Source organism: Diospyros lotus, chromosome 12 (assembly GCF_014633365.1).
Source record: "Diospyros lotus cultivar Yz01 chromosome 12, ASM1463336v1, whole genome shotgun sequence".
NCBI lineage: Eukaryota > Viridiplantae > Streptophyta > Magnoliopsida > Ericales > Ebenaceae > Diospyros > Diospyros lotus.
The window spans coordinates 35,302,860-35,418,592 of record NC_068349.1 but is presented as its reverse complement, the minus strand read 5'-3'; the positions used below and the strand labels follow the sequence as shown (position 1 = coordinate 35,418,592).

Below are 115,733 nucleotides of genomic sequence, written 5' to 3'. Positions count from 1 at the left end.
TTAAGGGTCTTAACTGATGATTCGAGCGATTTTTCTCTTAACAATGAATCTTATCTCCCATCATTTCACTTACTCACCTTAACCCTTGTTATTTTGATACTTTTTTATAACCAAGCAAATTGACAGAATGTCAAGAATTCAGATGTAAAATACAGTTTAATCAGTCATGACGTCCAAACTTGTCTTGGAGGATACTATATAGAATTAACGCTATGTTATCCATAAGGAAAGAAAAGAGATAAGGCTTTACTTGTGAAAAATGTTTTCTATTTTTAGTTTTATCTTTGTTTTTATATTTTTTATTTTTACAAAAAATAGAAAAAAAAATGAAAAACGCATTCATTTATGTCAAATATGAAACCAATTTTAAACTTCAGAAAACGAGAGAATGCATTCAAAATCATGTTATTTTTTATTTGAACAAAAATTGAAAATAAACTAACATTGATTTATCCTTATATTTTATTTTATTTCGATTTTTTAAGACCATTTATTATATAACATAATTAAAATAGTATAAAGCATGTCATTCAAAAAATAGTATTTCTTAACGAAATAATATAAGAACTACTTAGGTCCCACATTAATAATAATCGTAGCCATTCCATAATTGGTTGGTAATAACCTCTTTAACAATGCTCATTTGGTGTTGTTGTGACATACCTACCCAAAAATCTTTTTGCAATACTTTATGGCCCATCTCTTCAAATCTTCTATTCCATAAAATATAAATAAATTGCCAGCTATATTTTTGTGTCAGATAAAATTATAAAGTACACAACATGCTATAGGAACTAATTTTGGTCTCTTTAAAATTTGGTTTGATATTGATTTCAAAATGTAAAATCAAGTTTTCAACAAACCAAGCTCTTTCGATAAAATTACATAAATATGAATGTCGATGGTTAAATAATTCATTTTTTTTTAAGAATTTTTCCTTTGTCACAAAGAAAATTTAAATGGGATTTCTCACTACGATGTGGTGCTAAAAAGCATGGAAGATTTGGATTACCTGAATCAATGATATAATGATATCCTATAAAATAAATATATATTATAAGTGTCATATTTTGTAGGAAAAAAAAGAAAAAAACAAACAACAACTAATATTACATGATATTAACTCTTACCAGAGCCAGTCTTGGGTTTTCATAGACTCAGGATAAATTTTTTCAAGTGTGTCCCTTTACACTAATTATATAAAAAAAATAAAAATTATCAACTAATTAATTTTATTAAAATTATAAAAATAAAAATAAATCTCTCATTTTTGTATCAAGATTATCCCAAACTCGTGGATCATAAATGTTCAAATCAAATCTTGTTTTAGAACATTCATTTTCAAAGCAAGGTTTATCAATGTTTTCATTTTCCTTAAGAAAAAGTTCATCAATATTTTCATTTTCATCTAGATCATTAATTTATTCATTCACTTCATTCTCATTTTCTACTAATTCTTCCAATTGAGTTGATTGTTTACATTCATTTGATAAATCTTTATCTAAATTTTTAAGTGAAGCATTGATTTGTTTAACAAAATATTTATTTAAAGATCCTCTTAAACTTTGAGCAATTTCTTCTTCTTTTTTCTTTCTTTGTCTCTTGAGATTTCTGGAAAGTTATTCAAAGATCCTCTTAAGTTTTCTGTTGAATCAAATAATAAAGAAGAAAAAGTTAATAAAAATATGTATTATAATTTACAAATTTCATAATTTGGCATAATAGTGTAATTTGACCAGAATCTATTATATCTCGTTGGTTTAGCAATAAGTATTATTTTTTATGTAATTGACGTCTCCAACAATCCAATATAACAGTACATAACTAAAACTTGAAATATATATCATGGATCTGTATTGAAAATTAAAAATAATTGCTAAAAATTTTAAAAGACTTAGGTGGTGTTTTCTTTGTGTTTCAGTTTTGAGTTTTAAATTCATTTTCAGTTTTGTATTTTGAGGTTTTTGAAAATGCTTTCTTTCTATTATTTTGAAAAACTATTTCTCAAAATAGAAAACTAGAAAACGTGTTTATTTTGTAATTTTGAAAAATTATTTTTATAATATTTTATTTAATAAATTTGATTCAAAATAAATTATAAATATTTATTAATAAATTATAAATTTAATTCAAACACTTTAAACTATAATACAAGAAATAACTAATAACAAAAAAAAAATTAAATCTTTAAAAATATCAGACTTTAAACATTAAAATCTAATAACAAACTTTAAACATCTATTAATAAATGACTAAAATTACAAAATAACATAACATTAATTTATCATAGGTATAATCCAAAATCTTAAAAACATCTTTAAAAAAATTAATACAAAAAAATCATATTACATATTTAGTCTAATATTCAAATAAAATAAAACAAAAAAATAAAACAAAACAAAGAAAATCAAATCGCAGAAGGGTTTGCGATGGGGGCAGTAATGTCGGATGGCAGGGGGCGGTGAAGTCGGATAGCTTGCAAGGGCTTGCAATGGGGGGTAGTTGACAGCAATGGTTGCGGTGGTGGTGGCGGAAGCGGTCGACGACAGTGATGGTGGTGGCGAGCCAGAAGAGAAAAAAGGAGAAAGAAGACGGAGGGCGGTCGACGATGGACGCGATGCAAAGGTTTGCGGTAGTGATCACGAAAGTTGTCAACGGCGGTGATGGCGACGGTGGTGGCGGTGGCCGGCCAGAAAAGAAAAGAGAGTGGGGGTGGTCGACAACGGATACGATGCAAGGGTTTGCAATAGGGGCGATCGACGGCTGTGGTTGCAGTGGCAGTGGCGGAAGCGGTGGACGGCGGTGATGGCGATAGCAGTGGTGGTCGACGGTCAGAAGAGAAGAGATGAGAAATGGGAGAAGAGAGGAGAGAGAGGACAATTGTGACTCTTTGAAGTGGGTTTACGTAGTGGGTGGGTGAGGGGGGGACGCGTTTTTTCGCGTTTTGGTGTTTTGGGTGGGTTTTCATTGAAAACACCCAAAACAACAAATGTTATTTTGGGTTTCCTTTACAAATTTTTTCCTCGTTTTTTAAAATGCATTTTTGAAAATAGCAAAGTGAACGGGTTTTCAGTGTTTTGAAAAATTGAAAACTCAAAACGGGCCGAAAACAACAAAGAGAACAGGCCCTTACTTTCTTATAGATCGATACCACTTTTACGGTGAAAATACGATCAAATCAAATATCAAATGGTTAGATTTTACAAAATCAATGGTTTATTGATATATTGTTGAGAGAAAATGAAAAGAAGAGAAATAGAGAGAATGGCGTTAGGTTTCAAATTTTTGCCTGACGATGAAGAAGATGAGGGGTGGGGGAGGAAAGAGAATAGTGGGGGAATAAAGAGATTAATTTTGTGGAAGTGGAGAAAGTAATTGGAGACAAAATGTAAAATACAGGGAACAACTTTTCTAGATTGGCGTGGTGAGGGTGAGTGGAGGGGGAAGGAGAATAGGGGACAAAAATAAATATAATATATATTTTATTAGTTTTTTTCTGATCATGAGAGAGAAAAATAAATATAATATATATTTTATTAAATTTTTCTGATCATTGGGCCCCCCTCAGTTGTGGGCCTTAGGCTGTAACTCTGGGCCAAGGCTAGCTTTGACTCTTACCATCATTCGGAAATGGAAAGTTATTTCTTTCTCTTATTAGAGTAACTAAAAAGATATAAGAATTATTAGCAATTCCTTCTCATCTAGTATATACAAAAGTAAACATCATATCGTGAGAACAAACAACCATAACATTTTGTGTCACCAATGCTTATCTTCTTTCACGAAAAGTTTTATGTTTTGATGTTGAGCCCATGCTATCAAATGAGTACAATCTATAACACTTATACATTTCTAGAATATGTAATTTTGTGTTAGATAACAACATAGGTAAAAATATATAGTAATTCATACAATATGATCTAGAGTATAAAACTTCACACCTCGAAGTACAAAAACCACTTTGGATTATTTTGAATTTCTAGTTGAACAAACACTCCTATTAACATGCATAATCAAATCAGTTGCTAAAGATGTAAATGCTCTTATTACCGCTCTACACTATTTATGCATGATACCAAGTGAATGTTGAAACTTTTTAGCTACAACTCTTTGTGTAGTCCCATGACATAAAAGTGTTAATATTATAGCTACACCTTTCTCTAAGCTTTTACATCGGTAGAATCTTGCAACATATTTCTCATGTGAATCTATCACATAAATTTCTAAATATATAGGGTTTAATGCAAAATCTTTCATAGTATTTTGTACGATTTCCTAATAAGACTTCAAGTATGTATTCCTTATTCTAACAAAATACACATCACATAAAAAAAAAATAAAAATAGTTCATGCTTGTCCAAATAGTTCGTATAGATTACACAATTTAATAAACAAGTGCTCCGTATTCAGCGAAATCACATAAATTTAAAACAAACAAGTTTTCAATATAAGATAAAAGCGTTCATATATAAAGCTTAACAATTGATTGACTCCAAGCTCTTAAGTCAAGCTTTGCTTCTAGCAACTAACATTGATATAAAAATGTGCTTTCTTTATAATGATGTACACATTGCAATAGCTTTGTTATATGATGTATAAGAAACATCATCCATACTCTTCAACTTGTCCATGCACGCTATAATAGAATATAGGTAAAATACAATACTTATTGTTTCGTTACTATAAGATTTATACTTCTCAATCTTTATTTTATCTCTTTTAGCTCTAGTAATTAGTACAAATGCCCACATTTCTAGGCACGAGTCTATCTTGTTAAATTTTGATTTTTTCTTAATTTGCTTGTTGCTAAAAAGAAAATCATCATCAGCAAAACATTTTTCTTTAGAACTCCCAACACTAGATTTATCACCCTCATTTGCATGAACACTTCTATTAAGAATCTTCTTTTCATTACCTCACTCATTGTTTGAGTTTGGAGGTGGTTAAGTGGAAGCATGATGAAGATGTCTTGTAGCTATTGACTTCCCAAAAACTTAACCAAATAACTCAAAAAAACTTGCAACCAAACCTAGGAACCCAAAAGCATGATGACCTACTAGCTTAATTAAGAACCCAAATTTTGTAGATAATGTTGTTGAAAAAAATAAGATGAAAAAATAAAGATTCAATCACACTTAAACATAAGAATTTTTTATGTGAAAAAACCTAAAAGGGAAAAACCACGACCGTCAATATAATAAAGGAAAAATATCATTATGCAGTAAAGTTTATAACTACAAAACTCAATATTCTCTTTCTAAACCCAAGTTCCAATTACACCCAATTCCTATATCTCACTGGTCTCTCACAAGTGATTTGCACACTTTGAATAACAAGTTAAGTATCTTATTTACGGACTAGTTTTCTTGTTCACTAAGGTTAAGGTTTCTTTGTCTAACAACGATTAACAACTTACTAGTAAATAGGACTACACAATAAATAGGCAATCGATATTAGGAATAGGAAATAATCTTCAAGACTAATTAGGATTTTTCGCTAAAAATCCCAACAAATCGCCACCTCAGTCAGAATTCCTAAAAAATATTCATCTATTCTCCAACGACAACCATGACTATCTATTACCAATAATCACTATGATCTCAATCACTAAGATCACCGTACCCCACCATAAAAAGTACAACCACTTAAGCACTTACTATCCTAACATTTTCACAGTACAATGTCAAAAAATATCTTGCTAAAAAATTATGGTGCAATCCCCATGCTTGACTTCTTTAGGAGCTCTTCAACTATCGACATCTTTTCCACCACACACCTTACATCACCGCCAAGCCAATGCTCATGTGCAAACTTGTGGATCCGTTAGAATTATCATATCCTCTTTCATGACAACTTTAGTGGTTTTGTAACAACCCGTTAGTGGGCTTAAGAATTTATTAATATTTTATTTATAGAGATTGAAAAATTTTTCCCTATCAAATTAAATGTTAAGAAATATTTTTATGTGGCAAAATTTATGTAAATAAATTATGTATTAAATTGATGGATTGGGCTTTGGAAACTTGGGTTGAGCCTAAGGGGAGATTTTGTATATTTTAATTGTTGTAATGTTGTGAAGCCCATTAGGCTTAAGGATATGTTGAGTTCCTTTTGGTGGGCTAATGGAAATGGGCCATTATATTTACTTGGGCCAATGAGTTGGACTTGGGCCCATGAATTTGTATGAGTGGACTTTTTGAATTGGGCTTAGGCCCATGTGTATAATAATGAGTGATGGAATTAAATAAATAAAATTATATATTTATATATTTGTATTTTATGGATTAAAAGAAAAGAAAAAATAAAATTTAAAATGCAAAGTGATCAAATGGTTATTGTTTTATTGTGTAAGGTGAAGGGCATAATGGTCATTTGTGGGGGGTGGTAGTTGGGAGACCACATCCCCTTTGTCTTCTCATGTTCCTCCCAATCTCTCTCTCCTTCACTCTCTCGTGGCCTCCATTCTTCTTCTTCTTTTTCTCATTTTTCCTTCTTTATTCTTCTCCATTTTTGTTGCCATTGAAGCTTCAAGTGGATAGGCAAGTTGGGTGCTATTCTTTTCTTTGGGATTCCATCATCAAGGCAAGTTCCTCTTGCACTCTTGTTTTATGTGTGCAAGCATCCTTATTTGTTTCTTATATCCTTGTTGCAAGTTTTCATCTTTATGCTTAGCCAAGATTATATGTTCATGTCTTAAAGTGGTGTTTCGAAGTTTGAGTTGAGTTGGTTGTTTCCAAATTTTCCAAAAAAAAAGTGGGTTTCTTTTATTGGCTTCACTGAGTCTTGTTCTTGGTCTCTATAGGGCTTGTTTTCCCCATCTTTATTTCATGGAATGGCAACTTGGGGGTTAGGAGATTAGCCATGGTTTGTTTTGAGATTGTTTTGGAGTGTTTTGGGGTCATTTTATGTGTTTATGGGTGATGAGTCGACTATTTTTGGGGTTTAGTTGACTCATCGGAGCTATGTTTTTGCATATTTTCAGTGCCAGTCTCAGCCTAGTCGACTAATAGGCGTTTATAAGTCGACTAAGTATAAGTCGACTAAGCATTTTCTTAAGTCGACTAAAGCTTAGTCAACTAATGCCTTTCAAAAGTCGACTAATGAACTTTTTTTCAATACTGCGCATGTTGCGCTATTTTGACCATAATTTTTGATGTAGAACTCGGAATTGCGATTCGTTTGAAGTGTCATAAACTAGATTTCGAGAGATTTAATTTGATATATAATATAATATATTTTGGTGATAATTTGAGTGGGCCAAGACTTCAAATTGAGCATAATTGTTAATCTAAGTTGTCGTTAATTGCTTTCTCTAGCATCACTCAACCCTCTAAAATGTTAGGTTGTGATTGAAGATATGCATATGAGCATGCTTGGGTGTAACATCCTTGACCTTAGAAAAAAAAAATAAAATAATAAAAATAAATAATACGTGATTTGGTGGGTTGAAGGTGATTTATGAGTATATTTGTTTTTTTTTTAGGAAAATAATTTCAAATCTAATGTGTTTTGAATAAGGGAAGTAAATAAGAAATTATGGTATTTCTTGGGTTAAGTACAAAGTGGGAAAAATTGAGCACTTAATTAATATAAAATTAAGTTAGGTAGAATAAAGCAATAAGGGAGCTCATAGTTTAAAGGTTGGAAGTGCAAATGTGCATGGAATGTTGGAAGGTTCAAATCTTGAGACGTGCAAGATGCTAGAAACTTTAGAATATTATTAAGTAACAACCAAAGAACAAGTTAAATATTATAAATGCAAGCAAGGAATTGAAGGGCTTTCAGCCAAGTTGGTTGTGCACTCACAGGAGCTTCCCTTTAGCCATGGATTTGATCCAAGAATAGGAAAAAAAATTTGAAGGCAAATTTAGGGGAAGAAAGCTAGAATTTTCCAGCAAATTAATGGAGCAAAACGACGCTGTTTCAGTGTCAAATTGAAGCCTAAGAAGTTGTCAAGTTGCAACCACACGTCCAGCAGCAATTAACCTTGATTTTGGTTTCTGTCAACTACCAATTTCTCCTCCATTTCACAGCTTTCATACCCTTCTTGTGAAGCCAATTTACAGCCCCAGGAGCAGTGGCCAAGGTAATTACCAGCCTAGAAATTGAGGATTAAAAATCATGGATTATACCATGGATTTTGGGAGGAAACAGGGGATGGCCAAGCCTATAAATAGGCAACGCAGCCATGGAGTTAAGGCATTAAGTGAAGATAAAGCTCCGTGAGGTGAAGAGGAGGAGTTCGGCACTAAGGTAATTAAATTTACTTAGTTAATTAAAGTAATTAGTTTGTTTTAATTAATTAATTAGTTAGTTAAATTAAATTAGTAGATAATATTTAGAATTAATTAAATTAGTAAATTTAATTTGCGATTAGTCAATAAATTACTTAGCCTTACGTATAATTGTGATAAGGGTGTTGTGGGTACGTTACCAGCTTGTGCAACATATAGAGTTAATCACCAAACAAATTAAGGTAATGGTTTAATATGCTCTGTGTGTAAATTTCTTTTGTCATGACTTGCATATGATATTGAGGGAGTGCCTAGGCATGGGGCAGTGGGTTTTGGACCGTGAGGGTCCTAGGATGAGGTCATAGAGGAAACCACTAGGGGCCACCTAGAGCCTAAGATAGGTGCAATGGATGGGCTTGCATGCACGCTGCATTTCATTTTTATCTATAACGTCATGCTCATTAATTTACTTCATTGCATATTGCCTTTACTGAGTCCCCAGACTCACCCCCCTCACTCCCACTAACTCAACAGATGGCTCGGGGTCTAAAAAAGGGAAAGCGATAATGGTGGAAGAGTCGCCGGTCAACAGTGATTGCGGGCAATGAGAATGTAGGTCATGTACGTGTTGTTTATGTAAATTATATATGCTTTGTACTTAATTATGGAAAACGGCTATGATTTAAATAAAATTTGGTTTGGATCAAGTTAAGGTTCTCGCTATGAGTAATTCTGAGAATGTGATTTGCTTAATTATTAAAGTATTTTATTGAACATGTTGATAATCAATTTAATTTGTATTTTTTTAAAGGCCTAGTCGGGTAAATTTTCGCTGCCTATGTTTTTGAACCCAAATACTCGACAGTAAGAGGCGACGAAACCTGGACCCCACCCAGGGTGCCCATATTATTTTAATACTTTATGATGAGGGGGCATAGTCGTCCTTCGAGATGGGCTGGGGTTGTAACCACAGGTTACGGTGAAACCTAATAGTGGGGCCGGGGTGTCACATTGGGCTCATGAGTGAATATGTTATGGACATGTTTAAATGTACATAATGTTCATGATGTGTACATTTCTATAAAAGAACATGTATGTTATATTTATGTGAGCTTTCATGAGCATGGCATGTCATTACGACTTGCGCCCTATTGCTATTATTTTGGCACGGCGGCTATGTTCTGCAAATGGGGAAAGAAAATGATATCCTAAAAAGCGTCTGACGTGGGTGAGGTGACCATAAACCCGGTAGGCGATGCTCAAGCCAATGAGTGGCAAATTGATTATATATATATATATGTATGCATTCATGCATGTGAATAAATGGCTTTGATATTCAATGTGATCCGTGTATATGGAAGGCTGTGTGAGCCAATATGGTGTTTGGAGATTTATGTATTCATGAGAAATGAAACGATGCATAAAATGCATAATGGAAATGGCATGAGAATGATTTTATTGATGGGAAATAAATGGAAAATGCTACCCGTACTTGGGAAATCGGATCTATTCCACTTTGAATTTTTCCATGTCTTAACTCTATTTCTCCCTTTGTTGTAATATATGTTTGTTTATGAAATTGTATTATTAATGAGAATTGAAGGATGGGTTTAAATTGTATTGGGGAGTCGGGTGTACTCTATTTTGTTATCCATCAATTCCTTCTTGTTTTCATGTATATATATATATATATATACATATATATTTGTCGAGCTTTATGGCTCACTTTGCAATATGGGTTTGATGAACCATAAGCAAGTGTATTCATTGAGGATGTTGATGTCTAGTCTAGAAGGCATGAACCCAATGGGTGTAGATGTCGGGTAATGATTTTCTTTGACTCTAAGTTATTCATGTCTTAATGTATCATGCTATGGATACTTCATTTGCTATATACTTGTTGAACCTTGTAGCTCACGTTGTTTCTTTTGTCATTCCAGGTAATAGAAGATAATTATTTTGGGGCAAGTTCAGATTAAATGTGTACAGAGATGTCCCAGCTTCAAAGATGGGTGGGTGCATGTTGAGGGCAAGAAATAGAGGGTTTAGTATATTTTTAAAGCCTTGTTGCCCTTTTATTTTCAAAATGTATGGGTGGTAAGCCCAAGATGTTGATGTAATGAGTGTTATATAATTTATTTTGGCTCCTATTATTGGTGAGCAAATTTGGAAAAGAATTTTCTTGTAAATTTGAGTATCTGTATCCATTTTGAATGGACCTTCTCTCGGACTTCCTGTGCTAGTGTGAAAATTCAGGAGTGGGTTTTGACAGGTTTAGCGGCATGCCACGAGGATGTATCCATCTCTTTAGAGGACATCTTCATCTCCCACAAAATTGAAAGATGAGCTTTTAGCGTCACAATCTTTGGAGCCCATGGCTAGACTTGCTCTATCAGCGCGACAATCCCTTTTCACATGATCGAATTGCTTGCACTTCCAATAGATCACTTTATCAACTTTTTCAGAGCCTTTATGAGTTGGTTTCCCTTCAACACCTTGTGTAACCCACATTGAATCAAAATATCCTTGACTTGTATTTGCCACAAGCCAAAATTGATCTTCCCATCGAACTTTTCACAATCAAACTTCAACATGCTTGATATTATCTTTTGTGTACTAGGCGATCGATAACCAAAGATCTGATACCACCTGTTGAAGAATAAGATAAGAAAACAAAAGATCCAATCACACTTAAACACAAGAGATTTTTACGTGAAAAACCCTAAAAGATAAAAACCACGATCGTCAGGACAATAGAGACAAAATATCACTATGTAGCAAAGTTTACAACTACAAAGTTCAATATTCTGTCTTTAAACCTAAGTGCCAATTACACCCAATTCCTATCTCTCACTAATCTCTCACAAGTGATTTGCACACTTTGAATAACAAGCCAGGTATCCTATTTATAGACTAGTTTCCTTGTTCGCCAAGATTAAGGTTTCCTTGTTTAACAATGATTAACAATTAACTAGTAAATAAGATTACACACTAAACAGGAAACCAATATTAGGTATAGGAAATAATTTTCAAGATTAATTAGGATTTATCACTGAAAATCCCAATAGATGTAACTTGTAAATCCCTAATCCAAAATTTGTAATTTAGTAAAAACTTAATTTGAAATCTTATTAGTAATTTAACAAAACTTACCTAGTTGATTTAAAGAGGAGAGACCGGTATCAAGAAGAAAAGAGAAGGAATTGCACGACGATAACACCTTGAGAACCACAACCATTACCTTTTTAGAGAAGATAAGAAAGGAATTTCGAATGCAACAATGATGTTCCAATTATCAATTTCAAATGAGAGGACAAGTGAGAGAAAAGTCGGGGTGGTTGTGAATATATAAGCTTAACAATTGATTCACTCCAATTGATTAACAATTATCAGTTTTAAAACAAACAAGTTTTCAATATAAGATAAAAGCATTCATATATAAGCTTAACAATTGATTCACTCCAAACTCTTAAGCTAAGCTTTGCTTCTAGCAACTAACATTGATATAAAAATGTGCCTTCTTTATAATGATGTACACATTGCAATAGCTTTGTTATATGATGTATAAGAAACATCATCCATACTCTTCAACTTATCCATGCACACCATAATATAATATAGGTAAAATACAATATTTGTTGTTTTCTTACTATGAGATTTATACTTCTCGGTCTTTATTTTATCTCTTTTAGCTATAGTACTCGGTACAAATGCCCACATTTCTAAGCATGAGCCTATCTTGTCAAATTTTGATTTTTTTCTTAATTAGCTTGTTGTTAAAAAGAAAATCATCAGCAATACACTTTTCTTTAGAAGTCCCAACACCTAATTTATCACCCTCATTTGCATGGACATTTTTATTAAGAATCTTCTCTTCATTATCTCACTCATTGTTTGAGTTTGGAGGTGGTTAAGTGGAAGCGTGATGAAGATGTATTGTAGCTGTTGATTTCCCAAAAACTTGACCAAATAACTCAAAAAATCTTGCAACCAAACCTGGGAACCCAAAAGCATGATGACCCATTAGCTTAAGAACCCAAATTTTGTATATGATGTTGTTGAAAAAAATAAGATGAAAAAATAAAGATCTAATCACACTTAAACACAAGAAATTTTTACGTGGAAAACTATAAAACTACAATCGTCAGGACGATAGAGGAAAAATATCACTATATAGTAAAGTTTACAATTACAAAACTCAATATTCTCTCTCTAAACCCAAATCTCAATTACACCTAATTCCTATCTCTCACAAATGATTTGCAAACTTTGAATAACAAACTAAGTATCCTTGTTTGTTAAGGTTAAGGTTTTTTTTGTCTAATAACGATTAACAACTGACTAGTAAATATGATTACACACTAAACGTGAAACCAATATTAGGAATAGGAAATAATTTTCAAGATTAATTAGAATTTTTCACTGAAAATCAAAACAGATGTAATTTGCAAATCCCTAATCCAAAATTTATAATTTAGTAAAGATTTAATTTGAAATTCTTATTAATAATTTGACAAAACTTACGTAGTTGATTTAAAGATGAGAGGCTGACATCAAGAAGAAGAGAGAAGGAATTACACGACGATAACACCTTGAGAACCACAATCATTACCTTTTTAGAAAAGAGAATAAAGGAACTTTGAATACAACAATGATGTTCCAATAATTAGTTTCAAAGGAGAGGACAACTGAGAGTAAGGTCGAGGTTGTTGTCAATGTGCGAATGAGATGAATATCTAAAAGGAAAAAAGGTGACTATGAATTTGAGAATGAATACCCAAAAATGAAGCAAAAGGAAAAAATGTTATTGACACAATTCAAAATAAAAGATCAAATTAGAAAAATGCGTGTTTTACTTAGGAAATAAGTGGGAAACATTGAAAATTTTACAAAGGAAAAAAGTAAGATGTTCTCTAAAGTCTATTATAATTTTGGAAAATAGAAAATTTATTTTCTATTCTCCAATTTAGAAAAAAAAAATTAATTTGAATGCAAGATTTAATTTTCTATTTTTATTGAAATATTTTCTTAAAAAACTACTCTAATCTTCGACAAGTAAACAAGCCCTTAGGTACCCATTTTTGAAAGGTTCAAACATGAGTAACACTAAAAAGAAATTAAAAGAAGGATGAGAGTTTCTCAACAAATATTATTGGCTATGGAACACGAATCTCGATAGTCAGAAATAGATTTTGATTACAATATGAAACGTAGAGTGTATCTTTGTATTTGTTGGTAGAGTTAGAATGATAAGTTTGTCTTTTCAACAATAGTTATGACTTAAACTGGATATTCTTTAATAATCATGGTCATGTCCAAAAAGTTACTACATTGGTTACTCGATTACTTTTTTTATTAAAAAAATACACAAAGAAAGAAAAGAAATGAATTCCATAGCTTGCTAAGCAATAGAATTCTTTTATAAAAGATGTGGGTATATTGATCTAAATCATAATATAAATTAAATAATTAAGTTATAATTTTGTAGGTAATGTAAAATCTAGGGAAATTTTAAAATAATTATATAATTTCGTCAGTCTGATTTATTCAACTAAAAACTAAAATATTTATATCTAATTTATCCTAGAATCGATTTTTTTAAGTCAAAATCGAACCAAACTAATCAAATATAATAAATACCAAACCGAATTAATGTGTTGGATTTAAAAAATTCAAAATTAATCAAATTTGATGTACCCGTAAAAACATTGGCCCAATGGGCTGTAACTGGACCGAGTTCATTGGCCCAATGGGCCGTAACTGGGAAGCAGCCCTACAAAATCTCTACATTTTTGGCAAAGCCCAGGCCCACATTTAACTTCCTGCTGGCTCAGGCCCAAAATAGATTGACTCAGATCTATTGGTCCACTAATAACGCATTTAATGAATTATTTATTATTCATGAAACTCATTTAAAATATTCAAATGAAAATTACCCGAAATTAAATTACGAATCCCACCTGAAATTCAGCCAGTTGTTCTAGTTCACTTCTAGGCCCATCCACCGGCCTTAAGCTCAGGCCCACCATTAACAGCCCAATAACATAGAAGAATCAAATCCAACAAGCCCAATCTTAATCTAACATCTCATTTATTGTCAATAATAATAATATTATATTTGATTCACACAAATTTGAGATTTAGTAATTTGTCGTCATTATTTTAAATTTAAAAATAAAATAGTTAATAACATTCTCAAAAGAAATTAATAAAGGGTAACATCAGTCCATGAGTGGCTTTTGATTGTGATGGGGGATATCTCGGGTCTTGGGGAAAATTACAAAAATATCTCTTTTTTAAGTCATTTAAGGGCAACATGTATCCCAAGATACCTAGACTTAGGTACGGGTCCAACCCGACTTAACCCACATCATCAGATTTGCACCAATCTAAAATTAGATCTTTGCTTGTTTAGTCTACTTTGTAATCTAACTATTTACGTGAGACAATCGTGACTCTCGTTTGTCTCATGTTTCAAGTTCATCGTTTATTTGATATAATTTTTTATAAATTATCTGACTTTACCTAAGTATTTGATGAGAGAATATTTTACTAAGGGTAAAAATACTATATTACCCTTGGAGATCTCTAATGTGGTGCCGCCACGTGCCTGTCTCAAGAAGTGCCACGTGTTACCTATATCTTCATCATTCATCTCATATTTGATTTTGAACGAGGTTGACCCAGTCAACCGAGATTCTCTCCAACGTCCGGTTCAAAAGTTATCTTTATCTCTTCAGAGTGTGCTTTATCCCATCTTTAAATAGAGGTCGACTTCTACAGGTACGGATCATCTGACTCTTGATTCAATTTTTATTTTGGACATATTTCTTCTACTGACTTGAGCGTCGGAGTTCTCCCGGGAGATTACAGCCCCGCCCTTGCAGGTACTTGGTTCGAGGCAGACCTCGGTGATCGGGCATATTTTTTCTACTGACTTGAGCGTTGGAGTTCTCGCGGAGGATTACAGCCCCACCCTTACAGGTACTTGGTTCGAGGCAGATCTCGGTGATCGGTCCAATATCATCAGTATTAAAACTAACTTGACTTTGAGAAATTATGTTGTGAGATCTAATACGCTTTGGACATGCTTGAGATTGAAGACCGTTGTTGGACAAACTTGGCATAAAACAAATTTGATGGAAATCGACTCCAAATCACGATCAAATTGCAAAGAGAATAAATTAGCGTAAATTTGGCTGACTTTGAAAACCCAACCTTACAAAATGTTAAGCTTAAAACATGGAGAGATTCGATGCATGAATCTGTGTATGGAACAAATTCCACTTTTTGGGAGCTTAATCGGATTAGGTTTGGACTAATTAATCATGAGATGTTAAATGCGGCCGCCGACGGGCACACCGTCGAGATTAGACCGCTAATTAATTAGCTTTAAATTAATCTTTTCATTTTGCTCCCAAAACCCATGTGACTGTGACACAGCCAATAATATGGGGTAAATGCTATTCTCACAAATTGATATGATATATATATATATATATATATGTTTGGGATCAATTATGAAAATAATTTAATTATTTTGTGAATTAATAATTTTATCTAATCTTTTTAATTTTAATAATTAAGTTTAAATTGGTTCAATTAAGTGTAATTTTATCCAACTCGTAAAATTAATTTAAAGAAAGTGTGATTATGTTAATTTGACACGTTAAATGTCAGATAATAATAATATTTGTGGGATCTATATATACATATAAGTAAAAAAAAAAAATGTAATTTGTTGCACATAATTTTGTTTACTTTTATTCTTTTTATAGGTTATATTTTTTTCACTTTTTTTTTACTTATGTATATACGTAAATTTTATAAATATTATTATTATATAACACTTAAAATGCTAAGTCAATATAAACACATTCTCTCTAAATCGATTTTATATGTTAGATAAAATTATACCTATTTGAGTCAATTTGAACTAATTGTTAAAATTAAAATAATTAGATAAAATTAAAAATTCACAAAAGGATCGAATTATTTTCATGATTAGCCCATAAATTCACAACCTTGATAGTATTAGATTTTCTAACCTTATTCTGATTGCTTATTATAGTCAAATTGAATTTTATGTGAGAGACTCAATTTTCAATTAGATATGAACAGGATCTAATATGTTCAATTTTTTTTTTTATATACAAAAAGAAAAAAAATGTGTGCTACTTGAAAAGTAAGGAAAAAAAAAGTAAGTAGCATCTAAGTAACCCTAAACTAGAGGTGTTCGCGGTTCGGTCTATCCGGTCTACCCGATTTTGAGCCGGTTTAATATATTGAACTGTAAGCTCGATTTTCTACCAAATCAAATTAAAATTTGATTTGATGCGAAAAATCGAACCGAACTGCATTTTGCGGTTCGGTGCAGTTCAATTTTCGTGATTTTTAAAATATTATATATTATATATATTTTAAATTTATGCGGGCGATTCGATTTTGAACTGAACCAGTTTTCCAAACCAAATCGGACCGTCAATTCAAAAAAACGGTCAATTCGATTCAGTCGGAAATCGCGGTCTAACGATTTTTTTGAACACTCCTATCCTAAACCAAGTAAGTAGCATCGAAACTTAAAAGAAAGATCTAGACTATAGAGTAATTAATACATTAATGTACAAAACAAACTAGTATTTTTCATATAATACAACTCAAGAACGAAAATGCTATTGGGACACACAGTTTTGACACTCCATGTGAGGCTCAAATAACTCACTCAAGAGTTATTCATTGTAAAAGTGAATGAAAAATAACTTAATTCTAACGTGAGACAATACACAATAAATACCCTTTTTAAGAGTTTCTGAATATCAAAACTCCATGTTCAAGTAACATTTTTAACACTAGAAAAACTACAATTTGATACGGTCAAATTGAGTCGTTCTCTCAATCAAATTCCTTGCTAAGCCATAGTTGGAGATATTGCAATTAACTTGCAAGAGAGGCTTGTTAATTAAACTTGATTTTTGCAATCATAAGCAAGACCAACCAAATTGTTTTACAAATGTTTGTGTGGCTCTACTTATATATATATATATATATATATAAACAAGAGAGACAAATTAATGCATCATTAATTTAACTTAATTGAATGATTAATTAATGATGTATTAAGCAATTAATTGTAGGCAAGAAGGTGGCTTGATGGGAGAGAAAAGCACATGTGGTGGTCTCTTTAAGGAATAAAGTAAGAATATGAAAATGGAGATAGGAAATGTAAAATAAGAGACAAGCAAAGGGGGCATTGAGTTGGGGGCTCACTTTCCACTTCATTGAAGAAAGGAGGAGTTGTTGGCAATGGTAGGCATCACATGGCAAAGGGGCTTAAACTATAAGGTTGGCTTCTCCCTCAAATCTAAATCATAGTTTCCCCTATATTATTCTTCCACCCCTTGTCCCCTTTTCTTCCTGCATAAATACCCACAATTTTGATCTTGTCCCTCACAAACTAAACTATCCTTGATTCTGATCCAAGTTCCCATAATGCTTGATAAAAATTATAAATAATTTGGTGAAGAGGACGAGTTTTAACAGTGATAATAAAATTATTGTTTTATAATTAAAAGTTCGTAAGCTTATTTTAATTTCAAGATATCGAGTTAGTTATCTACTTTAGGCAAATTGCCTTTGGCTTCTCATCATTATGAATGGTTTGTTAGTCGATATCAGTTTTGCCTATGCAAGTCGTGGTATAGTGTTCTATTTCGCATTTATTTAGGAGAGCAATCTTGTCGTGGATAGTTTAGTTTGGATGAATCATTTATTTTCATCGAGTTCTCATGTGTTTGAATAATTTCAAGAGAGGTTTGCAGATCAATAGGTGGTGTTCGTTTTTTTTGTTTTTTCCTTGCATAGTTAATTAGTTTGTTGTTCTGTGGGTTAAAATTTTTTAATACAAACTTTTTATAAAGAAACAGTAAAACTATTTTAAAAAAAAAAAACACTTTCGATCTAACTCTTTGATACTTGAAAAATATAAATATGTCTTGAGAAGAGTGTAAGTTTTGTCTATAATAGGTAATAAAAAAAGTTGTGAGTTTAAATTAATTATAAAAATAATATATTTATTACCTAAAAGTAAGAAGCAGCAAACAACCAAACCACATTCGTTGAATCATACATCTATATTAAACTCTTAAAGATAAAATGAATGGCATGCATCTAAGAGTTAGATCTCTTAAACAATCAAACACAAGGGTGTATGTGTGTGTATATATATATATATATATGACTTGTTTACAGTGATGCCTGCCTGCTTTTCCTGGTGACATTCTATGATCGATCATATATCAACAACTTCAACTGTAAAGGACAAGAAGAAAACTCTTTGATCATGACCACAATATTGAATGGGTTTTCCAGCCAGGTGCAGTGAATGATGCTGGAAACTAAGTTTGTCAACCCATATATATGTAGCTAGCTAGCTAGCTAGAGATATATATAGCTTGCATTATTGACTTTGATTTTGATGATTCTTTAATGAGCGCAGTTGAAATAACAGATGGCTAGCTGTTTGTTTAATTCCTAATTAATTAATTATATGGGATGTTAATTATCAGACAGTTTCCTGTCTTGTTACTAGGAACTGCTCTAGCCTGTACTGTGATTTTGAGACACGCTGATGAGCTGGGTCTAAAATAATTCTGGATTAAGCTTCAAATTAACTCTTCTCTCTCTCTCTCTCTCTCTCTCTCTCTCCATATATATATATATATATATATGGGGTTAATTTTCTATGAAATATCATGTGTTCTTCAATGTCACTGCTTCTCTGTTCATCATCTCCATGCAGCAGCTTCAAACTTTCTTTTCTTTTCTTTTCTCATCTCTTTCATGTATGTGCACATGACAGTTAGCTTGCAACTGCACATATATATATATATGTATGTATATTAGTCCTTCTCTATTGACAAAGATTTGGTACCCAGAATTCAGAATCCTCCTCCATTTTCATTGCTTTTTGTAGGCAGCTAGGAGATGCTTCGGCAACATAAATGAATATTAATTAAGAGAGGAAATTAACTTTTAAGAGCTTTTCCAGGAAAGATTAAAGCACAGAGCAGCTTTAATCCAACACCTGTTGCCACCCACTTGAGCTTCAATTGATATTCATCTTGCAGAAGAAGATGAAGTATCAAAAATTTAAAAAAAAAATAAAAATAAAAAATATTGAAGGAACCCATATTGTGTGAAAACCCTAGCTAGCTAGACGCAGCTAAAAATGAACCCTAAATGAGTTTTTATTAAGATTTAAAAGAAATTTGAATTTGAGATTTGGGGTTCATTAATCTTAGAACACTAGCTAGTGGGTGTAACCACAAATATAAAGAGAGAGTGAGGGGGAGAGATTTAGAAGATTTCTTCACTTAATTTATTGATTAGATGAATCCTATAATTTAACCAAAATATAAAACAATGAAATTGTAATTTGCAAGTCTAATAAACTTGAGGGTTAGCTGAGTGAAAATTTCTTGACCTCTAACCTTTTGGTTTGTTTAATTTCTTTTTTGTCGTGATTTTAAAATTATATGGTAAAGATTCAACTCTATTTAATAGTTTGTGAAATATTTTTTTTAAGAAAATTCTTGAGGGTTTACACCAACCATAGTGTTGCATGTGCTTAATGTAGTACTTCGCTTATTGTACTATATGATAAGGTTTGTGTAAATATTGGTGCCAATTGCAATAATTATCGAGTTTAATTTACCACGTGATAAAAATTTGTCGAACTTATGTGAATATGACGGGCTGTATGGGTTGATGAGAAAATATTTAAGTCGTTAACATAACTTTTTATAAAAATAAAATAATAAAGGAAAGTTGGCTAACCCTAATTGAATTTCACATTGGAAAAAATAACTAATTTGAGAGAAATTAATGTTAATAGAGACAAAGAAGAATTTAGTCATTTAAATAATGATTTCATTAGAAGAACTCTAAACAAGGAAAGATGATGTATCACTTCAAAATATTATTTACCTAATTTGTTGATTATTATGTGTATTTAATATATTAGTTCAATTTACATTCTAGAAATAATATTATATAATTTCATCTTAATTTAAATTTGTTAATTAAATAATGATATTAAATCAAGAACAATTTTAAACGAATATATTCAATTTTACCCTCTGATATAGATAAGTATTACAGAGTTATAGAATTAGTTAAAATTGTCATTTATAAATTTATATTTATAATATATATTATAAATTTATTATAATAATATCTAAAAAAATATCACAAGGTTCTTATAACAAAATTTTCTTGGAGTAATGTAGACGGCTAGAGGGTGAAGTTATTATAAGGTTCTAAGATTAAATCTATTTCCATACGATTATTAATAATTCGTATTTATTTAAAGAATCAAATATTAAATTTTGATTTATAAATTATTTATTCAAGTCACTTAAATTAGAACGTAACAGGTCGTATATTTTAGAGAGAGTGGAATGGTCTTAACTGAACATGGTGTGTTAATCTATAATTTTTTGGATTTTTTTACCATAAAAAAGTTTTTATATTAAATATGTGATGAAAATAGAAAAATATTTTTTTTAAATTGGGTTTATTATTTTTTTCTTAAATCTTTTTCAAGTGACGAAAATGTTTTGTGGATCCAAATAAAACCCAAACCGGACGGTCCTCCTCCACTGAACCCAACCCATCTTTTCCGCTTCCAACTTTGAATCACAGCCACACATCTCAGTCCCTCACCCAAAATATCTCATCCGTCCAAATCCCTCTCCCACCGCATTTCCCAAAATGCCCTCTCTCTCTCTCTCTCTCTCTCTCTGTCGCTTCGCTTCGTCAGATTCAGCTTCGAAAACCAGGACGCCCAGGCCTTGTCATTGCGATTTTACCATAATACCCTTCCTCTCTCAACCCCACGGCCAAACATGAGGGTAAAATGGGAATACCGCAGGAAAATGACGCCATTTGAACCGATTTACCTTTCCTCTGCCCCTTGGCCTCTGTAAAGAAATAACACAAGGAAAAAGCCTGCAGCCATGTCCCCCACGCGCCCTTTAAGCGCGTCAACACACTCTCTTTAACTATGAATTAGCCGTCACACTTTAAATTAGTTGCGGCAAATAACTTAAAATTAGTTGTGGCAACAGTTAAGGGGGGTGGTGTGTGGGCCCCACTCCCATGGGGTCCACACCTCTTCTCTCGAATTGTCCCTATCGTATAATTGTTATGGGCAATTGTTCGAGTTAATTCAATTTATTGGGCTAAAAATGAAAATATTATAATTAAAATTTATTTAAAAAACAATAATTATTTTTTTTATAATATCAAAATTGATTAAAAATATAATTTAAAATTTAGATAAATTCTAGTATTAATCTCTTAACTTTGCATTTCATAACAAATTAATTACTGTACTTTAACTTTTTATTATCGCAATTATTAAAGTTAAACTTTTGTTATAATTTTATTTCTCTTTTAATTTGTATCAAATTCTGTAAATAAAAATTAGCATAATACATAACATAAACCACAAAATCACTTTATATAAAAATTAACACAAACCCTACAATTATGTGATTTTTTTTTATAATGTAACAAACTTAAAGAGTTTCATCAATCACAATTACCTTTCATCTATTTCATTCTTTTTAAAATTTACGATTCGTCTACTTTATAATTTTAGGTGAGAAGACAAATTAACCACGAGTCAAATCTCGAGAGATTGATCGTTGAATAGATATACTCGATTGTGCATTTCTACACGAAAGCAGAATCTAACTCAGGGTCATAATTATGTGATTTTGAGATTTATATAAATGAACATGGTATTAATTTTTGTTAATAAAATCTAATAAAAAAATTAAAAGAGAGATTGAATTTTAATATATATTAAAATTTAATATTTATACTAATAAAAATTAAAATACGATGGTCAATTTATTATAATGTACAAAATTTAGGGATTAATAGTATCAATCTTGTTACTTGCACGACACGAGCTTGCAAGGGGATAGATCTCAATCCTTTTAATTTGTTCGATGTGAATAATATAATGTTTTCTAAAATAGTATAATTTAGTGTTAATAATTATAATAATTGGCAGTGGGAGAGTTGATACACGCGCTTGGGGTGGGAGTGGGAGTGGAGGGATGGAGGGAAGGCCTACAAGGAAGATAACTACATAACAAGCCACAAAAATTAAAATAAACTATGAAAAGAGAAATAAATTAAAAAAAAAACAAAAGATAGAGAGAGAGAGAGAGAGAGAGAGAGAATGGAAGGCACTTTACTACTTTTTTATGTTGCACGCATCTATGGCAGAAAACAGAAGGAAGTCAGAGTGGTAGTACAAACAACAAGAGGTGAAGAGAAGAAGAAGAAGAAGAAAAAGAAAGAAGCAGGAGCAGCAGCAAAGCAAAGAAACCCAAAACCAAATCAAATCAAGGAGGAGGCCACCAGAGGCCTAGCCAAGAACCAGAGAAGAGAAGAGGGTTTCAGTTCAGCCATAAGCCAAAGGGTTATCTGAAGAACAGAGACAGGATGTGCTGAGAATGAGAGAAGAGGAAGATCGATTTTGGGTGTGGCGGGTTTGTTGATTCTGTGCATGCATTTTGGCGGGAGCTTGTTGGTCGGTCGGTCTGTGAGTCCGCGGTTTCTGCTCTGCAAGTCGGCGATTGGTTTTACGCCTCGCTTTGGGTGGTGGTGTTGGGTGAAATGCCCTTGCCCTTTGATTTTGAGGGGAAGGGGGTGTTAGATTTCGCCGTTGCAGAGCCTTCTTCTTCTTGTTCCTTGTCTTCTGTAAATCCGTTGCTGTTTCAGTGGAAGGAGAATTGGAACAAGGAGAGTTGCTTTCTTGGAAGAGAGCAGCCAGAGCCCACCTCTGTCCTGGAGACCATTGGAAGCCCAAGCCCACCGACTTCCTCATCAACCCTGTCTTCCTCCTTCGACGGCGGCGGCGGCGGCGGAGGGTCCACCGAGACGGCAGGGGTGGCGGCGGTTTCCGGCAACCCATCTCAGAAATGGCAAGAACCCACCACCAGCTCGGGTCCGGGACTTGACTCGGAGCTCCACCCGGTCCCGCCACTTCTCGGCGCCGCCTCGGCCGCCGCCGCGCCGGAGAAATGCGGGCTGGGGATCGACGACTGGGAGGGCGTGCTGTCGGAATCGGTCGCCGCCTCGCCGACCCAGGAGCAGTCCATTCTCCGGTGGATCATGGGCGACGTGGACGACCCCTCAATGGGCCTCAACAAGCTGCTCCAAACCGGCGCCCCGCCGGAGCTCGAGTTCCCCACCGCTGCTTTCGGCGTTGGCGATCACGGATTCGGGTCCGACCCGGTCGGCTCCTTCTTCCCTTCTCCCAATTTGATGCCGCCTACAATGAACCCTTCCATTCCAACTTCTGGGTTTCCTCAGAATCCCATTTTCTCTCCATTGTCAAGCAATCTGGTTCCACCTCTTGATGTAAAGCCACAGATTTTCAGTCCACAAGTTCTAATCAACCAGCACCAAGCTCTGAACCCTCAAAATTCGTCGTGTTTTTTGCCCTATGCCCAGCAAGAGAATCACCTCTTTTCCCCACCGCAGCCCAAAAGGCACAATCCTGGAGGCCTTGAGCTAAACCCTCCAATGCTTCCTCACCCGTTCCAGTTGTTGCCAAGCTACGGGAAGCCCAAGATTTTGGACCATGAATTGGGGCAAAATCAGAACCAGAACCATAATCAGAACCACCAGCAGGCCATAATCGACCAGATTTTCAAGGCAGCCGAGCTGGTCCAGACGGGGAATTCGGCTCTCGCGCAAGGGATATTGGCGCGGCTCAATCACCAGCTCTCGCCCATTGGCAAGCCATTCCACAGGGCTGCTTTCTTCTGCAAAGAGGCTCTGCAAAACAGCCTGAATCCCGTATCGGCCACTTCGCTGAACTCTTCTTCTTCTTCATCTTCTCCTTTCAATCTCATCCTCAAGATTGGGGCTTACAAGTCTTTCTCCGAGGTCTCGCCTTTGATACAGTTTGCCAATTTCACTTGCAACCAGGCAATGCTCGAGGTTTTGGAGGGCTTTAATCGCATTCATGTCGTGGATTTTGATATCGGCTATGGCGGGCAGTGGGCTTCTCTGATGCAGGAGCTGGCGTTGAGGAGCTGCGGCGCCCCGTCGCTCAAAATCACGGCTTTCGCCTCGCCCTCGACTCATGATCAGCTCGAACTCGGCCTAACCAGGGAGAATTTAATCCACTTTGCCGGTGAGATTAACATGGCATTTGAATTCGACATCCTAAGCCTTGATTCGTTGAGCACGGCGTCGTGGTCATTGCCTCTTCGTGTCAGTGAGAACGAGGCTGTTGCCGTTAATCTCCCGGTTGGATCGTTTTCCAATTACCAATTGTCGCTCCCTATGATCCTCGGCCTGGTGAAGCAGCTTGCCCCGAAAATCGTGGTCTCGGTGGACCGGGGCTGCGATAGAATGGACCTCCCATTTCCAGCCCATGTAATTCATGCCCTCCAGTCTTACTCGAACCTGCTCGAATCGATTGATGCTGTAAATGTGAACCCGGATGCGATGCAAAAGATTGAGAGGTTCTTGCTCCAACCCGGGATCGAGAAAATTGTGATGGCTCGCTGTCGATCCCCGGAGAAGTCCCCACATTGGCGGAGCCTTTTCTTGTCATCCGGGTTCTCCCCATTGGCCTTGAGTAATTTTGCAGAATCACAAGCCGAGTGTGTGGTGAAGAGGACTCCGGTTAGGGGTTTTCACGTCGAGAAGAGGCAGTCCTCCCTCGTTCTCTGCTGGCAACAGAAGGAACTCATCTCGGCCTCGGCTTGGAGGTGCTGAGGGACACCAAAATCATTGATTTCTGTGGAGAAGGTGCTGCATAAGCCATAACTCACTGTTTTAGCCTCTGATATTTTCTTGAATCTTATTGCCTGTGACTTTGTTTTGCTAATTGTCAATGTCTTTTAGGTAGATTGTTTCAAGTAAGAACCAAAAAAGAAAAAAAAAACCCAGATGTTTTAGTGCCTGGATAATCTAGCGTAATTCTATTTCTTTGACCGATCGTTTCCGATGTGGGTACTACTATTATGGTGTTCTCATGCTGTTGTGGCAAGGAACGGCAATTGTTTCTAATTAGGCGGGGGCTATTTGTTGTACACTTGACAACAATGCAAAACCAGAAATGAAGAAAACCAAGAATTTAACCCTTAATTTGATGTCTTTTTGTTCTATGCTTCGAACATATTTTCATGATTGTTGCTGTGTATGTTCTTGAAGCTTGGAGTATTATTATGCCACTATTGTGCTGAATATTATCTTACTGAACAGTCTGTAGAACTTCTCACCAATTGTAGTAGAATCTTGAACACCATCTGAGTTGGTTATCAAGTTTTTCGAGTATTCCTTTTATTTCAATATTAAGGGACTTGGCCATTAATCATTTGTTGTACTTGTGATGAATATACGACTTCTTGCAAGACCTTTTGAAGATCCTTTCCTTCAATTGTCATGCTTTTATCTATTCCCCAGACCGAAGATTTTGGTGGATCCTTAAATTTGTCAGCTTCAGTTTCAGAGAGCCCGAGGAGTTCTATTCTGGACAAAGCATCTTTAAACTTAGACCTCAAGTTGCTCAAACTCGCGCTATCTTTAACGTGTGTGCTTCACTGCCTGCTCTTGGCCACCTTTAGTTTTATACGCCTCCCTGATTTTCAATTTAGTCATTACTTGTATGTTATCTATGTCTTGTAGACGGTCCATCACTGAGAATTGTTAGCAATACTTCAAGCAAAACTTGTCTCCATGATCATCTCTTCATTTATCAACCATGCTTTTTTTGCCCTTTTGTTTAGTACTAGTCGATAACGATCATCTCGTTAAATGTTTAGAAGTTATTTGAGCCCTTTGCATGTGGTTTTGGAGCTACACTTGTATATAAGAGTTCATGTCCTTAAAAACTGGTACCTCAGCCGATTAAGCGAGTCCCAAATCCATCTTCTTCTTGTCCATTGATTTCGAGGAAATCGCATGCCCCAACGATAGGATGTTGGCCTAAATTCCCCATGGCACATGCACACAGAGAAGATAGAACTCCACAATAGGTAGTTATGTGATATCTTGCTCTAATTATCCATGTATCTTGGTGGGTTCATAGTACAAATATCATAGACCTTGTCATTGTCGTTGCACAGTGCATAGTTATGTATTCTTTTGCATTTTCTTCTGTAATCTATCATGTTATGTGTGCATGCCAACATTTGCATTATTATAGCTTGAATTGGCTGTTGTTTTAGTTGGGTTTTGTGTGTTTTTTTAATGCTTCTCCTAATCAAATCACATGGAGCTGCCACCATTGGACCTCTATGTGATTAGTTTAAGCCCTGCTTCATCTGCTTGGATGTCATTCACCCCTTATTTTATTGTACTTTCTTTGAAAACAATCACAATATTAAACCATTGTGGCCATGTTAGAGAGGGGCTCAGGCTTAATCATTCACAAGATGATCAATAATCTAATGGCCCTGCAGACAGGCTCATTATTATAATCATGCATTTAGCTTTACTATAAGTGTATTTAATTGTTTAAAAGGGCTGATCCCCCACTCATTCCATTTCAATTAAAGCCAAAAAAGGCCATAGTTTTCCACTCTATCCAGCAGACATTAACGTGCCTGTGGTCCATCTTGGTAAGCAATGTAACAGCACCCTTTTACCACAGGCCATAGTTTGTTCAGGTTGGACCCTTTCTTTTTCTCTGAATCCCTACCTAGGGCATGCTTGGAATCAAGAATTTTGTGTCAATAGGTCGTGGGTTAAAGTCGTGAAAATGATTTTCAGTTGAAGATGTGAAAATCGTATCTCGACAAAGTCACGGGGTAGAGTTTTATCGAAAAAAGTTTCGTGTACGAAGTATGGATTGTTTTCAACTCTCGTAGAACAAAAAATATTATACACACTCAAACTAACTGACTTTCTAAAATAATTTGTTTGGCAAGTTGATTTTGAAATGACTAGGGTTGTCAAAACATGGCATTGATGGGTTTAATTTTGACTTGGGTTGACAGCTAACCCAGCTCTTGTGGTGGTTAAGGTGGTTGATTAAAGTAATAAGTGTTGTTTATTAAAGAAGTTTGGGGTCACATTGTATGTTAGATGGTGACAGACTGACATTGTCTTGGCTTTGCCCTTCTGCTCACTCAAAGGCGTCTCATTTAGTTTGGCTTTTAGCTTTTGTGTAAATCACTTGGTTCACACAAAGTGTGATCCACACTTCTCATCCACTGATGATTAGCTTAAAACTTTCTTATTTTTTCTTTAAATCTTTATTTATTTACAATTTTTTAATAAAAAATTAAAATTTCTTATAATGTTAATAACCAAATCTACCCCTCCTAAGAGGGGAGTTGGGGGATCTTAAAGAGTGGTTGAATGTCAAGTGATATTCAACTAAACTTTAATGGAACAATGATAAGCCCTAAACTTTTAACTATGGATGTTCAATAAAATAAGCCAAATTGCAATTATTATTTATCATCATGTAGTTAACAAGTTGTTTGGGTAGTAGGAATGATTAAATTAACAAACAAAAGTATTATTTATTTATACATAAATTTTTTATTCTTAATTAGAAGTCTTGTGTAGTGAATGAAAGGATTAGATTTGACTTTTCAATTCTTTTCGAAATGAGAATTTTTTTGTTTTTTGAGTTGATTTAGTATCTCTTAGTCTCTTAATTTACTTAGATTTAGAATTTTAGAAAGCAAATAAGCCTATAAATATATATAGTTGGTTACTATATATGCATTCGATAAATTTATTAAATACACACTTAAAGAGTTATGTCTGTGAATTGACAACAAAATAAAAAATGTTGAGTGTGTATGCTAAGTTGAAGATGTCAGCCCACTATAATGCAGTATTGAAAAGCCTCATGTGCGGGCCCAATTGAACCTCACAAGGGCCCACCCAACACTAATAGGTAAATGTTGGCATTTTTCAACAAGAAAAATAATATTTTCTTAAGATTTTTAATAAGTTTATCATTCATATTACAAATTCTCTCTCTTAGATAAATGTATATATGCACAAGAATTCTGTATGTAAGCTCCCCTAGAAAGTTCGATATCTTAAATTTTAGACAAAAATCATAACTTTCTGTGTTAGATTCTCTCGCTTTCTCTCATTTTCTCCCCTTCAAAGTAATTGAGCTTTGAGGTCCACATAGTTTGTAACTTCATTGGAAACCCCATTTCAAACACCCATGCAAGTTGGAGAAGTTCATAGCTCTTCAATGGCTGCACTCAACCTTAATTTGTTTTCATTTGCAGTGTTTGCTTTTTGTACCCTTCCTAGAAGATTCCAATTTCCAAACAAGGGAAAGCTCTAAAGCAATGGGTCCATGTGTTTGGATTTAATGTGCCCCAATCAAATGATTTCCCTTTTGGCTCTTCCCCCAAATTGACATCCCTTTAAACCCTCCAATTTCAAGCTACAAAACCCTACATGTAGTAAAGAAGAAAGCCGTCCACATATTCTTACAATTTTTTTTTGTGTAGACAACTATTCATATGAATGTGGCAAATGCTCTCTGACATTAATAGTCATATCATTACCTTAGATTTTTTTATCATTCATAATTCTTTTGTATTGTAAGAGACCTTAGTATATCTTTGGTATAATTTGAGAAGCCTTGTAATGTTGGTTTACATTTAGGTTCCGCCCTTAATATTTTATCAAGTAATTTATGTAACTTGGATAAACCCTCATCGCTCAAGTTTTTTTAATAGGCTCCATCTCGTTAAGTCTACGATTTCTATATTGAGCCATCACCAAACTACTCAATAGGTTCAAAATAAGATTTTCGGGTCAAATTGACTCAAATACATATGAACATTTGAACTACCGTTCTAGTAATTTCATTATATACAACTTAATTAGTTGCATATTAAATTAAGCAATTATGTCTCTTCTATTCACAAACAACGTAACTCTTTCAAAATATACGATTCAACTCGACACATTTCTTTGTCAAGTAAGATGGGTATATCGATCACTCCAATTAAAATGATGGACTAGACTAATCAATCAAGTTGCTAAGCTTTGAAGATGTGAAAGAGTATTTGGATTAATTCCATCTTCAATTGATGGAGATAGAACAAAGACATTACTTCTTCCAATTGAAGGACAAGTCACTGTCACAAGTGCCTTTAAGATTTATGGCTACAAAAGCAAAGTATATGGGTGGAGACAAAGGGAATTTCCTTGCCCACAGAAATGAAGATGTGTATTGGAAAGGCATGAATGGAGAGTCATTTTCAAGAACTTGAAAGGGTTTTGCTAAGCACCAAGAACTACTACTATTACTAGTACTACTACACCTGTAGCCCTAATTGCCTTCCACATCAATCATCAATGGTGCAGCAGGCCTTTAAGCTTTTCTGTTCTTTCCATGGCACAAGAATTAACTTCTTAATACATGGCAAACAAACCCTTTATAGATCTAGTGATTAAGAAGTTATATCATAAGGTATTGCTTTTGGATGGGTTGATCTTTGATGGGTTATATCATAAGGTATTGCTTGTTAATCGAGATATAGACTAAAAAAAATAAGATAAAAAAAATATTTAAATTTTTGTTATTTTTAATATATTTGTTAAACTTATCTAATGACCAATGAAAACTTCTTACTTGTCATTTTTCAGATATGCTTATATTTTTCTCCTATTCTTCAAGATAAACATAAGGCACGTGATTTTTTATTTGTTATTTTTCAGATATGCTTATATTTCTCTCAAGATAAGCATATCGTGGTTCTTACAAATAAAAAAAAAATGACGTATATATCTTCAAATTTATTACAAAAAAATTAATAAACAGTTTGATAAAAATTTTGAAATGCTTCCAGTCTTATTTTGACAATTCTATATATTAGTTTGAAAAATATTTTAATCTTATTTTAATATAACATTATCATACTTATTTTAACTGACGTTACTTTAGTAAATAAAGAAATTACATGTATCTCCAAATGGAAAAACTAACTATTTTGGTAGGATATTTAACCATAAAATCCAACTTTTTACCCCCTTTGAGAGCAACGGACAGCCCTTGAAATGAAATCCCCTCATCATTAACCTTTTCATCAAATGGGAGAAGTAATTAGAAAGGGAAAGAACAGACAGACAGACAGCAGATGAATGGCAAAGATGGGGAAAAGGAGCTTCTCCTCATCCTCCTCTCTCACAAAGATGAAAATTCAAATCCAAGTAGTAGTGATATTAGTTGGAACCTTTAATTAGTCACCTCAAATGGGGTGAAAGCAGATTCTAGAGACAAGAAAAGGGCACCAAATCAGAGCATCTTCAAGGATACATACATACATACATATATATATATATATAGGTGTGAAAAGGAGAAAACTTTTTCCAAGCTATAGCTACCTCAACATCAGCCTTCCATGGAAAGTATACCCAATGATAAACAACTTTTCCATTAAGGAATAGGGGGGAAAGGGCTTTTGTCATGGAGAAGCCTCTCCCAGGACTGAGGGGACTTTTCAGATCATTGTATTTAAAGAGCATATTGGAGATTGGGAGGATATTGATGTTTTAGCCAGCTTTTGCATCTCTTGCCTTCTTCAATCAAATACACTTTAATATAGAGAGAGATAAATAAAAGAAAAGAAAAAAAAAATGATGGAATCTGCATTCATATTGAGATTTCTTATTTTATGAAGATGAGAAAGAATCATATTTATAGGTATTTTTTTAATACATATATATATTGGTACTAACTTCTAATATCTTCATGTAATTCACAAAAACATTATGAGAAACTTCAAGTGATTTTATTATCGTATTTATATTCTAAAATAAACTAAAATAATTATAAATAAAAATCTATTTAAATTACAAATTCACATAATTTTCTGTGCCATTTAAGTTGAATATTGTTTTGAATCAAAAAGAATTGTCCGTCCTTTTAAACACTTAATTTTGACATTTAAAATGATACTCTATACTGATATAATACGTAATATAATATATTAGTACTTGAGTATCACTTCAAACGTCAAAATTAAGTGACCAAATAACATTTATAAGTACCTTATTTATCCAGCAAAAAATATGAATTAATCATTAGGAAATTAAAAATATATTTTTTCAATTATTTTTTTTATTTTTGTTGAAAATAATGGTGACAAATAACTAGTGCCCGGTATTTGATTCAGTTTTTGGTATGATGTTCGGGGTGTGTCCTAACTAAAATGGTAGATGTATTGAGGTTATTTTAATAAATTCTTATTTATAAAAAATATTTTATTTTATTATATATATAATGTTAAAATTATATAATGATAATATTTAAGAAATAAAAAATATTATTTTCTAAAAAATCCAAAATTAAAAGGAGAGTTGAGATGAGGTGCATGGGTGTGCGTATGCAAGAAAAGTCACGTCCTCTTTAAACAAACTTTTTACTTGTCTTTTTATCGCTTTCGCTTTATTTAAGATGAGGTTGGCCATCAAATCTAGATATTCGATTAGCGATTATCGTGTATTAATATATTATATATTTATATTAATAAAATATAAATATTATTAAAAATATCACGATCGAGTATTCAAATAATATTTTCGGTCTCTTGTAGGTTTTCTTTAATATTGTTCTTATTTTCTTTATGACATTTAATTGTGATGGGTTTGCTTGTCAGCTTAGAAAGAACGCATTCCTTACTTCCTCGCATCTTAGTTTCCATTGTGCCAAACCCCAAAAGCAAGCACTCATAAAATAAAGACCACAGTGTAGGCCCCCCACAATCACCAATGTCTGCCTTCAACACTAAGGCTCCCACTCTCCCCCACTGTCTCATCATAGTCACTATTCACTATGCCTTATCGTAATTAAGTTAGATTTAGCAATAAGGTATTCGTATTGTAAATTAATTAATTTTTAAAACTTTAGTGAACAATACGAATCTATACAAAAGAATAATATGACAAATTTTATATCAAACTATGACGCATAAAAATATCTTAGAAGCGTTGTTTCAGTATTTCTAAAATGTTATTGGTCCCGTTTGTTGCAGCTTAATTAAAAAAATTATAGTTTCTAGGTTTTTAGATTATAGCTTTTAAAACTTAGAATAAGTTGTGAACTTGTTTGTTGTAATTTCTTAGAAGTTGTAGTTAAATAGTTGTAGTGTTTGATATCATAAGCTGTAAAATAACTTATTTTTTTATAATTATCCATAATACCCTTAGTAGTTATAGAATGATAATTTAAAAATTAATTAGTGTATATATATAAGTTTTAAGTATTATAAAAAAATTAATTAGAGTATAGAGAGAGAGGAAGATGGTGAGAGAGAGGAAGAGATCTGAAAATAGAGATGGCGGTGGAGAAGAAAAATCCATGATTGCGTAGACAAGAGGGTAATTCTTTGTTAAAAATAAAGGCAAAATTGTCACAAAAATATAATTATTTAAGCAGAAGTTGTAAAAGTTGGGGTATCCTAGTTTTGAAAAAGCCAGCTTCTACCCCTTCTAAAAGCTAGTAGAACCTATAAGTTAGAATTCCATAAGTTGAAATAAACACTACATCCCAACTTTTTTGAAGCTAGAAGCTAAAAGTTACAACTTTTAAGCTGCAACAAACAGGCCCATTGTCTTTGAAAATCAGAAAAGCCAAAAAAAAGAAATTTCGGGCCTTTTTTATAATTTGAGAAACGTTTTGAGACCATTTTATAATATTAGAAAAATATTAAAAATCCGTCTCTAATATGTATTTTTCGTTTTTAACTCAAAATTTTTAATTTTATTTGAAATTTATTTGAATGCATTATGAAATTTATGTTTATTTTTAAATTAAATAACTATTTTTTATAATTTTCTATATTAAAAATTATATTTACAAAAATACCCTATATATTTTTTTTATTTACATGTTTTTCTGTATTTTTATTTTTTTTAAAAAAATATTATTTTTTTATTTTTTTTCATATTATAATCCTTTTCCGTCCAATTTAGTCATCAAGGGCCCTTTCAATGAAAGAACAAGGAGACCAAGGTACAATACTATTTATGTGAAAAGATTTTATGAGATATCTGTAAATGAAAAGACATACACATAAAAAAAAATATGACACATAACATGTCTTAATTTAATGTGTGTGATCGACTACATGAATTTTAATTCATAAATCATTTTAATTTATAGTCATATCGTTCATAAAATTTTTATAACTCATTTTATACCTAAAAGTCTTATAACAAGTTTTACTTAAATTTCTTCTGCCTTATTTGCTAAAAACTTATTCAATTTTCTCTACCTTTCTTCGAGAAGCCTTTGCTTACGTAACAAAACTATTTTATTCGTTTCTTATCATCGATCAGAACTCCATTCCTATTATGAATAATCACTCTAGTGGTAGCTTATTGTTCGATGCAAATTATACACATTACATTACAAGCCCGAAATTATATATCCTAATCATATATGTTGATCCCCAAGAATCCCATTCGAGATAATTCATTAGTTTAAGTAAAGAGACTAATGATGCTACAAAAAGAATGGTCCCTAACAAAATAATAAGAATGCATGGCAAGGTGCGAACCTAGGGCGAAGTTAATATATAAAAGTGATTTTAAATTAGTGTTGGCAAAATATCTTCAACTTCTAAGAATTGAGGAAGGGTTAAAAGTAGTTTGATCAGGATTGGGTCGGGACATAGATTGTATTTAGCATCCCTAAGCTGTCTCACTTCGTCTATATACATATATATATGTATATTAATTTAATATATAAATATATTATTTATTTTATTAAACATAAAAATATATAAAAATTATGTATTCTTCCCCCTCTCTTTCTCTCTATATATAAATATACATTTAAATATATAGATTGCTATTTGAAATGTCTGACCCTACCTTGCATCTCGTTAGAGCAAGGAATGGGGTGAAAACTCTCATCCTACCAAAATACGGTGTAAGTCAATATATAAAAGTGATTTTAAATTAACGTTGACAAAATATCTCCAACTTCTAAGAATTGGGGCAGAGTTAAAAGTTGTTTGATCAGGATTGGGTTGGGACATGGATTCTATTTAGCATCCCTATCCTACCTCACTTCGTCTATATACATATATATGTATATAAAATTAAAATTAAAATATATTATTTATTTTATTAAACATAAAAATTATATATTCCCCCTCTCTCTCTCTATATATATAAATATATATTTAAAAATATAAATTGATATTCGGAATATCTAACCCTACCTTGCATCTCGTTAGAGTGAGAAATGGGGTGAAAACTCTTGTCCTACCAAAATACGGTGTAAGATATTGTGGTTTGAGATTAGGGATGGGGTAGGCTCGTCTTGCCTTGCCCTGACAACCGTACTTTAAATCCTTATCTTGTACTATTTTTACTTAGAAAAAAGAAAAAAAATATATACAAAAAGCTCTTTAAAAGCAAATATATATATATAATTATAAATTAATTTGATGAATCTTTCTTTTTCCAAGTTTCCACCTCATTGGCTATGAGATTTACTTGAAGGTCAACCAAACATGACCTTCTCATGTCTCTTTCATGCTTCTTATTGCTCTTCTTCCACACCTTTGTTTTTCTTTCCTTGCATCATTCGAATCACCTTTGGTTGGTGTGATTTCTCATCACCAGTGCTGTCTCTTTAGGCCATGCTCCTGTCACCAGAGGAGGCGTGCATCTTCCATGCATCCATGGCACATTTAATTGACTCAACCCTCCATCTGAGTAATCATGAAATACAAAAATGAGAAGTCTAGAGATTATTTGGAACAGGGACCAGGCAGTGACAACAAGACAAACCCACATGAAAGTTGGGAGCTTTGGACTCTCTCTTTTGGAGCTGTCTTGTCTGGTCCATTGCCCAAACTCACCTAAATTATTTCTCGAAATAAAACTTTATTTACAATATTGGTGAATCCACAATTTTTGGCTTAGTGGGGTCGAAGAAGAATTTGTATTTGTCAAAAATCACATTCCATGTGTCAATTTTTCCATCTGGGTTTCGAATGCAAGTTTGTGAACCCAAATTTATGTTTGTCACATGACATTGATGTTATATTTATTGGGTGAGTTAGGTGCATGAAAATAAAAAATAAAAATAAAAATATTTTTGATATAAAAGGAAAATAGGGGAATGGTATTTTTTCTTTAAAAAAAGTAAAAAATAAAAATGTGGAATAAAGTATAAATTAAAAAAATATAAGGATTTTTTAATAAATAGAATTTTTAATATAAAAAATTATAAAAAATAATTCAAACATAATACAAACAAGAAGCAAGAAGCAATCAACGACATCAACATTGAGCAATAAGAAACAATCATCGACGAGTGCGAGAGGAAACGATGGAGAGAAGGAATGATGACCATGAGATTGAGGCTCAATTGACGGCTACACGAGCATCGAATAGTAAGAAGCAATCAACAACGGGTGCGAGAAGAAACGACTGCAAGAAGGAACAACAACTGCGAGATTGATGCTCGATCGATGGCGACACAAGTACTGAGCAAGAAGAAGCAATCGGTGAGGAAACGACAGTGACGATCTTTGGGATTCGAAAATGAAAATTAGATTTATGGCTAACGGACATGCAAGATGAAGAAGACTAAAGAAGAGAAGGTAATATATATAGTTGGTGGTTAAAGACGGAAGTAATTCCATCTCTAACCAAATTCCATCTCAAGCCATAATCGGTCGCGAAAATGTGTTTTCAATAATTTTTTGTAATTTACGAAACCCCCCCAAAACATTTTGCAAACTATAAAAACGACTTGAAAAACGTTTCGTGTCGTCGTTGATGTTTGTGAAATGAGAAACGTCTCGAAACAACATCTTTGAGTCGTTTATGTGCATCAAAGTTAGTGAAGATGATGATCGTTTATTTAATTAGAGAGAAGGAGACATATATATATATAATGTTATATTTATTGTTGAATTGACATTGATAGAATTCAAATTAAAAGAAAAAAAATAAAGATAAAAGATGTGGAGAGAATTAATGTTACATACCAAACGTCGTAGAGGCAAACCATAATAAACTTCAAATTTTACATCCATGATAGAGGCAAATGTTGTAGAGGCAAACCATAATAAACTCAATGTATGACAAGTGTTCTAGTTTTTTGTTCTTTGCTTTTGATCTTGATTATTAGTCTTAGGAGCACAAATAATAATTCTAGTGATAATAAAACCCGTGTTACCTAACTATTCACTGATCGTGCGGTCTAAGACAATAAAGAGATATATGATCTACGGAAGGATTGAAGGCATGATAATGATCATCAACCAAACAAATTAAGTGAATCAAAAGCTAAAGATTGATGCCTTTTCGGGTTTAAATATTGATGTACGTGTTGCCCCCGCTCTTTCTTTCGTATCTTTGGCTCTTTCTCCACTTCCAGTTGCAGACTTTTTTAATGATATAATTGTCCCTTGAGACATCCTTATTCTCTTTTGATTTTGTTTTGTGTTGTACTACCACTTTTTTTTTTTTGGTGTAATGATTTCTTCTTTGTAAGACTTTTTTTTTTTGTACTAATTTTGTTGTTTGGTGACATTGCCATCTCTTCGTTTTTCTTGCACATTTATGTAAATTGCCCCCAACTCTTTTGGGGCAAAATTGGTGTTGTCAAAGGATATTGTTTGGAAGACTCCTTTGTAGTTTCCCAATCCTTTGAGTGGATAGATTTTTTCGTGGGATTTTATTGATGATGTTCATGTATTTAGGAAGATTCCTTCGTCGCTCTCCAGTCCCTTGGGTGGATTGGTTTATTGATAGAACTTTATGTCAAGGGAGATTGCGTCATCACTTCCCAATCCTTTAAGTGAATTGGTTTATAGATAGGAATTTAAGTCGAGAAAGATTGTGTCACCGCCCCCCAATCCTTGAAGTGAATTGATTTATTGATATGACTTTAAATTAAGGGAGATTTCGTCGCCATTTCCCAGTCCTTTAAGTGGACAAGTTTATGGATAAGACTTTAAGATTGCATCGCCAGTCCTAGTCCTTTGTGTGGATTGGTTTGTTATAAGACTTCACATTGGAGATGATTACATCTATACTCTCTAGTCCTTTAGCTTTAATGAGGCATTCATTTGTGTCTAAATGGCGTGAGGGCTTGTGGGCATCTTATTATCAACTTGTGTTCAGGGTGAGCCCTTTGTCCATTGACACAAGTGATCCTTGAATATCTTAATGGTCTTTTTGTAATTCGTGTGTCCTTAAGGTGAGTCTTTCATCTGTCGACATAAGTAACCCTCGATTTTCTTTTATTTGGGATGAGACAAGTCCTTCATCAATTGATGCAAGTGACCCCCAAGCATCTTAACAATCTTCTTTTATTTGTGTGTGCCGAAGGCGAGTGCTTCGTTCATTGATGCAAGTGACCTCTGAGCAGTTTAACAATCTTTTTTATCCACATGTGCTCAATGTGAGTCATTTGTTCATCGACATAGGTGAACCCCAAGCATCTTAACGGTTTTCTTTTATTAGTGTGTGCTCGAGGCGAGTCATTCATCTGTTGATGTGACCCTCAAGCATTTTAACGGTCTTCTTTTATTCGCGTGTGCCAGAGACGAGTAATTCATTTGTTGATGCAGGTGACCCCCGAGTATCTTAACAGTCTTCTTTTATCTGTGTGTGCCCAAGATGAGTCATTCGTTCGTTGATGCAAGTGACTCTTGAGCATCTTAACGGTCTTATTTTATTCGCATGTGCCTGAGACGAGTCCTTCATCCATCGACGCAAGTAACCCATGAGCATCTTAACGATTTTTTTTTTTTTATTCACGTGTGCCCGAGGCTAGTTCTTCGTCTGTTAATGTAAGTGACCTCCAAGCATCTTAACAGTTTTCTTTTATCCATTTGTGCTCGAGGCAAGTCCTTCACCCATTGACACAAATAACCCTTGAGCATCGACGCAAGTGACCCATGAGCATCTTAACGATTTTTTTTTTTTTATTCACGTGTGCCCGAGGCTAGTTCTTCGTCTGTTAATGTAAGTGACCTCCAAGCATCTTAACAATCTTCTTTTATCCATTTGTGCTCGAGGCAAGTCCTTCACCCATTGACACAAATAACCCTTGAGCATCTTAATAGTTTACTTTTATCCACATGTGCTCGAGGCTAGGTTTTTGTTTATTGACACAAGTGACCCCTGAGCATTTTATCAGTCTTATTTCCATGACAATCCTTTTGCTGCGACATACTTGATCAGAGTTTAATGACGGCAAATGGGTTTTTCACACTCTATTTATGAGACTTTAATTTGTTTGCCCTAAAAGAATAGATCGTGTATCCACAAGGCCATGTGTTTTAATGAAAAATTACTTGTCCTCGTGCGTGGTTAGGGATCCTTTTATTACTTCAAAAACTACGTCAATAAGTCCCTAAGAAGCGTTCTTACATATCAGAAGGAAAGTATCACTTTAATTAGTTGGCGTTCCACATTTTGTCAACGTTGTCTCCTTATAGAGTCTGTAAAATGCATTTGTTTGGCCCAATCATTTTCTTGATTCTGTACGATCTTTCCCAATTGGCTTATAGCTTTTCTTCATCTCGAAGTGCGTTACTGATTTCCATTTTTCACAGTATTAGGTCACATTCGGATAATAACCTGACTTTCACCCTTGAGTTGTAGTAATTGGCTACTCTTATTTGATAGACTGTTATCCTAAGAATGGCTTGGTTCTTTCTTTTTATCAATCAAGTCTAAGTTTTCTTTTAAAGCTACGCCATTCGTTTGTTCATTAAATCCACTCCACGGAGGGGGATTCGACCCCTGTTTCAACAAGGATTAATGCCTATGTTCCATAGACCAGGTTGAATGGCATTTCACCGATAGAGACTCTACTTGTGATTCTGTATGCCCATAAAATTTGTGGCAGCTCGTCTACCTATGTAATACCTTGAGAGCCCAGAGAGGGATAATATATATCAAGGATAAGTAAGGAAAAAAATAACACTAGCTGGATACCTTTTGGGCTGAATGTAAGCAAAGAACTCTCGAGTTAAGCGTGCTTGAGCTTGGAAAGTTCAAGGATGGGTGAGCCTCTGGGAAGTTTGCGTATGCCCATTAGGGCAGGTTGTTTAGGTCGTTCGTATAACTCGATATGGGATGTTACAGGTGGTATTAGAGCCGACCCCAAAACTTTGAGTGCGGTGGTGGGGCAAACCTTAGTGAGGACGTTGAGTCCTTAAGGGGGTGCGTGTAGGCACCTTAGGCGAATCCCACATCGACTGTGCAAAGGGGGGAGATTTGGGATCGGTTGTAAGGTCGCATAATGATGACGTCATGTGCTCAATGAGGGATAATGTAATACCCCGAGAGCCCAGAGAGGGGTAATATATATCGAGGATAAGTAAGGAAGGAAACAACACCAGTTGATTACCTTTTGGGTTGAATGTAGGTAAAGAACTCCTGGGTTAAGCGTGCTTGAGTTGGGGAAGTTCAAGGATGGGTGAACCCCTAGAAAGTTCGCGTAGGCCTATCAGGGTAAGTTGTTCCGGTTCTTTGTATCTCTCGATGTGAGATGTTATAACCTAGACACCCTTTAAATACTTCTCCTTGTAGTATATATTAATTGGTGCAAACAAACAGGTAAGCTAGTGATGCCAATTGTCTTAAGGCCAAGGATTCTTGCAACAGTATGGACTTAGTACTTTGAAGCATTGTTGTGATTGCCATACCAACTTGTAAGTCTCGCATTTCCAAAGTGGCGTTTCTGAATCAATCCACATATTGCCTTAGAGTTTCTTTATTTCCTTATTGAATGCTAAATAGGTATGTATAATCTTTTTTGAGTTGACAATTTATGACAAAATCTTTCATGAACTCTTTTTGCAATTGTTTGAAGAAGGAAATGGATCCCTTGTTGAGGCCGTTGTACTAAATTTGAGTAAGGTCAGTTAAAGTTAATGAGAAAGCTTGACACATATTAAGGTCTTCCCAACTGTGAAGCATCATAACAAACTTGTAGTTCTGTATGTGGTTGTAAGCATCATAACAGACTTGTAGTATGTGGTTATAACCATGAAGCATCATAACTGACATTCGTCTCGAGACTTGATCCCTGAGACCTTCGTCTTGAGACTTAATGTCACCTTGAGACTTTCGTCTTGAGACTTGATGTCGCCTTGAGACTTTCGTCTTGAGACTTGATGTCACTCTTAGATCTTTGTCTTGAGACCTAATGTCATCCTAAGGCCTTTATCCCGAGACATGATATCGTTTTGAGTCTTTCGTCCTAAGACCTGATGTCCTCTTGAGACTTTGTCTCGAGACCTGATGTCGTCTTGAGACCTGATGCTGCCTAAGACTATAAGAGAGAAAATAATCAGAAGACTCGAGAAAGTCCTTGCACAAACACTCCGATGTATAAGTTAGACACTAAGGAAACTAAAAATTGTAGAGTAGAGTTTCCACTAATATCAAAGATGTACATTTTTTAGAGTGAATGCCTGCTTATTTATAGAGGAGAATGGGGCGATCGTAAATCTCCTTGGTTTTAGATTTTTTTATAGATGATGTTTATTCTAATATTGTAATATTTTATCAGAATTCAAATTTTTAATAAATAATATATATCCATGTTGTACAAAGGTTTTATTAAGATTCCTAAAGGATAGCATATTTTTAGCCTAAAATGTTACTTTGGACTTGCCAAAATACGATAACAAATTTATAAAGTGGAAAATGTTGTCATCAAATCACCTGAGACTGTCGTTACCTGAGACAGTTGCCACTTGAGATTGTCGCTGCCTGAGACCTTTATCCTCCCGAGAACTAATATCATCATAAAGCCTTTGTCTTGAGACCTTCGACCTGATGTCATCTTATGACCTTCGTTTTGAGACTTGATATCGTCTTGAGACTTGATATCATTTTGAAGCCTTCGCTCCTAGACTTGATGTTTTCATCCTGAGGCCTGATGTTGTTCTGAAACCTTCGTCCCAAGACTTGATGTTGTCCTGAGGCTTTCATCTCGAGACCTGTTGTTACCCTGAGACTCACCCCGAGACCTAATGTTGTAATGAGGGTTTCGTCCCAAAATCTGATGTCGTCCTGAGACCTTTGTCCCAAGATGTGATGTTGTCTAAGATTGCAAGAGAGAAAAGAATTATAAGGTACAAGGGAAGTTTCGCGCAAACACTTCGATACTTAAATCAGACACTGAGGATGCTAAAAATTATAGAGCAGACTTTCCACTAGTATTAGAGATGTACTTTTTTTTGAAATGAATATCTGCTTATTTATGGAGGAGAATGAGGCAATCTTAAATCTCATTAATTTTGGATTTTTTTATAAATAATATTTATCCTTTTATAACAAGATTTTATTAGGACTCCTAAAGAATAATGTCTATCCTTTTTATGGGACCGTCAAGGGCTTTTGTAGATGTTAGAGTTATCTAGTTTGCACGTTATATGGAACCTCATCTCCCCTCCCAAATTAAGACGAAATTTACACCTTTTTAGCTCAAAATGTTATTTTGAGTTTTTAGATTTTTTTTTTTTTGAGATTTTAATGAACTTTTGCCTATGACATAACATATAGATTATTTGTTAAAGCACTATCTTTCTCTTCCATTGCCTGATAGTGGTAAAAGTTTGTGAACTAATTTTTTTTTCAACTAAATGTGACAATCATTATAAAAGACAAATAAAACATCCAAATCCAAACAGTTATAAACAAGAAAGTAAAAGAAAAGGGATACATAACACAAACACAATGTATAAAGGTTTAGCGATGCATGAACCTTACATACTCACATCTCAAGCAACCACGAGAGTTTTACTTCTGAATCCCAAGAGAACATCTTCTAGCTTTACACAAATGCTAGAAAATCTTTGCTATCCTCTTTAGTGATAAGAATGTGATGTTGGTTTTGGGATCGATCACCATATGTTGTCTCGAGATTTTAATCTTAAGACTTACATATCGGGAACCATGCTTGCAAGAAAATAAGATGGGATTAGGTCCTTCCGATTTGACATCCAACGGCCAAGTTAATAAAGAAAAGATAAGTATAACTCTATAAAGGCAAAAGGTGAAAATTAATTATAGTTAGATGTTGTACCTAAGAAGGAGTCTTTGCCTCTTATAAAGTGACAAAGAAACATCATCGATGGGTTAATTCAACTACAATGGTCGGCATATTTTTTTGATTTTTTTATTAATTTATAATGAAAAAAAAACTATAACATGACATACTTGAACTTGTATTTCTAGATAATAGTAGTCAATTATCTAAATAATGCAATATTTTAACAATCAATTATTTGATGATAAATACAAAAATTTGTTGTTGATTCGTTTAAAGTGTTTATAAAATTTAATATAATTAAATTGAATTAAATAATTAGAAATGTAATTGCATATGATATTCTTTTTTATTTTCTTTCTACTTCAATGGTGATTAGTTCAAAAGTTTTTAGAGTTTTGGAGATCTAATTTTAATGTCTAACAAATTAGAAAATAAAAATTTTTGCCTTAAAATAATTTTTTTATTTTATATATTTTTTTAGGTCTTTGGCAATTGAAGATTAAAAATTTTAATTAACTATTTTTAGTTTTAATAAACTCAAACAAAATCACTTTTGCACATTTATATACTATTATATAAGTAAGTCCAATATTTTTGTGTTATGAAACCCTATTAAAAATATGAACATTAATTATATTTATGAAATTTAAATTAATTACATTAACAAAATTTAAATTTGCGATCTCTAAATAATCAATTTCTCAAACAATTCTACTATTCCATCAAGACTCACTTTATTTAAATTTTACTTTAATAAATTAAAAATGAATGATAATGATTAAATGTCATTTAATATTTTTTTTTATTTTTATACACATGCGCAACATAGATAAACTCTATAGTTATATATTAGGACCTGTTTACTTGCAAAAAACTAGAGTATTTTTTTAGAAAATATCTCTATAGAGACAAAAAATTAAAAATTATGTTCAAAACAATTTTTCTTTTTTTAAATTGAAGAACAGAAAACAAAGTTTCTGTTTTCTAAAATTATACTAAACTTTAGAGATCGTCTTAAAATTTTTATTAGAGAAAATACATTTTTCTAATTTGAGTTTTAATTTAAATCTTGTCAATAATAATTTTTTTCTTTTTACTTTCATTTTTTTTAATATTTTATTTGTACCCATCTACCCACTCAATACATCTCCCTCGCCGTCCACTACCACTATAATGGTGAGTACAATCGATCTTTTCTCTTATTATCTTTATCTTTGTCACTATGACGGTTAACATTAGAGGCGTCCTTTTTCCAACTGCTTTCTTTCTCTCTTGTTATTTTCATTTCTCGACTAACACGATCACGCCTCTCTTTGTCATTGTGACAACAAGAGTTCTTATTTTCATCAAGCTGCCTTGATTATTCATCTCTCCTTTTGTCGTCGATTTTTACATCTATTCTTCTATATGATTTTGAGTACATTTTCTCATTTTTTAAAGTTTAAAACTAGTTTTATATTTAATAAAAATAAACTTATTCTTTATTTTTTTTAATTTTCTATACAATTAAAAACATTAAAACATATATGAAAATTAGATATAAAAAATAAAAAATATTATCCACAAGTAAATAGGCCTTTATTTTTTTTTAAATTATTGTATTTTATTTTTAATATATTTCATATTATAAAACTTACAATTTTCATGGCCAAAATTACCCTTACATAATCTATTCATTAATGGGGTTAGGTCTTGAATTTCAACTCGTGACATATCTATTCGAATAGAAAATTATGTGTTGGTTGGAGCTCTCGAGACTCTTGCCTTTAAAAAAACAAAAAAGTTGCCCTTGGTGACCTGCAGACTTCCCGCGTTTCAGTTGCTACGCCCAAGCCCGCCATTAAAGCATCAAATGAGAAACCCTTCGCGCAATCTAGCTCGAACGTCAAACCCTCCTCTAGAAAACTCTTCAATTCGATAAAAATTTTATCCAAATTCGCAGACCCGATTACGCAAGATGCCCAAAGCTGATGTTTCCGGCTCGGACACTGAAGAAAAGGAGTCAAATTCGAGCTCAGACGAGCTCGAAAACCCAATCGGCGGAGGGAGCCAGAAGATGACGGAGTACGAGAAGCAGAGGATGAAGAGGATCGAAGAGAACAGAGCGAGAATGGAGGCCTTGGGGCTTCCTAAATTGGGGTCTTCTTTAATGGGTTCGGCCCGGAATACGAAGACGAAGAGGGAGCGGAATACGAAGACGAAGAGGGAGCCGAAGGGAAAGGCTAAAGTAACGGAGGAAGAAGATGAAGAATATAGGCCTCCGGCGGGAGAAGATGCAATGAGTTCGTCGAGTGACGATGAGGAAGAGACTTCTGGCTCTCGAACAAGCAAGGTACTCTCTTGTGAACTTCTGGTATTTCTTGTTCTCTAGGGATTTTAGAGGGGTGAGAGAATATTCTTTCAATTTATGTATGACGTATAGCGAAGAATTGGCATCTCTCCATTACGTGGATTAAATTGGGCGGTTTATTCCTGACAACAGTGTTAACTGGAAGATTTGGATGGTGTTAGGATGGCCTCTCTTGATTTGGGTGCTATTGTGGTCATTGTGACACTGTTGATAGCATATATTCTCTGTTTTGTGCTTCGGAAATAGAAGATGAAACAGGAAACTATCATACGTTTTATCTGCAACATTTGCAGTGCAAGCAAAAATGGTAAGCTCATGTCATGTAATAATTGGGGGGGGGGGGGGGGGGGGTGTGGAGAGCTTTCATTTTCTTTTTGATTTTTTCTTTTCCTGGATGTTGCTTACTAGACATGTCTTCTCCTCATGATAGTTTACTCTCTTCTAGGGTTGGCAATTATTCGGTTCGGTTTCGGTTTTTGCCAAAACCATAACCAAACCAAACTTAAACTCCTAAAACCAAAACCAAACCAAAACACATTTGGTTTTAAAAATTTAAAACCATAACCAAACCATTCGGTTTCGGTTCGGTTTCAGTTTAACCATGGTTTTTTTAGTTTAATCCATACTAACAAACAAAGACAAATAACATTCATAAATTTTTTTGATAATTTCACAACAAACAAAGATAAATACTAATAAAGTTACCTTATTCTTGCATAAAGTTACAAAACTTATTGGATATAAAATCACATCTCCAAACCTACAATTGTTAAGATCAATAAATTAATATTTGCATAATTAAATTGTAATTTAAGCTAAAAATATTTAGCTACGAAAGTTAATACCTTCATCAACAACATTAAACCTAAATGACATACAATTTGTAAGATATTTACTCGCTAATCATTCCATCCATAGATCCAATTATTACATAACATAAAAAAAAAAATATTCAAGGGATACAATATCATTATCCTCAAATCTAATTTACCTTCATAATGCTCAATGCCGATGTCTGCCGAACACAACTGGTCCAAGTTCATCAATATCTCCGGCGATGCTCGGATCATGTTCTGGAATATGGTTGGTTTCTGAGGGAATTTGATTTTAAACATTTTGAAAGTTTGCATAAGAGTCAACAAACTCCTTCAAAAATGCTCGATAAATTTGCATATTGATAACCTAAAAAAATACATAATTAGCAAATTATGTCTAGAAACTCAAAAAGATTAAGGATTTAGGGTTCATTATACCTACTGTTGGAGGATAAGAATTTTAGATACACAGCCGTAAGTTGGATCTTGAATCCTAGCTTGAGCCTTGTATATCATTGTAGTAGCAGCCTCACTACGGTCTCTTACCAGAAGATGGCTCAAAAGATTGAAGGCATTTTTGGCACCAAAAACTTTGTGTATAGCTTCAAAATCAGTATTTCCTGCTTGATTGCAAAAATAAGGGGCAAAGATGCACCCTTCAATACATCTTCTTCTCAAGTACTTGCAAGCACCGCATGGAAAACCCACTCTTGACATGATCTTCTAAGTTGTTTCTAAAGAAAAAGAGAAAGAATAAGCTAAAGAACTCCTTGAACCTAGAAATGCTCACGGACGATCCAAAAACCTCAAATCTCATCTCCAAATTTTCTAAATTCCTACCCCAACAATATTTCTTTGAAAGATTGAGGTGATTCATGGTCTCCTTCAGGTTACAAACCTATTTTACCAAATTTTCGAGAAATTATTCATGAAATATAAACAATCAAGTTTCTATGCAAAAACCCTAAACCATCAACAACTCCCCAATATAAATAGGATGTTGCCAGTGAAGGCCACAGCTTAGTTAAACCTCAAGACCATTGAATGGCACGATGAGGTATCTATCGTGTAAAGACAATCCTTTTTAAGCAAGCGATAAAGTCGAATTTGAAGTGCAAAGAGACAAATTTTCAAAATATAAACAAAGAAATTTTGAAATAGAAGTTTATTTGTTTTGTATGTTTTGTAATGTGATATGCAGGTTTCGAAACCTAGGGTTCTGTTTTGTAAAGATATGCTTTAAAAAAAAAAAACTCTTTAAATGATGAATCTTTTCAAGCGAAAGAAATGAATCTCGCACCACAGAAATGAAAAATATGGATGATGACAGTGTTTATATATTTTCTGCAACAACTCTAACAACTCTACTGAAAATTCCAATCGATATGAAATAATCTCAAGAATGATTCAACGATCATATTTGAAAGAATCGTTATAATAAAAAATTCATGACTTGCTCGTGAACTCACTGTATGTGCATATTTATATATATACTATCTATTAATCATCTGAAATCAAGAACAAAGAGTCTTGAACAATCTGGGAACGAATGCTTAAAAAGAAAAGATTATAGGGAGAAGATCTTGCCTTATGATTCTTGACAGGATTGAACCTAACTCTCCTACGAAGAACTTAAAAGAAGTTTTTATGATCCGAGTCTACCATTAGAATCTCCAAGCCAAGGAGGATAATATATCTAAAAATGGGCTAGATCTAACGATTAAACTTTCATAGATCTGGTTTTTCTTTCCAGCCAGATTTAAAAAGCACACGTTGTCAGTCGCCACCGACCACCGTAGCTAGCAGTTTCCGGTGATCAAAGGTAACCTTCTGGCATCCAAAGGCCCTTTGACCAACATACTCAAAAACAAATAAGATCCAAAGGCTGAAACTTCATCAATCTAAGCTTAAAATTTCAGCTAAACAAAATAATATGTATATACGTATACATCATAGATAGGTGCGAGACTTACCTCCTTGTAGATTGAAGCAATGAAAATGAGCGATGGACGGGAGAGACAAAGAGAGGGTTGGAGCGAGCCTAAGAGATGTTGGAGATGAACAAGTGATAGATTGAGAGAGAGAGAGGGGCAACCAAAAGCAGAGCATCTGGTTGTGCGCAACAATTATGTGACAGAATCTAGACACGCGCAACAAATTTTGGAAAGCTGTTTGGAGACGTGCTGAGGACAATCCGAAAAGTTGTTCGAATATTAAAGAAACTAATATAGAATCATTAACAAAAATAAATAAAATAAAAGGGAGAAGAGAAGGGGACAAGGGTTTGCAAGGCAAGTGGGCTCGGGTGGGCTGGGGTAGGCGCGGGTGGGTTGGGCTCGGGTGGGCTGGGTTTGATTTTTATATAATATATATATTATATATACCTATTTTATTATTATATATATATTATATAATATATTCGGTTCGGGTTTTGGTTTGGTTTTAGTGAAAACCATAACCAAACCATACCCATTTAAACAGTGTTCGGTTTTTTCCCAAACCAAACCATTACCCAGTCAAACGGTTTTTAACTGCGTTGACCGGTTCGGTTCCCCACAGTTTCGGTTATAATTGCCATCCCTACTCTCTTCTCTAAATCAGTTCAGCGCTTCCTTATTTCATTGCTTAATTTCCTTGAACTAAATTCCCTGTTGTGTTGTTACTCATAAATTGGAATGTCATACCATCTCGTGAGTTCAAAGGGCCATTGTACTGAATGGCCAACAGTTGTTGGTGGTGCGGCATCTCTATTTGACGGTTTGTTTGTATATTTGCATGTAATGGGATATTCTTTGGTTTCAGCTCACACATGTTATCACAGTTATCCAGGGGTGGAAGACTTCCTTTCCGTTTAAAAGAATAACAAAAGCAGTTCGTCATGCCTTCACATAGTTAATGTTTATCACTTAAGTGTAGCAGTCATATTTTTACCAATACGATACCAAGGCATGCTGTGGATGGAGAATTGTCTGCTAGCACACCAGCAGAAGAAAATTCAAAATTTACTGACGTGTCTTGGTGTCATATGAGGATCTAAGATTGAATCTCATATTCCTTTACAGGGGTTGAAATAAGAAACAGCAGAAAAAAAAGAAATAAATTCAAAACCATAGCTTGTATCAGATTTTCCTGATTGACAAACCAGAAGAGCAACATTTCTTTGAGATCACACTTCATATGATGTTTAGTGAAAACACTCCTGCAAAAGAACATACTCTATTCTAAAATGAAAGGAGCCTATGCTCTTGAAGTATGATCAAAATTGTAAAACTACCTGCCTTCATGGACTCTTGCCACCAGTTTAATTGTACTTTTGTTTCCATTTTAGATTTAGTTGGCATTGTGTACAGAGTTTTGAGCAATTTTGGTATGGAACGCGTGCACATTTAAGTTCTTAGTTTCTCTCCATCCCTTATTCCAGGTGAAAAAAAAGCATTCAAGGACCAAGAAGAAAATACCTATTCAGAAGCTCATGAGCAAATCAGATTTTGTTGATGATGATGAGGCTTTAATGCAAGTAGGTGCTTAAATTTATGGTTTTAATTGTTGGATTTCATTTATATCAAGAGAAGACACTAATCTTTCAGCATTATTGTATAGGCAATTGCTCTCTCTTTAAAAGATTTTGCTGAGTGTTCAGATTTGGGGCACAGCAAGCTTTCTCAAAGCGTTGATGCATGTTTAAATGGTGTTCTGAATAATGAAAGAAGGGGAAATGCTCTCATTCAGGAAGGCACAACAAAGAGGAAGAGAAAAAAAATGGTTGTTTTCTACGTGGTTTTTTTTGTGTGCGTGTGTGAATTACTTGGGTTTATAGTTGTATAAAGTGGATGTTTTTTTTGTTTCTTACAGTGCATTTTTATCATTTGTTGTCAGCAGGTCAGTAGTCGAGTGCAAATGACTGAAGATGAGCTGGTTGTACACTTCTTCCAGTTTGATGGTATGTTCATGTATTGCCAAGACAAGCAAGTTCACAACGAAATAATTGGTCTTGAACTGTATGCAGTTGCATATTGTCACAGGGTTAGGCTGGATGTCAAGCAAGCATCGTGTGTGACCCTTGCTAAGCCTGTTTGGCAAGCCTGCCAAGCACCAGAACAGTCTAGGACCTGCACAAGCACACATTCCTGTTGGATTTACCACACAATTAAATTGAAAGAGAACAGGTTTACAAATTTTGATGAGAAGAGAGAAGAAAGTAGCAGAACTTGGTTGAGGGGATTTTAAGCATTTCATCCTCTCTATAATGGCATTTTGAGCCATCTTACATATGATAGAAGGAAAAATTATCTCGCTTGAGATCCAAATGGCTCTTAAAGATACACACACACACACACACACACACACACACACACACTGCTTGGAATCAGGTTACATGTTATATACAACAAAAGCTCTATCTCTAAGCTTTCAAATTGACCCTGGGTTGCTCAGCGAAATATGCATGGTTTGCCTAGGATTCACACTTGTTTGGCTGTGTCATGGGTAGGCATGTGAAACCTGTCTAGCAAGCACCTTTTGGATAGCACTCGTGCAGCCAGTTTCCATCTCTGCAAGCATCTTTTGGATACATGCAAGCATGCAGCACTTTGAGCTGTTAATGGGTGTTGGAGTGGTCTATGACACATATGCATGTGCTTTATGTGGTGTAGCAAGAAGAATTACTGGTTATCTTATCATTTCAGCTGTTGAAAATATAGGCCACGAACTCCTGGCTTGGCATCTTACCATGTTGGAATTTCATTGAGTTGTCACTGAATTGCAGTAGCTGTTCAACTTATTATCATTTCTTCTGTGCTATTGGACCTTTTTGACCTAGATAGCTTGCTTAGCTACGGTAGAGCTTCCCTCATCATTGGTTGCTGAAACTATTTCTAGCAGCTAATACTCCCCAGTGGATAAGGATTTCAACCATTAAAAATCCTGTTCCACTGTTCTTTATATTCTACTTGGACTGAGTTTGGGGTGGAGGTTGAACAAACCAGAATGAAAGAGTTATATTCATTTCGATAGATTACTTTTTAAGAGGGGAGATGGAAGTGAATGGGGAAAGGCCCACATTTGAGCACTTTCCATTACCTCTGAAATCAGGATGACGTGAAGGTATTGAAGTGTTTGTTGTGAAAATATTTTTTAAGCAATTATATATCTCAATTTTCAAGAGATTAGTAAAAAAATTAGTCTAAGCATAACTTTCCTACTAGTACACCTTCATACTTCATTTCTTCTAAAATGACTGTCAAGTATATATTCCTTCTTATTTAATTAATGATAGCAGGGGTGTAAAATTTCCTACTTGGTATTAGACAATAAATTGAGGAAGTGGAGGTGTACTTGTAGGAGAATTAAGTTTAGACTAGTTTTCGTACTAATCTCACCTTAAAGTTGTACCCAGTGTTGATAGTTCTTTGTCTCCGACACCCTTGTTGACCAAGAGAACAGACTTAGCTGCTATAGTGTGTCCCTTCTTGCTTCATTTGTCAGAATTCTGAAAATTCTGAAACCATTTATAGCCAGCTAATGCACTCCAAGAAAAGAGTGTATTCATCCCAGCAACTCCTCTTTTGCAGTTCCAATATTTTTAGATATATACATTTCTAAGGGGAAAATTACATGGTAATGGTATTTGTGGTTTTTAAATAATAATGTCTTAGTTTTCCCATTCCAAATAAGAACATGAATAATTGGTTTGAGAATTATGGTTATTTAACCTGGCTTTGCTTTAGTGGGCACGGTGGCACTCACCCATGAACTGTGCATGTAGCCTTCCTTGAGATGCTGAACGTTTTGATCTGATAATACCGGATTCCAAGCTAAATTTGTGTTTGAATAAACTCTTTTTTCTCCATTATTACTTCCATCCCCTTTCTTCCTCTATCACTATGTTTCTTTGTATGCCTTCTGGTCATTGATGAGGTGAAATGGTGCTTCACAGAAGCAGGCAAAGGAACCATAACCCTTAGAGACTTGCGAAGAGTAGCAGCTGCTCATGATTTTATGTGGTCAGACAACGAGATGGCTGATATGATCTATTGCTTTGACAGCGATGGAGATGGGAAGGTCATTACTTGCTCTTTATCAGTTTTCATTAGCCTTTCTCTTTTATTTAGAAGAATTTCTAGAATTTTAAAAGCACAGAAGAATCGGAGAATATACAGGAATAGTTGTGCCGTAGGGAAGCAAGTTAGAGGCCAGGCATTCCGATTCAAAGATTATTTGGATTAGATTTCCAAGCAGCAGGTATTTCTTGATGCAGACTAGTCGACTATTAAAAGTTATTACCAACACTTGAGAGAATAGAAGCTTTCTTGGGTAGTGTTTTGGGTTCTTTATTGTCTTTCTGTATCTAAAACTGGAGATATGTCTGGTAAAACTTCAGTTTCCTGTCCATTTACTACTCCGAAACTGTTAGAAAACATTGATCTGATCATACGCAGCGGAAAATAAAATCTGATTTTATTGGTATCACGTTTTTCAAATCTTACGGTTAAATCGAAGACATAAAACGAAAAGTTACCTCGAAGCGAAATCTGATTTCGTTGCCGATAACCCGCCTGATATCTCCCACGCGTGAGATGCCGAGTCGGTCCACCCGAAATCGTCAAGACTTCAATAGACTTGAGAGAAAAAGGGGACTCGGAAATTTTCTCTAAAATTTCCGTTTTGATTCAACTAATTGATTGATTGGATTTTGGGTTTAATGTTATATTTATAAACAAGAAACCCTAAAACCCTAAATGCTATTGGGCCGGGCTTTAGGTGCTAGCAAAAGGCCCAAACCAAATTAATAATTAAATAAATAATCATATTACTTATTTAATTATTCTTATTTCTTAAATAATTGCATTTATAATTTAGTAATTCCATAATTACTAAATTTGCCCCCTTTTTCTTTTAAAAACGATTTCTATTGGGTGGGACTTTCTGGGTTCACAATTAAACTGGCAACGAGAATTAATCAATTATTAATTCTCGTAAATCACGAGTGACATCTAGCAATATGTCATGATTACCCAATTTAATGTGAAGCGGGAATGTGAACCTTACATTACGGTGTCCTGCAATACAGTCCCTCTATCATACTATATCCCGACGAGATATGAGATCACGGTCAGTAGGTCAAATCTCTCGATCTCGTCGTATGACCAAATCCAATAATCACACTTGACTAATATGACACAACCTCTACGGAATCCAAATTCCGCCGTCATATTACCTCGGCCAAGGATTTATCGTCAAGTGACCACTGGATCGCATAGGATATCTTCCTCGTATATCTCGAGATGATAGATTCCATGTCTGATGCACACATACCTCGTGTGTCACTGAACTAGGCACATAGATACGTACGGTTATCCCTGATTAGGACAACCATATAATATCGCTGATATCCTAATCCACTAACACACAGATATCCATGTCATCTCAGGTCTAAGGACTAATGCAAATCCGTAGTTAATATTAAATCATTGACCCGTGAGATAAAACCCATGTGATTCAATATTAATAGTCCCGTTCAGTGAACTCGTTCCTATAACGAGCACCCACTCGTCTTTCTTCTGTATTTTATACAGAGTGGTACGAGACCCACCAATCTTGTCTTTCGGCATCTTATACCGAACAAGGAGGAAGACGATGTGCCAGCCTTTGCGAGTTACTAATTATCCAAGTTAGAAACTCTATGGCCAGGAACATATTTATAGTATAACGTATTGTGGATTAACCGTCTCGATTATTCTTAACAATTAAGAATGGTATCCACTCCTTATTATACTAAAGGATATTTGTATGTTCAATTTAAATCATATTGCAATTTCAATCAAACATAAAACTTGCCATTAAATAAGGTTTAAAGAATTACAAGATCAAGCCCTATTGTGTCACTAGAACTGGTCTTAAGGGCTTATATCTAACAATCTCCCACTAGCCCTAAGACCATTCTGAATGGTATCTCATACCCCATCTATCTAGATGAGAATCTAGTTGCTTCTGGTTCATGGCCTTGGTCAGCGGATCTGCTGCATTCTCTGATGTATCTACTCTCTGCACATTGACATCTCCTCTCCCAACAATCTCTCGAATGAGATGAAAGCGTCTCTCAATGTGTTTGGACTTTTGGTGAGACCTTGGTTCCTTGGCTTGCGCTATGGCCCCATTGTTGTCGCAAAACAAGGGCACGGCAGACTCTATTGAGGGAACCACTCCAAGTTCTGTCACAAACTTCTTGATCCAGACAGCTTCCTTCGCAGCATCGGATGCCGCGATATACTCGGCTTCTGTAGTAGAATCGGCGGTAGTATCTTGTTTGGAACTTTTCCAACTAAATACTCCACCATTGCAAGTAAACACATAGCCTGAGATAGACTTTCTATCATCAATATCTGATTGGAAATCAGAATCTGTATAACCTTCCACTTTAAGTTCTCCCGTTCCATATGTGAGAATCAAATCCTTAGTTCTTCTCAAGTACTTAAGGATGTTCTTAACAGCAATCCAGTGTTGCTCACCTGGATTAGATTGATATCTGCTTGTAACACTTACAGCATGAGCGATATCAGGCCTAGTACATAACATTGCATACATTAGGCTTCCTATTGCCGAAGCATAAGGAATCCTAGACATGCGATCTCTCTCTTCTTGTGTTTTGGGACACATATCTCGAGAGAGGTGGATTCCATGTCTGAAGGGCAACAGGCCTCTCTTGGAATCCTCCATGTTGAACCTCTTCAACACTCTTTCTATGTACTTGGTTTGGGAGAGCCCTATCAATCTCTTGGTTCTATCCCTATAGATCCGAATGCCGAGAATGTAGGCAGCTTCTCCCAAATCTTTCATGGAGAACGTACTTGACAACCATGCTTTTATTTTTGATAGCAATCCTACATCATTCCCAATGAGTAGGATGTCATCAACATATAAGACCAAAAACGCAATCGCGCTCCCACTAACCTTTTTGTATACACAGGGCTCGTCAATGTTTTGAATGAACCCAAACAATTTGACTTCATTATCAAAACGAATGTTCCAACTCCTGGATGCTTGCTTAAGACCATAAATGGATCTCTTAAGCTTGCATACCTTTCCTGTTTGATCCTTGGGTGTGAAGCCTTCAGGTTGTTCCATATAGATATCTTGATCTATATAACCATTTAGAAAAGCTGTCTTCACATCCATTTGCCAAATCTCATAATCATAATGAGCGGCAATGGCTAGTAGAATCCTAATGGATTTAAGCATGACAACTGGAGAAAAGGTTTCCTCATAGTCAACACCTTGCCTTTGACGATAACCTTTTGCCACTAGTCTTGCTTTGTAGGTCTCTACCTTTCCATCCAAACCTATCTTCTTCTTGAAGACCCATTTACATCCAATAGGTACTATACCTCTTGGTGGATCTACAAGAGTCCAGACCTGGTTCGAATACATGGAATCCATTTCAGATTTCATAGCCTCTAGCCATCTTTGTGAGTCGATGTCTGACATCGCCTCTCGGTAAGTGGTAGGGTCATCTGAGTGATCATGGTCTCCTACTAAGAACAACTCTTGTTCACTTAGGAAACCATATCTCTCAGGTGGCCGAGGTATCCTCTCACTCCTCCTATTGGGAGGTGTAAGACTCAGCCTTGTCTCTTCACTTGGTAATTGGTCATCTTGTGGGATAGATTCAGGTTCGGCGAACTCTTCACCAAGTTCTATCTTCCTTTTTGTTCCACCTTCTTGAATAAACTCTTTTTCAAGAAAAATTGCGTTTCTGCTAACAACTACTTGTTGCAACTCAGGAATATAGAATTCATATCCTAAGGTATCCTTAGGATAACCTATGAAACTACCCTTTAAAGATCGAGTTTCAAGTTTTTCTGATTTAAGCTTTTTCACAAAAGCTGTACATCCCCAAATCTTAACATGTTTAAGACTTGGTTTCCTACCAAACCATATCTCATGTGGTGTTGTAGGAACTGACTTGGAAGGTACTCTATTTAGAAGGTATATTGCAGTAAGAAGGGCATGACCCCATAGGAACAATGGTAAGTCAGAATAACTTAACATGCTTCGGACCATATCTAATAGAGTCCGATTCCTCCTTTCTGAAACCCCGTTCAGTTGAGGTGTTCCTGGTGGAGTGCGTTGTGAAATAATACCCGAGACTTTAAGAAAATCTTCAAACTCGTGACTCAGATATTCGCCTCCACGATCTGATCGTAAGGCTTTTATCTTTTTACCAGTTTGATTTTCTACTTCAGCTTTAAAATCTTTAAACATTTCAAAAGATTCAGATTTATGTCTCATAAGATAAACATATCCATATCTAGACATATCATCTGTAAAAGTTATGAAATATTGATAACCCCCTCGGGCCATTACATTAATTGGCCCACATACATCAGAATGTATGAGTCCCAACAATTCTGTAACTCTAACCCCTTGTCCAACAAAGGGTGATTTGGTCATTTTGCCTAGGATACAAGATTCACATGTTGGATAAGGTTCAGAACCCAATGGGCCAAGAAGCCCATCTTTCTCCAACCTAGTGATTCTATCATCCCCTATATGACCTAATCGATGATGCCACAGAATTTTGGGATTTGGGTTATCCCTTTGTCTCTTGTTATTATTCAATACACGCAGATTTTTATCATTATCAACAGTTACATTCAAAATGTATAGACCATTGACAAAATTACCAGAAGCAATCAATTTATTTCCAAAATAAATCTCACAAACATTATTTTTAAAAGAAAATTCATAATTCTCTTTCACTAAAGCAGGAATAGAAATAATGTTCTTAAAAGCTCTAGGTACACATAAACAATTGTTTAAAACTAAACTATGTCCATGCAATAAAGATAAAGTAACAGTGCCAATAGCCGTGGCTGCAACTCTTGCCCCGTTTGCCACCTTCAGCACGATCTCATCATCTGCGAGCCTTCTACTTTGCTCCAGATCCTGTACAGAAGCACAAACATGAGTTGTCGCTCCAGAATCTAGAATCCATAAAGTAGAACAATGAGCAATGGAAAAATACTCGTGAACTATCATCATACCTTCCGCTTCCTTCTTCAAGGAACTGAGGTAGTCTTTGCAGTTCCTCTTCCAGTGCCCGTCCTTGCCACAGTGGAAACATTTTCCTTTGGCAACAGCTTTTCCCTTCTTCTTACTTATTGTCTTGGCCCCCTGTGGTACTTGTGTGGCCTTTTTCTTGCCTTTCCCCTTCCTAGTCTTACTGGAAGAGGTAACAGCCATCACAGTACCCGTTTTCATGTTGTTTTGTGCCGTAATAAGCATGTTCATCAACTCAGCCGGAGTACACTCTATTTTATTCATATAGAAATTCGATATGAAATTTCCATACGAATCTGGCAAAGACTGAAGGATCAAATCAATTTGGAGGTGAGGATTCAACTCATCCCCCAAACCCTTCAACTTCTCTAACAAGGAGATCATTTTGAGAACGTGTTCTCCCACTGATCCTCCCAGAGACATCTTTGCCCTAAATAGTGCCTTAGATATCTCATATCTTGCACTCCGACTTTGTTCACCATACAACTCTTGTAGGCGTGTGATGATAGAGTACGCGTCAGGCATATTCGCATGTTGACGCTGTAATTCACTACTCATTGAAACAAGCATATAACTCCTAGCGGTGAGATCATCATTTCGCCACTTGGTAAGAGTATCTTGCTCCTCTTGAGTAATGTTTTGAGGAACACTTTCCCCTCCATCATCATTAGCAGGCACGGGTACAGGAGCATCCAATACATAAGTAATTTTTTCCAAGTTCAAAATCAGTTTCAAGTTTAAGAGCCAATCATTGAAATTTGGTCCAGTTAATTGGTGCTTGTCAAGATTTCTTGTAAGTGGGTGCAATGAAGCCATTTGATGTATCTGCAGAAAATAAATAGATTATTAGATATCTTGTTTTCCTTAACTATTTGACTTTGGTCTTTAAATCAAACAGTGCCTCCCACTAAGTTTATCAGATTCCTTACTCCCAATGAAGGAAAATGTGAATTCACGTTGGCATGAATTCCAGTGGGTATTTGGATTCTTATTAAACTTATTATTCCTCACATAATAGATTCTTGGAATAATAAATTCAATAAGTGGACAACTCTTGTCCAGTACATCTCATGTACGGCCCAAATATTATTTTGGCTCCCAGTCCAATGTACCTCACATAATAGTTTCTTGGCAATTGAACATGGTTAAATTATACCATCACGCTGACAAGTCTGCACAGTTGAATATCGATCCCCTCACATAATAGGTTCTTGGGTCTCAATATTTGTGCATTCCCGTCTCATCAAATGATAAATAGAAATTAAAAACATTTTAACCAGTGTGCAACCCCTATGTATCCATAGCCGGTCAACACACGAATCAAAATGCCCTAATCTCTACCGTGATGGAGAGCCCCGATTAAATTGCCTTAACTCTTAAGGTCTAATCGGTTACAATTTAATTTTATAAATATGGGAGATTTTCGGTCTAATTTTTAGGTCTCACTTTACACATGCAACGTTTTAATCATCATACATCAACTATGTAAAATAAACATTGCATAATATAGTCGATATAGTCATGGACTCAAACATGCATACTAAGCACGATTCCAGCCATTGGAAACGTGCAGTGCATACGTGGGTGCATAAAAGGAAAACTGCTTATAACTATTACAAGCATAACCCATTTACATAGGGTCTTCGTTTCTTCGATTGTTTCACCCTTGATGACTCCATTCCATGTCGTGCCTCCATTGATTGAATCATCGCTTTTACATTTACTATAAACTATTTTTACAATGGAATAAAAGCGAAAATAAAATTAAATAATTAATTTTACAACCGTTATCCAAAAACGGCAAATCTCGGCACGCAGGCCATCAAATAAAATAATCCATACATCCACACAACACATACATCATCTATGTAGTGTCCTAAGTCCATGACCAATACCGATATGCGACAAAGCATTCACAACATGCTATTTAACAATTAAAAGCATATTATAAAATTTATCTGATTGTCGGACATGTGTATAACATTTATACCTTAAGTGCTTTGAAAAATAATAATTTAATTTTTTTTTTTTAAATTAAATTTGCTGGAAAATATTTAAAATAAATTAAAAAAAAAAACAAAAATGGAAAAAGGGGGTGGGGGCGCCGCACACGCGCGTGCAAGCGCGGCCGCGCGCCATGGGCGCACGCGCGTGCCCGCCCGCGCAAGGCACGCGGCCATGCAGGCCGCGTGCACGAGGCCAGTGGCCGGGCCCTTGGCCCGGCCCATGAGCGCGGCCAAGGCCGCGCTCGCGGGCCAGGCCCGCAGCCCAGCTAAGGGGACGCGGGCCCAGCCCACGTCGAGGGGGCACACGCCGCCCTAGGCGGCCGCGGGGCATGCCCGCGTCGTGCACCCCTCGCCACCGCCTTAGGCGGTGGCCCCTCTTCCAGGTGGCTGCCCAGCAGCCACCTCCCACCCCTGCGGCCACCGTCGCCGACAGCGACGGCGGTCGCAGCAGCAGCCATGGCCGCGCTGCCCAGCAGCGCGGCCTTCGGCCATGGGCGCCGCTGGCGGCGCCGATCGCAGCATCTGGCGCCGCCCAGCAGCGCCGACCAGCCTGCCGGCACCGCCCAGCGGTGCCGCGGCCATCAGCGCCGCCCAACGGCGGCGGCGGATCGAATCCGCCGCTTCCCTTTGCTGTTTCCTTCTTTGGTTTTCTGCAAGTATATAATATATATATATATTACATATATACATATATATATATATAGTTTGACGTCCCAGCAAACATTTTTAATAGAACATTTAAATAAAATAATCTTTGTTTTGTTCTTCCAGCAACATATACATATGTATATCTCATATACATAAGTTTATTTTTGATTCAAAACACAAAATAATATCCGACAAACAAATAAATTAAAACCATAAGTTTGGAAAAACGATGGCTCTGATACCACTGTTAGAAAACATTGATCTGATCATACGCAGCGGAAAATAAAATCTGATTTTATTGGTATCACGTTTTTCAAATCTTACGGTTAAATCGAAGACATAAAACGAAAAGTTACCTCGAAGCGAAATCTGATTTCGTTGCCGATAACCCGCCTGATATCTCCCACGCGTGAGATGCCGAGTCGGTCCACCCGAAATCGTCAAGACTTCAATAGACTTGAGAGAAAAAGGGGACTCGGAAATTTTCTCTAAAATTTCCGTTTTGATTCAACTAATTGATTGATTGGATTTTGGGTTTAATGTTATATTTATAAACAAGAAACCCTAAAACCCTAAATGCTATTGGGCCGGGCTTTAGGTGCTAGCAAAAGGCCCAAACCAAATTAATAATTAAATAAATAATCATATTACTTATTTAATTATTCTTATTTCTTAAATAATTGCATTTATAATTTAGTAATTCCATAATTACTAAATTTGCCCCCTTTTTCTTTTAAAAACGATTTCTATTGGGTGGGACTTTCTGGGTTCACAATTAAACTGGCAACGAGAATTAATCAATTATTAATTCTCGTAAATCACGAGTGACATCTAGCAATATGTCATGATTACCCAATTTAATGTGAAGCGGGAATGTGAACCTTACATTACGGTGTCCTGCAATACAGTCCCTCTATCATACTATATCCCGACGAGATATGAGATCACGGTCAGTAGGTCAAATCTCTCGATCTCGTCGTATGACCAAATCCAATAATCACACTTGACTAATATGACACAACCTCTACGGAATCCAAATTCCGCCGTCATATTACCTCGGCCAAGGATTTATCGTCAAGTGACCACTGGATCGCATAGGATATCTTCCTCGTATATCTCGAGATGATAGATTCCATGTCTGATGCACACATACCTCGTGTGTCACTGAACTAGGCACATAGATACGTACGGTTATCCCTGATTAGGACAACCATATAATATCGCTGATATCCTAATCCACTAACACACAGATATCCATGTCATCTCAGGTCTAAGGACTAATGCAAATCCGTAGTTAATATTAAATCATTGACCCGTGAGATAAAACCCATGTGATTCAATATTAATAGTCCCGTTCAGTGAACTCGTTCCTATAACGAGCACCCACTCGTCTTTCTTCTGTATTTTATACAGAGTGGTACGAGACCCACCAATCTTGTCTTTCGGCATCTTATACCGAACAAGGAGGAAGACGATGTGCCAGCCTTTGCGAGTTACTAATTATCCAAGTTAGAAACTCTATGGCCAGGAACATATTTATAGTATAACGTATTGTGGATTAACCGTCTCGATTATTCTTAACAATTAAGAATGGTATCCACTCCTTATTATACTAAAGGATATTTGTATGTTCAATTTAAATCATATTGCAATTTCAATCAAACATAAAACTTGCCATTAAATAAGGTTTAAAGAATTACAAGATCAAGCCCTATTGTGTCACTAGAACTGGTCTTAAGGGCTTATATCTAACAGAAACTGGCTCACCTCCATGTTTATTTTGAAGTGAAGTATGTCCATGTTTACTCAGCGATGTTAGAAATACATGTAAGAATGAATCACATTATACATGTCAGTAATGCACTCCCTTATTCGCTCTGCAATTTCTGTGCCTTGCCAAAAGTTGGTAGCGAACCATGTGATTTGCACCAATTTTTGGGAGGCGATTGAATATTAAGTTCTGCCATTATATATTGTTTATCATTGGGTCAGTTGTTCCTCATGTCAAGGATAGATGTGACCTAAAGTAAGATTGCAATTGAATCATCTTAGAGATTCTGATTATATGAGCATCACAAGTATGTCACTTGATTATTGGCAGTTCTTGTATGGCATCGACTTTAAAGCCTCTATTCTCCAAATTTTGGTTAGACTGGATATTAATTTTTTTTGCCCTATTAATAACTTAAACTGGTCATCGATTCTTGCACTTTTATTTGCTTATTAACTCGTCTCATTTCAGCTAAACCTCGATGATTTTCGGAAGATTGTGGGTCGTTGCAACATGATAAAAAGTTCTGAAGGTTCTTGATGGGTTTAAAAGGATATCGAGCCACTCTGGAATCATGTTTTGAGGTAAGGTGAGTAGTCAATGATCTTGTGTTGATTTCTATTGTCAAATGAAAAATCAGCAGTGTTTTTTTAATTGATATACAATTGAATCTAATGCTCATTACCAATGTAGATAATCTCAGTTAAGTAGAAGAATTTCTATTTGAACGTGAAAGCATCTTGATAGAATTGCAGAGTGCACAGACATGATGAAATTGTTGAGCTAAAATGCTTTATTTTCCCCATCCACCAATGTGGAACTTTCCAATTTTCTTTGCATTAACACATTACATTTACATTGGTTTTGTTCTGAGAACATCTATGATCTGATGAGAAATGCTTGGCTAATGTTTTTGGTGACTATGAAAAACTCCTGCCTCTACTGAGTTGTCGGAATTGTTAGGATTGAATCACATACAATCAGTTAGAAATGAAAAGAACAAGATCAATGAATCAGATAACATGATTCATTCTCAACAAACCTACATCCACGATCCCATAATAATGAAATAAATCCATTCAATATAGTTTTTGCATAGAGAACTACCAATCCTCCCAATCCTCGCAACTTTAGATAATTGGTAGCTCACTCTCTACGAGGACTTGGGATATGAGTTGTGACACCCACTCTCTGCCATCTACCTCAACCGATTTGAATGCGTTCATTTGAACCAAATTATGAAGAATCCAGTAGCATGACCTTGGATCTTACTTACTGTTACTGCTAAAACCATTTCATTTATACTATAACGACACTCAAATGTTTCTCTTTTCTGGTGTCTTCATAGGCAATGATCATTGTGTTCAAGCGAGGCTTTGAAGCCCAGGCTGCTAAACCCTAAACCCTCTAAACCCTAAAGGATAAAGAAAAACAAACCCAACTTACTGTCTAGGTTGCAGGCAAGAAGCAGCTTCACAAATCAGGATGGAGGAAGCATCACTAAGAGCTCTCATTCTCAAAAGTTTCAGAACAACCTCCAGATGTGGTTGTGTTTCATCATTACGCTGTTAATTTCATTCACACTTGATTAGGTGAAATTTATTGGCACTGTTAGTGTTTGGTGGCATGCTATTTTCTGTGGTGATTTTTGGCTTTAGTTTTTGCTCTATGTACCATTCCATTTATCTTTCTACTGTACGATTATGGGTATACTATGAACTCTATGCGGTTTAGATAATTTTTTTTTTAGGGTCTTCTGCGATTTATATTTAATATTTTTAACACATCAATGTACGAATTTCACCAAGAACATCATAACCAAGTGCGTAAATAGCATTTTTAAAGTAAAAATACGACATTTGAGTGTATTTTTCAAAGATAAAAATGGTTTTTGGTAATGTTTTTATGCTAATAAAAAAGCTATTTTTACTGATAATAAAAATTAAAAATATTTTTTTAATGGGAGAAAATAATTATTTTCTAATAAGAGAAAAATAAAATATTTTTTAATAATTAGAATTATTCTTGTATTTTGCAGAATATTTAGGTAAACATGTGACATCAGGGACAGGCTTGGGTTGGAGTTAATGCTAATTAATTAATGGAAGCAACTGCAGCATGAAGTATGGAAATAACTGCAGCATGAAGCACGGAGTAAACGACATCGTTTCAAGTTGCCACTTCATAGCATTCTCTGCAACAAAACCAGCCTTTATTCATTCCAGATCTCTCTCTCTCTCTCCCTCTCTCTGTCTCAAATTCTCGAAGCCGTTTACCAGAAAAACGATACTTGCTCCGCTCACCGGCACCGGAAAGCCGCTGTATTCGCCGGACCGCTATTCTCTTCACTCTGGTGACACGCTCAGCGATCGGGTCAAAATGAGTGCTGGAGAGCTTCTTAGCATCGAACCGCAGGAGCTTCAGTTCCCATGTAATTTTCTCTGCATTATTTTCTTTGTTTCGTTAGAAGTCTTAAATTCTCGATAGAACCATTCGCTTTTGCATGCGGATCTGTGTTTCGAGCTTTTCTTTTCGATTTATTCGTGTTTTTCTTTTGGAAAAAGTCGAATTGAAGAAGCAGATCTCCTGTTCTCTGCAATTGGCGAACAAGACCGATAATTATGTGGCGTTCAAGGTATTAATTCTGGTCTTTTATTTTATAACTCACGCGTTTTTCTGTTGTCTCATTTCATGAAGTGCTTTGAATTCGACAAGCCCTAGACGATTGGAAATGATGATTTTATTTTCTGTCTTTTTGATTTTTGAATTGGAAATTTTTAGGTCAAGACGACGAATCCTAAGAAGTATTGTGTTCGTCCTAACACTGGAATTGTGATGCCGCACTCTGCGTGTGATGTTATAGGTTTATATTTAGCTTTCTTTCATTTCATTTCTAATTTTCATCTTGGATTCGTGTTTTCTCCTGTAGAAATAATCTTCTGGGCATCCAGTTTTGTTATAACCATAATGGCAAGTTCTCTTAATTTTTGGTCATGAATCGTGGAATAATGTATGGTTTAGTTACAATGCAAGCACAAAAGGAGGCTCCTCCTGATATGCAATGCAAGGATAAATTCTTACTTCAAAGTGTAGTCGCTAGTCCTGGTGCTACTGGAAAGGACATTACTCCAGAGATGGTAAGATGTCAACCAAGTTATGTGCAAGTTTCTAAAATCCGAGAGAGCATGTTTTAGCTGATAGAATTCTTTATATTTTTGTTTATTCTTCTCTTCAAGTTCAATAAGGAATCTGGGAATCATGTTGAGGAGTGCAAGTTGAGAGTTGCTTATGTCCCACCACCACAACCGCCATCACCAGTGCGAGAAGAATCAGAGGAAGGCTCCTCTCCAAGGGCTTCAATATCAGAAAATGGGAATGGAAATACAGCTGATTATACTCCTGTGGGTATTTTAGATTCATATAATGTTAAAAGTTGATAAGAAGCTGCCTGTGTTTTTAAAGTTACAGTAGTACCTACCACTGAATTACATGTTGACTCATGCATAACTAATTATGTTTGTAGGCTTCAAGAGCATTTGCAGAAACAGAACATGTAGAGCCGCAAGACAACTCATCAGAGGTTATTTATTATTATTTTTTTCTCATTATGGGATTTATCTGGATGTTCCGGTAGTTTTTCATGGAAATTTGTATATATATTTGTAATTTATGACCGTTACGTCCTTTTAGATGCTTGGTATACATAACATTTTAGCATCACTCAATCTAAATCTTGAGACTTAAGAATCTTTAAGTATTTCCCAGTCTCTGGGAATTTTACTGGCCTTCTAAGGCTTTGAGTTAGCTCTTCTCAAATATCTGGTTACTAGACCCAAACACATGTGATGGTGTCATCTGCTAAAGTTATTGTTGTCCTGTCATGTTTCCTTAAGCTTAATTCTTGACCTTGAAGTTTAGTATATTTATCTTTGTCGTTTTTTGGGCTTGATTTAATTTAATCAGTCCAATTCTGTTAGCTGTATTTGAATTTCCTATAGGAATGCCATGTCATCTGCAGCTTTCACATTCCTTATTTTTTGCCTGAGGTTCTTTAATTTTAAGAACCTAAATATACCTTTGTGTGCATTGTTTTTCTCTTTGCAAGTTGTTGTGAACCTCTATTTCAGTGTGGAAATGTCCTTTTAACCTAAATTGTGTTTGAATCAGCACTGCGATTTTAAGCACATTTCAACTCTGAATGAACAGTAAAGGACATTTTGTAGGAGTTGACTGCAAATGCTTAATATATATCCAACAATGTATCAGGCCTTAAATCCCACTAGGTGAGGTCAGCTACATGAACTCTAGCTCACCAATCATTTCTATCTATGACCATACTTTTAGCTTGCCAAACCCCTTTTATATGTATATTGTTCCAATGGCTTGTATGGACTATCTCATGTTGATATTGTTACCAAGCTTTGATTCTTGAAAACAATTTTCTGGTACCGATAAATGGACTGCAAGTTTCTTTTAATTGTGGTACCTACCAGATTTTTTCAATGACTACGCCTATATATTTCAGGTAAAGGCTCTCATTTCTAAGCTGGCCGAGGAGAAAAAATCTGCAATTCTGCAAAATAGCAAGCTTCATCAGGAATTGGTAAGGGATGTAGTATGTGACTACTTCATTTGAATAAAAACATGCTTGTAGGAATCCCTACTACTGGGAAATGGAGATTCATATGTGCTTATAACTCATTAAATGGATGTGGCAAAATCTTGTTTGTCTTTTTTGATGTAGTGATCCTGACATAATCTTACAAGTTTTATAACTTTTATTGGTTCATTGTTCCATTTGATGCGTAAAGGATCACTAGTAAAACAGTTAGTGTGCCATATGATTGTAGAGAAGATAGCTTCATTTAATCTGTGATCTGATAAATAGGACTCTGTATGTGCCACTGTATTTCTCAAGTAACTTTTCTAAACTTCATTGATGATCACTAATTGTATCACAATCTATTGAACCTCCTCTATCGGGTGGGACATATTTTTTCTCTCTCCCCCCCACCCCCCCCCCCCCCCCGCGGTTCCCGTAATTTGTTAGAAGGGAGGGGTGGTGGTGCCAAATATAATGAACTCTTGTACAGGAACAACAGTTACAAGTCTTAATCCAATTTAGTGTGGATGGATTCCAGTAGATGAGGCAAAAATAAAGCTGTGTGGAAGATAAACCTGTGATCGCTTCTGTCAAATATTCACAACCAGACCTGTATATCAAGGAAAAGAAAAAATCCTCTACAGCCAACATAGACAACATTTGCTTTTGCGGGTGTTAACTTTGATTTGGCAGTTCTAGTCCTAGATAAGCCCATCTGTTTCTCTCCATATGAGAGCACTATAATTAGTAAGCAGATAACCTTATAACAGAGAAAGGGATCAATTTTGTCTCTCTGTTTTCTTGCTTGCTTATGCACCTCTCTATTGAAGGCATAATTCACAGGATCCTGAATGAAGGAAATCATATTGCTACTACTTTTGTATCACATCTGTTAGCTCACAGAAATTGTGTGGTGTGTGACCATGTCCATCAAGATTGGAAGCTTCTATATTCGGTTTAGGAAACTTGCCTAAACCCATCTTAGGAAAGTTTCCTAAGACTGTAAATATCTTTGATTTCCTAGTGTATAGCTTTGTTTCCTTTTTGTATAGATGCTCTAGTTTCATATTTCTCTACTTTCGTATTTTCTTTACCTCTTCTATAAAGAGGCCTACCTGTGTATCATTATCAATTGAGGAAGTATTATTTTTTACATGGTATCAGAGCCCCTCCTTGCATCTAAAACCTAAAACGTGCCTTCATTGCACGTCTCCATAACCCTCACACCGCCTCTGTGATTCTCGTCTCTGTCTCCCTCTCGTTTTTCTCCTTAGGCCTTCATTGCCACCTATTAGTTTATTCTATTGAACATGTTGGAAGCATCAAAGACCAGCCCATGCATGACCACCAGTGAGACAACCCTAGAAGACCAAGCGCTTAGTGTCAGTGCCGGTATCGGAACTAGTGTCAGTGCAGCAATAGGCGAGCTACCAAGGATGCAACTTACCTACCGTTTGGACGGTAGGAACTATTTGCAATGGGCAAAACTGGTTCAAACCTTTCTCAAAGGTCGAGGTAAGTTTGGTCATCTTACCTCTCCTCCACCAAAGGTTGCTGATTTAACAACTAAATGTAAAAAATGCATTCCTCCATGGGGACTTAGAGGAGGAAGTGTTTATGGGCTTACCACTGGGTTTTTAAGAAGGGCATGAAGGAAAGGTATGTCGGTTCAAGAAAGCTCTATATGGGCTCAAGCAGTCCCCTAGGGCTTGGTTTGAGCGGTTTTCTAAAGCCATCAACATTATAAGATATGGCCAAAATCGAGGGGACCACACTTTGTTCACCAAACACTCAAAAGAGGGAAATGTTACAGTGTTGCTGGTATATGTTGATGACATGATAGTGACTGGCAATGCTGAAGAAGAATAGAAAAAACTCAAGGAAAGGTTAGCTAAGGAATTTGAGATCAAAGACTTGGATATACTCAAGTATTTTTTAGGAATTGAAGTGGCTTATTCCAAAACAGGTATTTTCCTCTGTTAAAGGAAATGTGAGAATTTATATAGATAGAGAGAGAGATGGTTTGAAGAATATCTCTATATCATTACAAACTAAGAGATGGAACACATATATATGTACAACTATCATGACATAAGCCATAACATCATGCTAACTATTTCTGTAGAAAAGGAGGAAGGGAAGCAGTATTCCCGTATATTTTATTGATACGAATGAAAAATATTTATACAAGAGTTTCTTAAGAATTCTCTTAGATTTTAGAGATTACATTCCTATTTTATAGAATTAGATCACAACAAAGAAAAATATAAATAAACCTATTCAAGAAAGAAATAAGATAAAAATAAAGTACAAAATAGATAAAATACAAGATAAATAAGGAGAATAGAGAATATATTTTATCACTCCCCCTCAAGCTGGGGAATGGATATCAACCATCCCTAGCTTGCACACCAAGTCTTCAAACCGTTTAGGGGGCAGCCCTTTGGTCAAACAATCAGCTAGCTGTTCTTCCGAAGACACATACGGAATGCTAATTAATCCGGCTTCCAATTTTTCCTTAATAAAATGTTTATTTATCTCCACATGTTTAGTGCGATCATGCTGCACAGGATTATGTGCTATACTTATAGCTGACTTATTATCACAACACAATTTGATTGGCCCATGGCTGAAAATCCTCAAATCTTCCAAAATAATTTGCAACCACAGCAACTCACATAGGCCCATTGCTAGTGCCCAAAATTCGGCTTCCGCACTTGATCGCGCTACTACCCCTTGCTTTTTACTCCTCTAAGAAACCAAATTTCCACCTAAGAAGACACAATAACCTGTGGTAGAACGTCTATCAATCAAAGACCCTCCATAGTTGGCATCAGTGTATCCTGTGATATCCAAATCTGTCCTAGCTTTAAATAAGATTCTTTTACCTGGAGTTGTCTTTAAATAGCACAGAATTCGTCGTACAGCTTGCATATGATCTTCTGTAGGACAATGCATGAACTGATTAACCAAACTTACTACGAAGGCAATATCTGGTCTGGTGTGAGATAAGTATATTAGTCTACCGACCAATCGTTGATACCTCCCTTTATCCACCAGTTGACCTTGATCACATAGTTTAACATTAAATTCCACCGGAGTACTTGCACCTTTGCCACCTAGCAAACCTGTCTCATGCAATAGATCAAGAATATATTTTCTTTGGGATAAGAAGATACTTGCTTTAGAATAAGCTACCTCTATACCCAAAAAATACTTCAAAATGCCAAGATCTTTAATTTCAGAAGTTTTGGACAGATTATCCTTAAGTTGTACTTGCTCCTCATAGTCATTTTCAGTAACAATAATATCATCCACATAAACCAAAAGAGCTGTTACCCTTCCCTCACAAGAATGCTTAAAGAAAAGAGTATCACCTCTACTTTGAGAATAACCCATATGCCTCATGGCTTTAGAAAAACGATCAAACCAGGCCCGAGGAGATTGTTTAAGGCCATAAAGAACTTTTCTTAATTTGCATACCTGTCCTGGCAACCCTTTATCAAAGCCGGGAGGAGGTTCCATGAACACCTCTTCCTCTAAATCTCCATGCAAAAAGGTATTCTTTACATCAAATTGGTGCAACTTCTAGCCATAGTGCGCTGCCAGGGCTAATAGGATACGCATAGTTAACATTTTGGCTACCGGAGCAAAAGTTTCTAGGTAATCAATACCATAAGTTTGTGTGTATCCCTTAGCAACTAGCCTTGCCTTATACCTTTCTAGGGACCCATCTGCATTATATTTGAGGTTAAAAACTCATCGGCAGCCTACGGGCTCGACTCCCTTTGGCTTAGTGACAATGTCCCATGTTTGATTTTTTTCTAAGGCCCTCATCTCCTCCTACATTGCTTGAACCCAATTCTGATCTTGGAAAGCCTCATTAATTGTCTTAGAAATAGGAATTGTGTCTAAGGAAGTCAGAAAAGCCTTATGATTTGGAGATAAGCGATGATAGGACATATAATTGGCCAAAGGGTGTTGGGTGCAACTTCTGCTCCCTTTGCGAAGGGCAATTGGTAGATCAAGGTCATTAGTAATTGATGCAGGTAGTGAATTAGATGTGGCAGAATTGGGTTGAGAATCAGAGAGACAACAACGTGAGATTTCATTACTTGGATCAGGAGAGGAAATTGGTGCTGGAAGAGGCTCTGGAATGGGCTGTTGTTGTTGTGTGCTCCTCTTAAATACATAGGGAGATCCTTTGAATCGAATTGGAGTGGATGGCAGCTGTTCTTCTGGAGGTTTCGACTGGTTATGTTCATCTAAGGAAGAGTTAGATGGAGCATGAATCTGCAAATCATGAGAGGTTTCCAAAATGGGAAGATCATTATTTATATTAGCCCAAGATATATGTGTATCTTGAATATTAGCACTAGGAGGACCAAAGAGTGACTGATTTTCAACAAATGTAACATCTTTGGTCACATAAAATTTTCTAGTAGCAGGGTGATAACACTTATACCCTTTTTGAGTGGGCGAATAACCAAGAAACACACATTTGAGGGCTCGAGGGTTTAGTTTATCCCTATGATGTTTGGATACATGGACAAAAGCAACACAACCAAAGATTCTTAAAGGAAGAGGAGTATGAGAAAACACTGCTGGAAAATAGGTGGACAAGCATTGAATTGGGCTTTGGTGTTTTAGAAGAATGGAAGGAACTCGATTAATTAGATAGGCAGCAGTCAAAACTGCCTCCCCCCAGAAAAACTTAGGGACAGAATGATGTAGTAAGATAGCTCTAAGTAACATTGAGCAAATGTCTCATTTTTCTTTTTGCTACACTATTCTGTTGAGGAGTATCAACACATGAAGACTCATGAATTATACCTTCTTGTTGGAAGAAGTTATGCAAGTGATGATTGAAGTAGTCTCTTGCATTATCAGTTCGGAATTTTTTAATTTGAGACCCAAATTGAGTAGATATCATCTTATAGAAAATAGGTAAGATAGAACTAATAGCAGCCTTATTCTTTAAGAGATAAACCCAAGTTGTTCTTGTACAATCATCAATAAAGGTAACAAACCATCTAGCCCCAGAACAATTAGGAATTTTAGATCGTCCCCACACATCCGAATGAATCAAAGTAAATGGAAGAGAAGATAAATTGTTATTCACAGGATATGAAACTCTATGATGTTTAGAAAGCTCACACACATCATAATGAAGATTAGAAATGTCCAAATTTCTAAGCATAGTTGGAAACATAAACTGCATGGTATTAATGGCAGGGTGCCCTAAATGACAATGTTGAAGCCAAAAATCATGAATTGAAACAGTTGGTTGAATAGGAATCAAAGAAGCTGAAGCTGGCTGAGAAGAGTAGGCTGAAGGTATCTCCCCCTTAAGATCAGCACTGCATGTCTTCAGAAAATACAACCCATTTCATTCCTCACCAACTCCAATCCTCTTCCCCGTGTCCAGAGCCTGAAATTCACATTTGTTTGGGAAAAAGACAACTCAACAATTTAGATCCTTGGTTAACTTATGAATAGAAATCAAGTTGCTAGAAAGATTTGGGACATGAAGAACATGTTGCATAGGCAATGAGAAATTAAGATTTACATTACCATGTCCAGCTATAGGAATTGTATTACCATTGGCCACCATTATCTTTTTGGAGCTACTTAGTGGGGTATAGGAATCGAAGACATTTATATCAAAGGCCATATGATTAGTAGCTCTCGAATCCAGAATCCATAGATTATTCCTAATAGTATGTGAGGCAATACTAAATTTAGAATTCAAGCAAATACCTGTTTGGGCCATGGAACAAGAACCACCTTGAATAGTCTTTAGAAAGCTTTTAAGCTTGTTGATTTCTTCAGCATTAAGTTGTTCAGTCATGATAGATGAATCAGTTGTAACTGAGTCTGTCTTCTCCAATGCAGTCTTTTCCTCTTTGGCAGCTTGATAGGCTTGAACTTGTTGTCGAGGTTGAAAATTCTGAAGATTCTTCATTCCTCCTACCTTATTCAGTACCGCTTCTTTCCCATGGAGTCTAAAACAGGTCTCCCTGGTATGCTTGAGTTTCTTACAAAAAGAACACCATAAACCATCTTTATTTTGAGCTTTAGGATTAAAAACATTCCCACCTTGTTGTGACCTAAACCGAGAAGCATCTTTCTTGTTAGTTGCCATTGCAGATCCCTCAAGTGAAGTCTCATTTAGCATAGCAATTCTCCTATACTCCTCACTATGAACAATAGCAAAGACTTCATTTAAAGAAGGAATTTGGTCTTTCCCTAGGACTTGCACCCTTACTTGATCAAAATCAACATTAAGGCTTGCTAAAAATTCAACTACCCTATCTCTTTCAAATATTGCAGTTATGGTGGCTGCATCTTCACTACATTTTATCTTGATATCTTGATAATGATCAAACTCAAGCCAATATCCATTTATTTTATTATAGTACTCGATGACAGTTAGAGAACCTTGTTTAGTACCACTTATTTTCATCTTGATATCAAAAATAACCGAGACATCTTGCACTTTAGAATAAGTACGCTTTGCAGTATCCCAAATCTCCTTAGTCGTAGATAAGAACATGCAATTTTTACTTACCTCAGGGTGCATTGAGCCCCACAGCCAAGACATTATCAAGGAATCCTCTACTTCCCATGCAGCAAAATTAGGGTCTTTAGCATCTGGACTAGGCTCGGTCAAATGGGTCATCTTTCCTCTTCCTTTCAAGAAAGTCCGCACAAGCTGCGCCCATTGTAAGTAATTCCTTTCATCAAGCCTATAAGATTGATGTAACCCTGGAAGGTCATTGTTAGACAAACTCCCCATTGGCATGTCAGATGAAGCACCGTTCTTTGTCTCAGAAGTGTCTGTCATGGTGAAGACTCAGAAACAGAATCAGTAGAAAGAAAAAATAAAACAGCAACAGGCAGTTTGACACCAGCAATGGAAGAAGCAAACTGATAGCAACGGAAACACTCAGCAACAGAAGATTTTGGCACTAGGGATGGGCTAGAAAGATGTTGGCGAGCAGATCTAGAGCAGCTGGAGGCGAAAGGGCTGCAGACGCTCCTTCACGCTCTGGCGCGTGAAGTTGGAAGCAAATTGACAGCGGCCCATGGGGGTGCGTGTGAACTCCGATGGCGGTGGTTCTCTGGTGATCGGCCGATCTGATGACAGCGAACCCAATAGTGGTGGCGGTGCTGGAAGGCGGTGGCCGGACAAAGGCGTTTTGTCGTTAACAGTGACAGTGACGTGAACAGTGACTGTGCGATGAAGGCACTTGAAGCTGTGCAATGAAGGCACTAGGGTTTATTGTATCAGTCTATTAACATGACTCTGATACCATGTAGAAAAGGAGGAAGGGAAGCGGTATTCCCGTATATTTTATTGATACGAATGAAAAATATTTATACAAAAGTTTCCTAAGAATTATCCAAAGAATTCTCCTAGATTTTAGAGATTACATTTCTATTTTATAGGACTAGATTACAACAAAGAAAAATATAAATAAACCTAATCAAGAAAGAAATAAGATAAAAATAAAGTACAAAATAGATAAAATACAAGATAAATAAGGAGAATAGAGAATATATTTTATCAATCTCTATATACAACTTAACACTCCCCCTCAAGCTGGAGCATAGATATCATATGCACTAAACTTGTTACAAATATATTCTACCCGAGTATCCTTTAGAGACTTAGTAAAGACATCTGCAAGTTGATTATTGAAGTTAACAAATTTTGTAACAATAACACCTTCAACCAACTTTTCTCTAATAAAGTGACAGTTGATTTCAATATGTTTGGTATGTTCATGGAACACTGGATTGGAAGCAATGTTCAAGGCAACTTGATTATTACAAATAAGCTTCATAGGAGACACTTCACAAAACTTAAGTTCCTTCAGGAGTTGCTTAAGCTAGACGAGCTCACAAGTTGTATTAGTCATAGCTTGATATTCTGCCTCTGTACTTGATCTAGTTACTACATTTTGTTTCTTATTTATTCAAGAAATTAGATTTCTTCCCATAAAAACACAATACCCAGAGGTTGACCTATGATTAGAAGGAGATTCTGCCCAATCCGCATTTGCATAATAATAAATATTTGTGTTTCCCTTATCCTCATAGAGTAACCCTTTACCTGGTGCTCTTTTGATGTGTATCTTAGAATCCAGATAGCAACATCACAGTGAGAGTCAAGTGGAGAACTTAGGAACTAACTAACTACAATTGCAGTAAAAGTAATGTTAGGGCGAGTGATGGTGAATAGTTTAGCTTGCCTACACCAATTTTTGATACCTTTCAGGATTTGAAAAGGGCTTCCTCTGTCCCGACAAGAGTTTGATATTCGAGTCCATTAGAGTATCAACCGGTTTGCAATTCACTATGCCAATTTCTTCTAAGATGTCAAAGGCATACTTCTTTTGAGAAATTGAGATACCATCCCTTCATTGTGCACCCTCAATACCCAAGAAATATTGAAGTCTTCCTAGGTCTCTGGTCTGAAAGTGCTGATGTAAATGTTCCTTCAACTGTTGTATGCCAACTTGATCACTCCCTGTGATAACAATGTCATTCACATAAACAATAAGATAGATGCATAAAAAAGAGGAGTGTCGATAGAAAACTGAATGATCAGTTTCACTCCGGGTGAGACCAAAGGCTCGAACCACAGTGCTAAACCTTCCGAACCATGCTCGTGGAGATTGTTTTAGGCCATAGAGAGACTTCTTGAGTTTGCAGACTACATTGAACTCCCCCTGAACAACAAAATCAGGTGGTTGCTCCATATAAACCTCCTTCTACAGATAACCATGGAGGAATGCGTTTTTAATATCCACCTAATAAAGCGGCCAATGACGCGTAGCAACCACGGAGAGAAATAGGCGAATAGATGTCATTTTAGCAACATGAGAGAAGGTATTATTGTAATCCAGCCATTGGGTTGATATTGATGGAGGCGAGCACTATGGTGGCAGTGGTGCTAGCAAATGATGGCCGGACAGTGGAGATTTGATCTTGACAAAGGCAGTGAGGAGAAGAGGTTTAGGGTTTGGAGACCATTGGAGGAGGATACACAATGGGCAACTTATGATTTTCTCATCGGTGGCTCTGATATCATGTGAGAATTTAGAGAGAGAGAGAGATGGTTTGAAGAATATCTCTATATCATTACAAATTAAGAGATGGAATATATATATATATATATATACAACTATCATGACATCATCCTACCTCATGACATCATGCTAATTATCTCTATATACAACTCAACAGGAAATATGTGCTAGATTTGTATGCTAAAATAGGTTTAAGTGGAAGAAAATTATCTAAAATCGCTATTGATCCTAACAGCAAGCCATGGAACAATCCGAATAGTCAATCGGTGGACAAGGGATGGTATCGGAGGCTAGTTGGGGCACTAATATACCTCTCACACATCAGATCAAACATTGCTTTTGCAGTTAGCCTGGTGAGTCAATTCATGCACAACCCAACTGAGGAGCATGTGCTGGCTGTCAGAAAAATCCTAAGTTACCTAAGGGGATTCTATTTAAGGCAGGAAATAAGTTGAACATAAGAGGATTTTCAGATGCGGACTATGCTGGGTCCATGATTGATAAGAGTTCTACAAGTGGATATTGTGTTTTCCTAGGTGGGAATCTAGTGTCCTAGAGAAGTAAGAAGCAAAGTGTTGTACCTAGATCATGTGTAGAGGTAGAGTTTAGGGCTATGGCCCTAGGTCTATGTGAAATTTTATGGCTAAGGATTGTCCTTGATGATCTAAGGATTTTAGTCCAAGACTCAATTGAGCTGTGGTGTGATAACCAATTAGCAATTAGTATAGCCCATAATCTAGTTCAATATGATCGGACCAAACATGTTGAGATAGATCAACACTTCATAAAGGAAAAGTTGGAAGCTGGTCTCATCCATCTACCCAATGTTCTATCCGAGGAACAAGTTGCTGATATATTAACCAAAGGGCTGCCAGTGAAATGGTTTGAAGAACTAGCAGGCAAGCTGGGAATGTGGGATATACATTCTGCAGCTTAAGGGGAAGTGTTAGCTCATGGAAATTGTGTGGTGTTTGACCATGTCTATCAAGCTTGGAAGCTTCTATATTCGGCTTAGGAAACTTGCCTAAACCCATCTTAGGAAACTTTCATAGGAGTGTAAATATCTTTGATTTCCTAGTGTATAGCTTTGTTTCCTTTTTGTATAGATGCTCTAGTTTCCTATTTCTCTACTTTCCTATTTTCTATACATATCTCTTCTATAAAGAGGCCTACCCGTGTATCATTATCAATTGAGGAAGTATTATTTTTTACAACATCATATGCCAACAAATGGTTCACTAACTTCATTTGCTTCAATTCTGAAGAGCTTCAGGAACTTTTTTTATTAGGGGCAACTGTTGCACCAAACCTCAAGCCAGAATCTTTACTTTGTTTTGATTAGTAAGGATGCAAGCAAAATCTAAACCATCATCCTTCATACTGTTGCAGATATATTTGGCTAGTTATTCCTTGTGGTATTTTGATGACCACAGTCCATTCAATGCAAGTTTGTACCTCCTTGGACATTCAATCCCCAATTTCCACAAGCTACTTACCTATATTACCTTCCTCTATAAACTCTAGGTGTGTATCTTAGCATGCATTGAGAACAATTTCTACAATTATGCTTGGTAAAAGACATTTGTTCCTTACACTGTAGTCAAGGGCAAGCACCTCACTTGCCTGGGCACTTGGGCGCCATAGCAGTGCCTTGTCTACCTCCAGAAAAGCGTCTTTAATGGGGCAACAAGGATTGAAGGTGCTTGCCTAGGCATAAAAATGGGGGGAAGATCAATACAAAAAATCAAATAGGCATGCTAAAAGGCACTTACAAACAAAGAGGAAAACAAAAACAAAATAGGAAATGAAGGAGAAACTAGTGTTTTCAAAAGCACCAAGTGTGCTTAATCATAGAAGGCCTACGGAGCTGAAGCAAAGTGTAGTGCATGCAAATGAAATAAAGAGTATAAACTTTTATAAGCATATCAAGTAATAACTAGTACAAAGCCATAATTAAAAAAGAAAAGATGAACGGTCTGAACTCTTTGATGAATATGCTGAACTCTTCACGGAAAAGATGAAAGAGATTTGAATTCTTTATCTTCCATCAGAAATCTGGGCATTTTCCAGGAATCTGGAGTCTTCTTTATATATTTATATATATTATCTGATTTTATTGAGATCTTTTTAAGATCTGGCTATGGTTGTTTCTGAGTAAGGATTTCATAACTTGCAGCCAGACCATAATTCAAATTTAAGCAAATCTAACAAGCCATATTGAAAATGAACTTTAAAGCACTTCATAGTTCAGATAAAAGCACAACTGAAGCACACTTTGACTACGCTCAACTAAAGTTGCCGAGCTTTGTCCACACCCTGAAGTAGTTACAATTTGCACTTTATAACACTGAGAAACATTGTTGAGTCATTGCTATTGTTTCACTCAATCGTTATAAGTTTCATTCTCAATTTTGTCCATCTTTTCTCCCATGACATAGATCACAGGGAGGTGATTTAGAGAAATCATTGGAGGTTAACAAAAGCTCTCATGCACCAAGGTGTTTTGGCAAGTGACATCTCTTGCCATTGAACTTGTAGTATGTGACAGGACATGGTTAACCTTTTCAGTTGCTGCTCTTTGCCAGTGGGCTTGCTACTGGTATCGTATAGGAGATCTCTTTGTTGGTCCCTTTCTCTTATTCTCCCTTGGGTCTGTGGCTTAATGATGCAATTGGCCACCAATCCGTATGTTTTCTTCTCTTCGGAATTCTGCTTTCTTGGGGCTTATAATTAGGCTATTGATGGTTATCATATTATGCAATTAGTTTAGTTTCTGTTCATTCTTCATTTGCTTTATAATTATATTACTTTTTTTTATTTTTTAGTACTGTTACTACTGCTACAGCGAGTGGCTTCTAAATTTATTCCATTAAGTAGAAGAGGGGGAAAAGAAGAGTGAGATATGGTGCAACAGTAAGGTTGCTCTATTGTGATATGGAGGTCACAGGTTTCAGGTAAAGAAACAGCCTCTTTGCTAAGCAAGGGTAAGGCTGCAAATAATTGACCTTTCCCGGAGCCTCATGCCCTGGGTTCACCTTTTAAGTAGAATTTTGAAAAAAAAAAAAAGATCCAGATTGGAAATATATAATTGTTTGCGTGACTCAAAATTTTTTTGTCAACATTACTATTATTTTTTGGGTGCAAAATTCCAAAGTTATTTTTGAACATTATTAAAAGAATTTGCTCGACAGTATTTTATAAACCTATATACATTACTGATTAGTTTTTTTTATATTAAATATGTTCATTAATTTTGTGCTTTTTCCCTTCAACTACCTTGGTTCCTTGCTCTCAAATTTATCAAGCAGCAAACCAAGCTTGAGTTTGCTAATTGATGTTTAATTGATTCCTGATATTGTTACTAGATGTTATTGCTGTTCTAAGTATTTCTCAGTGTGTGCATGTGTTGTTTGAGGGTCTGAACTGAAGTATTTAATTTTTTGTTACTGACTTTTCATGCCCTGGAGAAGAGAACGGTTACGCATCAACCTTTTAGACATTTATTTCACAAGTAAATTGAACAGAAGAGAACGGTTACAGAAAGATTTCTTTTTTCTGTTTTTTGGGGGGGTTATAGTGAGGGGAGTGCCTGATACAAGATTTCTTTTTGGAAGCTCAAAATAGGATTGTGAGCATATACAAAATTTCTGATACATCACTTGAGTCTGTTTTAGACAAGTTGTTGTAACTTTTATGTTACTTACCATGATGCTGCTGCTTAATTGCCCCACTTCATTCTCTCAGATACGCATCAACCTTTCAGACATTTTTTTCACAAACTTATATATGCTTCTGAGAGAAAAAAAGGGGGGGTGCTGTTATGGTACTATTTGTGATTCCTGCTATTGATGACATTTTGGAACCATGGGAACAAGCAGCATGCATATATGGCTAGCATAGATTGTAGTGTTATGTGCTCTTGTTGCAAATAGTGTCATATATTGTAATATTTTCATCATAGTAAAGCAATAGCGTATCAAACCCTAAATAGTTAAGCGATCTAATTAATGCTGGTTGTATAACAATTCTTGATTGGATAGAAACAATATTGCCAAAATAGTATAATATCACTATTTTACTCTTAGAATACAATCAATGGTGGAAATTTTTTTTCTTATGGGCTTTGGCATGTGCAGGAGTTGTTGAGACGCGAGAGCAAGAAGAGCCGAGGTGGTATGCCACTGGTATATGTTGCCGTCATTGGCGTGCTGGGCATCCTCTTGGGATATCTCATCAAAACAACGTGACCCCGCAAATGGAGTTTGGCTTTGTGTCCGTTCATCTCTGTTGTTATTGGGGGCTTAAAAATGTTTGGGGACATTTGAAGGAAGACAAATGGCAAGCTTGATCAATGGGAATGAAGCTTTTTTATTGCATTTGGGGTCCGTAATTTAGGGAACATGTCCTATGGGCCTTTGATGGGTAATGCATTTTACGACTGCCTGCGCATGACTCTGTAAAAGCATGCCTTTTTGTGCGACCAGCTAACCTGCTTTATTATTATTATTATTATTATTATTATTATTCTTATTATTATTTCTGGTAAACTGACATGGTTTCTAGTCTGTCTCTTGCTCTTGCAAGTTAATTGATATGAATCAATTTTATTTTTGTTTCCCATATTTACCAATCTTTGTGTATTTGACATTTACGATTAGTTTGTAATGCCACATCAGCACGAAGATGAGAAAAGAAATATTTTAGTGATACCACGTGATTGTGTTTACGGGGCATCGTAATCTAATAATGACATCCTATGTGCCCATATTCTTAATTCACATCATTGGTGAAAGCAATGTATTAATATCTTCAATAATGCATCACTATTAGACTTAAAAATTTCTTAAAAATGTAATATTGGTGTTAAATGGAATATTTTTCGTTTTCCTTATTCAAGTACTTGTGGTTCTAAATAAAGTTGTGTTTTTTGTTTGATTATTATTATGTACGAGATTTGACTCTCGAAAACAATTTTAGATTCTAATATTTGATTTGTTTAAGAATTCATTTTTTTTTTTTGGAGAAGTCTATGAGTCGATGTTGACTTGAGGATCATTGTTTGCCTGCTAACCAAAATGGTAAAGACGAGAGTGATGATTATTAATTGATTATAGGTTTAATACATATGGCAGTTTTTTAACAATTAAAGAATATAATATTTGGTCATTCATATGTAAAATGTTAGATTTGATATCTCTAATTATTACAAATTATTATTTTAGATTTTTATTGTGTCAAAATAAATAGAATTGTTATTTACGATACTAAAATGTCAAGTCACAAAAAAAGCCACGTTAATAAAAAAAAATATAATATTTGATCATTGATATGCAAAATGTTAAATTTGACATCTCTAATTATTAAAAATTATTATTTTAAATTTTTATTATGACGAAGTAAGTAAAATTGTTATTTACGATATCTAAAATGTCAAGTCACAAAAAAAGTCACGTTAGCAAAAAGAATATAATATTTGATCATTGATATGCAAAATGTTAGATTTTATATTTTTAATTATTAAAAATTATTATTTTAAATTTTTATTGTGACAAAACAAGTAAAATTGTTATTTACGATATCTAAACTGTCAGGTCACAAAAAAAAGCCACGTTAACAAAACACATTAGAATAAGTTTAATACATAAATATAATATTTAGTCTCTTAATAATTAAAAAAATTGATATTTGGTCCATAGTATGAAAAAATAACCAAAATTAATTAAAAAATATCTAAATTCCAAAAAAAAACCTAAAAATATTTTTAAAATGGACCTAAATTTCATTAAAAATACCTAAAAATATTCAAAAAAGACACAAAATTCATAAAAAAAACCTAAAAATATTAAAAAAACCTAAACTTCTTAAAAAGACCTAAAAATGTTTAAAAGGAATAGCAAATTTCATAAAAAAAATAACAATAATAAAAAACTGTGATAACAAAAATTTAAATGAAAAATAACAAAAATTTTAGTTAAATTCATAAATCTTATTTACAAACTATCAAATGAGGTCTTAAATTAGAAATGACAAAAAAAACTCCGGGAAATACCAATAAGATCTTAAACCATAATATCCAAAACAAGCATCAACAAACATTCACAAAGAAATTCCCTAATTTAGACAAGTCACAAAATATCAAAATTCCTCAAATCTTCTAATTTCCAGTGAGATGGTGAGTTCCACCGTTGGTAGTAGTAGCTTTTAATTGTTAAGGAATTGTCATATGTATTAAGTATATAAATTCAATTACAATTATCATTAACTATATTTAAGAGATTATACAATTTTAAACATACAGCTTTGCTATGTTGCCCATTGTCGGGCAACATAGCATTTGCCCTGCAGTGACAGGGGCGCAGGTCCATGCACGTGGGGCCACGCTTGCACATGGGCCCCATATGCATGAGATCCATGCCCCTTTCATTGTCGGACAAATGCTATATTGTCTGACAGTGAGCAACATAATAAAGCTTTTTAGACATATAATCATCAATGTTTATCAACAATTATATTTAACCTTTGTACAAACTCGAATAATATTGTAACTGATTGCATCCATAAAGATTAGGGGTTTTATGCATATTAACAAGGCCAAATAGAAAATTACTAATTTGGATGACTATCAATTGTGAAGGACAAAAATAACCTAATAATATGATGGATATAAGACGAGGTGTGACAACCCGTGACCTTTAATTTAGTGCTGAGGGTAGGCCCTAACAATGTGATATTAGGCCGGTGTTTAATTGCAGTGCAGAGAAGTGCGTACGATGGTGCATCGAATGGTTGCGTAGGGGACAACATGACAGGCTGACAGGTGCTCCAAGGGAGAGTAGCGAAGGTCCACTCTAGGTTTCTCTATTTTCGATACAAAATAAAAATAGAGAAATAATATTTTTTTAAGAGATATTTATTAATCAAGATATAAAACAAAAAATTTAAGATACGAAAAGTATCACAAACTTTTATTCTTTTTAACATATTTGTTAATCTTATCTTATCATCTTTAAAAAAATTCTCACGTGACTCTTTATTCCACTTTTTACAGATAAATTTATTTGACCACCCAAATAAATTTATCTAATATTTTATAGATAAATATAAATTACTCATATGTCATTTATATAAAAACATCACCCATTTCTCTGTTATGTTCATCTTCTTCTTCACCCATTTCTTCATCTTTTTCCTCACCTATCTCACCAATCTTTCCCTTTCACTTCATCGTCCGACGACGGTGGTCTTCCTCCTTGGCTTCACCATTCGAACTTCCTTTTCCAAATACCTCTCTTCCTTCTAGATCTCCACCTTTATTTTCTCCTTAGATTTTTTAAATTATTTTTATATTTTATTATCTAATATGAAAATATGTTTTGATAATTTTTAATAATGAAAATATTTTATTATTGTAATTCTACCAATAATTATTTCTAAGCCTTTTTAGAATTTATTTTTGAACATAGATTTAGAAAATAAAACATTATTTTTAATTTTTGAAAATTCACATTAATCATAAAATACTATTTTAATTATAAATTTGTTGTTGATGTTAACATACAAATGAATTTGATAATAGGAATATTTTGGTAAAAAAATCTTATCTCAGCACTTATCATATGAAAATCTTAGAATATTTTTCATTATTTTCTTGATTATTCCATATCTTGATCTGAAAAGTATTCTATAAACACCATCGCCCGGATATCCCAACCACCCGGACGATCCGAATGGGAGCGCTTACGGAAGGGAAAATAATGAAATACAAGATGGGGGTTACCCTGGCATGCATACACAAGAAGTAAAACAGCGAAAGCAAAACTATGCACATGCACGCACACGAGTACCTCGCTAGATCAGCGGTCATATAGTTTATAAATACATACAGACACTTGTGTCAACAAATAGAGAATACAAGGAATGACCTGGCACAGTAAAAAATAAAGGGACCAAAATCCTCTCAAAACATCAAAGACAACAGGGGAAACTGACTGTACACCATACTGACACGGCTGCTAGGTATTGTGATCCTCGCCCTCTACTTTAGCCTTGCCTTTACCTGAAATGATGGAAAGTAAGGTGAGTTACAAGACTCAACAAGTTTATAAGAAAAGAAAGGCTATAAGTTAAATAAAAGGAGTGAACTCCCCAAACATAGCCTCACACATATACACAAGCCATGAGACGCTACAATACAATAGTAAAGTATAATGAAAGCACATACCGGTCATTGGGGCCCACACAAGACACCCGGCACCCAAGTCCCATACCAACCTGCCGCTGCCCTGAAAAGCAACATAAGTCTTCAACAAACGTGTGCACACTTCCTCAGTTCAGTGCTCCTGACACCCGAGCCTCTGAATAACCGAGCCCTAGGTACTCCCATCTGAGACTGCTGAACATATAGTAACCATGCAATGCGTGTATAAAATGCAAGACGTAGTAAGCATCAACTAGATACACTGGCGCCCATACATCAAAGCATCAGGCAGATGCTTCACCCACATAGTAAATCACACACAATGCATATGCCCATGCCAGATGCAATCTAACAACACTAGGATGTCCGTGTTCAAGCATAAACAGAGCATGAAAACCCCAACATGCACCCCGTACCCATGTGCATACCAAAACCATGAAACAGTAATAGAGTATATCAATCATGCAGTAATCATATAATGACAAAGCTAGTCGGCAGTGCTTAACACCGATCGACGGTCAGTGACTAGGAGTGTCCGGCCGACGGCCTAAGCAAGACCGTATAATAGTCATTCCAATGTCACCAAACAGCCAACCCCTGCCCCCACTGCTCAACAGCTCTAGCAGACTTTCAATCACAGAGTCCATAATTATATCCGAACAACTAAGAACCTAATCCCCATATGAGTTCGGCATCATTCCCAAAGGCGTGGGGGTGGCACAAACCCCCGTAGGAAACCAACAAATAAAATTCCCAAAGATAGCTTATTAAATTTAATTTACACCAAAAGGGCTCATAACTCCATAATTAATAAATGGACCGAAACGAACGAAGAGAGGGTAAATAAATTCGCAACGGAAGGAAATTCGCAGAGGAAATAGGAAACTTGCCTTGTAGAAGGGATCCTTGGGCTTTTTCTGTTCAAACGCGACAAAAATTATACAAACTGTAACATCGTATAATTTGCCCAAAATTAATAAAATTGGACTCTAAATGAAATTCCAACCGTACAGAATTTATTACTCAACTTCTTGAATTACCTGATATCCTCAGACTGCGATTAAAAGTGAGATTTCCCAAAAATAATCCAAATTTTCCTCTCTTCTTCGCTGCTCGCGCATACTGTCGTTGCTCCAATTTAATTCTTCTTGGCTGCTGATTTAATACTTCAATTGGCTATTTAATATGCTGATTAGTGGCTTAAAAGCCACCAAAAATTTACAAGGCCATGGGAGCTCCACGTGGGCAGCAGAAGCTGCCGCCTTCCTCTCCATACGGCGTTGTTTGGTGCCCTCAATTGGTTAGAAATAATTTTCAGCAAAATCAGCGAACAACCCCCCCCCCCCATGCTCGATCACGCAACCTTCCTCCCTTCTTGCGTGCGCCTGCCATCTCAACTAGCTTCTCCTTCAATTAAACATGTGCATCCCTTTAATTTTAAATGGTAACTTGAAGCTACTCCTATGCAAATTAACATTCCAGCACTCACGCTACCCTCACCCTTTCAATCCATTAGCCTTATTATAATTTATTATTCTTATACTTATACTTATTATTATTATTATTATTATTATTATTATTATTATTATTATTATTATTAACAACATATATTAATATCCCCTTTACATTAAATTAACACATTAAATTACTAATTAAATTAAACTACGATTTATGGGTCGTTACAAATTCTCCCCTCCTTAAAAAAATTTTGTTCCCGAAATTCGTGCATGGCTAGGCAAATAACTGGTAATGAAGTCGCCTCATGTCCTCCTCTAGCTCCCAAATAGCCTTCTCAGGGGTATGTCGCTGCCACTGAATCTTTACATAGGGAATTGTACGATTGCGGAGCACTTTTTCATTCTGATCCACAATACTAGCTGATAACTTAGTATATGACACGTCCTCTTGCACCACGAATGGGTAATAATCAATGACATGCCTGGGATTTGTCACGTATTTGTGAAGCATAGAAACATGGAAGACATCGTGTACGTGAGCTAGTTGAGGGGGTAAAGCCAACTGGTAAGCCAACGGTCCGACTCGCTCTAATATCTCGAATGGTCCCACGAAATGATGACTAAGCTTGCCAGATACTCCAAAGAGTCGAACACCCCTCATCGGCATAACTCGAAGGAAAACATGGTCACCCACAGCAAACTCCAAATCTCAGCGTCGTCTGTTCACGTAACTTTTCTGACGGTCTTGAGTTGCTTTCATCCTAGCTTGAATCAACTGGATCTTTTTCGTCGTCTGCTCTACCAACTTCGGTCCAAGCAATGCTCGCTCTCCAATCTTAGTCCAACAAAGCGGTGATTTACACGGTCGTCGTACAACGCCTCAAAAGGTGCCATCCCGATACTGGTTTGGAAACTATTATTGTAAACAAACTCCACTAGCGACAGATGATCATCCCAGCTCCCATGGAAATCTAATACACAGGCGCAGAGCATGTCCTTTAAAGTCTGTATGGTCTACTCCGACTGCCCGTCGGCCTGAGGGTGGAAGGCTATACTGAAAGTCAACTAGGTCCCCATAGCACTCTGTAACGCCTCCCAAAATCGTGAGGTGAACCGAGGATCCCTGTCTGATACAATGCTAGCCAATACTCCATGCAGTCTCACCACCTTGTCAATGTATAACTTGGTCAGTCGGTGAATAAGATAGGTCTTCTTGACGAGTAAGAAGTGTGCTGATTTAATCAACTAATCGATAATCACCCATATCGAATAAAATCCCCAGCTAGAACGCGACAATCCTGAGACAAAATCCATGGCTATGCGTTCCCATTTCCACTCCAGAACAGCTAAAGGTCGTAATAGTTCTGCGGGTCTCTAATGCTCAGCTTTGACTTGTTGGCACACCAAACATCGCGATACAAATTCTGCTACGCTCTTTTTCATGCCTCCACCAATATTGACGTCGTAAGCCTTGATACATTTTCGTCGTTCCAGCATGTATAGTATAGGGAGAACGATGAGCTTCCTCTAGGATCCTCTGCTTGATGTCCTTGTCATTTGGCACACAAATCCGTCCATGGAACAATAGCAGACCGTCGTCTCTCTGGCTATACCCTAATGGTCCAAACCTCTCCATGTCAACCATGATCTCGCCAAGCTCCACATCTTGACACTATCGATCTTGAATACGATCCTCTAGATCTGATGGACACTCATGGCAGTACAATAAAGGGTAGGATTATCCGGTGCCACTGAGATGGTAAGGTCACTCATCTGCTTCAATAAGAACCACTCTTGCACCATCATAACTGCAACTGATGCTCCACGGAGACTTAAAGCGTCTGCTACCACATTAGCTTTACTTGAGTGATAGAGGATCTAACAGTCATAGTCTTTGAGCAGCTCCAACCAACGGCGTTGTCTCATATTGAGTTCCTTCTACGAAAAGAGGTACTTAAGGCTCTTGTGATCGGTGTATATCTGGACTCTCTCACCATAAAGATAATGCCTCCAAATCTTTAAAGTAAACACTACGGCCGTTAACTCCAAATCATGGGAGGATAATTCTCTTTGTGCCTCTTCAACTGTCTGGACGCATAAGCATTCACTCGGTCATCCTGCATCAAAATGCACCCTAGCTCTACATATGACGCATCACTATATATAGTAAATAACTCATCACTCTTGGGTATCGTTAATACTGGCACCGAAGTCAAACGCTACTTCAATTCTTGGAAGGATCTTTCACAAGACTCCTACCAAATAAATCTGATGCATTTCCTTGTCAACTTTGTCATTGGAGATGCCAATCGCATAAAGCCTTCTATGAACCGTCGATAATACATGACAAGACCAAGAAAACTCTGAATCTCTGTCACTGTCATCAACCTCAGCCAATCTATCACGACTCTGGTCTTCTTTGGATCTACTGAGATACCCTCACTGAGACCATGTGTCCCAAGAATACAATTCAGGTCTGCCAAAACTCACACTTAGAGAACTTTGCATACAACTACTCTTCCCTGAGCTTATGCAAAACCATCCCCAGATGCACTTCGTGTATCTTACGGCTCGATGAGTAGACTAGGATGTCGTCAATAAAAACTATTACAAAGGAATCCAGATACTCCTTGAACATCCGATTCATCAAGTCCATAAATACTGCAGGGCATTGGTCAGTCCAAATGGCATGACCACAAACTCATAATGCCCGTAACGTGTATGAAATGCTGTCTTCGCAATATCTTTATCTCTTATCCGCACCTGATGATAACCTGACCACAAGTCTATCTTGGAGAACATCGACGCACCATGTAATTGATCCAGTAAATCATCCACACGAGGTAGGGGGTACTTATTCTTAACTGTAACCTGATTAAGCTATCGGTAATCTATGCACAGTCGCATAGACCCATCATTCTTATGCACAAATAATACTGAGGCTCCCCATGGCGATGTGCTTTGTTGGATAAAACCCCTATCCAAAAGATCTTGCAGCTGTACCTTGAGTTCCTTTAGTTCATTAGCAGGCATTCGATAAGGAGTCTTGGAAACGGGCTGTGTACCTGGTATCAGATCGATTGCAAAATCAATCTCCAGTGCGACAGTAGTCCTGACAGCTTATCTGGGAACATGTCTGGAAAGTCTCGCACCATAGGGTAGGCAGTCAACTTTTTTTTCTCCCCAACTACCACAGTCACAAATACAAAATATGCTTCACACCCTCGTCATATAAGTCTCTCAGCTTACATAATTGATATCATCGACGTAGTCACCATTGGCTTCACACCCCGGTATATAACAACTGGTCTCCTAGGGTACTCAAACGAAATCACCTTCCGCCAACAATCAACTTAAGCATAATACCGTGAGAGCCAATCCATACCCAATAGCAAATCAAAATCCTAAATAGGCAGAACAATAAGATCCCCTAAAAATACCTAATCATGAATCCCTATCTCACAATCCCTGGCCATTTCACTCTCCAACAATACCATCCCTCCAGGTGTCACAATAGACAAATCATATGGCAATGGGCTACACGAGATCGAGATCTTATGCAATACATAGGGTGCTATAAAAGAGTGCATAGAACCTGTATCAAATAAAGCACGCACATCATGGCCATGGAAAGAAAAGATTCCTTGCACCATGTCGCTGCCCTCAACCGCCTCAACTGCTGTCACTACAAATGCCTTCCCCTGCATCTGTGGCCTATCTGCCCTAGGCGTTGTGCCGCCGGTAGGGGTAATGGTGCTACTGGTTCATGTGCCCTCGATGTAGTCTGCCTCTGGGCTAGCCTGGGTCCTGCTCCTCTAGTCTGCAATCCTCCCACCTGCGCTGGTTGTGTGCACACATTCGCCCGATAGCCTCTCTATCCACAACGAAAGCAAATGATGTCCTGACTTGCAGCTGGTCTAGGTCCCTATGGACAATCACTTCTCAGATGCCCTGGCTGACCACATCGGTAGCACACATCCCGGCGCATATCAAGATACCATCCCTGATGCCTTTGTCCACACTGCCTGCATGGTGGAAATCCCCCTGAACTCTTGCTAGAGCCTGCATCCCATTTCCTTTTCTTGCTATTGCCTCCTACTCCCTTCACCACTGACTGATCCGATCGGGTCTCCAATCGGTTCCGCTCAACTGCATGAGCTCGCTGGACAGCGATAGGAAAATCTAGTGCCTCAATGCCAGCCATAGCATGGCGAATCTCAGCTCGTAACCCCCTCTAGAACTTGCTAACTTTACGAAACTTAGGGGTTCCCAACTCCGGGGCATAGCGTGATAAAGCCACAAACTCTGTCTCGTACTGAGTGACAGTCTTGTTCCCTTGTTACAATTTAATGAATTCAAATACTTTCTACTCTCGGACCCAAGAAGGGACATAAGTCTCATTGAATGATGCTACAAACTGTGCCCATGTTGGCCCCCTATCACCAAATTGCTGCCTGGTAGTCTCCCAGCAGCGCTCAACATCTCCTCATAGAAGAAAAGTACCTAACCGAACCCTCTATGCCTCTGCACAACCCATTGATCTCAGGTGCTTCTCTACTGCCAACAGCCAGTCCTCTGCCTCTGTCGCGTCTACACCTCCTCTAAACTCTGGCGGGCATAATGCCATGAAATCCTAAAGTAGTGCAGCACCAGAACTATTATTTGCCCTCTGTGTACCTGAGTGTGATGCATGGGCCGTATTGTTCCCACTGTCATGATTATGCTCCTGCTGTAACTGCGATACCGCCAATACATCCACGACCCATAAAATGCCTACCAATGTATCCTGTATATCCGAAGGCCTTAGCTTTCGCTCACCTCCTACACCTGTCGATTCCTCAAGAGTAGGGACAAGATGTCCTCGACCTCGCACTGGCGGTCGACCACGACCTCGTCCGTGGCATGCATCCATATTCCTACATAACCAAGAATAATTAGAACACATTTCGAAATTAAAGGCACGACCTAACACCCTAACTCTACCTAACAGTCGTGGTGTACAGGCACTCGTCCCCTAAAATTGACTCAACGACGCTCTGATACCAACAATATAAACATCTCCGCCCGAATATTCCAACCACCCGGACTACTCGAATGGGAGAGCTTACGGAAGGGAAAAGATTGAAATACAAAATGGGGGTTACCCTGCCTCGTAGAATAGATCCTTGGACTTTTTTTGTTCAAAAGCGGTAAAAATTATACAAACTGCAACATCGTATAATTTGCCCAAAATTAATAAAATTGGACCCTAAATGAAATTTCAACCGTACAGAATTTATTACTCAGCATCTTGAATTACCTGGTATCCTCAGACTGCGATTAAAAGTGAGATTTCCCAAAAATAATCCCAATTTTCCTCTCTTCTTCACTGCTCACACATACTGTCGCTGCTCCAATTTAATTCTGCTTGGCTGCCGATTTAATACTTCAATTGGCTGTTTAATGTGTTGATTAGTGGCTTAAAAGCCACAAAAAATTTACAAGGCCATGGCGCGCCACGTGGGTAGCAGAAGTTGCCTCCTCTCTCTCCATACGGCGTCGTTTGGCGCCCTCAATTGGTTGGAAATAATTTTCAGCAAAATTAGCAAACAACCCCCCTCCCCATGCTCAATCACGCAACCTTCCTTCCTTCTTGCGTGCGCCTGCCATCTCAGCTAGCTTCTCTTTAATTAAACATGTGCATACCTTTAATTTTAAATGGTAACTTGAAACTACTCCTATGGAAATTAACATTCCAACACTTACGCTCACCCCTCCAATCCATTAGTCTTATTATTATTATTATTATCCCCTTTACATTAAATTAACACATTAAACTACTAATTAAATTAAACTACGATTTACAGGTCGTTACACATTCCAACCTTATCTTGATACTCTCTTATCTTGCTCATTTTAACAAAATGCTAGCTTAAGGTAATGTTTATTAACTAAGATACAGATTGAAAAATATAAGATAGAGAAAGCATTCTAGACTTTTGTCATTTCCAATATGTTTACTAAACTTATCTAGCAATTCTTGAAAAGAAAGAAGTCTCGTGATTTCTTATCTAACATTTTTCAGATATACTTATTTCTCCCCATTCCCTCCGGATAAGCATATCTTGGACCTTACATATAAGAAAAAATAACGCATATATCTTTCAGTGCATTTTAAAAAAATTACAAACATTTTGATAAAAATCTTAAAATATTTCCTAATTTTATCTTAACTATTCTATATTTTGATCAGAAAAGTATTCTAACTTTATCTTAATGATTTTAACAAACGCTACATAAAAAGATAAAAAATAAAAAATCGAAATAAAGTGTAAATTAAAAAAACATAAAAAAATTTCTTTGCTCATGGACATAGGTTATTTGTCCAACCACATTAACTTTAATCTCTTGCATGTGTTATATATTTATTTTTGTGTTTATTTGGCACTAACTGGTGTCGGATCTGATAACACAAGCAGCCATATCAGAGTTGGTTTCCTAATAGTAAGGAAAAAAAATTATGGTGACAAAAGACAAAATGTCATAATATAGTTTTAGATAAATTAACTGCAAACTTTATATTTTACCAAATATGTCTAAGAAATTCTCTAAATTAGTCACCATTCCATTACTAATGTGAGCGTCAAATAAATTGGCCATAAATATTTTGTCTTTGGCTCGAAAACCCTTTAAACTCTATTTTTCACCAAATCAATCTCTAATCTATTTTAAAATGGTCAAGAAAGAAACGATACTAACTAAATTAATTAGAGTTAAAAATATCTTAATATTTATTTAATTTAGTTTAATTAATATCATTTTTTTTACTGAGAGAGTGTCTTACCACTTCGAGAAAGTGTAGAGACAATGTGACAAAAAAATAAAGTTCTCCGAATATTTGCATCAAAGTTTAAGAAATATATGGTCAATTTAGATTCAAAATGTGAGGAATATTTCATATATTTATGCTAAATTTTAAGAATATCACATATAATTATCTTAAAGATATTTATTAATTAAATATTTTATTTTCTTTCTCAATGCCTATAAATTAAGAAGAAACAACATTCTTGTGCCATTGATGTTAAGAAGGTTACAAATATATTATTTGTATCCTTTTGGCTTTGAACCAAGCAAGACTAGAGGTATATAGGGGTCTAACCCTTAGATTTTAGGGTAGCCTTAACCCTTCTTTCTCTGTTTTTCAGGGGATACCACCCCAAATGATACTGACTAAATTATTGTTGCCAACCCTCTTGTGGCATGGCAGAGCCAACTATCATTGTATTATACAAATGTATTAGTGACGAAAATCAGTGTCATTAGTGACAAAATAGTTACGAATTTAAAAATAGCAAAAAAGGCTTATAGTTTTTAAGTAAGGTTAATATCATTTAGGATGTAGTGAAAAAGTATTTTAGATTCATAAAATTTGAACCCAAAAGCTTAATCTCGCATGTTATGTTTTTAGGTTTTTTTAGATCTAATTGTATTTCCGCATTACATAAATTTGAGTATAGTGAAATAGTCGAATTATGTTTCTTTGGCCGACCAAATGTCATTGACCATGGCTCCATAATGTTCGGGGCTTATTCATCGATTAGGATAATTTTTATTATTCTTATTGGTTTATTGATATATCGATTATGGGTGCAAGTACATATTTTCGAAATGACTTATTCTTAATATTTTTAACTTGTCACTTAAAAAGGGGTAAAATTAGCCCTTTGATAATAGGACACATACAATTATAGTCGAATCTCACGAATTTTCAACTAAAAAATCTACTGAAAATCCATTAATTAATTATTTTGAGCCAAAAAATAAATATCTATATAAAAAAGGAAAAAAAAAATTATATCCTTGATATTTAGACTACGAGCAAATAGTAGTTTAGAAATTCTAAAAAAATAACGATCCCCCTTAACTGTATAAATCTTATTATATTAACTTTCTGTGTCGTTACTTAACCTTAGTTAAATTTCTCATCTTGTGTACTTGACTCTTTCTTGCCTCTCTCTCTCGACCAACACTTTGTATCTCATCTTCTTCTTTGACAATAATCACAACAACAATGACAAAGACTTTCTCCTTCTTACTCCTTCCTTTTTCTCTTTCATTTTCTGTATCCTCGTGTTCATCATGATAAATGATTTGCTGATAATGGGTTCATGATAAACCTATTCTTATCACGATTTGATGAATCCAACGATGGATTTTGACAATTAATTTGTATCTCTTTCGCTTTGTTACTTTTTCTTCGTTCTCTCATAAATCTCTCAAGCAAAGTTTACATCATTTTTTAAGTAAGACAAACTCTTATAATGATGAGTTTTTATTATAATTTATTCTAAAGACAAATTGCTACTAATTTCAAAGGAATATATAAATAGAACAAAGAATTAATTTTGATTAAATATTTTATTTGGATAAATAGTGGGAAGAGCAAGAACATAGCCCTTAGCATGATGAGGCATTTCAAGGAAGTTAGCAAGCAATAATCATTGAGCCCATCCACCCACTATTATGTGTTTCCTTGTGAATCACTTAATTAGTCAGTCCTATCACACCACAATTAATAATGATTTCAATGTATAAATTCATAGACTTCAGCTCCAAAAGTGACACTTTGAGAAATCCAGTTTGGCAATGACTATGGATAATTAATTAATGATAATAATATTGTGTTGCTCACTACATTCAATATGGTTTAAGGGTTTTGGTTTTTTTTTTTTTTCTTAATTTTATTTTGGGTAATGTATAAGTAGGGTGTACAAATGATTGGTTGGGTTACCGAACTGACTGAAGTGCAATAATTGAAAAAATCAAAGTGGGCTAAAAAATGAACCGAACTGACTGAATAAACCAAAAAATTGAACAAATTGTAAAAATCGAACCGATTGAATAAATCGAATAAATACAAAAAAAATTGAACAAAATTGAATAAACTAAAGACCAAACAAGTTGAAAAAAATCAAAAAAAAAATGAATAATCCACAAAATCGAAGAAATCAATTCAACTAGAAACCACCCAAAAAATCGAAAAACCGAATGGATTGGAGAGGATAATGGAGAATAAGCTGCAATCTTCTAAAACTATAGCAAAATCAACTACAGTTTACAAATTAGGAAAAGTTGAACCTAAAACAAGCATGATATTATTTTGTAGTCTACAGGAACATATATTAGGATAAGCTGAACCTAAAACATGCATTCTGAGCATATATTAGGTTAATTGGTAAAACAACTACAGGAAGCATTCAGTGAAAACTAACTACAAGATGCATTCAGTGATTTCACCATAGCAAAATCAGCTACAGTTGAAAAATTAAAATCCTAACTGAAACTCACCTCTATGGGTCACCAGTGGATCGGTTGCTAGTCGTAAGCCGGAGAAGGGGAAAGCGGAATGAAAGGAAGGTCGAAGGCGAAGTGGACTCAGATGAGTCGGTTCACTATTTGGGTCGACAAGAGATGGGGACTATGATTGTTGGTTGAAGGTTGATGATGAAGGGGAAGGCAGAATAGAAGGAGTGTCGATTAGCCGAAGATGATGTGAGACGAGGACAACGGTTGTTGATCAAAGGCCAACGGCAAAGGGGAAAGTGGAACGGAAGGAACAAGGAAGGTCAATTGGCTAAAGGTGATGCGAGACGAGAACGACAACCTTCGATCGACGACCGATGATAAAAGAGAAGGTGGTGAGAGGCAAAAAGTTGAAAACTCAAAGGCAATAGTGAAGGTGAAGGTGGAGGGGTTAGGGTTAGGGTTGGATTCTCTGACTTCTTTTATTTTCTTTCTTCTTCTTCAAAGTGTGAGGCAGGCCAAAAATGACGTCATTTTTCTAACCACAAAAATTATGTCATTTTAAAGTTCGATCAGTTTGATTATTTTCAACAAAAAAATCAAACTGAAACCGATTAATAAAATTTTTTTAAAAATTAACCAAACAAAATTGAATTTAAAAAAAAATTCAAATCAAACCGCCGGTTCGATTCGGTTATTTCGATTAGATTGAAATTTTGTACACCCCTATGTATAAGCAGAGTAAATGTGTCTTATTTTTAGATAAAGTATATTTATTATATTTTATTTTAAATTTAAAAATATTTTATTAATTTATGATAAATGCATCATATTTTATAACATTTTATCAATTAATAAAATTGTTTTGAAATTAAAATTAAGTGTAATAAATATATTTTATTTCAAAAAAAGAGAGTAAATTTGGAATTTAGGGTTTAGGTGTCTTAAGTTTAGGGTTTAAGATAGAATAAATTTACTGTACCTTAGCCATTGTCAGTTGCCTTTTTAGATAGTATGAATTTACTGTCTGGGCAATATTAATGAATGCCCTTAATCCATTAAGGTGCAAAAAATACACTAAAAAGGGTTTAACACTTATGGTAATTGGTAAAATTTATTGAAACATGATATATTTAATACCAAACAACAAAAAGATATACACTAAAAATAATGTATAATAAATATATTTCATATAAAAATAGGTACATTTATTATACCTTAACGAATGTTCTAAATACTATCTTTAGGGCAATAGTACCAATCGACGAAAAATATTTAGACTTGAAAGCAATGTGAAATAAATATATCTCATTTAAAAATAAGATAGCACGTATCGTTTTAAATAATGTAAATTCATTATAACTTGTTTCTGACTATAACGCACTCAAACTCTTAGGTTGCGTTCTCTTTGTTGTTTTTAAGTCATTTTTAGTTTTCGATTTTCTAAAATAATGAAAAAGCGTTCCCTTTATTATTTTTAAAAATGCATTTTTGAAAATAAAAAAAATGTAAAGAAAACTCAAAACAATAAAAAATTATTTTGAGTGTTTTCATCCAAAACAAACTCTAAACTCAAAACACATTTATTTATTTATTTATTCATATTTTATTATTATAATGAGAAAAAATATTACAAAATTCATTAATTTTAAAATGTATATATATTTTTAATAATATATTAACATTAAATATTTCTAATTTACTGAATACTCAAATTTATTGAATAAAATATTATTAAAAATTTATTTTCAAAATTTCAAAGAGAACGTGTTTTCTAATTTTCTGTTTTGAGAAATAGTTTTTCAAAATCATAAAGAGAACACGTTTTCAATTTTCTAAAAACAAACTATCAAAACAAAAAACTGAAAATAAATTTAAAATTCAAAATTAAAAATTGAAAAGTAAAGAGAACGCAATCTTATTGATTGAAAATAAATTTATCATATTTAATAATATTTTATTTAATTAATAAGAATATTTTGTAATTAAAATAAATATGTAAATGCTTAATCAATCTCAATTACCGATTTAAAATTAAAACAAGTGTAAAAATTAAGATATAGATATAAGACTTATTTAAAAATTTGTCATTTCCACTTGTTAAATGAACCATGATTTATAGGCCTAGACTGAACCATCATTACTTAAGAAATTTATTCTGGTACCAAACTTTAGGTGGAATTAACCATTCTTTTCTACGCCTTTTGTCACGCATTCTTAGAAAGTTTGAGCATGACATTTTTGACCTCAAGAAATGCATGACTTCGTTGCAATGTCCTAAAAATTTATTGTTAGAAAAAAGAGGTCCAATTCAATCATTAAGTATTAGTAAATTTATTTTATTTTTAAATAAAGTATGTTGGTTTAAATTTTAAAATAATTTTATTAATCGACCACGATAATGATTTTAGAACTAATCATCACACGTTGACATCAGCATTCATACCTCCAAGACTATACCTACAAGAGAGACACAATGTCTTGGTATTTTGATCCCGGGAACTATACCTTAGAGGTTGTATAAGTCGAGGTTAGGTTCTTTAGTTTGGCTTTTGACGTTAAAGTCAATAAAAAAAAATATGGGTATGTATCTATAAAGATAAGAGTTAAAATGAACTCGTAGTCAAATATCATAATTGTGAGAAAGTCCTTACTTTCAGTGTAAAATGTGAAATTCTTTATCTTAAGGGTTCCCACACATTGTCTCATGCACGTGGGAGGGGTTAATCATGATACACGACAGTGTATCAGGTAAGAGACACAGTGCATGGTGTCTACAAAGAGCCACTCTCATAGAAGGTGAAATTCCCACACTACAACTACTATGACTCGAATCTACATTCTTGAGTGCAATCTATTACCTGAGAACCAACCGTATTACGCACGTGGAAGCAAAAAAGTCCTTACCTTTTTATAGGTTAACTAGAGGCGGGGTACTTAAAATGAGCTTTGAGATCCGTAAGTTTGTGTCTCGTGGATTTGGGAGAATCTCCTTGACCTTGATTTGGTATTTCGATTTTAATATTAATTATAACTAATTTTTAATTCTATTTGATCTACTTTCGGTCCAAGTCTGAAAATAGTTATTAAATATTAGTAATAATATATTTTAGTTTCAACTTATAATAACAAATAATGCTAATGATAATTAAAATAAAAAAAATAATACATAATATATTTTTTAAAATTTTACATTGAAAAAAAATAGAGAGTATGAACGAGTTTGGATTGTTCCGATCTCAACCCCAACTAATTTGATTTTCTATCCAAAATCTTTAGAAATTTTGATTCCCATATGGAGCAAATGAACACCCCTACCTATACATTAATATTAAACTAGAAGCATTCATTTTTAAGGACTTTTTTCCTTCTTAGCTAATTAGTTCTTTATTGAAGAGAATCGTGATATTTAATTTAAAATTAAATCATAATTTATAAATAAAATAATATAAAACTCTCGTCCGACCTTTACGCTAAAACATACACATTTTAGATGTATGAATATATTATTGGATCATGATATTTGGTTCGATCTCAAATAAAAAATTATTGTCCTCTAACTAAATTATTTTTTTCACATTATTTAACAACGATTCTTAAGTTAGTTTAGTTACACGTAGTACTATAAAAGAATATTGTCTTACTAAGTAGAATCGGCTAACTCATGAATAATACTATATAAACAAAAATTATTTAGATAAAAAAATTATTTATCATTAACTATATTCTATTTACTCTAATAAAAAATAATTAACACATAATAATTACAAAAATATCTAAGTATCATCACTTTGGAGATGTGAATCAATGTTAGCTGCTCTGTACCATTCATGAAAAGACTAAAAAGCCACTACTATTGTCCAGGCAGGCAGGCAGGCCTGTTTAGTCAACTCTCTTTTTAAATACAAATAAGCTTTTGAGTAGCACCATGCAATTCAAAAGATAATTCTCACCCAACTATTTGACACAACAAGACTTAAATTTACTATTCCTTTTGATTATAAAAATATCACTAACACATGACCAAAAATCACTTATCCAAAAATTAGTTGTTTTTTTTTTTTATAAAAATCGTAGTTGAACATTTGAACTGGTCGAACGAATCGATCAGATTTTGTTTTTAAATGGTAGAAATTTAAGATCGAGATATAAAGAGTTGAAAATGTCTACTATTTACATACCATCCGTCATTTTGGTTCAACTATGAGACCGTGATCGTCTCTCTTTTCGATCGATTAGAGAGTGTGCTTTCAACACATTACTTTTCTGAATTTGCAATATCTTTTATGGTTTCTTGTCGAAGCTAGCAAGTTGAATGAGCACAAATCTTAATTCCTCTTGCTGAAATCATCAAGTAGATGAATTCCAGACACATTTAGAAAAGAAAATCTCCAGAATGAGGGAAAATGTTCTGAAGAGATCAATGGAAACATTGGAAAGGAGGAGTGCCATTTATTATGGCATTCAATGAATGTGGCCAAAATTTTCTGGCAAACCAAACAATCAATATTCCCTCAGCAAAACAAAGGATGCTTCTGACCTCTCTCTGTCTCTCTCCCCCTTCTTTTCCAAATTTTTCCCATAGTATAGAAGGAATTGATGGGTAACTTACAGTGTGCCAGAGAGGGTATTTTTGTCATTTACTATTCAGATCTTTAAGTAAAGCTTACAACAGTCACAGGCATGGACATGGGAGGCTGAACACAACTGTAAGAGGAAAGATCAGAGTGCAAGAAAAAAAAAAACGAAGGGGAAAGATCAGAGTCTAAGGAAAAAAAAAAAAAGAAAGGAAATTATTTGGTGACATTATTGCATCATCGAAGCAATTGAAAAGACAATAATACCCTTATTCCAAATACAAGGGCATTGAGGGAGAAAAACCCCAAAAAAAAAAAAAACACCCTCCTAGTACCCTTCTTCCTGGGTCTTAGGGTACTTTTGCGGAAGACATTGCTGGAGAAAGAAGGGCATTAGGGTATTTTTTGCTAAATAATTCTCTTAAATTGATATAGTATATATAAATTTATACTAACTTTTATTTAAAATAAATAATAAATCTACTCATTATTATTAATTTTAAATAATATTATTGTAAATTTATGTATGATAGATGAAAGATTATTTGTGAATGTTAAGCAACAGAAGGTACAGAAGCAATGAGTTCTTCTTCTGTTCCAAGTTCAACAACTAGACAGAAGCTACAGAAGCAGTGGTGGAGACAGGTGGAAGTTGCTTTCTTTGCAACTAAAATATTCATATCTTGATCAACTTCTCTCCTGAATATGCATTTCTCTTTATGAACATGAGATGAGAGATGCAACTGTGGAAGCAGTTGGCTGAAGAACAGCTGGCCGGAAACTCTGAAGTATGAACAGCAAGTAGCCATGAGCAACAATGCAGAGCTCTTCTTCACTGTAACAATAAATGGTAATTCTTCATATATTAAGCAGCAAAGCAATTATGGAGTGGATTTGGCGATGAAATGAGCCTTTCTGCTTTCCTCTATTAATGGATGTTCTAAATCAGCTGGCTGTTACAATAACAGAGGACGTAATTCAAAAGAAACTAATCAAAATGGCCAAAGCATCGATCGAGAACAGCAAGAAAAATTTTCCTTTTTCCTTTTCTTTGTTACCTGTGAATCTATTATTTTCTGGGAAAACGCTTGATGGGGTTGACGAACTCGGCATCGGAAACCGCCGAGAGGTCGATTTGGCTGAGATCGTCGTCGTCAATGGGGGCCGGGAGGTTAAGATCGATCAAGCTTTCGCCGAATCTGGGTGTTTGTTTCCTGGGAAAATTAGTAACAGTCGAAGATGATCCAATTACGTGCGATCTCTTGTGCCCGCCCAGAGCTTGCCCCGAGGAGAAAACTCTGAAACATACGGGGCATTCATGGATGTGAACGCCGTTATTCTCTCCTTTCGATTGTTGCTGAGTTTGAGCGGTAGCATTGTTGTTGCCGTTAATTCTGGCCTTTCTGTGGCTGGCTCTGTGGCCTCCAAGAGCTTGATAAGATCGGAAAACTTTGAAGCAAGTTTCACACTTGTATTTCCCTTTGACCCGAGCTTTGACCCGCCGGAACTCGCCGGACTCCACTTCCCGGGGGCCGCGCATCCACTTATTATCCCTCGACAGCATCATCAGACAGTAGGCCACGTCTTCCTCCGGCGACGCATCGGAGATTGAGCTGGCCGGCTCCGGCTCGGCCTCCGGCGCCCAGAAAGGCTCAATCTTGCCCGATTTTCGGATTCTTTCGGATCGTCGCCGAATCGGGTTCTTCGAAGACTCGGTCTCGCTCTCCCGGTCTTGAAGCACGACCGACGTCGAGCCTACGAACGAGAATTCCGGATCCACCACCCGGATGCTCTTCTTGGGATTCTCTCTCAACCCGTAACCAAGCAACTCTTTCACTTCATCTTCCTCATCTTCGGAAAACGAAGACTCAATATCTTCGCCATTGTTGCCCAATTCTTCTTCTTCTTCCTCCTCCTCCTCTTCTTCTTCTTCTAGTTTTTTCGAACAGAGATTCATCAAGTGAGATCTCATGTGCCCGCCCAGAGCTCTTCCATTCGCGAAGCTTCTCAAGCAGAGCTTGCACCTGTGCTTATCCATGCCGGCCAAACAAACCAACCCAGAAACAGGAACCTTCTTCTCTGCCTCTGCAATGGCTTCCGATTCCGGGAGCTTTTTGTTCTGGTTTGGGAGAAGAAGAGTGGAAGAGAGAGTGGGAGCTAAAGGAGTAGGTGACAAGCATTCCTCCACCAATAGATATATACGAAAACGCGATACAATTCGTGGGAATTCGCTAAGGAATTTTGGGATTTCATTTGCAGTAATTTTGGATGTAAAACCAAAACGGCAAATAAGGCAGCATTAAAGAGAAATTAATTAAAAGGCTTGTGCATGAAGAAGGGGGAGCTGTAGAGCATTCAAAGGCCTCTTACCCGTCGTGCGTATTTATTCCCCCCCCCCCCCTCCCTTTCTCGAATTTCCAAAACTACCCTTTTCTCACCTCAAAATCAATTTTTATTCCTTCTTCCTTCCTTTGCCCCAGACCAGAAAGCGTAGGGTTCAATCAATTCAGCCTTCCGGAAGTTGTTAACTGCCCAAAAGTTAAATATTTAGAGAAATAATTGCCGGGGTAGTTTGGTAATTTAAGAGGATGGCCGGGGGGGGGTGGTGGGGGTGTCACAGGAATCAAACAGGTGGTGGCCTGGCCTGGATTGGCTTGGCTTGTTCAAGTCAAGAGAACTGCTGGGTTTGTTGCAACGACGGTTCCCCCTACACCCACCTGCCTGTCACCCAAATCAACATACGGCCCAATTAGAACGCCAAGACCAAACCCATTATCAAGTGAAGATTTTTGGTTCAATTTTATGGGTTTTTTTATTTATGAAATGGGTAAAAAGTAAAATTAAAAAAAAAAAAAAGAGGTGAAAATTTGAAACCTAGAAGCGTGTTGAGAAATAATAAAGATTATTATTATTATTATTAAGGAAATTGGAAAAAAAAAAAAAAAAAAAGGTAAAGATGTAGGCAATAGTTTTGGATCTGTGTGTGGAAATGAAAGGTGGGGAATGAGTGGGAAACTAACGTCCCTCCGAGACTGCAATGCAGTTTCCAGTGGGAAGTAAATGCCGTTTTGTTAGGGGGATTCGGTAGACCCATTCGTCCCATTCTCAATTCCCTTTCTTCTCCACCATTTTGGTCCTCATATCACCTTTTCCTCCTTTTGTTTTATCATTCTATTCTATTTATTCATTCATTTATTTAAAAAAACAAAATATTTTGTCCGCTTTGACTTAGATCCGACCGTCTCCAAAAGATTTTTTTTGTGAAAATGTAAAAGCGACATTATTATAAGTCATGATTTTACTCTTAATTGAACTGAGTCGATATATAATTTTTAATCAATAAAGAATTGTTACTTATGAATAAAAAGTCAAGAGTCATTTTTAAGATAATATCCCAATAGAGATATATAGCATGGCCCCTATTTGTTAGAATACCATACCTACATACTCTATTGTACACACGACTCATTTCGAATCGGGACAAAGTCAAGATTAGTGTTGGAGAAAGACAATTTCACATTAGTATAAGTTAAATGATAAGTTATGATTTTATAAGGAAATCGTTGCTCTCATATGTGAAAGTCTTTTTAGGACAAAAATTATGTGATTTTATCATCCACGCTTATTAGTTGAAGTCATTTTCTTTAAGAGTGAGTAATATTTGGGTTAAACCGAAATAATTAAACTAAATCGATCGAAATTGCTAGTTAAATGTAAATATTTGAACTGAACCAACAGAAATTGCTAGTTCAATTTTGTTCAAACTATAAATCGGTTAGATTCGTTTTCTAATTTTGGTAATTTTGGTTATTTTAGTTCAGTTCGATTAAATTTTTATATTAATTATAAACAAAACTCCAAAATAATTGAACAGGCCCAATTGTCAAAAACAATGTTGTTTTGTACTTTGTCATTTTAATTTTTTGGATTTTTTTTTAATTTTTTAATTCTTCAATTTATTCAATTTAAAAATCTATTTAATCAGTTTATTTCAATTTTTAATACAAATTTGACTATTCAATTTAAATAAATCGATCATTCAATAATCAAATTGATCAAATTCTCGTTCTTAATTTTTCTGACCTCATTTATTGGTTCGTTTATTATCATGTTTAAATTTGTTTTATTTAATAAAGGGATCTCCATACAAATTTTAGCACGTTTATAAACAAATATTTGTTTATATGAGGTTTAAATTGATTTGACCGGTAGGGTTTTGATAGGAATTTGCTCCATTAGCTTGTTTGACTGTCTTATAAAAGTAACTGCCTAATTAAAAATTAATTATTTATTGACAATAAGTCTGTTAAAAAACTGGGAGTTAGCAAAAAAAAAAAACAATCAAACCGCTTAAATCGATCAAACTATTTAGACTGAAATTGCTAAATCTTAATCTCTTCAAGTAGTGCAGACGATTCATTGCAAATATTTATAAGTTTGGAATATTACAAATTCGTGAGTTCGAATGTATCTGAATATAAAATTGTACAATTACTTGGTCTATGGTCTATCTGAGGGTTAGGCTCTAAGTTTTTATTTGTAACGAATTTATCCGTTTATTTAGGATTGTGAAGCAGACGAATCGTAAATTTTAAAAAAGATGAGACAGATTTGATCTGAAAATTACTCGTAATAGAAGAACTCCTCAAGTTTGATATAATTAAAATATTGTCAATTTCTTTACTTTACTCTTAATTGAAAATAAAAATATCGTTATTTTTTGGTATATTTTCTATTTTTCTTATTAATTATTACTAATTGTTAAAATAAAAATCGCCTTTAAAATGGTTGGAGATGGTTCACCTTTTAGTTCCAGAAATTTGATCGCAGCCGTACATTCCCATCTCGATTCGGTTGTTGTGATATCTGGCACCCAAGGTCCACAATCCAGCAGTGCACGCAGAGGCACTTGAACGTGCCCCGAGCAGTTGAACTGAACCCACAGGAGAATCGGATCGGTTCGGTTCGGTTCGGATCATTGAGGTGATAGAACGGGTGGTCCAATCAGAAAAGAGAGAGTCCTCGTCCTCGAGGCGCCGTACTTTCTCTACTCCTTTCCACGTACTTACAAACTTCCATCCAATAACGAACGCCTGGGATTCAATCACATGCAGCCGGCCTCACCCACTTCACCATACGCCATCTATGAAAATATGGATAATGTTAATACATGTTGTAGGAGTGCCATTTTGTTCACCCCCTTTAACGGGGGTTAAAATAATCCCGTGAAAAGCTAATGTTCCTTTCCTTTTCTTTTTGCTTCTGTTTCTTCTCTCTCCTCCCTGCTTCTCTCTTATTCTTCAAGTCTCCCCTTTTCTTCTCCTCTCTCTCCCATTTTTTCTTGTTCTCCAACTAGCCTCGTGTTGCCATCGTCGTAGCCTTTTCTCGCTCATCGACCGCCTTGCCCCGCCGACCACGAGGCGGTGACATGATGTAGCAACGAGGCGATACAGAGGTGCTACGAGGCATAGCAGAAGCGAGGCAAAAAGCAACGAGACGGGGAGATGCAGTGAAAGGCGAAAAGAAGGTTGGCGACGATGAGAGCAAAGGAAAGGGAGAAAGGAGAGAGGGGGAAACATTGGGAGAAAACTCCCCCAAAATGACCTTTTAACCCCCTCAACTAACATGGTAAAGTTACCCCGTTAAAGGAGGTGAACAAATTCGCACCCATGTTATAGGGCATTTATTAAAGATTTCTAAATTCATATTGTTTTATACTAAAAATATGGTTTTACACACTTGCTTAGTTTATTATAGTATACATCTAATCAATGTAAATATAGAATAGACAAATATAAGAGTGTCACACTAAATATCACTCTTTTTAAGTGTCTAAGTAGCATACATGTATTTTTATGTTTAGTTTTATCCTTGAATGCAATCCTAAACTTATTGTTGTTTTAAATATATCATTGAACCATGTAAAATCACTCTATTTAAACACTTGTTTAGCAAATGATTCACGTCATCAACACATGGCGTGATAAATAAATGCAAAAACTTTGTTGACTTGACACTGTAAGTAGTCTATTTTATAAGATTTTTAATTGAAATGCTATACGCTCTTAAGTTTTAATGTCTTTAAAGTTTCCAAAACAATGTTAATTAGCCAAGTACGATGGAAAATTAAATTTAGTGAAATAGAGATGAGAATGTGAGACTATCTCCAAAGTGAATATTTTCATATTGAAAATGGACGAGAGAGAGAGAGATAGAGAGAAAGCGATGATAAAGAATGCTATGAAATAAAATAGGAGCAAAAAATATAAGTTTATTTTTAATTTAGAAAAAATTCACATATGTAAGTTTTTATTCATGTCACTCTTAGGCTAGCTTAAGAGGATCCTAAGTCATTATTAATTTAGGAATGCTTTAAAATATAATAAAATTTTTTTATTATTTTTAATTTTATATAATAGACAAGACTGACTTTTGAAAACATTTTAGGACCCCTCTTTTTGGGGGCTTAGGCATAAGCCTAAGTGGCCCTGCCCTTCAGCCAAACTTGTTCGCTCCTCTCGCAAGCATGTGTTATTTATATGTCGGTTGTCGCACTAGTTAGGTGTTTAAATAGAATGATTTTGCAGTTCATGAACAAATTTGAAATAATAATAAATTTAGAGTTTCACAAGAAAAAAAATATAAAAGTTTAAAAGCAAAAATATGCATTTGGCTGTGAAAATTTAAGAGAGTAATGGATAAGATTCAATAAATACACTTTATTTTTAAATAAGGTACACTAATATTTATCTTATTTTTAGTCTCTACACATAATTTCATTAGTTAATAATAAATATATTATATTTTAAAATATTTAATCAAAAGGTAATGTCGCTGTATTTTTAACATCCAAACAATGTGACTGATTAATGATAAAAGCATTGCGCATTAAAATATTTAATTAACCAATCAAATTGTTTAGATGTTGAAAATAAAATATAATAAATATAATTTATTTAAAAAATAAGGTGCACTTATTGTCTTTTAATCATTGCCCTTAGAACAAAGGTTAGTGGTACCCTTAAACAAATAATACAATTATTTAAAATAAAAAATAAAATATAATAAATACACATTATTTAAAATTAAAATACACTTATTACATTCTAAGCATTGTGCACTAATTAACATTACCCATTAACACTGCTAATAAAATGATAACATGAGTATGTAATTGGTGTCAAAATTACATACTCAATATATCAATATATTATTGTTATTTAAGTATCAAAATTAAATATACAAATAGCATCTCCATAATTTTATACGATAATATAATGTTTATTAACCAGGATATGGACCAGAAAAAATGGGATTTGAAAAGGATTCTAGACAAAAATATTTTTTATTGTATTTATTAAATTTATCTAACAATTTATTAAAACGAAATCATATGACTTATTATTTGAGATTTTACATATAAATTTATCTGAATGTGAAAAAGATAAAATTTATTTAGGTAGCGTTTGTTAAAATAAGCAAGATAAGAAAGTATTAAGATAAGTCCGAAATGATTTTCGGACCAAGATATGAAATGATCAAGATAAAATTGAGAAACATTCTAAGATTTTTATCAAACTGTTTGTTAAATTCTTTGGAATGCATTAGAGGACACAAGTGTCATTTTTTTTCTTATATATAGAGACCAAGATATGCTTATCTTGAGGGGGAAGAGAGATATACATATTTTGAAAAATCAAGATAAGATATCATTAATGATTTTTTTAAGAAATGATCAGATAAGGTTAATAAACATGTTGGAAATAATAGAAGTTCGGGATGTATCCCATATCTTGATTTTTTCACCCCATATCTTGATTAACAAACGCCCCTTAACAAATAACTTATATACCCCTATCTCATAAAAGTATAATTCTCATTTCAAAAAATTTAACAAGTAATCTGATAGAAATCGTAGAATATTTTTCAAATTTATCTTGACTATTTCATATCTTGATTCGAAAAATATTTTAACATTATTTTGATATAATCTTGTGTTACTTATTTTAACTAACGCTACCCGATTAAAATTACCGATAATGTTGAATTAAATTGTTTTGTCAAGGAGAAAATAATAAAGATTGTGCTCCATTGCCACCAATACGAGGCTCTTTATAATGAAGATCCAACAACCACTTCCCATCTTGTATTACAAGTCCAAACCCACCCACTAATCCTCCAAAGTGATCATGCGCTACTGTTTAATTTCTCTTTCTTTAGCCTAAATCATTAATCATCCATCCAATAAGAGAGAGAGAGAGAGAGAGTCAACGGACGCCGGATGTCTCTTTCTCCGTTCTAAAGGTGGGAAGCCGGTGATCCCTCACCTTCAAGTAGAATCTTCTTTGCCCATTGCCTCCCTTTCAAAGGCTTCACTTTGGAAGTAAAGTGGCTCTTTCTACTGATTAAGTAAAGAGAAATCACACACTCACATATGTATACATGTGTGTGTGTTTCCTTTGGGCTTGATCTTCGCACCGAATTCATGCTTAAGAGTGATGATGGTAATGTTTGTAAATTGGGTTAATTGCATCCCTACTTTGGGAGCAAAAAGTGAAATCTTTTATCCTTGAGATCCCGCAATTTAGTTCTAAGATTTCTGCAGGATGATTAAATCATAGAATTCAGAATCAAGGTTTGAACACTAGATCAACAACTGACTATATAGCAGTCAACAGTGCAAAGTCTCTTTGAGAGCAAATATTGCAAATCCTCAACCGTTGAGCTATGCCCATAGGAGTTAACTAAGCCCCACTTGTTTGTGGGAGGAGTGAGGTTTAAGTCTCATCTATTAAAATAAATAAATAAAACTTAATTCTTTGAACTTGACTCAACTATAAGGGCGTGTTTGATAGTCAATTTTTTTTATGAAAAAAGCAAAATTTCTACCCAATTTCTAACTTGTGCATTATTTGACAGTCATTCTTTTTCAAGAAAATCATTTTCCTTGCAATGGTCACGTGAGGGCATTTTCCTTCAAATCATAAAAATCAAATTCCTCGGGGGGAGGAGATGGAATTTTCTTAACAATTAAAAAGTGCAAGTGGGCGGCTGTTGTGATGAGCAAGAAGGGCAGGCTGGGGGATATTTAATAAATATAAATATATAAATATATGTATAAAAAGTGAATATGCCAAAAATTATATATAAATTATTTCTTTGGAAAACAAAAAGAAAATTAATTTTGTAGTTTTATTTTTTTGAGAAAATAATTTAATTAATTTAAAATATATTATTATTTTAATTTTTTTGTATAAGATTTAATATTTTTTAATACATTTTCATTATTGAATTCCATGAAAAATGTGTCATTTTTCATAAAAAAAATAATGCCTTTCAAACACGAAATGCCAAGAAAATAATTAAATTCTATGAAAAATATTATCAATCAAACACTAAAAGATGGAAAATAATATCATTTTACAGGTAAAAAATTATACCAATCAAACAATTCAAACTTTCAATTTCCAATAATTCATTTTTCCTGCAATTCAATTTCTTAAAATTCATTTTATTTTCACTCAAATTCCACCCTTGCAATCAAACGCACCCTAAGAGTTCACCTAAAGGGGGCCAAGTTTGGCTCTGAACGGGTTGGGCTTGATAAAAGTTTATCGAGTTAGGTTGGTTTTAAAATATTTTTAAATATAATTTAAAAAATTATATTTATTTATTTAATGACAACAATATGAAATATTTTTAAAAATACAAATTCTTGTTAAAATTTGGTAGTTAAGAGTTTAAAAATTAAAATTTTTATCTCTTAACAAATAGTTTTTAATTTATAATTTTTAATGTTTTAATTACACCCTTTAAACTATTATAAATTTTATAAATATTTAAATTGATGACATTTAAGAAAACCCAAGTGATCTGTGTTCTTTGGTTTTGAGTTTGAACTCATGTTGAGTTGAGGTCATCAATTAAATTGATGTACTCAATTTATATTAAGTGTATTAAAGGCTGTATATAGTGATTAATTTGAGTATTTTGATGTGTTAGTTAATTCAAATATTTATAAAATAATTATAATCGAAACTCAATTTAATTTCACTAATTTACCAAGTAATTAGTTATTAGATTTTAATTTTAATAAATTTTTATTTTTGTTATAATTCAATTTCTCTTTTATTTTTTCATCAAATTCTACAAACGAAAACTACTATGATATACATTAATATACATATCAAAATTACTTAATTGTGAGGTTTACGTTAATTTTAATAGTAATCGATTTTGGGGTTTATAATGAAGCATGTAACACTGATTTTCTTTAAAAGAATTTGATGAAAAATTAAAAGAAGAATTGAATTACAACAATTAATATTTAGTAATAATAATGACAAAAATTAAAATGCAATAATTAATTTATTGCAAAATATAAAATTCAAAATTAATAATATAATTTATCTAATATTATGTGACCAAATCCATATTTTTATCCTTGTATTTTTATTTTCTTTGATGTGACCATTTAAATTTTTTTATTATTTTCATTATACTCTGAAACTTGATTTTTGAGTCAATTTAACTCCTGTACTTTGATTTTCTTTTCGTGTGCTAACCCAAATTTATCGTTGTTTTGATTACACCACTAGATCTATATTTTCGAGTCAATTTAACTCTTGTACTTTTATGTGTAAAAAAAAATAGTAAAGTGAAATAACAAAGTACACGTCACACTATGTTCATGTCAAAGTACAATGATTAAATTTACTAAAAAATGTAGGTAAATTGAAACAATAAAAAATTCAAGTCGTCACGCGAATAAAAATCGATATATAAGAGTTAAATTGACTAAAAAATGCAAGTTTAACGGTGTCATGAAAATAAAGAAAAATTAGAATGGCCAAACTAACAAATCGTAAAAACTATAAAAGGAAAAATATAGATTTTCCATTATTATGTAATCAAAATACAAATACGTGCATACATATATATATGTACATACACAAGCACGTGCATACACACACATATATACAAGCACGTGCACATACGTACATATATGTATATACATATATATAATTAATTTTTAAACAATATTTTATAATGCAAGCAAATAATAATACCAATAAATAAGATAGAAAGTAATTTTCGACATAATTAAGAGTGAATAATAAGTGGCCATTTTAGGGGCTAAGCGTTGAGCAATGCAATTATAGCAAATGAGTTGCCCTTTCCAATTTTAGGTTGCTGCCATTGAAGCTTAGAATGGTTATTAATTAACAGATCGAGCATATATATATATATTATAGATGGATTAATGGACAAGATTAGTGCAGAGATTGAAGGCAGGTTGAACCAACCGACAAAGAAGGGGAAGCAATGGTTAGCTTAGCTTTCATGGCTTGGAAATGAAGGGATATGAATGGATTTGGCAGTTAAGACAAGTTTGAACCACTACTCTTTTGTCTTTAGAATATTTGTACTGTCCAGTCAGTGTCTGGATGGACGGAAAAAGCTCCTCACTCACTCCCTCCACCGCCTCCGGCAGTCCAATCCATATATAAGTGGCTTTGATTGACGGCGGCGCCACCACCCCTCCTTCCAATTTAATCAAGGGGACTGTGGAAAAAGTCCACCACGCCCTTGTCTTCCTCCCACTTGTCATTCTCTCTCTCTCTCTGAACTAAAGACTAGGACTAGTCCTTGTCTCTTCACCATACAACCATCAAACTTGTTCTACTACAAGAACAATTTACCCCACCCCTTCCATTTCGATCCATCTCTTTTCGTTAATTAATCTTCACGATCTCTCTCAGTTGTGCATTCATGCAAGTTTCATCAATCTATCAATGTTATTTTTTTGTTTTTGTTTAGTTTTTTCAAATTTGAAAATTTAATTCTATCTACGTACGTACCCACATATATGGCTGCCTTTATGGTGGATCAACAGACAAATTTTAAGCATTTTTGTAGAATTTGCAAGAAGGGTTTCATGTGCGGGAGGGCTTTAGGTGGGCACATGAGAGCTCATGGCATCGGAGACGAGGGAGGAACCCTAGACGACAATGACCCAGCCAGCGATTGGGAGGAAAGAGGGAACAATGAACCGACTATCAAGAGAATGTATGCTTTGAGAACCAACCCTAATAGGCTGAAGAGTTGTAGGGTTTGTGAGAATTGTGGCAAGGAGTTCTTATCTTGGAAATCCTTCCTTGAGCATGGCAAATGCAGCTCTGATGATGCCGAATCGCTCGTGTTTTCGCCGCCCTCCGACGGTGGGTATGACCGGAGGGGATGCCACTGGTCCAAGAGGAAGAGATCTTTGAGGGCTAAAGTGGGGATGAGTTCTAATTCTAGTGATCAGGAGGAAGACCTTGCGGCCACTTGTCTTATGATGTTGTCCAATGCCAGGGTGGATCCCTTGGAGGGCGAAGAGCCGGAGGAGTCCTGTGCCTCCGCCAGCAAGGAGGAGGAGCGGCGGAATCCGACGAGTTCTCGAGCACCTCTAAACAACAAGGCCAAGGGGGTCGCCAAAGGACTATTCGAATGCAAGGCTTGCAAGAAAGTGTTCAATTCTCACCAAGCACTGGGAGGCCACAGAGCCAGCCACAAGAAGGTCAAGGGATGCTTCGCCGCCCGGCTTGAAGATGCAGACGACGGCCTCGCTGATGAAGACGTGATCACGCACGACGAGTACTCGTTGATCCCCTCAAAGCACAACTCCAGTAATTTTCAGCTCGACCATGGCAGCCAGGTTTCTTCGGTGGCTGCAGCGTCCAAGAGGAAATCTAAAGTTCATGAATGCTCGATATGCCATAGAATTTTCTCGTCGGGACAAGCATTGGGTGGCCACAAGAGGTGTCACTGGATCACTTCAGGTTCGCCGGAGACATCTTCGCTGGCTAAATTTCACCGGTTTCAAGATCACGTGGATCATATACAGCAAAGACCCAAGTTCAGTAAATCGGACGGACTTGATCTCAACCTCCCGGCGCCGGGGGACGACCTGGCCGCCGGAATAAGACGAGACCCAATAAACCCGTTAAGTTTTGAAGTCTCTACCGAAATACACTTACAGCCATGGATTGGCATCGACTCAGAAGGAAAGAACTATGATCAAGATCCTCGTCTCCGCCGCGGCCGCCACCATCACCCTTGTGATCGTAACGACAATGTGGACAACGGTAACAAAGAAAAAGTCAATAAGAATAACAACGAACACAACAGCAACAACGAGGACGACGACAACAACAGTATTTCAATCCAAAATGTGGATGATGAAGTAGACAGTAAGGTGAAGTTAGCAAGGCTGAGTGAACTCAAGGACATGAACATGGCTGGTAATTCCTCTTCATGGTTGCAGGTTGGAATTGGTTCGACTACTGGTGTGGAGGCTGACCCATAACCAACAACTTCTTCTCCTTCTTCCTTCAAAATCATTCATTTCACTATATATACATGCAATTAATATATGTTTTGTATAAGAAACTGTAATTAATTATAATTAAGGACAGTACGACTCATTATTCTTCTCATTTCATCGCCAACTTTTTGCCTGTAAATTCTTAATTTTGGATCTCTCTTTTCGATCGATCGAAGCAAATGCTTTTAATAAATTAAGAATCAAACCCAACAAAATGAGGAATTCAACCCATTTCCCCTTTGTTTGGTTTCTTCTGGGTTCTTAGTATATCCTCTTAATACATACGCTTTTTATTACTTGATATACAAACTTATGTAGGATATATATATATATATATATATAAGTTTGGTGCATATATGGTCACCCATCTTTTTGCTTTTAGATATGTTAAAACAATTATATATTTTTAGGTATTAAAATACACAAATACCCTTAAAAATTATACTAGAGATAAATTTTCAAATATAAAATATTAATACAAATTATTATTGCGAGTGTCAAATTTCAGTGTCTACATGGTTAAATTGTTCATGTAATTATCGACACTGTCATCAATCTTCACAGTTGAAGAGCTAATGAAATGATAAAATTTAAATGCCATTTGTTGATGACCAACAAGTTGTTAGTAAAGGCCCTAGATAACCATCGTGGCCATGGTTTATGATTGAAAATAGGCACAAGGAATAAATATGCCCCCAACTTTATCTTTGTACTCATTTGGCCCTCTCTAACTTTAAAGTGGATCTATCATGATTTTAAATTTTTAATTTTGGAACAATCACATATTTCACCTAATAATATGTTGTGCATGAATTACATGCAGTCCTTCATTGACCAGGCCAATGAAAAGGTGTCACGTGTCTCGACACTGCAAAAGAGGAAACAGGGTCACCTAGTAATATCCTAGATGATATTTGGAAAACTAAATTTTTATTGTCAAAAAAAAAAAAATTTGTATTTGATCTATCAAAATTGATCATATAGCATTTGAAACTCAAATTTATGTTTTTAAATTTGAAGGCCAAATTATCAACTGTTTTTCTTAAATTAGTTCACCGTTTGCACTTGAGATGTCGACTAGCTTTCCAAGCCTATCAATCGATCGACCTTTTTTAAGCTCTTAGCTAGCCTCGGTCGACAGTTACTATATAATAATCAATCAACTGTTTTTGTCTTTGTTGACCATAGTCTGTTGACTATTTTCATTACATATCACTTTAACGGCTAGTTCTTGCAGGTTCTAATGGCTAATAACGGTTAGTTTTTCTTCAATTTTTGAAGAAATCCATCAATACAATCCAAAAAAGCACGAGAGAAGGCTAATGGATATAAATGAATTGATTTACATTTCAAAACTAATTATTAATCTCATAGTACTAATTAAATTTCACTGTTTAATTCGTTAAGAATCTCAACAATCAAACACTTAATATATATATATATATGAAGATCAAATTAATGACTCAAATTTATTATTTTTCTAATCATTTTCACTGTTTCACTAAGGTTGTTGCAGTATCATATTTTTCTTATTAAACCTAGCTAGGGGCTTATAAATAACTTTATATACACGTATATAGATGTGTGCTTCGTGTTGTAAGTTAAAAAAATAAATGATTTATTGGATTGATAATTGTAATTTAGTTTTTATATTTTAAGACAAAATTTCAATAAAGATTAAACTTATTGTAGTGATAAATTTTGAGTGCGTTATATACTGAAAGTATAATGAGTTCAGTCTTATTAGTAAAATTTATTTTTGTGAACAGAAAATATTTTAGAAATTCACTTTATTGGCAAGGTTTCATACCACCAAAACACACGAAATAATGCTTATAGGGATGAGAAAGAGAAAAATGTATGGCTTTTTGAGATCTCTAAGCATTTTTTAGGGAAGTAATTAAGCAGGTGTTTTCATCATAAAATATTTACATTCACATCTAAACCCTAAAAATGCTAAAGGAGGCGAATTCAATTATATATGGCATTTGTTTTCAAGCTTACAGGTATAGCTTTATTGGCGGCTTTCTATCGCATACTCTATTCATTGTTTATGTTATGAGAGTGTCATCTCGAGTGGTAATTTAGACTATTTATTGTTTTAGTTTTAACTCAATGTTTTTTATGATACTCGAGATATGCTTTAACTAAAGATGTAGACTCTTTAGGGTTTTTTGAATGAATTCTTACATACAAAAAAAAAAAAAAGAACACAAAGACACATGTTTGCTTATAGATATATATACATATATGTTGTAAATTAAATTATTAGTTTTTAAATTTTACATTCATAATAAACTAAAGGCTCTACTTTATTTTTTGTTATCGCAATTATTAAACTTTGATTTTCATTACAATTCAATCTCTTTTTCATTTTTTTTTGGTCAAATTATGTTAAAAGAAAACTAGCAATAGCATACTATACATTAATATAAACTTCAAAATCACTTGATTATAGAGTAAATGTTTTAGTTTTAACATTAAGTGATTTTTGGATTCGTATTATTGTATATATCACGGCAACATTCATTAATTGAATTTGATGAAAAATCAAAAGAGCATTGAACTATAACAAAAATTAAAGTTGAGTGGTTATAATAAGAAAAATTAAAGTATAACGATGAGTTTATTTCGGAATGCAAAATTTAAGGACTTAGAACATGATTTACCCTATACTAGAAGGGTGGTATACGTTAGGGAAGAGAAAAAAAAAAAAATTAAAATAAGAGTTCATTGATAGTAATATTTTGTTTTTTTTAATTATTTAAGTAAAATTGTAAGCAAAATGAGATTTGGCCTGCGGGTAAATTAAGTTATTTGAGATTTAGGGTTGGATGACTATAATCATCATATCAAATGGTGGGTTGAAATTAAGGAGAAGGATGCAACAAAGAATTAATGGGTAGGCAAGGGAAGAAATTAAGCCGAAAGCCGAACCAAAAAAGCCAAACACCAGAGCTAACCATGGAAGTACAGCCAACAAACATATCAATTGAAAAGCACATACACATGCACACGTCTAGAGGATCCAAAAGGGTTGTAACCCAGAAAAATTTGGAAAGGAAAATGTGTTCCTCATGCTTGGTTTTCTTTATTTAAAGCAAAATTAATTGCCTTGAAAGGATTCGTACACAATTTTGGAGCGAAAATTTGGCAAATATAATGAGTTTTGTGTGCTTATAATCACAGTTTCCTATACAGAATACTATATGGTGAAATGATTGTGTATGTTTTGTGTTTAAAAATGAAGAAAACAAGAAGAAGAAGAAGAAGAAGAAGAAGAAGAAGTTTATGGATCAGTCCCCACGCCAGTAGTCGAACCAATTCCAACCTGCAACCATGAGGAAGAACTACCAGTCATGTTCATGTCCTTGAGCTCACTCATCTTTGCTAACCTCACCTTACTGTCTGCTTCATCTTCCACGTTTTGGATTGAAATACTGTTGTGGTTTGTGGTGGTGGTCGGGGTGTATTGTTCATTGTTCTTCTTATTGATTTTTTCATCGTTGTCGTTGTCTACATTGTTGTTATGATCACGGTGGTGGTGGCCGTGGCGGTGGCGGCGGGGGTGACGGCGGAGACAAGGATCTTGATCATAGTTCTTTCCTTCTGAGTCAGTGCCAATCCACGGCTGCAAATGTATTTCGGTAGAGACTTCAAAGCTCAACGGGTTTATTGGGTCTCGTCTTATTCCGGCAGCCAGGTCGTCCGCCGGCGCCGGGAGGTTGAGATCTAGCGTGTCCGATTTGGTAAACTTGGGTCTTTGCTGTATCTGATTCACGTGATCTTGAAACTGATGAAATTTAGCAAGCGAAGATGTCTCCGGTGAAGTAGAAGTAATCCAATGGCACCTCTTGTGGCCTCCCAGTGCTTGTCCTGACGAGAAAATCCTATGGCATATCGAACATTCATGGACTTTAGATTTCCTCTTGGATGCTCCGGTGAGCGAAGAAACTTGGGCGCCGTGGTCAAACTGAAAACTACTTGAGGTGTGTTTGGACGACATCAATGAGAACTCATCGTGCCTGATCACCTCTTCGTCGGCGAGGCCATCGTCAGCGTCGTCAAGGCGAGCGGCGAAGCAACCCTTGACCTTCTTGTGGCTAGCTCTGTGGCCTCCCAATGCTTGGTGTGAATTGAACACTTTCTTGCAAGCCTTGCATTCAAACAGTCCTTTAGCAACCCCCTTG

At 35.2% G+C, this 115,733-nt stretch overlaps 7 protein-coding genes across 12 annotated transcripts in view; 4 read left to right on the top strand and 3 right to left on the bottom strand.

Annotated features, from left to right (window-relative positions):
- The first annotated feature begins 22,471 nt into the window (after positions 1–22,471).
- LOC127787286 (scarecrow-like protein 6) lies at positions 22,472–25,418 on the top strand. The gene has a single exon (XM_052315254.1). The coding sequence runs from the start codon at positions 22,929–22,931 to the stop codon at positions 25,044–25,046; it is 2,118 nt and encodes a 705-aa protein (XP_052171214.1). The 5' UTR covers positions 22,472–22,928; the 3' UTR covers positions 25,047–25,418.
- Positions 25,419–44,058: 18,640 nt separating this feature from the next.
- Positions 44,059–62,364, top strand: LOC127786465 (uncharacterized). Of its 5 annotated transcripts, none has more exons than XM_052313881.1 (7): positions 44,060–44,641; positions 48,896–48,991; positions 49,075–49,236; positions 49,351–49,414; positions 51,410–51,534; positions 61,429–61,541; positions 62,306–62,364. In XM_052313881.1, exons 1-6 carry the CDS (start codon positions 44,267–44,269, stop codon positions 61,495–61,497), a joined length of 891 nt encoding a protein of 296 aa, XP_052169841.1. In that variant the 5' UTR covers positions 44,060–44,266; the 3' UTR covers positions 61,498–61,541; positions 62,306–62,364. The 5 variants fall into 5 exon arrangements, with proteins under 5 accessions (XP_052169843.1, XP_052169841.1, XP_052169844.1 ...); XM_052313880.1 differs by having other exon boundaries at positions 44,061–44,641; positions 61,429–61,546; XM_052313882.1 differs by having other exon boundaries at positions 44,062–44,641; positions 49,354–49,414; positions 61,429–61,546.
- Positions 62,365–63,014: 650 nt separating this feature from the next.
- On the top strand, positions 63,015–79,280 carry LOC127786464 (vesicle-associated protein 1-2-like). The gene is made up of 8 exons (XM_052313879.1): positions 63,015–63,388; positions 63,522–63,592; positions 63,739–63,820; positions 63,979–64,094; positions 64,194–64,358; positions 64,481–64,537; positions 65,483–65,560; positions 78,795–79,280. The coding sequence occupies exons 1-8, from the start codon at positions 63,076–63,078 to the stop codon at positions 78,903–78,905; spliced, it is 993 nt and encodes a 330-aa protein (XP_052169839.1). The 5' UTR covers positions 63,015–63,075; the 3' UTR covers positions 78,906–79,280.
- A 5,306-nt stretch (positions 79,281–84,586) lies between these two features.
- Positions 84,587–84,979, bottom strand: LOC127787636 (uncharacterized). Its single transcript, XM_052315696.1, has one exon. The coding sequence runs from the start codon at positions 84,977–84,979 to the stop codon at positions 84,587–84,589; it is 393 nt and encodes a 130-aa protein (XP_052171656.1).
- Positions 84,980–98,661: 13,682 nt separating this feature from the next.
- On the bottom strand, positions 98,662–100,532 carry LOC127813999 (zinc finger protein ZAT9-like). Of its 2 annotated transcripts, none has more exons than XM_052355203.1 (2): positions 99,233–100,532; positions 98,662–99,127 (listed from the first exon to the last, which is right to left on the bottom strand). In XM_052355203.1, exon 1 carries the CDS (start codon positions 100,210–100,212, stop codon positions 99,244–99,246), a length of 969 nt encoding a protein of 322 aa, XP_052211163.1. In that variant the 5' UTR covers positions 100,213–100,532; the 3' UTR covers positions 98,662–99,127; positions 99,233–99,243. The 2 variants fall into 2 exon arrangements, with proteins under 2 accessions (XP_052211163.1, XP_052211164.1); XM_052355204.1 differs by having other exon boundaries at positions 98,662–99,009.
- A 9,523-nt stretch (positions 100,533–110,055) lies between these two features.
- Positions 110,056–111,525, top strand: LOC127787635 (zinc finger protein ZAT9-like). Its single transcript, XM_052315695.1, has one exon. The coding sequence runs from the start codon at positions 110,056–110,058 to the stop codon at positions 111,523–111,525; it is 1,470 nt and encodes a 489-aa protein (XP_052171655.1).
- Positions 111,526–114,832: 3,307 nt separating this feature from the next.
- Positions 114,833–115,733, bottom strand: part of LOC127787634 (zinc finger protein ZAT4-like) — a 1,515-nt gene continuing 614 nt past the window's right edge. Inside the window, exon 1 of the mRNA XM_052315694.1 lies at positions 114,833–115,733. This exon is cut by the window's right edge and continues 614 nt beyond it. Coding sequence (XP_052171654.1) covers positions 114,833–115,733 — 901 coding nt within the window.

Coding starts and splice junctions, on each gene's coding strand:
- LOC127787286 (XM_052315254.1), top strand. CDS start 22,929: ATGCCCTTGCCCTTTGATTTTGAGGGGAAGGGGGTGTTAGATTTCGCC.
- LOC127786465 (XM_052313881.1), top strand. CDS start 44,267: ATGCCCAAAGCTGATGTTTCCGGCTCGGACACTGAAGAAAAGGAGTCA. Junction 44,642..48,895: donor CTGGCTCTCGAACAAGCAAG/GTACTCTCTTGT, acceptor CCCTTATTCCAG/GTGAAAAAAAAGCATTCAAG. Junction 49,237..49,350: donor AGAGGAAGAGAAAAAAAATG/GTTGTTTTCTAC, acceptor ATTTGTTGTCAG/CAGGTCAGTAGTCGAGTGCA.
- LOC127786464 (XM_052313879.1), top strand. CDS start 63,076: ATGAAGTATGGAAATAACTGCAGCATGAAGCACGGAGTAAACGACATC. Junction 63,821..63,978: donor CTCTGCGTGTGATGTTATAG/GTTTATATTTAG, acceptor TGTATGGTTTAG/TTACAATGCAAGCACAAAAG. Junction 64,095..64,193: donor AGGACATTACTCCAGAGATG/GTAAGATGTCAA, acceptor CTTCTCTTCAAG/TTCAATAAGGAATCTGGGAA.
- LOC127787636 (XM_052315696.1), bottom strand. CDS start 84,979: ATGCCGATGAGGGGTGTTCGACTCTTTGGAGTATCTGGCAAGCTTAGT.
- LOC127813999 (XM_052355203.1), bottom strand. CDS start 100,212: ATGGATAAGCACAGGTGCAAGCTCTGCTTGAGAAGCTTCGCGAATGGA.
- LOC127787635 (XM_052315695.1), top strand. CDS start 110,056: ATGGTGGATCAACAGACAAATTTTAAGCATTTTTGTAGAATTTGCAAG.